Consider the following 125,749-nt stretch of genomic DNA (forward strand, 5'->3'; position numbering starts at 1 on the left):
ATACTGAGTCACTGACAGGACAAATGTTACCGTCTTACATAATTAATTTTCGTGAATCTGTAATGGTATTGAAAGTGTGATAGACAATAATATCTTCAACCCTGTATGATTGCAGACACATGTGATGAAGATGGTGACATAACATCTGGAATCTGTCAGAATTCAAGCTGATAACCCAACAGCTGCTTTGCAAGCATTTATTTCACCAATGCAAATATCTTGCGTGATGAATGTTATTATAGAGATTTTGAGGTATTACTATATAATACAGAGAAATACCAAAACCTGACTGCCTCTCTAGTCATTGTTTAGCTTACTGATCTCCACATTGTTAGGTTTCCATGATGTCACAACAGTTACCCAAATGTCAGGTTGTACCCACTGTCAATATTAAAAGTGATCTCTGTATGGTCATCATGGGACCTGCAGAACTGTTCCAGTGGTGGTCACACATTGATTCTGGGGCTTTACATTTGCATGTTGTACTGTGGTCAACTTTCAATTCTTGTCTTTACTATACATGTATGTGCCGATACAGGTAAGAAATCAACATAACAAGGCCTGTCCCCCTCAGCTCCACTAACGAGACTACTGTGCATGCCAACCTGACACAGACAATAATAAATGACATGTGGGGGCGCCCTTCAAGTGATCACTTCTGTTCATGTAAGATGCAGGTGCATCAATGATGCACCTGCCTACATTGAAATGACTAATTTGCACTTGTGCATAATTACTTGGATTGGAACATTGCAGCGCCCTCTCAGCTCACACTTCTTTCTGTTTATGTATAATCATCATTGTCATCAAAGCTTTCACTTTCAGTTATTTTCAGTTTCACTTTCTGGTATTTGAATTGAACTTTATCAGGACAAGCAAGAAGACAAAACCACTGCCAATTTAAATTTCAAGGACTTTCAAGGACTTTTTTAGCATATTTCAATGACTATTTGAGGCCAAAATATCAATTTACAGATCTCTTTATATATCATTTTTATGATATGATTGTCTGGTCAGTTTTGAGAACTTAGGTGAATTGTCAATTTCCCAGGACTCGATGTCATTTTCAAGAACTTTCCAGGAGCATACACACCCTGTCAAATGATTCCACCATCATTGATACCTCACTTCCTTTAGGGATAGTAGCTGTAACTTTTGATAATTTTTCACTATTTTTGTTTTGCGTGTCAATTGCATATTTTTGTTTAGGCGCGTTAAATAAAATTCTTTGTCTGCTGTCTGCATACTGGTAGGTTTTCAGAGAAAATTAAGAAAACAAACACAATGTTAACACTATTACAAATAAAAATAGCTTTTCAAAAAGAAACCAAAATGAGCTTATGTTAATGCACTTGTGTTTTTTGTCTACGTTTGTTTTTAATTGCCTTGCTGGCTGGTAGGTTTTTCCAAAATCCAAGGAAGGCAAACAAAGAATTTTCTTCAAATGGCCTTAACTCTAAAAACATGATAAAATACTAGTAGATACTATTTAGCTTGCCAACACAGCATCTATTATGTAGAATGCAATGTTATTGTTTACATTTCACCAGAATTCACATCAACAATAACAATGTAGTTTACCGACTGAGTTGCCAAACTCAACATTGTGTATCTCAACATGCTTTAAGAGTAGAAAAGATTGTAGTTGTTGGTACAAACAAAATAGGACCAAAAATCATCAGAAGTTACATAAGCATTGCCATGTATCTCACATAAACCCACTTAGAGATCTGTACCATTGACATCACCAATTGAAAAGTCTACACATTTAGAAAAAAATGTTTGCGTTCTTTATTGTGCTGAGGATATGTAATACAAGATCAATGAATTCATGAATCACTGAAAATTCTTGGCACCATGATAGAATAATTTGGAAAATAACATGCAAGTTAAGAATTCTCATCCATATTTCTACAATAATTTCTCACTTCATCTAAAGAAAACAAAAAACTGGACAAGGATTTCACAGAGAAAATATTCACAATGTAAACTTTACTCATACATACATGTATCACTACCATATATAAAATGAGGTTCATTATCGCTGCTGTAGCAGTATCCCATGAAAACTAATCTGTAGGTTTCAAAACGAAAGAGAACTGAGGTATGATGGTATGAGTTGTCTGTGGTCATGAAGTTGCTAGTTCAACTACACAAACGTTTGTAGGCCAGTCTGCACACAATATGCATGATATGAACATGTCTGGCCTTTATTGTACAGTAACAGTGTATTTATGTATTAGATGTATTCCCTGGAGATGGTCATCGTGTTTGGACAAGTTGTAATTCAAAAGTTTCTTTGGAGAAAAGGTATGTGTACTACTATTTATCATAATACTGTAACTGGTATAAGACATTTTACTGTGCACAAGAACAATTTTCAGAGCTAAAAATCCTATTTTTTCAGCCCCATTGGCAAGATTTTCTCTCAAACTGTCACACAACTTCACCGTGTGAGAGACAAGTAAAAATTGCTGGGCATTCCACCTTGTTTATTGAAGCATGTGATGCAGTTAAAATTGAGTGATTTTATGAGGGGCTGTACCCTAAAATGGCAGCCACAGTGATGAATTGACTGACACCATTCTCAATGGCAGCCACAATAATGAAGTGACTGACACCTCTCTTAACAATGACTCCGTTGTCATATTCTTGGCACATTACCAGTTCAACTTCAGCAATCAGCTTTCTGAATACATAACTGCAAAGACCAGCTGTGTCAGGTTACATTGGAATTTATTGTACAACATCTCCAACATATGGAATTCAAAACAACTACCACTTCATAAAATGTAAATTGTTGATTTCTGTAGAGGAAATCACATCTACAGATTGTGTAAAGCTTATTTACCGTGATTCTAGAAATACATTATGAATATATAGATATGTCTTTGAAACAAAATAAATTTCAGCAGAGCTAAACTTTTCCTCAAATGTCTTAGAAAAATAAATCAAGAACCGATATTTTATAATAGCGCAGATGAAAAAAATTACTGTTTCCCTACATGTAAATTAGACATTACATTCCTTGATGAAAATATAGATCTTCAATGTACAGAATTAGCTCATTTGCAAATCTAAGTGCCCACTATTTGTTCATTTATTGTGACTTCTTTTTAAAGATCATTAGAATTATGATATTACATTTACCATCAAAACAAAACCATTTTGCATGCACTAGAGTCTATGGAACAACTCTTCTGTTACTTTTAGTTTCAAGACTCCCCACTCCACCATCCTGACACACCCCCCAAAAAACCCCCAAACAAAACAAAACAAAACAAACAAAAGAAAAGAAAGAAAACACTTTTCACTGTTTACCATTTAAAGGAACCCTTTTGAAGATTCCTAGAAGTTGTATCAATCTCTGTACTAACTTTCAACATGCTGTAAGATTCAAGTCTCCAATGGAGCCCTTTGGCATGGCTCTTCCATTCTCAGACATCAGCGGCAAGTGTTACCTCCCACTGCATATCAGGTGATATGATGTGATCATATCCTTGCTAATGCCACACTAACAAGTGCTTTGTAAGACTTTCATAGTAAGCTTAGAATACTTGTTTGTATACATTTGATTTTTTATCAACACTTAAACATACAACACAGCATCCTTATTCAGAATAAATGTTGCTGTCATTTTTGTAAAGTCTCAGGAAATGATTTGCCAAAGATCATGGCAAACATTCAGTTTAAAAATAAACTGATCATAATTAAAACAGTCACTACAGAATTTCTGAAGACTTGCCTTGTTACATTGTCCAAACTTTGTGAGTGTCTCTTGATTTTGCGAACTGCACTGTCAGCATTATCTAATAGGAGTATTGTCTATTAAGTGCAGCATAAATATGCTAATCATTGCACTACTCAACTATGGCCGAGACAAGATAATGGAAATATTAGAAATACTGGCCTTACAATCATTGTAAAATATTTGAAAGTCTGGTCATGGAGTATGTAACATCATATAATCAGTGAATGCTATCAGAATTATCTATTGACGTTAAATGTGAGCACCATTCTATATTGAATTAAATACGTTCACTCATTATTCCCTGTATTAATAGTCCACAAAGCCAGTACTGATAATAGCTTTGTGCTAAATATGGGGGCTACATTTTGAAATCAAAAGGCTATGTTTGAGACAGAAAGCACTTTAATTATATATCATTGATTTAAACATAGACCCTAGAGAAAGGGTCTATGATTCAAAGAGATGTACTGATTTACTCACAAAACTTACTGTTGACATTATTTTTCAACTATCATCTTGGACAGAGAGAAACTATTTCACGAGAGTTCTGTCCAGACTCCATTGCATACTTTGTTCAAATGAACCTTTGACTGAAAAGTTTGTGAAAAGGGTCTTTTCTAAATCTTGTAAGACTTCTCTGCATATTGGCAGATATTGAAATATCTATTGTTTATTGTTATTGGCATGCTTCCTATCAGACATGCATCAATGGCCTTTCCTATTGGTAGGTTTAGTCACATGACCAATGACTGATTGACAGTTACTTATTTAGGAAGTCAGCGGTCAACTAGACTGTGGTCTGCATACTGCAAGGTTTCATATCGATGTCAGAGTTTGGAATTGTGTTAGGTAGAGTCAACATACTGCATGTATGTCCACTGATCGGAGTCAGCAAATTGCCAGCAACATGCCACTCCATGCATGGATCAAACTCGATGATTTCTGATGTTTCCCTTTGCTTCAATGAAGAAAAACCACCGAGGATGCAGATCTTCTCATTAACGACGATGGGAGAAATCACACTCCTGGAAAACGGCATCTGTGTTACGATTTGCCAATAGTTTGAGTATGGATCATAGCATTCAATTGCAGTCACATCAGATCGTGTGGTTGAGGATGCTTGATTCACTCCCCCAATGACATAGATCCGATCACAAACAACACACATGCCATGTAGATAGCGAGCAACTTTCATTGGAGATTTCTGATGTATGTTTCCTGAGAGTGGATTGTACGTCATCATGTTATTGGATGGTTTTCCGCTGGTATACACATCACCACCAGAGAGATAAATTTCATCATGATAGACCACGGCAGCATGACAGCTCATTTGTGACATCAGTGGAGTTGCTGGCTCCCATGAGTTGGTGTCAGGGGTGTAAACTTCCACTGACCCTGTCCGTTGACTTTTGCTGTTGGACACTGATATTATGCCACCAATGGCATACAGCTTTCCCTCAAACACACACAGGCTGAAGTTGATTCTGCCGGTGCTCATTGGGGCTAGCTCCATCCAATGATTGAAACGTGGGTCGTATCGATGCAATTTGGAAAGAATCTTATTCTTGGATGTGGACCTTAAATTGTAGCCACCGACACAGTAGAGAAATCCATCCATAACAGCTGCACAGTGTACATGCATGCATGTGTTCATTTCCTTCAATTCCACAGCTTCTTTTCCACCTTCTATTTTATAAGCCATCACTTGACTGGTAGGGTATTCTGACATGCCACCAACCACACAGATTGCTTGTTCAGTTCCTCTGACTTGAGTACGGCTACTTTGTTTCTTGTTCTGTAGGAATGGGTATCTGTGGTAGTCTTCAGCTTCCTCTACCAAGCGAGAACATTTTGTGATATCTCTCATAAAGTCAACAGTTTTCACTTTTGTTTCTAAGTCACTGGGTGTTATGAGTGGAAGGCGAATTTTCCTCATGAGTTGCCCTGCAAAACTTAATCTCACTTCTCTGTCAAAGTCAATCCACTCTCGTGCTATTTCAAATAAATCAATTTCCTTGCATGCTTTGAGGTCATTTCTCTTCAGAAACTGCATCACTTGCTCAGCAGACAGCTCATAGAAGTCAACTTGTCTTGCTGCCACACGGAAATTCTCCAAGATACAATCAAATGCCATGGCTTCAACATCATTGAAGTAGAACAGCTGAGCAAGTTGGTAAATCCTAATGCTATCTTCAGCAGATATTTTAGAAACCATGAACTCTTTACAAAGCCTGACGGCCTCATTAACTTGCAAGTGTACCGCTGCGGAAAGGACTGTCTCCAAATTTGCCATTGAGAGAAAGAGTTTCCCAGAATAGATGAATTCTAAAATTGAACTCAGGCCCTGAGACGGTACTCCTTGTAAGTGTACTTCCATTTCCAGACTTTCTTTCATTCCCACTGAAAACATTGCCCGGAAGTAGTCACTTGAAGCAGCAAGGAGTGGACGATGAGCTTGATAAGACTGATAATCTTCTGATAAGAGCATGACATCATGGAAGAGATCTTCATCATGCAGCTGCTGAAATGCTTGTATGATAGTGTCACCATAATTTGGTGCTGTACAACAGACTGCTGTATGTTTTGCCATCTTTGTAATTCAAATGATACCTGTTATGATACAGAAACAAATACAAATATGTATATTATGCACCTACATATAACAGCTGTGATATTATTACTTATCAATCACTTTCTCTCTAATATACCTAACATACTCCAAGCTTGGTGTATTGAGTCAGTGTTGCAGACTGCCACAAAAGTAAAAATAGAAACATCAAGATTTTGAGTGTTTCCTCAAAAGCATGGGGAACACAGCTATATGGGCAATATTTTTGATTTTCAATCATACAACTGCTCTTAGTGATACCAGTATACGGAACTCTGACTCAAATGATCAACCCCTGGAAACTTGGGACTTTAGTAATCCATTGATATAATTTAATCACTTGCTTTGCCATTTGCTAATTGTGAAAAATCTATTTCTGTAATCCCTCGCTCTCCCCCCCCTCTCTCTCTCTCTCTCATATTGCAATTCATATCATTGTTATATGTTTCCTGTTTCACTCACATGTTGCTTTTAACAAGCTTAGTTTTTTTCTCCACAGAACAAACTGTGGCACCCGAATTTTCAAAGTGCCACAGCCTTCAAGTAATATATTGTGCTTTGAAGAATGGTTAGTCTACTTGCTTCGGCAGGTTTGATTGGCAGTACCATGGAGGTAGTACCTCTACTACCTCCATGCGTACTGATGGCCAGGTGAATGAGTCCATTGTATCATGGGCAAGATAAACAAACGGACATTTGTGACAGTTCCCACTTTGACCTACTGATTGTGGCATGTATGTTGCCATACATCACACATTGAACAGGATGTGCTTTCTTTTCTCAGAATTTCTCAATTTCTATGTTCAACTGTGCGCCTTGACGTCTATAAATCAATCCCTTTCCATCCTGTTTTGATTCATAGATCCATTGTATAAAGATAGTAACTGAACTTCATTTCAATCAAAAATGGTTGCTTGCACTGATTTTTTCTTTGTCATCTCAACTCATCCTTGAGCAACATTAATTAATGATGATGTATGAGTATATATGTATGTATATCTCACAGACTTTGTATGGATGCATGTATTTATGTATGCGTGTGTATGAATGTCCCTATGTGCGTACCACTGAGCATGGAGTCTCTACTATCTCCATGCACTGAGGTAGCTCACTTAGAACTGCCCTACCTCCGTGGTACGTACAAACTTAATAAATATATGAACATGGAGCAGAAACCGTATGTGCAGAATCATGAAAAATTTAAATGCATGATAAGTTTGCGAAGCAAGTGCATATACCATTATGGCATACTTCGGTTGCGCAGACTGTTCCCGCCGTGCATTACTGGCTGGTGTGATACTGGGCCTTGTCCGATCGCACGGTCATTTTTTCGGGTCACTTTTGCATCGAGTGAATGTCTTTGAGTTTGATTCGATGCTCTTCGGAAACCGAGCGAAACCATCGGAAATGTGTTGGTTTTTCTTACCTAGGATGATGAAGAGCTGGTCATTAGAGATGCTTGGGGCCAGCTGCAGTCAACTCTTTCTTGTGTATGAGCCTATGTCGTTATGTTTTCCTCGGAAGTGTCGGGCGATCATCCGTACACAATATCTTTGTATCCGGGAAGCAGAATCAATGTGGCAGGTCAAACTGCAAACAGCAGCAGGTCAAATAAGTATGCTTAGCTCAAGCCTTAATTTTCTCTTTCTGTCAAATTCTGATAACTTTTCTAGTATTAACGAACCCAGCTGCCCAGACGTCGGTCTCTCATTAAGTTCCCACAGCGATGACAGTTGTGACGATCTTAACTTCCCCGTTACTAAATAAGTTTGCAACTTGCAATCTCCCTGACTGCAACTAACATGCTAGCACTGGAGCGGATCGGAAGTATGGCACAACAACAACAGTCCGTAAATTATTAAGTGAGCTAGGGGATCCTAAATTTGACGTAACTTCCTGTCCTCCGTGAAGCTTTGGAACGGATTCTAAGAGTTGAAGTAAAACAGTTTGACGGCAACATATTTACTACAAACAAAACCACTCGAATATCAATGTAAGTATTACATGCTCATAGATGTTTGAAACATGAATATTTTAGACGTAACGTGACAGGGAGATGTAAAAGCAGCGGACTGGAAACCCCCACCATCATTCTTTTGCAATTTGTAGGGATATCCATTTTAGGTGTCGATGTTGTTGTTTTCCAGAAGATCAATTCAACGAGCAAAGGTTCTCTCTTCTACTATTCATGGTTATCGTAAAGAAACCCATTTCGACATTCTCTTCATACTAAATCCGTCGGCGCTCACGCTGCTATTTCATGGCGGCGCGACGTAGAAGTACTGGTGCGTGTGAAACGTTCACGATTTTCTTGAAATTCGTTCCTCATTCCGTCATTTTTAACAGCACGTTGTACAGGAGTACAGTGATGACTGTACAGTGATCAAAGATCAGGTGACTTCCTCAAGCTTTCTGTTCCTGTTTTGCATAACTTAGTCGTTGTTTGTTGTTATGAATAAGACGAAAACATGAATAAAGGTGTGGTTTATCTTCTTTTTGTAATTTTTATTTTGAATGTAGTGTTACTGCGACTTTACCAGCAGTAAGACTCTGCTCACAACATTGTATTTCCTCAGTGTGACGCAAAGATTGCTAGAGCTTCATTCAGAGCTACTGTCAGAGCATGGACGTCCAACTTGTGGCACGTCCGTGGTCAGAAGCAGTCACTCATTTGCCAAAGTGTCATTCATGAACTGAACGTTCTAGATTCAGGAACTAAAATGTCTGTCAGCATGAGTGATTTCATAGCGACGTAATCACCGATTGTTGTATGCAGATACAGAATGAGGCTTGGTTGGATTTTCACACTTCCAAACTTTCGTTTAGGGGAGGGGGGAGTGGGGTTGAGGACAAACGTACTTAGTTTCGTTTACCCGGTACATGTTTTAATTATCCACGGCCCCTAAGTAAATATTGTTTACAGTTTACTGCCCATATCATGTGAAATCTGTATATCCATTAATTAAGTTCCAATCTGGGCAAATTTGTTGCAGTACCTGATTAGCGCTGCGCAGAAACCTATAAGTGCATTCTTAAAGCCCGGTGCGGACTTAATCCAAAAATCTATCAACATATTTGTATAACGATTGCAATTTCAAAGGAGAACAAAAGTCAGAAACACCTCATAATCTTCTTAACACAACAGTTAATCTTGATCCCGGGCCATTTCGACCCGGGGTTTAAGTTGCTGCTTTGGAATATAATGCATCTACAATGCATGTAATAACAATATATATCAACCAGTCAATTTAGTTCACTACTAATATGATTCTCAATCTTGCAGGAACACTGTGTCTCATGATGTCATTGCACAGGCATCTGGCCAGTATACAATTTCAGTTTTAGTCTATCCATAAGACGATACTTTTCACACATGTAGTGTGATTGAATCATCAGTGTTTTCATATTTGCATATTAAATGTTTTCTTCTGAGACTGTTTCCTCCTTTTTGTTATCAGTCTTTCTGTGCAGATCCAACGCAAGACAAAGCAAAATGGCCTCTTTGCAGGCTGATATATCTTCAGAGAAGTACGACACGAAGAAAATAATTGCCCCAAATTACAGTAATAATATTCTCAGTGGTTTGAACAAACTGCATTGTGAATTACTCCTGCATGATGTAACCCTGATAGCAGAGGGCAAACAGTTTGAATCCCATCGGTGTGTGTTGGCAGCTTGCAGTGACTACTTCAAAGCAATGTTCACTGGTGGAATGAAGGAGTCGGTGGAAAGAGAGGTTGAACTGAAAGGAATCACAGCAAAAGGTTTGCAGGACGTCCTTCAGTTTGTCTACGAAGGAGAAATTGAACTAAGTATGGGTAATATACAAGACATTCTATCTACAACTACCCATCTACAAGTCACTCCATGTATTAATGTTTGTTCTCGATTCCTGGAAAATGAGGTGGAAATTGACAACTGTCTGTTGATCTACCAAATGGCACAGACATTTCATCTGCTAAGTGTGCAGAATGTTACATACAATTTCCTAATGGAAAATTTCAAGGAAGTTTCCAAACTTGAAGAATTTTTGCAGTTGCCGTTCAGTGATCTTCAGGGATTTCTCAGCAGCAATGATATCTGTGGATGTACAGAATTAGATTTGTTTGAGATTGCAGCGGAGTGGATCAGACATGGTGGAGAAGACAGACTACAGTATGCAACACAACTGATGGAAAATATAAGGTTTCCTTTGATGAAACCTTTTGATCTGGCTCACCGAGTTCGCACCATTGATTTCATGACTGAGGATGCAAACTGTATGAAGTTGCTCCTGGAAGCTTTCACATACCAGTCTATGCCATTCCATCAACACTTGCAGCAGAATACCAGAACACAACTACGAACTTCAGAGGAGACGCTCGTCACTCTTGGAGGGTACAAAGGCAAGCCTTCAGAAAAGATGATGGCTTATTGTGGGCAAGGAAAGCATGTTGAACTGACATCAATGCAAATGGGTGTGTATTATCATAATGTCACCGTCATGGATGGATACCTGTACTGTGTGGGTGGTCAAAATGTTAAAGATACAGCTGGCAAAGAGGCTGTGAGTGCTGCATTCCGTTATGATCCACGCTTCAATGAGTGGATGAAGATTGCATCTCTGCAGGAACCCCGCTGTAGATTCCACTTGAGTGCACTTGATGGCAAATTGTATGCTGTGGGTGGAAAAAATGCCAGGGGTCAGGTCAACACTGTTGAGTGCTACACACCATGTGAAAATCGATGGGTCTGCGTGGCCCCGCTAGATGAACCACGTAACGCGCATGCCGGGTCAACCTTTGGACATGAACTGTTCGTTTCTGGTGGATGGAGTAACGGAAGATACACTGACTGTTTACAGTGCTACAGTCCAGCAACTAACACGTGGGAAACCAAGAGCAGTATGCACACACGACGTGGATGGCACGGTATGTGCACGGTCATTAACATGCTGTATGTCATGGGTGGAAACCATCTGAACAACAATGGTGATCGTGTTGATGTTATGACTGTGGAAGGATATAATCCTTTAACTGATCAGTGGGCAGTGCTGTGTTCACTGATGACACCTCACAGTGAAACCATACTGTCGGTTGTGAATAACAAAATATACATAGCAGGTGGTTACTCATGGAATGCACAGGGTAAAACTGACAGGATTGAACGATATGATCCACAGACTAATAAGTGGGAAATAGTTGGCCAACTACAACAGAAAATGAATGGCTTAGCCTGTTGTAGCTTGAAACTACCAAAAGCAATCACTGAAATTCCTGAACAGCAATAAAAATAATCTAAACTGCAATTTCAAGAAATATCCTTGTTTTATCAAGTCAGGTTTTCCAGAAAGGTCTGTTTTCTGCACGTGATATCCCTATGATGATCAGAAATTGAAATTGAAAAACAACATTCAATCTTAAGTATAATTTAATGATAGTAACATCGGTGTGCAGAGCATTAATAGGCCTGGAACAGATGAAATGAAAAATCAAGTGGAAATAGTGAAGGATAGTTTGAACTGAAAGTTTATCAATAGATTTAATTTCAACTTAGTTTGACTCAATAGCTCACAACTGTATCTCTTGGGGGAAAGAGAGTTAAGATCAAGACAGTGCCACTGCAATCCTCAACCATTTTATAGTGATGTGATATACAGGCAATGTGCAATCATATATGTGGCCATGCAAGGGAAGACCGTGTGTATTGATACTGATAATATCACTCAATCAGAAACATACATATTTTCAGGTGTGATTAGGTACAGTGTTGTTAGATAAATCTTTGCTTTAGATAAGATCTGGCACTCAATCATTTCCATAACTAAAGCCATCACTTAGTTGCCATACAACAGTGCATATGAAATTTTCAATGAAATAAAATTTTTCAAACAAATGAAAAAAGTACATTACTGTAGATGTTTAGGGTTATCAACAAAAGAGTCAGTTGCAATGTCTAAATGTTGACCAACAGAAATTTCTTTAGGTGTTTTTCAATAATTGCCAAATTTATGAGATACAGAAATTTTCCGTGATGTAATGGTCTTGTGATGAGGTCAGAGATAGGTAATGTGTGACATAGCTGTGCAGGTGTAGTGACAGTCGTTAAGTGGTTGATGTATTGAAATGTGCTAAGCTGTTTGCAAATTCTACCTACTTGATATTCATGTCATGTCTATCTATGGGAGTCCAGGGATTTCCGTAGGGAACACTGGAAATGGAAAGGAACTCCCAGGAATACAAATTGTATGGAAGCAAGAAATATTCACAGATTCAGTGCTGCCTCAATAGTGGTGGTTTTGAAAGTCAGTAACTTTATTGTGACATTTCACCCAAAGGAGAAAATATGAAATCCGATAGAGCAACATGTGGTGTTCTTTGGTTCACATTACTTGTTAATGTATAGGTGTACATCAAATATTTATAGACTTACAGAAATTGATGATATCTGTGAGATTCTTGAGTAGTTTTAATAGTGTGTATGCCATATCAGTTTAGTATGCATAAAATGTACATAGAGTAAATTAATATGGAATGGTGTCAATGATCGTGAGATATTCATTAAATTATACATAATATTAATATTAAATAATTTATTGGCAATGAGAGATGTTATACGTGATGATCTCATCTGTATCAAAGCCATGTTATGTAGAGCCCAAGAAAATAAGAATCATTGATAAATTTTATATGTAAACTCATTTGATACTACAACAGAGGCTTTGCTGGAAAATCCTTGACTACAAAGAAAATAAGTGAATTCACAATGAAATAGCTAAGGTGTAACAATCACAGAAAATTCTCAATCTGAACCCGTACCACAGTGTTATCGTCTTTTCCTCTATGTCACTGTGTATCTACAGATGTCAAATGCCCGTAATTAAATTCACATTGTTATCTTCTTGTCCTCTATGCAACTCTGTGTGTCTATAGATGTGAAATGCCCATAATTAGATTCTTCTTAGCCATTAACCAAACCATTGTCGTCCAATACCAACATTTTGAATTGTAAAGGGACATACACTGCTACTCTTACTAAAAATCAATTTGTAATGTAGGACAATCTAACCACTAGGGAGTGTTTAATTCTCCAGAATGCCCTAGTTTAGTGATAATACTGTCTAATACTGTGATATCACCTCCTAAATGGCTCCAATGATTATATTCTAAATAGTCTCAAACTCAAGTATACCATGTAGATAATTATATTCTGATTAGATCAAGATAATTAATGTGAATTATTTCAAAAAATAGAATGTGAAGACAACTAATATAATAACCAAACTTTAACAGCTGTTCCAAGTATCTTAGAAAAGTGTAGTTTCTTGGCCATATACAGAATAGTGGTGTTTTTGTCCTTGAATAATTATCTTGAACCAATGAAGTTATATTTCAAATAATTGATCATCACATCTTGCTGATTAATACATTCCATCCTTAAAAAATAATGTCATAATGAACCTTTACAATCAAATTTTTTATTTTCTACAGAAAGTTAAAACCAAGCTTCTTTTCACCTCTTTGACGACAAAGAGAATTGAAAAGTGTAAGATATTTATTTATCTTTATTATTTTATATTTTTTTTGTTTATTCCAAACATCATACCACCAGTGGAAACCCATAATGAAATAATCCTTATTGCTGGCTAAAGACAGATACAATGATAATTAAAGTGTCAACTGAAAAGGCACAGCACCAAGATCATTCTTGGTTTTTGAATTTTCCATCATTACCCAGATCCTACCTCTGTGTTTAAAGGGAGGGAGTCATAGGAATTGAGTTCAAAGGTTGTATGGGACCCATAGACCAATGTAAACACTGATCAGTATGTTGGTGATTGATGAAAGTTAAAATATGTTTTTCGTAATATACCTTGTAAAATTTAAATGTGGCAGCATAAATACATTGTTTGTAAGCAAGAAATTCACATGGGCTCAGCTCCGACAACCCCTGCACACTGAAGCCGCAAATCCCATCATGTCTCTTGTACTTTGCCATTTGTAATTGGAGATTTCAAAACACTGGCATTTGAATTTTATTTGCTCAAAGAAATCTGAGATCTCTTTTTCCAAATTAATTTTTTTTTGGCTGAGTGTCATATGTTTGATTTGTATCAACATGCTTTTTGATATTGTAGGTAGATTATGCAGGGCATTATTATAAGACATAGATGTAATGGTAGCTTGAAACCAGGTCTGCCCATATAGAACATACAATGAAATCACAGATAATCAATGTATAATGTATGACAAAGTCAGCCATTTTTCATGAATTTTGTTTAATGCAAGATACAATTTATATTGTTTGACATGTTGAAAGATACTGAATGAATGGGTGACCATACGTGTATTAGGCCCAGGTTTTAGACATGATACATGAAACCATCGCAAAAATGGATTAATGGTCATGACCATTAATTCATTTTTGCGATGGTTTCATGTATTATGTTTGAAAAATGGCCAACTTTGTCCCTTTAACCCTTTGAGCGCCATAATCAATTTTTGTTGCCTATATAAAATGTTTCCAGTCAATTTTTTCAGATTTTGCTAAAAATTTGATAAAAAACTGTAGCCAATGAAATATGATTTTATTTGGTCCAAAATTATCATGTATATATAAAATGTTTCCAGTCTATTTTTTCAGAGTTTTGCTAAAAATTTGATAAAAAACTGTAGCCAATGAAATATGATTTTATTTGGTCCAAAATTATCAAACAAATTACAGAAAAATTCATGAAAATTGGTAAAATATCGCCCAAAAATTTTGGGGAGAAAAAGTACAACACTCAATCAATCCTGGTCCACTCACTAACTCAGATAAAAATGCATTTGTGTTCAGTTTATCACTGGCATAAAGTGTTAGCAGTTTTTGGACACTTATGAACCATTACATATGCTACACTTGCATGTCAACACTCATATTGATAGTTTAGAATTGTCTTCTATCCTACAGCCAGCATTGATACCAGCAGGAAGTGTCAGTTGGTTGGCTGTAGTGAGTGTTTGATCCTACAGCCAGCATTGATACAATCAGGAAGTGCTGTTTGGTTGACTGTAGTGAATACATGTAGCAACACTTCCCATTTTCATTTAGTTTGCTTGATTTGATATAGCATGATTGATGTGACAGACAGCAGTGCTGCAGTGTATCAAAGGATTTCCACTCTAATGCTGATGTAGAAACTACACCCTTAAGTCATGTGAAAACCTATTAATCTAGGCAAATAGCAGCCTTATGAATGTGAATATTGATGCTATGTAGTAATCCAGGGAAGCATTCAAACATCTTGGCCAGGCATCAACCTTATTGACGTAAGAATTAACCCTTTGAGTGCCAAAGTCGATTTTTTTTGCATTTATAAATATAATATAGACAATTTTTTTTCAATTTTAGACAATTTTTGTTCAGGTTTTCCTTAAAGTTTGATCAAAAACTGTAGCCAATAAAATGTTATGTCCATTTGATCCAAAATTATCAAAAAAATTACAGAAAAAATTCATAAAAATTGGAAAACTGATACACAAAAATTTTGGTGGGAAAATTACAGCACTCGAAGGGTTAATATCTTAGTTGGTACTAGCTGATCTCTCCATTAAGACATGATAGAAAGAACAAAATCACAAACCGGCTGATGTAACACATTAATTGCAGTTCATAGAGTTCAATCTCTTTGTTCAAATCAGCCACAGATCAGCCAAGTGTGAATTGCTTCATTTCAAGGGAGTAATGACGATGGATTGCAACCGATTTTATTACGTGACTACTGACAGCTAGAACACTATTCAACTATGATTATATACCGGGTATTTACCACAATGCAGGACTCAAAATCAAAGTCAAGTTTGTTCAACATTTCACACTGAACAGTAAAGAAAATGCTGTACATTTTTTGCCAGTCAATATGACTATAAAACACACTCATTTATTTTAGATTTTGACCTGTAATATTTATGTTGAAATTGCTCAACAAGGCTGTACAGGGGAATAAATTTTGTCTGTAAAAATTTTTTTGTCAATTTTAAAATCTTTTAGCTATATATTTGCATCATGTCATTGTTATCAAAAAATTCCCTGTTCCTCTTGCAAAATGTTCTGTGGTTTTTACCCTGTAAATGAATTATAAATGAACTTGGCAATCAAACTTTGACGATTAAGAGAAATTGATGTACATATTCTGACAGAACATTTTCAAAAATGGGTCACAAACTTATCAAACACATTTGATATTATTTTCCTTTTTTGATTCAAATTTTGTACAAATTTCAAACAGCCATAATTATACCAGTCTGGCTCTTAAATTATGTCGTGAATTTTTTACATGTGAATGTACAGCTGGTAGACTTTGCTGTGCCCTGTGTCATATCAGAATATACTGAAGGAAAGTATTTCACAGGATCAACTTTTTCCACAGAAAATTCTTGAATAGTAGAGAAAATTTTATTCCCTGATGTTGTAAATTTTACTGTAATTTCTTAAATTGCAATCTTATGAATAGTGACATTTTAAAATATGAAATATCAATGAGAATTTCCATGGCAACTAAATTGTAGGCTGTCCATAGTACCTGATGGCTCTTTTTACCTTCATGGACAATTTATCATGCATGGTATCCCTAGGTCAGTGTTAAAAAGCCAGCTTCATTTTGCCCAGTGAGTTAAAACAGTAGCATCAGCAAGTGTGCACTGCCACTATCTTAGCTGTTGTAACTGTTGTCTGCAGCTTTTCCACGATATTCATTTCAGCATATTTGAGTAATTAAATGACATGTACCGATTTTTATGCTCCCGTGCCATATGTAATATTTTAGTAGATGATGTCAGTAGCACAAAAACAATGTTCATTGATTAATTTTTGTGCAGGAGGTATTTTGTAAAATGTGAACAAAAGATTTTAAAACAGCCAGCCATTACTTCTCTAATTCATACAGGTTTTATTGAAATAGCATAGCCACAATTCTAAACTAAATCACAAAAGGTTTTGCCATTTGAAACTTGTCTTGGATGATGTACAGGGTACCTGTGCTCCTTTGAAGTCTTGGAAAGTCTTTGAAATTGAGTACTGGAAAGTTGTGAAAAGTTGATGGTCTTCACAGTTTTGAAAAAATGACAATGAAATCAGTCATGATATTGTGAAAATGATGTGTAAAAAGGTATATAGAAATCATATGTTGTAAAAATGACATCTGAAAATTGGTATTTTGGACTACAAAAAATCCTTGAAAATTGCTGAAAAAGTCAATGAATTTGAAAATCCTTAAATTTTAAATGACTTTGAGTGTATGGACCCTAGATGTCATCCCTTCCATAAGATGCACATATCTCAGTAGTGCTATACCAGTGTCACAATGCTGGAGTATCTGAAACCAGCGTTTTCAACAGTCAATACAGCAAGTGTGGTGTGTTCATTTGTACCGTGCAACTTTTTGCAGGATTACTGTTTTGTGTTTAAAAATGCACATTGATCTGTTCACAGTAGCCACATGAGAATTTCAGGTTTGAAGTCTTAAAGGGCCAGTTGACTGTTTTGATGATTTTTCACTTAATTTTTAGAGTTACTTGTTCTACTCACCAAAGCATGTTGGGATACACAATATCCAGCTTGTCAACTCAGCCTGTACATGTGTAGACTGTATTGTTATTGTTGACAAGTGAATGCTGGTCCGGACCAGAATTCAGATGTCAAACAGTGCATTTTACACACATAGACACTGTTTACAAGTAAACTCCGTGGTATTTCAACACACTTATGTTGAACAGAAACATGCAATTGACAAACAAAACAAAAATGGTGAAGAAATCATCAAAATTTACAGCTACTTGCCCTTTGACCCCTTTGGGACAACTTATGACTGGCCAGCTGGCTTTATATTAGTCATTTTTGTATAATTTCAGAAATAATCATAAACGCGACCAATAGTTTAATGTGAAAGTCTACCATGGCTTTAGACACGATAGAGAGTAGAGCAGCTATGTTTACACTATAGGAGAACAGCCGTCTTTACATTTAAAAAGTGCCAAGTATTATTTTGGTTGGCCTTTCGGAGCGTCACCTTAAAATACTGTCAATTCATTTCTCTTGGATTAGACCAATAAATTGTCGCTGATGCACTGAACAAAATGAAAAAATAAAATTGTCAAAAATTACAGTTAATGGCGTGTCAGGGAATTTTAACATGTTACCTGTATCTTTTGAAACAAAGTGAAAATGTGATAGCGCTGCAAATGTTTGTTGGTTGCAAAGAAAGTTACACGATATGTTCTTGTGAAATATTCAAAGATGTACCGCAGAATAAACATCAATATCGGCAATAAATAAATCTTATGATTGATTGATTAATTTTTACTTACCATTATTCAAAGTTCACTGAACTATTGAGTCAAAAGTAGTCTGTACATGTTATCCTCATTTTTATTTTTCTACATTATTCACAAATTTTAGGTCCTATCAAACTGACAATAACATTGAAGGATTTCTATATTCAGTTCAAAGTCAGCGGTAGAGTTTAATCTACCTTTCAAGAATGACATGTCATTGTGTTGTGGGCATTGTTTGTATGTGTAATAATGTATAATGATGTTTTAAACCAGACTGCAACGTTCAGAGTTATGTAAATTAATTATGCTTGAGATGTGAATAAATGGTCAGTCCTCTATCGGTCAAAGGTGTGTTTTAACTTTCACAAATCAGTGGCCCCTGTGTGATTGTATTGTATTGATATAATCACTTTGACATGTTCAGAATTGCACACATACTGATATTCATCGTAGTACAAAAGACAACCCTGAAATACATCCAGATACCAAAGTTTGCAGTCACATGGACTGTGTAGCATGGGGGCTGTATGTGCTTTTACAGGGAAAACTCATTTGCATTGCCTAATTCACGGACAATGCCTCAGCTAAAATCAATACTGGATGACTTTTGCACTCAGACTATTGTATGAATCAAGAAAACAATCTGATATTGCACAGAATTTGTTTATCTTATTCAGATTTTAAAGTAAAATCACTTTTACAAGCCTGGAAATTAACAGTTAAATTTTTTAGATAAAGTATAGGCTTGCAACTGTGCCAGGAATTCATATGCAAATATTTTGTGTGCACATCCTGATGGTCATATTCATGTCAATGTTTAATGAATCAGACAAAGATTCTTGAACATTCAGTGATTGAGACTGATTGACAGTGATGTTAACATGATGCAATGGCTTCATTTAGTGGTGTCTTTCATTCTGAACCACAAACCATGCAATAGACTAGATGTTCAATACTTTTGGCATGCTATTTTCTGGGAAAAACAATTTTTCATTCTACTTTTGGCCATGCAGCTATTTTCCGGGAAAAATAATTCTTCATTCTATCTGTATTATGTCACTTATCAAACTCAATTTGCTTCCTATTTTGATACCATGTTGAATACTGCCACGTACTGTGTTTGATATCTCTATCAATGAACTGTGTTTGATATCTCTATCAATGAACTGTTTGACATGTCTCTATCAATGAACTGTTTGATGTCTCTATCAATGAACTGTTTGATGTCTCTATCAATGAACTGTTTGATGTCTCTATCAATGAACTGTTTGATGTACCTATCAATGAACTGTGTTTGATGTCTCTATCAATGAACTGTTTCATGTCTCTATCAATGAACTGTGTTTGATGTCTCTATAATTAATTGACTGCTTCGTATACTCTAAACCACAGTGAATTGTCTTGTCAATCTAAAAAGCTGAATTTATTAATTCATTCATTTTGAAATGTTTATTAATCTATTTGTAATGAAATCCAACAGATGAAGTCCAATAAGTGGATGCATATAAAAGTAAAACTCAAAAAGAACTATTACATGACAAGGCTACAGACAAGAAATAATACTTTACGCACAGTGAACCCAAAAATCAATGATACAGTTATCAAATACATTCCATAAGATTAGGGGTTTCAACAAGAGATAAAGAGTAGATAGCTACATGTAAGATTTACAATGTAACAATTCTAAAACTTGAAAACAGGTCAACATCAAACGATATTTAAAAGCATCTGAGATAAAAATTAGCATTTAAAGAGATTGACAAAGCTGTTGCATATTATATTCTAAATAAATTTGAAGATTTGGGATGCCTTGGAGGGATGTACTCCAATCTTTATTTAGTAATTTCATTTGAAGCTGTTCTATTCTGTCAACGTTAAGATTTGTTGTACAGAGACCAATCTACCAAGCTAAAATTCCAGGATTTTCCTAACAAAGGAAACATTAAGATTTTGTATATAGCATGTGCATCAGTGACATCAGAACATGTGTATAATGAAACCAACCCAGACTGACTTTTTTAATCATCTGATTAGTATGGTGTGTGTACAAAACGTATACAATGGTTAAAAATATAACATCTTCAATGACATCAATTAACTCTTGCAATTACTTGTAAGCTTATGGTTGAATTTAACAATTATAACGCCTGTTCCAAAAATAGATAACAGAATAAGTAGAGCAACCAGCTTACTGCAGTGTTAGGTGCCATATTGGTTTCACACTGTCAAATCCTCTATTTCCATTTCTTTGTGTGTTGTATCTGTCCCGGGTTGTCCTTGGTAAAAATGAGTTCGTCTGACTTCCAAATTGACCTGTACAAAATCAATGTAAAAAAGGCAACCCAGGATACCAGTTAACCATTTCTGACAAATAATCAGTACATTTTTGCATGATTTCTTTACCCCATAGAGTGACTGTGATCTTAGCACAGTTGCTCTACTCCACAGAGTAACTGTAAATTGTGATATCTGAAATGGTTACAAAGCTGTAAGGTGCTAAAGAGATACACAATAAGTGTAAATTTTGTCGCTATTTCTGTTGTTTTTTTAAACGAAACATTGCATTTTCTCAGTTTTCTCATGAAAGTACTAGTATGTTGAAATACAAGAACTAGCTTGCACTGTAATATATTGTGTTCAATACACAACCCTATTGTTGAAATATTAATTCTGGTTGCGACATACATTTCAGCTGTCCAAAACACCGTACTTTACATTTTGGATATATATATATATATATATATATATATATATATATATATATATATATATATATATATATATATATATATATATGTATGTATGTATGTATATATATATATATATATATATATATATATATATATATATATATATATATATATATATATATTATATATAAACGGGACCTTCAAAAATAAATTTGCAGAATCTGATTATACAGGGATGACTTCATATGTTTCCAACTTGACTTATTCTCAGCTTTCCTCGGTGTCTCTTGGTTACTTTGGTCTCCACACCTGATTAACTTAGATTTTGGAAGAAGAAAAAAGATGTCTTTTATGAACAAAAAGTGCTAGAAAGTTCATGAAAAGTTACATCTAACAGAGATTTGAATTGACAAATGGCAACAATTTTTTTGACATTATATATGATAAGGGACTGTTCAGAATTTATTTCCGGGCGGTTGGGATGGGGTGTAGGATTTTTAGAGGGGACCACCCATTTCCGCTAAGAAAAATTAGGGGTATCAGACAAAAATACCACAATGTTTTAGGGGGGACTAAGGAAAAAGACTACATCAATATTTGCCGAGAAGTCCTGATCTATAAAAAAAGAGAACCATAGTAGCTACCTTGGTGACAGATAAAGTTCGCAAGTTTTGTATATCCCACAGACGAGATCATACAGTGAACAGTCAGCATTGTTACTGTTGAAAAGAGATCTTGAATCAAGTCCATATGCTAGAATTCATTTTTCAACAGTAACAATAGGCATTTACGTATGTTTGTACTAGTGTATGTTGCAAATACCGCCTTGGGTGTTCTTTGTATGGACAGAATAAAAAAAACAATGGTTGATAAACAGAAAATAAAACATTGTACTACCCAATACCAAGAACAGAGGATAAAAAATGGCCAGAAAAATGTAGAGATTCTTAAGAATCAAGATTGGCTATTGTTTTCTTTGAACTGGTCAAGTTTGCAATAAAGTCATGTGTGGAGCTCAAAATCATAATGGATAATTGATAATTGATATCTCAAAAAGTAGATTTGGAACAGCCATTTTACAAGCTACAACATGTGTGACTTCTAGAAAATGACAATATTCTTCTTGGTATTGTGTAGTGCCCCACCTTGAAAGTCTGTAGCTGCCACAGTCAAATGTTTGCCAACTTTTCATGTCCACCTATGAGAAAGTACTTCTGAAAAAAGAGAGACAACTTGTCTAGTCACTGAACACACCTGCTTTTTATATTAATAATATATTATTTCTTCCTCTGAGTACTTGCTACTAGTTTGTAATGTTAAAAACAACTAGGCAACATATACAACCAAAGTGTTTTACATAGACCATTGATATAACAACATCTGGGATAAAGTAATCATCAAAATAATCAAGAAAAGGGCTATAAAATGAATCATTTATAGTGGACATAATGAAAGAAGTTTTCATTTTTAATAATTTTCTTCAGAAATTTACAACCTGATTTGTTCAATAGCCTTCCTAAAAGTGTCACTTGCAGTCCCTACAAAACATGCTATTTATGGCCACTTAATTGTAACTCTGAAAAGTTTTGTTATATCAGACCACTGTATTGTTCCCACAAAGTGTGATAAACTTGTCAGACTGTATATGTAAGCATGCATGTATATATTGGGGGACCATGGAAAAAACCAAGGGAATATGAGGGGGAACGTAGATTGTCTCCATAATTTACAAGGGGCGACCATGGAAAAACTCACCAGGAAATAGAAAATCCTCCGGCCTTCCCCTGGAAGTAAATTCTGAACAGTCTCTTCAGTGACATACTGTACATGAATACTTACATTACTTGGTTGGGGTAGAGTATTCTCAACTTGATGTCGTTCTTGACTTCGGCATCTGCCTAGTATTTCTTTCTGGATCTGCAACCTCTGAGAATCCTCCAACTCAAAATCCTTGACGGCTTCTCTGTATTCCTCGTCATCTTCAAAGTATCGAGCTCTCAGGACAATTAACATCTGTACAACATTTATATCATTTTAACACAGAAATGAAAAATCAGTTGTGAAAAATCAGGCAAAATCGTCTATACAGTTTTTTAGTTTCCATATAGTCATCTTTTTATTTGGTAAACTTTCGCTTAAATGGAGACCTTCGTTGGAACTGCGCCTATGCGAGTTTCTTGTTTACAAACAATGTATTTCGTGCATGGTATCTAGATGTACCTCATCATCATAGCAGCAACATTTATAGTAAACGATGTAGATTATGACAGATTTGTTTTAATTTTCATCAATCATCATCGTAAGGCTACAACGTTTACATTGGTTATATGGGTCCCATACGACCTTTGGGAGCAGTTCCGACGACTGTATGGCCTTTAAAATGACTATGATTATGCCTTCTATGCATGGAATGTTGCGTGGTATGTGTCACTTGTAGAAACTGCTACTTTGACTTCCTGTAAGTTTTAGTTACTAGGCTGTGTTTCCATGATAACATTGCCATAAGTGAATACATAAACGAAATCACTTCATTCGTTTCTACTGACAAGAAAAAGAGTGAGTTACATTGTAAACTTGCAGTTTAGTGAAAACGTTAGACTGGAAGATCCGTCGCCAAAGGGCGCTCTCTACGCTCCCCTCTTACGAGGGGGTGGGGGGCGGGACGTAGGGAGCGTCCTCGAGCGACGTATCTTGAAAATTCAGTCTATGAAAACGTTTACTGATTCTGGAATTCTGCCGCAGTGTTTGCTGCACATTTTGGTCAATTGTGAATTTCACATGAATTTATTTGTTGGACAATTAATCTCTCGTTTCGCACCATGCAGCAGTGGAGTTTCAATATAATCTTTTTCTGAAAGTTTCCCTTTGTACTAACCTCCTTGTTGGTGGCAAAAAATCGAAGGAAAATGGTGACGCCCTGTAAGAAATGAGTGAAGGGTGTATGTTTAAGCAATAAAGCACCTCCTCCAGCCCATAATGGATGAAAGCAAACATAGAACAAGCTAATTACATCACATAGTGCAAAGTTTGCTTGAGTCCATTATTGGGCAGGAGCGGGTATGTTAATGCTATTATTTTGGTTTTGGTAATGCCATTTAATTTGTAAATGTAGAAAACATCTGGGACCACAATGGCGGATAATCGAATACATTATCAGTTATAATGTAGTGGATGACGACACAATATTTACTAGTATAAAGCTATAGCAATTGATATCTTGGCGTACACAGACAAATAAAAACTGAAAAGTAAAATCTTTGGACATTGCCGATTGATAATTTAGTTTATAACATAAACATAAATATTAAAAGACAAAAGGAAGCTTTAGACTCAAATATTTGTTTATTTGTTCAAATTGTCACCGTCTCTATTGCTTTAACAGCAAATTCCTTTCGCGTGAACTCCAGCATGCTCAAAAACAACATGGACTTTCCAATTGCATTATTGTGAATAAGTCAACGCCCTGCATCGGATACCATCCTCTATAATCTTGAAAGAACTAAAAAGAATCAGTACCTCAGCAAAAATGCAAACGGCAAACAAGTAGACAACACGAAGTGGATTGGTTATCATTGCCACAGCAAGATGCACCACTCGTGTCGTTGAGAATACCACGAATAATATTATTGCAGATGCCATCTTCTCACTGCAAATGGAAAGCAGTTGGAAACAATATACTCTTAGACGTACACTACCATTTCTGTAGAATGAGCAGCGTCATTTTTGCGGAACAGTGGACCCAGTAGTAGGAAAGGTCACACTCTAAAATACCCCTTCTTTCTGAGATTGACTTATCCAGAACATCCATATCATGGCTCCGGGGAGCAGCGGCTCAACTATGATGGAGAATTTTCTAAATTGATTGGAAAAACTGCTCTCTAACGAAAACCTGTAACACCTTTATTGTCTGTCATGAAGAGTACATCACCCATTTATTATACAGAGGGGCTGCATATACATCGGTATTTTCCAAGGCTGTGTTCTGGTAACGCACGGCCACAAGGAGGAGGGGAGGTAATAAACGGCGCTGCCCACAAGAAAGAGTATCGGTTGTAGGTGTTTCATAACAGGCTAGGTGTTCATGCTGTTCTGTGTTACTTTTTATGTGCTTGGATGCATGCACTGCAACAATATGTTGTGAGAAATTAATGGGAGAGTTCCCAACACACTGATCATATGGGGGGGGGGGGGGGTTGGTTTCACCAATTTTTTGGGTGGCTTCACTATTTTTCTAAATTTGATTTTGTTCACTATTTTAGATATGATTGGTCCACTATTTGTTTCCAACGTTTTTGTGGAGTGGGTCTTGGTCCAGTGATTTTGTTTTTCATTTGGGGAGTCCACTTGGTCAACCATTTTTAGAAATTGAGAGTCGCACTATTTTATCTCACTTTTTGGGTGTCCACTACTCTGCAGAAGTCGAGAGTCCACTAATTATTTTCATTCGCTGGGGTTCATAATTCTCTAGAAAAGGTAGGCCCACAATTCTAAACAAACGAGGGGTCTACCGTATCGAAATAAGGGGTCCGCATTTTTTCATTAAAGCCCGTGTAGCTGTAACTCGTGAAATTTGTTCACCCCTTAAAACAGCTTTCTATTTTCTCTCGTTTTCTTTAAATTCTACAAATTTAAAAGATACAGTCTTTTACAACTGAAAATGGGACAAGAAAATTTAAATTTTAACCGTTATTGTGATTTCCCGTCTTTTTGGGGGTGACTCACAGGCCCGAGGGGTTAAAGACGTATGCTGTTGCCCTAATGGCCAGTCAATATGTGTTTTGTAACACACCTCATCCGTAGTCACACATAAGAACGTACCATACACAAAAGTTGTCGCATGTAAGCTATATGATGTAATATGTTGGAGTGGTTCAGCAAGAAAAAGTTTTTGCCGACAGGGTCGCAATACTTCTGCAAAACGTTCAGTGCACCTTTGATTATCGTCTTCGTTCGTTTCGAGTCCTTGTTTAAAACCAGAGCATTCAGTTCTTCTTCAGAAAGTAGGATAAAACCGAGAAATTTCTCGACTATCGTTTCGCTCGTCCGCAGACGGCATCTTTGTTTACATTCCAGTTCGCGCATGCGCCAATTTTTTTTGACGTCAGCGGGCATCATTTTTCGGAACTGATGCCTGGCAGGCAACAGTTCCGACAAATGATGCCTGATGACGTCGTTTACGTGGATCAGCACAAAAAGAACGCATCCAACGAGACTGTCAATTGACGAATTAGAACACAGACTGCGGATGAGGTGTGTTACAAAACGTGTTGTAACACACCTCATCCGCAGTCTGTATTCTAATTCGCCAGTTGATAGTCACGTGGGATGCATTCTTTTTGTGCTGATCCACGTAAACGACGTCATCAGGCATCATTTGTTGGAACTGTTGCCTGCCAGGCATCAGTTCCGAAAAATGATGCCCGCTGACGTCAAAAACGACATTGACGCGTGCGCGGACTGGAATGTAAACAAAGATGTCGTCTGCGGCCGATCGAAACGATAGTCGAGAATTTTTTTGGTTTATCCTACTTTCTGAAGAAGAATTGAATGCTTTGGTTTCCAACAAGGACTCGAAACGGACGAAAACTATAATCAAAGGTGCATTGAACGTTTTGCAGAAGCAATGCGATCCTGTTAGGAAAAACGTTTTCTTACTGAACCACTCCAACATATTACATCATAGGCCTGCATGAGACAAGTTTTGTGTATAGTACGTTCTTATGCATGGCTACGGATTAGGTGTGTTACAAAACACATATTGACTGGCCATGAGGGCAACAGCATACGTCTTTAACCCCTCGGGCCTGTGAGTCACCCCCAAAAACAGACTGTTTCCCTCGGCCTATGGCCTCGGGAAACAGTCTGTTTTTGGGGGTGACTCACAGTCCCTCGGGGTACAGACGTATGCTGTTGCCCTCATGGCCAGTCAATATGTGTACAATGATGCCCTCTGCGAATGTGATGATGCCCTCTGCGAACTTGATGATGCCCTCTGCATTTGATATTACATGGATAACGTCAGTTTACTTAGAGACGATTCAGAATTTACTTCCAGGGGGGGGGGGGGGGGAGGATTTGAGGGGGCCACCCATTTTTCCCAAGAAAATTTAGGGGGGGGGGGCCAGACAAAAATACCACAATCTTTTAGGGGGGCCAAGGAAAAAAATCATCAATTCAATATTTGCCCAGAATTTCTGATCTCTACAAAAGAGAACCATAGATGCTACCTGGGTGACAGATAAACTCAACGTGTTTAGTTAAACTCCTTTAGCTGCCAAATTCGGTAATATTCACAGTGGTTTGTTTTATGCATCTACTGCAGTATCTTGTTCTCCTCCCTGAAGCGTCATGAAATGTCCAGTATTTAGCATGTCAACACAAACCATACAGTAAACAGTCGGGGTTGTTTTTGTTGAAAAGAGATCTCGAATCAAGTCCAGGCTAGAATTCATTTATCAACAATAACAATGGTCATTTATGTTCACACTGGTATGTTGCTAAATACAGCATTGGGTGTTCTATGTAGTGATAGAATAACAAACAAATGCTGATACACAGAGATGAACATTGAACAAGTGCTAAAAATTACAGCAAATATTCAGCATCATCAGGTTGGGTTTACCTTGTAGCTTGTAAAGCAGTGTAAAGTTGCATGATAAAGAAAAGTTAATTTGTGCAAATGTATGCAAATCACCCGATTTCTAGGCTTCTTTTGCCTCCCAATTTCAAAATTTCCGAAGAATATAACTCCACTCCGACTGGGTCAAATTTTCTGAAATTTCACATTATGTTTTTTAAATGCTATGTAACAAAACGACTATCAATTGGTTTTGTTTGGCAATAAAGCTCTTACATTTTTAAAAAGAGGCATTTTGAATAAGAGGCATTTTAATTTTGCTGATCATGATTTTAATCAATTATTAGAGTGTCAGTCTTTAAACCCCTACAATTTTAAAATGAGGATGGATAATGCCAAATAAAATAGTCATTTTATTCTACATATACTCTCCTTTTAAGTGAAATATTACATTTCAGAAAATACTGTCTAGTTTTTGACTTAAATTAATTTTTATCATTAATACCAAAATTGAGGTTTTTTACCCCAAATATACACCCACTTCATCCTTTGAGTAACTACTGCTACCATACTAAACTTTAGAGTCTCTGCTTTTTGAAAATATATGGTATGAGGGGGTTTCCTTGTCATCTTTGATGAGAAATATTGCTTTGAAAAAAACTGTGTTGGCAACATGCAGCTCCACCTTAATTCAAAACAAAAGGACTTGCTACTCTGCCACTTCTTAAAGTAACATGGTCACGTTGGTTCTCTGGGATTTCGTCAGTTCAGTGTCTGTGTCACTATTATATTCAGAACCAACACCATCGTCATCACTCTCAATGACTCCATTGACAGAGATTTCCAATTCAGAGTCACTGCTATCTGACTCTGACTCATCTGTGACATAAGTTGTTACATCTTTCCCTGACAGTTTTCTTAAATTGAATGAAGGTTGTGCATGTATATGTGCGGTTATAATTTGAACTTTTCAGCTTTCAATTTTTTTGTTTTGGTAATTTATGTTTATCAAGGTATTTATCTAATTCTTTTACGTTTAAATTTTGAAGGTTCCCACTCAAGAGCAACTTTAACCAGTCATAGTCCTCGTATTTTTTATCCTCTCTTCTTTTCTGCTCCTTTTTCTATGTTTCATTCTCATCAATCTTACCCTTTCTAAATTTTTTAAATGTTCTACATAACTTTTTACAGTGCTTACATCTACTATAAACTTTTTTGAAAATAAATTTATGGCCGTCTCACCTTCAAGTTGCTTTTCAGCGAATAGTTTTTTAATGTTGAAAATAAAAATATTATGTATTACTGTCAAAAATATATGGTGAAAAATTTACAAAAGGGTTGATTTTCCAATGATCCTGTATGTGCATCCAGAAGATCATGTGGCTCTGCATCAATGCTATGGTGTCGGATTGTTGAAATATTGTGTACACAAGAAATTTGCTGTAGTCCAAGAAGTGATCTCAGTGTGTATGAGGCTAGGAGAAATATGGATAGGCTTACACATTGTGTATTGATGCTAATACTTTTGTGTCCCATTCATTCTGATATGTATAATCAAAGATTTCTCAGTGGCGGCTGGCAGAAAAGGTAAAAAAACAAATTAACATGTATTGTTTCATGTCATCTGAAAACATGCGAATCATGACTATTTTAAGATTAAAGTTTGTTAAAAAATTTGAAATATGAATGCTCTGTCAATTTTGAAAAATACTGCTGACAAAATGTGAACTTTGACTTACACAGGGTTATCTGCATTTTAATATGAACATTGGATTGTTAATGGAATGAGCAGAATAACATGTGAATTCATGTTTTTGATAAGGTGTTTTGTTCAAGAAATGATCTAAAATATTCCTCAGCATTGTTGCTTTCCGTGGCAGCTACTTGGTTTTATGACAACCAAATTAGAAAAAAAGAGAAAATTAAAAACAAGTTGGCTTTCACCAATTTTAATTCCTAATGTATAAAACTTTCACCGTGAGTCTGCATTCAGCATCATCAAATGAAAATGTATGCTGAACTTGTGCATGTACATGTACATCTTACTTTCCAGAAATATCTGGATATCTGCAAATATATATCACTTTGCCAATTATCTGCTTCTCTGATTTCCTGTTCACCATTTCTAACTGACATCTTTGCTTGTCTTTGTGTGCATCATATGTATCAGTGAGACATAACGAAAAACGTATTCATATTTAGTAATTAACTTTTCTTCAGAAATTTACAACCAGATATGTTTATTGCTACCCTTTCCAAAAGTGTGCCACTTGCAGTCCCTGCAAATCATTCTTTTTATAGTCACATAACCCTGAAATGATTTGTTATATCATCGATTAAATGTCCACTACAGTTCCTGCAACTTGTTAGACTGGATATGTCTATAGTGTATAAGCATGCATGTATATTAGGGGGGGGGGGGGGGTCATGGAAAAAAAACACGAAAGATGAGGGGGGGGCATAGATTTTTTCTATAATTTACTAGGGGGGGGGGGGCCGTGGAAAAAAATCACCCAGAAAATAGAAAATCCTCCACCCTCCCCCTGGAAGTAAATTCTGAATCGTCCTTACTGCGCGTCCTTTCTGCGCAAAACATATTGTCGTTCGCTTGTTGTACTTTGCAGTCGGCAACTTAGGACTGCGAAACGTCATGCAGAGCTGTCACCGGCACAGTTAGACGATATTTTGATGCAAGTAAACAGCAAACGAACGTAAATGGCAACAAGGATTTCTGTGTTCAGCGACTATGCAAGCAACAAATTTGGATACGCCACCGAAGAGATCGGCAAACTTTAGCGGCAACCCTAGACTCGGCACTGACAACATTTTACGCGGAGGTCCGGACTCAGAAGGCGAACTGTACTGGAAGAAGTCTTTGTGTTTTTGTTTTTTTGCATGTTTGCTTGTTCGGTGTAATAAAAATTATAACACATGAGAGCTAGGGCAATATCACGATTTTTTGCCTGCCCTCGGGCTGGTGGTCATGATCGAAATACTGATGATGCCCTCGCCTACGGCTCGGGCATCATCAATATTTCGATCATGACCACCATCCCTTGGGCAGGCAATAAATCCTGATATTGCCCTCGCTCTCATGTGTTATTATGTAACTACTCTGTTGTTTCTGTGAAGATTCCAATGCATATATGCACGACGTACGTGTTTTTGCTGTATTTGCATGAGGGCGCTATTTTTCGTTTTGGCAAACATTTATTATTTATCTTGCTCAAAATTGCATATGAAGTCCCAGTGGACAGTTTCTTATGCTTGTATAAACACCCCTCAATGAGTACATTCCTACGAACTTGTTTTAGTTTGGAAGTAAAATCACAAAAAATAATGCTAAAAGATACAGCTATTGTGCCTTTAAGTGTGGGATGCCTACTCTTCTTAAGAATGAGATATATCGTTAGATTGTAAGTCAGTTTTTTAAAGGTGACCTTTATACCATTCTTACCGTAATATCTCCTCTTCCGGTCCGCGAAGTACCTTTATCAATTCACCGCACAGTTTACAATTATTCCAGTATACCAGTACCGTTGCCTGAAATGGAAGAAGCGAAATATTTTAATCATGCTGAGAATGAATACCGGCCAAGTCCGATAATTTGGTCATTGGTATATCTTACTTCATTGATTAACAGACAATTTTGCAGGGGACATACGCATCGCGCCGTCTATGGTGACGGCACTTAGTCATGTTTATGTTTCGAATCTTCGTTTTTTCATCCCTGTAGTGTTTACTGAATACGTTGATAGTGTGGGATAAACCTTTGGATTTTCTCAGCTAATAGCTACTTTAACCCATGATTTGAAAAAATGTTGTAAAACTATTTCGTTACGTTTCAGCGATGATACTCTATACGTACCATGGTTATCATCACCAATGCCATTTCAATGAAGATAACGGCACTCGCAGGATGTGCTTCTAGACAACTGTAAGGAAAAAGAACGAAAATACATTAAGCCATCTAGCAATTGATTGGAACCTCCGACTATATGCACTGAGTTTGACACGTCCAGTTCGTTGGACTCCGTATCAAACACTGCTACATCAAGTGGAGTTACAATATTGTAATCTATCACATTTTCCCATAAACAAAATGTTCTACTCCAAACCTTGGAATTTTAATGACAGTTTGTCTTTTATGAAACAAACAGTCACTTGTCCGCTCAATAATTCAATGTTTTGACCTGTTCACTCTTAAAATAAAGAACTGTAGAAAAAGAAAATTTAAATTTTCAAAAAAAATTCAAAAGGAAAAAACTGGCAATGACAGTTTTCTGCTTGTCTTCACAGTTATTTGTTTTCTGTACGTTTAAATTGAAGGTACATGTCATTTTGTCTGAGGCGCGTTCTTCATCGACAAGCAATTATAATTATAAAATATCGTGTGATAGATAGAAGGCATGTAATGCCAATTTTGATCACCTGTTCATGTCTCGCTTCACCAGCAGCTGTCCTTTGAAATATCCGAATGCAACGCACGGTATTATCCAACCACTTATGACGTAATATATTCTGAAGGCGAATAAATGTATTGACTCATTTTTCCGTATGTTATATAGCACATTACTGTATGAATGTTTTCAGATTTGCCTTCAGTGACCTTGCAAGGGAGAATATTGATTCACAGAGTGTAAGGGGTGGATACCACGACTTGTTTTGAAATGTTTGTACTTTGCCATTGACGGACCACTTAAAACATCATGTAAAACGCACTTCCTAATTAATTACTGCAACTATATATATATATATATATATATATATATATATATATATATATATATATTATATATATATATATAAACATTATCAATTATTCTACATTAGGTGACACAATCCTGTTATAATATGCGCAATACTATTTGTAAATATTCATCCAACCCATCTGAACTGTAAGAGTTCAGTGTTCATTGTCTGACTTGTAGTATGTGAAATGTGATGATCACCTTGCAGTTTTACGCCGATAGGCAAAGTACTTGAGACGAATGAAGGATTGAACACTCAAGTTCAACATCCAGAATGCATTGCTCAGTAACACAACTTGATTGAATACCACTAGTAATTCACACGGTTTCTGTTGAAACAACAACAACAACAACAACAACAACAACAACAACAACAACAACAAAAACAATAAAATCAACAAAGTGTTTAAGATAAGACGAAAATCGTCAACTTGTCCATCCTTCGATTAAATAGAACTCTTTGACATTGCTATTGAATATGACGACAGACGTATTCTGGCACAAGAAAAACATTCTCGTGAAAATATTTCACTTGACTCTAAAACTGTGAATTGCCGATGATATAAATATTCGAAGAAACTTGACGTAAACATTACGTCATTAATAAACAATCCAAAAGACATAGATAACAGTCCAATTTATGGACGGATCGTATAGGAATTTCTTACATCTCTAGTAATCTCTGGTATCGCCAATCGTTGCGGAAACTTTTAAGTAATGCTTTTTAAAAACTACACAATTCCATTGTGATAAGTCAGTCTTGTCAACATCTCTTTTTCTGTTCCTTTCTAACAAACATTGACAACATTTTAATAGAACAACCACGGTATCAAAGACACATTGCCTTCCCTTGTGAGTACGTCATTGTTGTACTTGATGTAAGGTATATTTGGTAAATCTGTAATATATTTTCACCGTCTTTCGCTATTTGAAGACGTTGTTTTAGAAAAAGTGAGCTGATGTTTCAGTGAATCGGCTTTATACAGGTTTCTTTTATTATACTAAGCATTTTTTAATTTTAGGAAGACGTAAAGTGAAAAGGGACAATTAAAGAGACAGTTGTGTGGATTAACGACATTGGCATGTGTTGCTGTTTTGTAAAGGCTTGAATTTTCTCATTACGGTCATATGACCATACTGGTGACAAAAACAATGATTGAAATGTGTAATATACAAAAGGCACTGACGTCCACTTACCAGATTTTTCCTGCTGTCAAGTTGAGTATCGATGGCAATTATGAGTGGAAAGAAGGCCAGCGATAGAATAGCCTGTGTAAGCACCACGTAGAAATCTGATGTTAATCTGCAAATTATTGAGAATACTAGTAAAACATTGACCGACATTGTCCCCATTGATACCACCTGGATTTCGCTGAGTGCGCATTTGATAGTGCAGCATCCTTCCATATTTTGATTGAAATCTACACTATTACCCCTTGCTTGTCATTTGAAAGGATGGCCTTGACTATATATGCAGTCACCTTATACATGTATGCTGCAACGGAAAGCCATCTGCTGAAAACGTCATCATGCTTGCCTAAAATAATTTTGAGGGAAAAGAGTGCTCGTATTTTGTGAGGAGCATGCACCCTTTATCCCGACCTCTAATAAGGTCACGTGACCTCAGAACACCTGGCCTTGTCAATGTACTCACCTTGCCATGCACACGCCAACAAAACTAATGACAATCAGCACAAACGACACCAAGCAGCATATTGTTAAAACAACTTCTACTGCAGTTTGAAGAAAAGGCTGTCAGGATGAAGAAAGAACGTTATTTCTTTGAAGCATCGATATTCAATGTTCAAGAAAATACGGTGTTTTCAATCGGGTTAGAACTCACAACCTACGATATCCAGCGGTGAAGCAACAGACAGAACCACTCGGCCAAATCCCCACCCTCAAAAAGAGTGATTCAATAACCGAGCTAAGATTAGAGTGAACAGTGTTATTTGGACGTGTTTATTGACGAATCTTCATCATCATAATTCGCAGTTATACTGTCTGGTAAGTTAAACTATGCATTCTGTGTTCAAAAACATTTCAGTAAGTTTCAGATGTAGGCTAACTGTCGGAAATCAGGAGCACACTTATCGTAAAAACAAACCTCCGTGTACTGGCCAAAGTGTCGTGGACCTTATACTTCCCCCATGGTATCAATAACAACGTACTAAAACCCAAAACATTCATGCTTCAAACATGATGAAATGTTTGATTATCCCTAACGAAAGCAATTAGAATATTGTCAAGTGAGATTTTCACCTTTGGTTCTTTTCCCATAGTCATAATGACAGCAAAGTTGCCAAGACGGTCACACACACACTCCACAAAACTCCATCCGCTGTTTCGACCGTGAACGATCACTCTGCAACCGTCCGTACGCCATATACTGAGAGAGAGAGAGAGAGAGAGAGAGAGAGAGAGAGAGAGAGAGAGAGAGAGAGAGAGTGTTATGACTTTCGAATCATGGACCATAACATTGATAACATTCTACAAGGAACACGATTAGAACTAATTTGAGACAATTGGACGATGAAGTGATGTCAATTTAGTCTGCAAATGTAACCTCATCCACTTTTCTTTTTAAGTTACACAATTATTTTTATGAGTAATTTGCAATATTGCAACATTCAGCTATAGGGCACCTAACACTTTTGAGAAATTTGAAAAAATGAAGATCCAATTATCCCAAATTAGTTCCAATCGTGTTAAGGACACCGTGACATCACAGTTAGATCTCGGAAATCGTTAGTGTAACTATTTTAGTTTGATACATACCCATGGCTAGCTTCAAGGTCCATGTATGAACATTGTGGAGAGTATCCTTCCTGTGGATGAAGATTGTCTTTGATTAAGTTATCAAAGCAATCTGTTTTTGTAATGTTATTTCTTGCTGAAGTCCACTAATAGGCTATTGATTTCACACCGTGATATTCGTACTTACTTTACGACCTATATTTAGTTCGTGTTTTTTCACTTTTGCCCTACACCCATATACATTCTCTGTAACATTACATGTCACTGCCATATTTGAGTGAAATGTTTGCTTCATAAACATTTGATGGTGTTCGTAACGTTTGAAATATGAATTTTGACGATAAAAAGTACTATTTCCCCATTGATGTAATAGGGTGTCTTTTCCATGATGCAAAAGACACCGACTCCTCTTGAGTTGTGGTCATAAGAACACAATAAATTGACTCCTGAAAAGATTGGCTAGATATCGTGAACAATGATATGATGTAAACTGAAATTTAATCTGTGAATCGCTCACAGAGTGTGATTTGGAAATTACCAGACGCTGATGAGTTAGCTGTTACCAATCAAAGACGAATACATTCACAGACGAATAGATAGATAGAATAGTTGGGAGACATCGATTTCAGAAAAGCATCGATATTTGAGTTATAATCGCTTTTTACGACATCCTTTCAGCACCACGCCAATAACCGCACGTAAGACAACTTAGATCAGTGTACAAGAAAAAATATTCTACTCATACAGTGAACCACTCTCATGATGTATATAAAAATCGTAATTCTGGTCACTCAGCGCTTTTACGCGCGAAAAATTTGAAGACTTTTATTCATTTTTTAAATGACAAAATTACTTTTTTCAGTTGAGTTGACTGATCTGTAAAAGGACGTTATGTACGGGTCAAAACACCATTGAGAAATTGAGCATTTGCGATGTGTGTCAGATGGGTAAATGCTAATCTGCATACAGCCTGAGCCGCATCTGCCGTTTACAACGAGTGCATCAATCAGCATGAGAGTTGTGTACGACATCTTCGCGTGACATCATTGAAATTGGAAAGTAAATACGTTTGCAAGAAAGATTCGAATAAGCGCGTATATCTAAAGTCACTGTTGACGCTACTGCTCCGTTGGTGATTAATTTCTGAGAAACTATTATTTCCGCCGGGATGACAAGACACCTTATCGAAATAATGCTGCTTTTCACAGACGTAGATATCCCTTCAGTATATTGAATGTCTCCTGTCTGAAATTCAGTTCTCAATGTACACGATAAAACCACATTTAACATGAGTAATCTAACAGTAACCTTAAGCTTAATACTATCAGTCTTTTGTCTGGTATATTCTCGGGGGTTTCTACATGTCATCTTTAGGACGCGTCGACGGTAGCCTTTCCATCGGACAGGATAGCGGATTTCATTGCGACCGTCCGAATTAGTAAGGCCGTAGCGTGGGGAGGGGGAGGGTTAGCAGTGGCGGCTGCCCCCCCCCCCCGTGGAACTTTCCCCACTATCAATATGTAAATTTATGCAAATTACTCAAATCCTAGCTAAAGCTGGGTTCTGCCCCTCGGTCAAGCTACGGTCCTAGCACTATCTTCGCAATTTTATAAGACTGAAACTTCTTGATTGGAATATTACAGAATATAAAACAGATAAACCACAATTTTCCATAATACGGTGAGGAATAAGACTAGTGTACCTCTTTCTCGTAGAATCTCATCCGTACATTCAGCTTGACGTCTTCACGAATTGTTGGATAGACTCTAAGTGATATTACGGGTGTGTTCACTTTCTTGACTCTTTTAACTGCCGTTATTGACCTGACCCATTGGGCATGTTGGGGTCTTGGGAAAAAAATGTTGTGAAATGTTTAAAACGAATATCAGGGTGAGATTGAAATAGGAAAGGTACGTTGGTTTATCGGTTTAATAGGTGTGAGTGGATGGACGGCTAAACATGTAGAAAGGTAGGGTATCGTTAGTAGGTCTGATTTGAAGGTTTTGCAGGTAGGTAAGTCCGCATGATCTGTAGAGAGGTGTTCTGAAATCGTAACGATGATAAAAAACTGAGCATAGGTACATGTAAGTAGTTAGGTTAATGTAGTTACATTTATTATTATTAGTATTATTTATACATTTATTATTATTATTATTATTATTATTATTATTATTAAATTCTTAGGAGAAAAGCACACTTAACATATCACAGTGCGCCGTACATGACATATAAAAAGAAGTACACGATAAAAGAACAACAGCAGTTCATTAAAATAGGCACAGAGCATTCAGGGAAGAACAATGAACTGCAACATTATAAAAAATTAAAAGTAGTACTGGTTAAAAAGATAGGTTTTCAAGTCACGTTTGAAAAATTCAACATTTCTTGCAGTGTGGATCTCTGATGGCAATAAGTTCCAAAGTGACATAGACAATGAATATACATTGATATAAACATTATAGACCCACTGCAAAGGTGGCCTGATTAAATTTACCACAGGGTTGAATCGGGCAAATACCTTACCTTTTGGTCACTGCATCTGTTGGTATAATGTCTCCTGGATTTAAGTAAACATGCGCGATTATGACAAGTGGCCCCTCTATGATAAAAGAAATAGAGCGGAGATTCGTCAAACAGGCAGCAATGTCAGCTGAAAATACGACTTTTGGATACACAGATTCATCAAAATACTAGGTTTACGTCACAGGAGTTTTAAACATTGATTTATATATAAAGTAATGTGTACGATGAAAATTTAAGTTTAAATGCATTATGAAACTCAAATTGTACCAGTAGTCTTCAAAGCGTTTATCTTTTCTAATGTCATCCTGGGTACTTGTATGAAGCTATCTTGGATATCATCTCTCGGCCATTGCAGCAGACGGCGCCTCGTTGGGTTTTCCTTTCTGGTTAGCTTGATGATAAAACCTTCATTTGCCTCAACAACTATTGCACGGAGTTCTGTTCAGACAGAAAATAATAAATGAATGCTAACAGTCTCCATTCTTAGTTGAAGCATGACAACATGGATTCAGTTACTTGATCGAGCAATGTTATAACTTTAATATCGTTGTTTGATACTTAGTTGATAAAGTGTTGTTAGTTATCAGGGTATAATGGATTAATTTCAAGATAGGTGCGTAATAAATCGACAAATTTAGAGTTTTTATGCATACAGCTACCGTTTGGACTGGATTCTTTCATTTATCATGAAACCTTAAATCGTCATATATTCGTATTTCTCTGTGATGAAAAATGAAACTGTATGACACAAAGATGGCGATGCCGGTGTACAAATCAGAAAAACATTCGTCAATCCAGCTAAGCCATTCTTTATTTCGTCGTGTAAGACAAAAATTCTTCTCCGTGTAATTCATAATGCGTATCTAGAAATAGAAAATTTTAATTTTTTGATCAAACTTTCCTTAAGGAAACTTTAAACCAGTCTTCCACGATCAAGAATAACGATCGTAGCTCACCGTTCAAAGTATAGGATGAGAGAACAACTTAGCCAAAAAATAAATTGTGTTGTTCCGATAACATGGTTTTCAAAAATAGGGTAGGTAGTTCGGCAGGAATTTTTTTTCGACCTTATCTAAACTTCATCCCATATTCGAATAGGAAAATTAGCACAATACCATTTTAAATCTTTGGGGAAAATAAAGTTTGCGATTTTCTCAAAAACAAGGTGATGAAAACTTCATTCGCTCAACAGCCTTTAAAGCGAATGCTGAAACAAGTAAAGTCCGAATGCTTATCCAGAAGCGCATTTTACCATTAGATATTAAACTTGTCAAGCAAAAATGATTGGTCCGTGATGATTACGTCATATCAACTTACCGATTGTGTCACTTGTTATTGATACTTCTTGCCCGGAATTAAGAATGACGTCATAGAGAGAATCTGTTAATGTTTCTATTGCAGAGAATATCTCAAACGGTCCAACGTTTGATCCATATTCCTTAACGCACAAGACGGAAAATGAAGATACAGAGAGTTTATATGTAAATGTGCAGATTGTGGGCAGAGTAAGTTGTGTACTGAGGAAAGTGCATGCGAATAGAATACGTTTACGCGTCAGAGTTGGCCATCAGCCATTGTGTTCTTTTAATAAGAATTTTAGACAGGTGCTTACCTGGTAAATTTGTTTCCATCGATGTTCAAGGTCGGAAACAAGAAGTCGACTCATTTGATGAACAAAATCCTGCAAAGAAGGATTGGAAAGGATGAAAGCAATGGACGGAAGTTAAACAATTGGGCTTCTTTGCAGCATATTGGTGTCTGTTATTCACCAAAGAGCGGCGTACTCTTTTCTCTGTAGAATTCACAGAGTCTCGTCGAACACCAGATGCGAAATTGATAAGCTAGAATTCTCATAAATTTTCAAATATTTCTAGGATATACCCTTCAATAATTTTTCGTTATTGTGTATGTATAATATGTAATATGTAAATCTCGGCTTTTGGGGTATAAAGTTCTAAATGTTGTTTCACATGTAATCCAGACTGTGTTGAAAACCTTGTGGTCCTATCAACAAAAAAAAAATACCATTCTTAAAACATGGAAATTTGAGACCTACCTTTCGATAATGCTCTGCATTGTCATAGTTAACATCTTCCAACGAGGAAACGAGGGTTGCCATTGTCCCTGAAATATTGCTGTAAAGCATGAGATCACCACCATAGATGGTGCTTTGTGATCTAGCTAAGGCAGAGACGGAATCCAAAACAGCCACGGCGTTGGATACATTGCGAATGCTTGAAATCTATATTCAAAGTATGCATGGTTAATTCTCATTATATAGGTGTAATATCTAAACACAAAAAATATGACGTCACCGATATGTGAATAAGCCAATCTAATTTTTCAAAACCTTGCCAGCAATCTCCACGAGCTCTTTCGTCTTGCATTCAGTAGTATCTGGTTTTTCCCAGTTACCATCGGCTTTACAGTAACGCCTCGTCACTCCTGAAATGAACGGTATATTCGTAGAGCCTATAGTGTACAGATGTTTGTAAGGAGAGACAATTGATTTCATTACTTGTATACCAGTGCTGACGTGGAGGCAATGCGATTCTGATAGGAATATGTAGGCATGCTCTTCTTTGTCGACAAGCGTGTATTAAATTTGTATTGTTCAACTGACATCATGTTGTTACCAAGATGTGCTGTATACCACAGCCTGCTGTATTCTCGATACAAATAACTATTTTCTATGATGAAAGATCGTAGATGACACAAAAAAGTATCATTTTAATTTAGGAATAGTGGAACAGAATTTATCAAATATTATTAATAATCCAAGCCTATTTATGATATTCAACATGAAACACTTGTGGTTTCTTTTAAGGACTACCTGCTGGAAGACTATACTTTGCATACTAAGTTTGTGGTTTTGAATCATCTGATAATCAATTGTGTATCTTTTAAAGACTGGCTTCTCGAAGTGTACAGCTGGACTGTTCACCCAGTGCGTGGTTTGAAATTGTGAAGTCTTCATATTGGTGTCAGCAACTTGAGCAACGGCGCATCATTGCCACTATACCATATGATATAGTCCTAACCAATGGATGGCCTCAGTTGTTCAATAATGCCCTGGAGAATTTTTCCCTAAAGGGTTATTTAATGTTTTTGTGCATTTAAAATGCAACGATAGAGCACTGCAAGCCCCTGTAATGAAAATGTAAAATGAGGACTGACTGCTTAGAAGTACCTGGACACTGTTCCTTTAGGGTGATCGTCTTTAATAATGGCTTCTATACTGTGACAATTATTTTTGAAATTATTCAAATGGTTCTTAGAGCTTTTTAAGCCGTAACGTCTAATGTGTTTTCTGTTATACATTTTAAGTGAGTAAAAACGTCTCTTATTCTACTCTCCAAGTCAGGTCAAATGTCCATTGTTCAACGTGCCCTCACAGACTGTATCCATGATGCCCAATGCTATTGTTGACATCGTAAGCTGAATTTCAAATCGGGCCAGAGTCCATGTGTAGGCAAAATACTCAAATCCTTGTTTCATAAGTCTAATACTTTGTATTTAACTTACTTCAGGATAGGAAGAATATGTAATTATTTTTGGAAAAATAATAATGAAATGTTATCAAAAGTTCGAGCTGTTATTTCTGTACATATAATACCCATTCATTTGCATGACTTGCCACAATATCCCTCGTTCCTAAGAACGAAAAATATGTTTTTGTCTTTTGTTTCCTTAACCATGTTTGTCTTTATCGGTGTCTAATGTTCCTCCCGAAAGTAATTATGAGGGAAGGTATGATGCACTACGAGGGGTCAATAATAAGACAACTGTGTCTATATATGGCTATGAACATGTGTTATATGATAAGCAGTTGAGATTGTGGTCGCTCTGTACGATGCAGCATGTGGTCAACACTTTCTTTTTACCTAACTTCATTGTAAGGGAAAGCGGATAAATATTGTTTATCTTTTCTGTAACTGTCACGCATCGCTTTTTCATCTTACCATAATTGAGTGATCGAAGAAATGGCGCAGTATGAATCTATAGGAATGGCCTACCCTTATCCCATAGCATACATTTCATCAGTAAGATTTCAAAAGGTTTGTCTAAGAGCTCGATATACATCGACCTCGATTGATGATGAAGGGAGCCAGATTTTTCTTATGTTACATTATAGCTGTAAACGTTTAGATAGATAGATAGATAGATAGACAGACAGACAGACAGACAGACAGACAGACAGACAGATAGATAGATAGATGTGTTCAGGAGAGTCGCAAAGAAAATGTCTCAGAAAAAGACCTATCTGAAAAGAATGTTTTGTTGTGATTCCGGCTCCATAAATCGAGCCGCAAACTTTCTTTTGAACAAAATGTGCCCCTTACCTACGGAACCATTTGAACATGAGATCCAAGGTGAATAACGTCTAGATGGTGTTGTTTCAAAGGCTCCGTCCTCAGGGCAGAATTTACCCATAGTCCCTGAAATAAACACAAAGCATGGATACATAAAGAATCCAATAATATCTATCGAAGTTGGTATTTGAGAAAAGTGTTTGCAGTAACTATCAATACCTTACCTGTTTGATCGTAGTGGATGTCATCTTCTGTCGACGACAATTTTGGAACACAAAGACCGCGCTCCTCTTTGTAGCCATGGTGACAAACACATCTGTAGCTACCAACTGTGTTGCTGCACTGTCTATTCAAATCACACACATTGTGGCCATCCACACATTCATTCACGTCTGTCAAAGACAAAAGCATGAACCGTCAATGGAATAAGCCATTCGCTAAATGTTCACCATTCAAACAGTTAAAGAAAACATGAATTGGCTGGTTTGGTCCTTACCCGTACACAGGTGTTGTTGATGAACGTCAAAAGAACCATCGTGACATGTACTGGACATTGGCGGTACTTGTCTGAAATTTGTTGTAGTTTTCAATGACATATTGGCAGGTTTAAGCCCATCTGGACATATGAATGTCAAAGTCGTTCCGTGCTGTGTTTCAATCAATATCCCAGGCGCAATCTTCTCAACGTGTAAAGAGCATGACTTGGAGTTGACATCTGATGGTATAAGACTTGTTTGTGGTAAAATCTCCGAGTGTGTGTCATTAGATGCTTGTTGGTCGTCACGTGATGTTGTCGGAGCTGGCAGGGGCTCTAAACCGAAAACAAGGTGGGAGAACGAAAAGTTCAAGTTCCTTATTTTCATGCGATTAACAACTTTATTTGGCGGGGACAACTGTAAAAGAGGAAAATTGGTTACATTTTGTCGCAAATCGAATCAAAACGAAAAGGAAATAAAGAGACACCGATGTTTTAAGTTTTACCACATCCTTATGGATAGGCTTTCTCATTTATTTCAGATCAATAACAAACCCGACGTCGGTAAATTAAAACAAATCTGTCATGTAATTTAATTGTTCGCATAAAGCAGGTTACTGTTTGAGAGTTGTAAGTGCATGAGCTGACTCTTCTACCGTCAACCTTCTTCCTCCCCTCTTTTCCTCCTCATCCCCCTCTGTCTTTCCCCTCTCCCTCTATCCTACGTTTGGTGTCCGACTGTTGACGGCGGCGGGCATCCTGTGGACTTGCCTCGCCTCCTCGTTCCTTTCCGTCAATTTTAGAAACTACCTGCATGATATTACAAACATGTTCAGGGACACTGCATTGCAGAATGATTTTCTAAACTATGAAATCCTAAACCTGGATGATACTTTGTGTAAGTTAACAGATATCTTTACGAGAAAAGGGCTTTCAAATGTATGTACGAAACCCAAGTTATGTGCGTGGCAGAGAATTATTTACTGCAGCCAATGTCGCCACCAAAACGTCTTGTACTTTTACAGTTTCTAACTGGCACACTACATTTAACAGTAGGAGATATCAGCTTTGCCAGTAGAAAAAAGAACTTGTGATTCAAAAATCGAAGACGAGAAACTTTTTCGTTTTTATTTTCACCTGTACAAATCAATCAGAGATATCTTATTTCAGAAATATTGTGCGATATATCCAGAATTTATTAGCGTTCATCTCACTGACTAGATTAAACTTCTAATATCTAAAACTCCTGCCGTGAATTGACTAGCTATATTGTCGATGTGTAAAACAACCCAAATGAGACTATGTATCATATATGAGTTAACCTCTTCACGTGTATTTATTCATTTTTAGCTCACGTATTCACACACGTTAGCTAGTGTCATGCGATGCCTGTCTGTGTGTGTGTGTGTGTGTGTGTGTGTATGAACGGATTCAAGTCAAATTTGTTAGACAGGTACCATATGCTAATTGCAAGAACTGTTTAGATTTGGGTTAGTGTGGCTTGCATATTAATGAAGTTATTGAATATCGTTTTTTTCCGTACAATGGTTTCCCTATGGAGACAGTAATGACAGTGTAGACATATATCAAGAAATACTGCACACAATTTCATGAAACTTTTCACAGATGACAATCTCAGAACATTATGATGATACTGTGAGTGTCATGTCAATTATCTGCTCATTTGCATATTTAATGAACTTTCGTAACTAGTGATATAACTCTGAAATTCCTACACCAAAGTTGAAGATACCTGCAACAAATATTGATCTGATATATATCTAATTGTACTGTGAAGCATTGGGCAGTGTCAAGTTTATAAATAGCTCATTCGCATATTTAATGAAGTTTTGTAATTAGTCATATAACTCCGAAATGACTTCACCAAATTTGATGAAATCTGATACAGATACTGATCCGACGGGTATCTGACTGTGTTGAGAAGCATTGAGTAGTATGAAGTTAATTGAAGGTTCATTTGCATATTATATGAACTTTGTAATTGGTGATATAACTGTGAAATTATGATACCAAATTTGGTCAAACCTGCTACAGGTATTGATCTGATAAATAACTAGTTGTCACGTGAAGCACTGAGCAGTGCAAGTTAATTAAAGATTCATTTGCATATTTAATGAACTTTGTAATTAGTGATTTAACTCCGAAAGTACTGTGCTAAAGTTGATGAAACCTGCTACATATTACAGTAATGATGTGACAGATATCTGTCCTGTGAAGAGTACCACTATGTAATGAACCTGTTGTTAACCACGTGAGCACATTCAGTTCTCATCTGGTATTACTTAGCGATAAGATGTGTAGGCCCGCGGGACTTGATGTGGTATGTTTTAGATATATACAGGTAATTGTATTTGATGTATTACATTTGTAAACTCTAAGTCCACACAGGGCATGTAAATAAATAAATAAATAAATAAATAAATAAATAAATAAAACAAGTGTTCATTGTAGAAGAAACGGTATAAGCCAGTGAAGTATGTGGATGTGATGGATGTGCATAGTATTTCAACTGAAAATCAACGGAACTAATATCAGCTAATTACCTGACTGCAGAGCTCCTCCCCAGACAATAAGTTCACATATAGAAAAATCAGCTGCTCTAGATTCGACTAGCTTTTTAAGTTCAAAGTCCAGGTGTCGTCCAATGGCTAATTCGCTGCATTTTACCAGCCATCTGCCAGTCGTCCATTTATCCGTTCTTCTATCCGCAAGACAGGTCGTCGTATTTCCATCGTGATCGTAAACGTTTAGCGCCCTCACTGTCAGATCCTCTGTCGACAATGTTGTGAAGATATAACATAATCAGAATAACGATATCAATATAGGTTAACTTTTATAGATAGTCTGTATTAAATGGACAGCGATCAAGATGGGTTTTTCTCCCCTCACAGTGATTGCAATGACCTGTGGGCTTTCTGCATGAGTTTTTCAGTCTCCGGGCACGTCTGGTTGCTATCATCATTCATTAAAAGTAAAAAACATATCTCTACATTAAAGCCTAACCAGAATTTTGGTAGTTTACAAAATGTTTTGAACGGATTGAAACTCATCTCCATTCTCTTGTGATCATAGATAAATACTTGTTAACATACAGTTGGCCGCACTATGGCCAAATTTCGTCCTATATTGTTAATACCTACCAATTGCTAACAGGTGCACAGTTTCACAATTAAGAATGCATGTCATTGACAGATGTACGCTAACTCTTTTTGAATGGTTTTCCATGTTTCAACATCAGAAAAAAAACATTCGGTCCATAAGAATATATAAGATTATCGCATTTACCCGCCCAGTTCCATAGCTCAAATATAATTGCTGAATAAATGTGAGGTATATTAGGCGACTGAAAGTGTACAAGTGTTTCTTACGTATTTGGCTTTAAAATTCTGTCTTTGCGGAAATACACTTTATGTCAGCGAGCACGCTATCTCTGTAATATGAAGTGTTGCATAGTGTTCCAAGGCTTAAGAATACCATTTGGACAATTGCCAAATCAATTTAATTTACCTAACCAAGAAAGTGTCTCTCTTCACCCTGTGAATACGATATGAGAGTTATTTCTCTCGCTGCAGATAATCTTGCTGTCAAAAGATGTTTATCTTACACTGGGCATTTCCGATAAAAAGGGACACATTTTCATTTGACTCGCCATATACCTTATTTTGGTACCCTTATTTGGCCTTAAACCAGTGTAACGTTTACCAACAGATGTTGAGATCTACAGAAAACCTCTCAGAAAAGTAAGCGAAGATCCGAACTCATAAAGACACGGGACTTCAACAATACTGTAAACTAAATTGATAAGATAGTCTAAAGGATTGGATTAAATTACCTTTTAAGTACATACGGGACAAATGGAAGGGAAGAATGTGGTCTCAACCTGTATCATGGTTGAAGGCCCTTTAAAGGCCCGACTTCACTGTGTCCAGAAAATTTAGAAATGGGGCGCCATCTTGAGCTATCCAATTAGCAAGACTCTACCAGTCGTTAAATTACTGGTTGCTTTCACATAATGAAGTAGGAAATTGGGTTTCGAAACAATTGATGACACCTTTTGAAGACAAGTCTCAGATTTCCAAAGTAAGGCCTGTCTCTCACTAGTTTTGAGAACTCGCTGGTAACGTCTCCGTTACTCTCCAAAGTTTGAAACTCCTTAATCATTATAAAAAATACAACTGATCTTCTGAAGGAATAACACAATGCTACTTACCATATGGTGTTTCTTCGCCCATAATTAAATTACATGGTGGACAGTGACGCTCTGTTCAAAGTCAAGTTTCACATACACTGTAGATTCTTTTTGACTGATTGTAAAGCCAACACATGTTGTAGCATTGCCATCTGTCAAATTTCTACAGCCATCGTTTTTCATCACAGTCACAGGACAAACGCTCACGAAACGGTGAAGAGCAATATTGTCTGTAGAAGTGGTTGTGGTACACATTTGTCATTTTAAAACGACAACATAATGGAAATGTTCAATAACAAATTTGTAAGTAGTGTCACCGACCATGTCATTTTTTGTATTAGTGGTCATTTCAGATCTGTACCAATACAAATTTGTTTTCCTAAAGTGATTTCGTTTAAATTTAAATACAAGTATTGTCTTATTCGTATTTCGTATTGCTAAGCTACTGAAGGCTTGCTTTCCCTCTCCAGAAACAAACAAAACGGCCCAACAAAGTATTGGAGGGGAGGGTTGTACCAATATCACGTGACTTGTCCATCATCTCGTGTCTCCAGAACATAAGTCCAGCACACTGCCAAAGATGCAGGTGACGAAGATTTGTTTTTAGAGGAATATGCATTGTGATGTTTGAAAGCTGTAGAGTTGATATTGCGATGTTTGGTAGCTGTAGAGATTGTAATGTGCCCGTATTCGATAATCGACTGATTAAAATTCACCTTGACAAATCTGTATTAACAGTAGCATTGTTACACAAGGCGGAAATACTCCTGTTTTTCCGTTCTGCTAGATCACTGTGGCTGTGGTACTAGCCTTTCTTTGACTGCAACGCTACTTTTAGTGTGAAATTTTCAATCTACTTCAAGAATCAGTTGTGAACGAGCGTACAGTGAACAAGCACATCAAAGAAGATGAGGGTTCTGAAATACGACTGACAAAATTAGACTGGAAGATGCGTCGCTAGAGGGCGCTCTCTACGCTCCCCTCCGAGGGGAGCGTAGGGCGTCCTCGAGCGACAGATCTTTCAGTCCATGACAAAACATGTCAGTGAAATCATTTTTGTATATACGGTTATTAATTACAGTGATCGACTTGAACCCTTGCCTATGAGTGACGTAGATATGAAAACCGTAACTTAACATAATTGTAATGTTGTCGATTTGCTTTATTTAACTGTGAAAAGTGTCTCTATGGTATATTCAAGAATTTTCTAGAAGTTATGTCAGTTACAATCAAAGACATGGTCAATACTAACATGACTTCACAATAGGCATGCGTGCCCGCTTGGACATTGCGTGTCCTAGAATTGATGGAAAATTACTAATAAACTATAAAGTGCCACCTCATAATATGGTAAGAAGTTTGTATTTTATTAATTGTCATATCTCTATCATTTCTCTCGTGCCGGTACTGATTCCATTCTCATCATTTCTCTATGACGACGCGGGAAAATTAATTTACTTCCCATCTCCTTGCTAAAACATTCACAAAACTGGATAAATAGGAGAGAATTTAGGCAATAAGGGGGATTCTGAGAGGCACCAGGACTGGCGTGAAGATCGAGGATCGCTCCTGTGGTTAGAGTAGATAAGTTCAGTTTTCTAGTTCGTAGCGTAGTTTAATAGAGACTTCCAGGTGTCTCACCATTATAATTAAAGTCCAAGTCAACTGTATATCTTCGTCTAATTTTGAGTACGTCTTCCCCAAATAGTCCAGCTCAAGTTTCAGTGTGCCTCGAGCATTGCCTAGCGAGAATAATTCCCATGGACACACCTCAAGACGGATGTCCCCCTCCCCTTCCCTTCTTTTATATATTTCACAATTTTATCAATTGTGCAAGAAAACCAGACCCTCAACAGGAATCCATCTTTCAACATTGCCAGTGCGTCATAGCTTGGCTGAAAATTGGAATGCCACTTTGTTTTGCCACGTCGATAGAAGAAACATTTTACGTCTTTTGATACCATCATATCAATTGTTAATCATGGCAGGTATACGATGAGTCCTTTGCTTACAAATTGGCATAATGTCGTCACATGTACAGAATCATGGATACAGACTTAAGTAATTATTGATCAAGTAAAATGTATCTCAAGACACACTGTGTAGACGTTCAGCAATATTTTTTCCTTTCGTGTTTTCTGTTTCATCTTTTTATTGTACCGCTCGTTTGGCCAATTAATCATAAAATTTTCGAGTGTTTCTTTACGCCTGATAAAATGCGTCATAGAATCTTGTCCAAATGTCTGATACAAACACGCTCGTATTTGAAAAGCCGTAAAGAAAGTCGTTAAAACATTGTAAACTCACCCAAAGCTGTTACTTGATAGCTGGGTAGAAGGCCAAGTAAACTTATAATGTAACACCAATTTGCCAGCCACACAGCAGCCATCGTGTGACCATATAACTCATTTTATAGAGACCGTCGGGACTTACGTGCTGCTTACATTATTATGGCTTATCGATGATCACGTGACCTTGATATGGGATTGCGTGCCGCGCGCAGCTATTTCCATAAAGTAGTGTGACTAAAGAATTTTGTGTTCTTTAGCCAACATAGCTGATTCTCAAAGTTGTCGGTACATACTAACAGTAAGTAATTGATCAATAGATCGATAAAATTATCTATTACTAAACTTAAATCAGTCCAATATTTATTAGTTTATTAATTGGCTCACGTGTTTGTTAACTGATTGATACATTGATTCCATTTACGGTAGTTTATTTTATGGTCACATCGAACTGATCCCCTCAATGACATGCTGCAAAGATTATTAAACATAGTTTCACAAACAAGTCAAGATGAGATACGCAGCACCGCTAGGTGGCCAAACTTTCACACCATATGAGGGAATTATCAAGACGCGCCTTAATGGAGTTTTAAACTTTGATGCAGAGAAAACAAATGAACGCTTATAGACATTAATTGAAATGGTGTCTTGTTCAGATCTATTGATAGAGGAATTGCCACGGTAGAATAAATTTATCAAGAAAATATCTAGAATTACTGATATAGAAAGAAAGCCTTCAGCGAGCAGCTGCACAATGCTCATAGTGAGATTATCGCCACAAGCAGGAGTAAACAAGTTGAAAGAGAGATTCCCACTCACATAAAGGATCGACATAAAGTATACTTTGTAAAGGGAGTTCTTTTCTGACAGATATCAATGATTTCATTGATACTATATTTTCAATTATTTAACACTAACAGACGAAATGCATACACTAGGTGTACATCGTTTGAGGCGGTGCTCAGGTTTTGAGCACCTTTCATTTTTTATGAAATCATACTTTGAAGATACCGACTCAGCTGCAATATCTAGCGGCCAAACTATTGCTATCGATCTCATAATTTAAAAATTGAAGTATCGCCCCAGAGGAATGAACAGTTACGCTCGTGGAAACGTTAAACAAATAACTTGTTGATTTGGTAACATACCGTAACAAAGTATCGATTTGGTAACATACCGTAACAAAGTATCCACATGTTACGCTGTAGTACACGGCAAGATAATGCGCTGTTCCTAGTTCCAACCAAAATATTCCGAACGATTTCAAGTACATGTACTTTTAAGGCAAACGTATCCTTGACCATGACGCAAAGTGTCATGAACACCACAATATCCTTTTTAATATCATTATAACCTGTTGTTCAATTTTATTACATGTATTCATTTATTTATTTGTTGTTCATGGTCACTCTTGGGGAAGAGTAACAATGATTTATTCATGGTAAGTCTTGGGGAAGAGTAACCATCATTTATCCACGATCACTCTTGGGGAAGAGTAACCATGATTTATCCACGATCACTCTTGGGGAAGAGTAACCATGATTTATTCATGGAGTTACTGTAATAACATTTGCATGACAAAGGTTAAACGACAACAATAATGACACAAAACAAAAAGAGGGATAGCGTTGTTTGGGGTTAAAGATTTGTTACTGAATATACCTGCAAACACGTGACATTGGACACTGATGCTTAAAATGCGGGTAAATTTGTCAGCGCTGCATGCATGGCTGTTGTTGCCCCTTGCATTCTGAACCGTAAATGTGTTTAAGTATTCATGGTAACACTAGCAGTCACCTAACAGCTTGTACTTTCGTCGTTCTTTCATGTCTTATTTCCAAAAGAGTACTCGATAAGTGAAGACAAATATTTATTTCTGCATATTAATGAGAGAGCAATGATGACGTCATTTGGGAAAAGCCAACATTGAATTGAAAAGTTAAAAAACAAGCTTTCGGCACAGTATGGCGTGAGCTTATAAGAGACCCTGGCCTCGAAACCTTTGAAGTTGAGATAATAAGACTTGACTCCACATTGAAACACGGTTTTGAAAACTTTTGTAGAGATTGGCGCCAACTGAGTGCAATCTTTCATCAAAAGTTTCCTTGTGATGTTATGAGGACCTGAGATTTTTTAAATGTAATGTTTCCACACCATTTACGCACCTGTCACTATTTTTGCATGCCGACATTTGCCTTCAATGTCCTTCATTTCATCATTTCTTTTTTTTTCATTATCACCGTGACTGCGCCTTGACCAAAACGAGCATAGAACAGAGGAGAGGTATAGTGTAAAGTGTATTATGTCTGAAATCCACTTTTTTCTATGACACTTTCATTTCCAAATGTTTTCGAAGTGTTCTACAACGATCTGTATCTCCGTTTCTGAAAAAGGCTCACCCGTAAGTTTACTATCCGTGCAGCGCCCTCTTCTGGCAGTCGTACATGACATACCTAACGACGAATAGGACCATTGGAGTGTGTACAGGTGACTTTTTATTATAATACAAGCAAAGTGGAAATGCAATTGTGCTTTATATGAACATTTCTGATGTATCTTTATAATTTACAAAGTAATTCTTCTCTGAAGCTGAAAGTAAGATATTTATCCATGAATAAATAAGTCATTATAAACAAAACGATCTCATAACAAACACCATCAGAAATGTAACCAGCTGTGTATTGAATGGCTACAATTACAATTTATTCTCATTCTTTGTGTTAAGCAATATTATAATTTTCCTGACAGGGTTTTAAACTTCTGATGGTAGTCCTTGTACAGACGATAAAAACCCATTACACACAATGTTGGTGTGATACATACAAAATACATGGTTAACAAGTCATCGTTGATGACACAGTCCCCACTTGTTAATGGGTGCTTTGATTACAGGTCCTCAGAGAGGATAGAGTCCTCTTGATTAGGTCTGTGATAAAAATACTTTTGAATAAATTCGCTTGATACATGTCTGAGTTGTAGTTCAGGACATGAAAAAATCGTAATAAAATGGCCACATGGTGGCCATAATGGATCGAATCACAAAACAAATCAATTTGCATATGTATGACATACGGTAGGTCAATGTCTTTGTACCAACTTTGATTAAAATTGGTTGAAATATGCCTGAGTTATGGCTTTGTACATGAAAAAATCATAACAAAATGGCCGCACAGCAGCCATATTGGATCGTATCACAAAACAAATTAACATGCATATGTATGACATTGGTCAATCTCCTTGTACCAACTTTGAATAAATTTGCTTGATACATGTCTGAGTTATGGTTCTGGACATGAAAAAACGTAATAAAATGGCCACACGGTGGCCATATTGGATCGTATCACAAAACAAGTCAATTTGCATGTGTATGACATAGGTTGATGTCCTTGTACCAACTTTGAATAAAATTGGTTGAGATATGCCTGAGTTATGGATCTGTACATGAAAAAATCGTAACAAAATGGCCGCACGGCGGCCATATTGGATCGTATCACAAAAAAAATTGATGTGCATAGCTATGACATTGGTCAATGTCCTTGTACCAACTTTGAATAAAATCTGTAGAAACATGCCTGAGTTATGGCTCTGTACATGAAAAAATCGTAATAAAATGGCCGCCTGGCAGCCATATTGGATCGTATCACAAGACAAATTGATGTGCATATGTATTACATAGGTCAATGTCCTTGTACAAAGTTTGAATATAATCGGTTGAGATATGCCTGAGTTATGGCTCTGTACATGAAAAAATTGTAACAAAATGGCCGCACGGCGGCCATATTGGATCGTATCACAAAAAGAATTGACGTGCATATCTATGACATTCGTCAATGTCCTTGTACCAACTTTGAATAAAATCAGTTGAAACATGCCTGAATTATGGCTCTGTACATGAAAAAATCGTAATAAAATGGCCGCCTGGCAGCCATATTGGATCGTATCACAAAACAAATCGACGTGCATCTGTATGACATATGAAGTAATCCTTGTACCAAGTTTGAATGAAATTGCTTCGGGCATCTCTGAGATATCTGCGTGAACGGACGGACGGACGCACGGACGGACGGACGCACGCACGCACACACGCACGGACACGACCAAACCTATAAGTCCCCCCGGACGGTGTCCGTGGGGACTAACAAAGACTTTGCATACAAATGTCACACCAAAGATATGATCATCATCAAACGCAAATACTGGATTATAAATTTATGTCTAAACAATATAATGCGTCAAATTTCTCCACCTAACAGCAAGAGTGATTTTATCAAGTTAATTAAACTGAGTGACATCTCTGATATCTGCAAAGCGGTCACGTTATCATCCACGCTAAAATATTTAACATTACTAAGTTCACTTTATTCTGAAAATTTGACAGCGTTTCTGTTGACTGGTCTTCTGAACAAAGGGCCTTAACAGTCACCATCTGATAATTAAAAAGACTGACCAGCTATGAAAGTGATAAAATATCAGAACACTATCTTTGGCATTCTCTCACAGTGAAAATTTCTGATCTCCGACGAATGTGTTCCTGAAAAACATGAATCTTATTGACATGGTGAGCTGAAGCTTACACTCTCTGTGCATTTTGCACGGAGATGGTGCTACTGTACAAGTGAAACACGTGAATAGTTTATAAAGAATAGCAGCTCTAGTAATAAAAGTCACCATGGTTCTTGACATAGTGACACAAACTAATTATCACATCTAACAAACTGATACGTTATGTTTGGTCAAAGTGATTGCTATGTTGTGAGTTTCCTGACTTTCATCAAATCCCCGACGTATGTCTGTACTCTGTACTCTCCCGTACCTTTGAGTTTCTGAATAGCTACTAGTGAAGATGTGACAATGGTCTTTGTCGTTAAAGCGCCTTCTATGTCTTCGTATAACCATTAAAAATCCTATTAGAAACTACTTTAGATTATTTGTTCGTTGTCAGCAATGTTTGGCTAATGGCCTCGTCATCGTAATATTTTTACTAGAAAAGTTAACATCAGACATCGATCCAATCAACAACACTTCACAGTTAGCTATAACGTCTTGTATCAGGTCATTCTCTAACGAGGAAAACCTTAAAATAAAACCGATTGTATTCTGTTCTGAAAAGTCAGTAACTCACTCAAAAATCTTCCTTAGATACTTCGCTCTGCCGTTGAATGATGTCACTGAGTTCCTGAGTCAAGAGTTGTGCACTTTTCCGAGGCGAAGCCTGAAATGCTCAATGGACGACCATTAAAGTAAAGCATGAGTCTGCATTAATAAGCAAGGATTCGGGTATTCGACAATTAGATTTGAACTTCTTCGTAAGACACACAAACTGACCAGACATATACACAATAACGAGGAGGATCGTTACGGAATTTTAATTACCGAAGGAGGCTGAAATATGAAAGAAAAGAGAGATACAAAAGATAGAGAAGGTTATAGATTGTGCAAGAATATTTACAGTACCAAAATTGACGCTCTTTCGCAAAAACGAGTTCGGTAAACCTTTTCATCGTACTGTGCTTTACTGTCAGAGAGGGAAAATGTTCAAACTTTACCATCTGTAAAGTGCGTACGTTCACAGCCAATCAACGAAAGAATGGCCGTCATTAACAAATTAATGTCAACAAATAGGTCTTACTTAGATTTACCCGAAGAAGTTCAGCCGTTCTTTTCGGTGTTGGTGAACGTTTTTCCGGTTCATGTGTTCCTCCCTTCTTGAGGTTGTCCATCTTTTCTTTCTGAATCTGTAATCTCTCAGAGTCTTCGATCTCAAAATCTTCTAGGGCCTTCCTACTTTCTTCGTCGTCTTCAAAGTATCGCACTCTTAGAACAACCAGAAGCTGTGAATAAATTAGTTTCGGATGTCTGTCATGTTATATATCAGCTGAAAGTCTTTCGATAATTTGCAAGTAGCATGAACTTGTTTCCATTGTATCTGTTCAAACCATACAGCTTTCCATAGACCAGTTTTGTACATGAGAAACGCCAGCTATGCTTTGTGTAGCGCCCTCTCGCAGTCGTTTTAAAGCACATACAACACGAATCATCAAGTAAGTACCCACGAAAATTTGAGGAAAGACAAGCCAGATACCAAGTTCATTAACAGAACTATAATTATTATAAAAAATTACACTGACCTCTTCGTTTGTCAGGACAAATCCAAGAAGTATTATAGAACTCTATAAAGGAACGAGATTTTATAAAAGAGAAAATGACGCGACAAAACGTTGCACGGGTAAGAGAGACTTTGATGAGACTTAAAGTTTGCGTGAGAATACTGATATTATATGATTAGAGTAAGTTTGTAAAGAGTGCGCGTTTCAGAAACATTCGTAATTTCTGATTTTAAAAATTACATTGCAACATATAACAAAGACAGAAAATATATCGAGGGGAAAACTGTACATTATGAAAGGAAGGAAACAATACGTGGGGCTCTACATCTAACTCGACATTGTCGCTACCATGTTGTAAAACTGATTGTTATGCCATTCAGAGATACTCTGGTAGGAGGTTTCTTCCAACGAACACCCACACAACAAAAGATGAAGCGTAAAGGGCGCCCTCACCTCCATGAAAATGCAACATGCTAGGAGATAGACGGTTAGAAGATGATAGTCTGTGGTTCCCCTAGCAACATTTGTAAGCCTCGTTATGATGAAGATAGAATGAAGTAAAACGGTTGATTCCATCTTCTCACTGAAACAAAAACAGATATTGTAAAAGACAAAAAATAAACAACAACACTAAAAAACAAAACAAAACTGTTAAAAATGGACCCAGTGAACAATTTAGTTTTTGACAGGATATGTCCTGTGTTTTTATCACTCATAAGACAGATTCATTCGAATTGATTTTGTGTTTACATTAAACGTAAGCTGTGAGAATACATACCGCAAAATCTTTTCTTCAGGTCCCCTGAACACACGAACTAAAGTAGTCAACAGTTTGGTATTGAAGCAATTTAGCAACAGAGTTACCTAGAGACGCGATAAAATAAAACCCATGACATTTTTATGACGATTTTCACCTAATTCTGAAGCCTTGAAAGTCTTTTTATTAATGTGTTCCAAATACGAGCTACAGTTTTTCTAAAAAACTGCAAATGAAGGTGTTGAATTGAGTTTCTATCTTGAAATGAGTTATACGTCATTGTCCTGTCAGCAGAGAGAAAGTAGCTGTATGTTTTGATGATTATTGTACTTGGGCCTCAGCCCAAGTACATTTGTTTTCATTCCGTGGGAAAAAACTGTAAGGTATAACCATTTCTGGCTGAGACCAGGGAGGGCAAAATGTATTGGCTTCATCTTTCTTGGCATAATAAATGGCGTAATGATGTTAACTGAATGGAAGTACTGCTCTCAGCCAGTCTTGAATAAGTGAGATGTGAATATAAATGCTTCTCTATCTGAGTTTTGGCCACAAAATCTTCTGAATATAATCAAAATGTGCATCGAAATGCAACAATTAATGCACCCTCCGTTTCCTAGACGATGGCACGACCCTTGCTACACCCACTGGACGAGCCAAAGTGGGAGGGGTAATTTCGGTTTGGTCGAACAGGAGGGCTCGAGACCAGAATTTAACATTTAAACTTGAAACATGTTTAATCACTGACAAGATGTGGACTAGTGTTAATCAAAGAGAAAGTTTGAAAAGGAAAGGTTTATATCCCGGACACAATGAAAAACATTACGACTGGAAACTGTACCCCCGGTTGAGAATAGTAATGCCCACAGCGATGGAGAACACTTATCCTTGAGCTGAGAAAACCAGACCATCATTTCGAAATAGAGCTGCAGATTCGAGAAGCTCGTTAAAAATAGCTAGGTACACCCATAAAGGGGTGGTTTCGCGTCTTGAGGGCAAATTTCGCCTCCTTCATTTAGAAATCGTACGTTTGTTTTTCCAGGGGAACACATCATTTGACACAAAATTTGCATGAAAAGGGGTCGCCAGTAAGCACGTGGTCAAATCTGGCATAAGAAACAATATGAAATGTTGGGTAAAGCCAGTCCAAAATAAACTGATTTGAACTTTTGTGTTTTGTAATTTATACCACTGCAGTAACATGACTTTTTTTGACAACATCACACAATGTAATACGTTTTGAAACTGAATACTCCGACGTATTCTGTGTCCCCTTTGCTAAAAAATACGGTATGCCGATTACCATGTAAGGAGATGATGACGTCAAGACAGATTTGTAGTGCGTTTGGTCTTGGATGGTGCACGAAGTTTTGTCGAGGTAGCTTGTGTATTTATTTCCTAAATGGGAGATATTAGGGTCGATCTAAAAGAAGGCCGAAAAATGTTATGATACTCTAAGCGAGCTGAACTCCAATGCGAATGGTTGGATAATTTGGAGGATGTCTAGACTGATCTCGTCTCATTAAGATTATTTGGCGGTCAGTATTGAATTTCAACTGCGTCACAAGTTTGCGTCGAACGGTCAACGAACGATATTTTAGAAATCTGGAGACATGGCACATCGCAGTTTTATTTTAGTATTTTATATTTTGCAAAAGATGTAAGAAGCAGTGATTTTGTTGAAAATTCTGAAAAAAATATAGGAAGATTTGATCGCGAACACATTTTCACTTGGGGGTCAACTAGCCCTGCGTACGATGCTGTGTGTTCCGCTACAGCTAACCGCCCCGCTCACCACAGCCCTGCAAAGACCCGTACGTTGGGTCGGTGACTTCAAATCCATTTTGGGAATTGACGTAAAAAGCCAAATTACTGCCGAAATTCAGCGTTCTTGGGCCCAAGTCGTATCCCAGCCTACCTCAGCTACTCGATCGCTTCCAAAATGACAGTCTTTTATTCACTTCTCGTAAATACCGTCGATGTCGGCAACTCTCTCGCTGGCCCTGCGTACGATGCTGTGTGTTAGCTGTAGCACATAGCATCGTACGCAGGGCTAGGGGTCAACATGGGGTCGCAGCCATGTTGCCTCAAAACTTATTTCTGTCTGCACTCAAAACTCAAAATGTCGCATATGAACCTGAAAAATCTATGTAATATTGTCAAACTTCGGCGAAATTTCAGCCTATAGACAAAATTTCATCTAGGTAAGGTAAATTTACTGAAATTTGATCGACAAATAATCCTGAGCTTGAACGTGACAGCTCGCCTTCTCCGGGAAGTCATGCATCCGGCCAGCTGCCCATATGGCCGGGTGCATGAGATTGTTTTCAAGCGACGGCGGCAGACCGTACGGGGCTCTGGATATGAACCTACCGCCGGTGTAGCTGTAATAACTGTTGCGTTGTTTTTAATCACCACGGACGAAGTCCGAGGGGACTTATAGGTTTGGTCATGTCCGTCCGTCCGTTCACGCCTAGTACCCAACCCCATACAGATGCACGTCGATTTGTTTCACAATGCTTTCAAATTTGGCCGTGTTAGAGGACTTTTTAGTTTACACCTCCATAGACTCCCATGTATAAGGCAGTTCTCCATAGACTCGCATGTATGATGCCAAGAAAAATAAAAATTTAGTTTCTCATCGTATTCATATTGCCTAAAGGATGCAGTGACACTGTTTTTTTGTCCCCACGGATAAAGTCCAGGGGGCTTATAGATTGGCTCATATCCGTCCGTGAGTCCATCAGTGAGTCCATCGGTTCACGCAGATATCTCAGACATTTTGACAAAATATCATGTGACCTTGGTGACCTTTGACCTCAAATATACATTATTGTCCATAACTCAGTAACCACAAGTGCTTTGATGGGACACCTTATGACGCCACATATTGTACGCCATTAATTATGTGCATATCTAATTATGAGCGAGCCAATAGAGCAAGAGGTCTGACTTCTGGTATATAGGGATAAGTTAAAGCGGCACTTTTCAATCCCTGGTTCTCGCATTAGTGGAGTTCTCCTCCCAGTCAAACACATGGCCAGTATGATGTTTGATTTCTATAACATTAATTACACAAACTGATTTCAATCTTTTGTCACATGTTGCTAATCCTGCAAACAGAGTTTATGCAAGCTTTTGATTGACGGTCAGTTCAAATAGTCAATGGTCATTAATTCCCCACCACAAACGCTCGAATTTCCTAAAACATTGTCTTCCAGTCGCGTTAGACTTTGAATATAACCACAGAGTTCGATCAGCAGCAACTGACCGCTTGGCAGTCTGTCTGGGTTTTTGCGGCCGGGGAAAACTAAAAAGTTTCATTTTCTGGAGCGAGTGCCTGCGTGTTGCCTGTTTGGTGTCCACTTACACAATGAACGCTGCCATACCTTGGCGTCCTTTTAAAGGGAGGCTCCGCCTTTAACAATATAATTTGTTTGACAAAACTTCACGTGACCTCAATGACCTTTGACCTCAAATATACATATTTGTCCACAACTCAGTAACCACAAGTGCTACACCCTTCATATTTGGTATGAAAGGACACCTTATGACACCATATATTGTACCTCATTAATTATGTGCATATCTTATTTTGAGCGAGCCAATAGAGCTAGAGGTCTGATTTTTGGTATATAGGAATAACTTAGCAATACAATTATTATGACAAAATGTGACGTGACCTCAATGACCTTTGACCTCAAATATATATATTTGTCCACAACTCAGTAACCACAAGTGCTACACCCTTCATAAATGGTATGATGGGAACCTTATGACACCACATATTGTACCTCATTAATTATGTGCATATCTAATTCTGAGCAAGCCAATAGAGCTGGATGTCCGATTTTTGGTATATAGGGATAACTATAGGGTAGAAATCTAAATATGCCCATCTAAATATTAGACATCTACCATCGAGAACAAAAGAAATTTGCTGTAATTTGAATATTTAAGGAGTTTAAGCAATTCCCGCTATAAATAAAGAACCCCTGCCTCAAACTCCACAAAAGTTGCTAGACATATTTTGCCGTTGTCATGCCATTGCTTCGTTTAATAACCAGTTAATCAAATGCCTCATTGACAGGAGGAAATTCAAGACCATATTTGAATAGTAGTATATATTGTCCTCAAAATTACTCTATCACGGCCCAAGTACTCATTGCCTTCAGCAATACTGCCTTGTTTTCATTGTATTTGTTTTGTATGTCAATTGTAATTTCTCTTGCAACTCACTAAAGCATTTTATATGTAATATTTAGCCTGACAACAACTGAATGCGCTATTATTGTTTATATTTCAGTTCAAGAACCAAAATACACATGTCAACCATGTGGAGGCTGACTTGACAAGCTGAACACTATGCTTCTCAACATTCTACGGGGATAGTTGAAAATAAAAACGAGAAATAGTGAAAAAATTATGATATAAAGCTATCGACCCTTTAAAAGACGATGGCGATCACGATAAATTTCATCATATTATTATTTTTTGTGTAAAGTGTGATAGGATGATAGAAATAGCCACAGGGTACAATCAACTCACTTCTAATTGGTTAATACGCCTAAAATATTAAAATTCGCAAATCCTTTCTATGACGTTTCTATGACGAGTGAGATATACATACCGATGCGACCAATACTGCAGCTGCGTCAGTGACAATGAAGACGTATGAAGAATACACAGACAGGCAACTGTTGGCCGAAAAAACATCGAATTTTATTAACAAACATCGAAGCAATTGACGTGTGACATTTTACAATCGTGCTCGGCACAATAAATTGAAGACAAGTGAATATCGTTGCATAAAGGAAGAATGTTTCAGGCAATTTAGAATTCTAATGCGTCAACATTTTAACCCATTTTATGGCAATCTGACGAATGAGTGTGGAAATCTTTGTGTCTTCCAAGATGCCAATCAAAGGACATGCTGTGATAAATGCGTTACAAACTCATTCCACTGTGTGGCATCGTCTACGAAGCCTAAAATATAATACCTGTCATGTCCTTGATGCTTGTAAGAACGGTCACTTAAAGACAAGATTGTGAAACACGGTAATATCCATCCTGTTATCGAGTAGAACAACCTGAAAAATAAATAGAGATTGAAAATAATTCAGCAAATCATGGCATTTCATATCGTGGTCACATCAAATCGATAACTGCATGGTTCTCTCTAGATAGAGATATAGATAGAGATAGATAGATAGATAGATAGATAGATAGATATTAGATAGATAGATAGATAGATAGATAGATAGATAGATAAATAGATAGATAGATAGATAGAGTTTCATTGACTAGTCATGGCTGGTGCATTGTATGATAATGAATATATTCAAATCTATTGTGACTAAGTAGCATTATATTCTGCAAGTAAAAACACTAAAAAGGTCCAATCTGAGGACAAAGCGTTAAATTTACTGTTTGATACGTTACATTGATTGAAAACTCAAGGCAGAGTGGCTCGAAGAAAAAGTGACGTAAAACTGGTATTGTACCCGCCAAATACTGGCTGCAACTTACCTTGCACTTGAACGACGGTACACGTAGTAGTTCAGACGAAGGAAGAATTGGCAACTTAAGTTCATCATCCAGAAAGTATTACTGAGCAGCACAAGATGACCAAAGAGCGCCATCAGGCGACATGATTCCTTGACAACGAAACATTAGAAGAGGAAGATGCGATGCAGATTTACCAAGGCTAAGCCAAAGGGATCTGTTTAAATTCGACATCATCGATGACCAACATGGACTTATTTTACTTGAATCGAGTTCATGAAGTTTGTCCTTCTAGTATTCGTTTTTCAAAATTTATTTGGTATTTTGCAAATGAAACGTAGAGCTATCTCAATGGCTGTCGACAAAAACAACTGTTAAAGAAATTCAGCACTATGTACACTATTGTCCTGGGCACACAGACACTATTGTATTTTGTGTCCTATTGCTCACTGGGTATCAATTTTCTTAGATAAGTGAACCCTATTGTTAAAGATACGCTACTGTCACCATGGTAATATGTGCCGAACTTGTATAATTGTTCGTTTCGATTAGTTGGAGATGCAATATGGTGATGACCTTCAATTACCTCGTTTTCACCGTTGCTAAGGCGCGTGTCTAATATAACCAAGACTGGAAATAAACTGAATGACAAAATGACCTGTGACATTACCACGTAAAAATCCGACGTCAGCCTTAAAGGAGAATATAGACAAACTTGTCATTAAAGCGGTTAAAGTTTCATAAAAAATGTAATTTCAGTAGCGATTCGGCGATTTTAGCGTCAACAAAACTTTACTAGTTTCCAAATGTGCTGAAACGGACACTTTGGCAAGCACTTTCATGAGTGCCCATGTTGCATTAATTTTACACTCCAAATACTTTGATTTGCAGCACGGCAGGATAAATACTGTCATATCAAATATGTCGGTGAGGTAAACGCCCTCTACCCTAACGATTACAATTTGTTATATCCGTTCGCAAGATTCCTTGCGATCAGTCGATGTTTAATGGCAATAATGTTTCCACAATCGAAATAAAAGTCTTCTGCACAAAGACAAAAACATTCAGAAATGTCTCAAGCTATTTCTTCCACTTGCCTGGTCATGCAAACTAGTAGTAAACTGAATATCATGAAGACCAGGGACAGAACGCAACATATCATCAATACAGAATCTGCCGCTGTTTGAAGAAAAGGCTGTGAAAAAACATACACGCAAAATTATGTGTTTAGATTTCTTCAGTTCGACTTTACGATGACGATTTCTCTTACATTGCTAATTCCAACAGGTTGCTTTTGACTTGAACTTTACATACTTTATTTCATAACACAAATGATTTTGGGATCACCATGTCAGACCTGGAAGATACATTGCGGTTTGTTCTGTGTATCTTTACCGTTTAAACAAGGATTGTTTAAACTCATATAAGGTTGTCAACTCATATAAATGAGAGTCCCCAGCTCTAAATTATTTGAAATATCTGTAAGCTATACAAACTATTGGTTCTTTCCCCATAGTCATGATCACAGCAAAGTTTCCCAGGTGGTTACAGGTGCATTCTACGAAGTCCCACATCACGTGTGTTCCGCGATGCTTCAAGCTACAGCCTTTGGTACTCCAGATTCTGACAAAAGAAGCAAACAGACCTCGGTGCCATGGACATACAATGTCGTGGTGTTATTAAAATATTTATATGAAAGACAAAGCTGTGAATTGAAGATCCTGAGAATTAACAATAGAGGCAAAGTCTGTTCAATGGAGCTCGTAAACGTCATATAAAATCATTAATATTAGAATTAACTCGTCGAGAGATACATGAAGACATCTCTTTAATAATTAATGTCTTGTATACATTCAATACCTTGGGACTTTCAACTCACAAGTCATTTCGTATACCATTGTCTGACGCCGTTAATGCGAATTAATTGAATTGTTTGTGCTGTACACAACTAGGAGTGCCCATGGAAAGACAGAAAACCTTGTCCTTAATTGGTTTATTATCTTTCAAAGACTGCTATCCTTTACTAGACAGCCGCTAAAATGAAGTGCTGACAATATTGACGCCACAAGTGAATGTTGTTGATTTTTGATAAACGTTAGACAAAACTGGATGCGTTAAAACGCGTGGAACTGAGAAAAACGAAAAAGGAAAGCGATTTGTATCCATAATCGTTTTGGAAAAACTCTGATGATGATTGAGGTTGCTTGTTAAATAGTTTCATCGTCCACCGGTGCAGAATAACATGGTTACAAGAGTACAGAGAGACAATACCCGTGGGTAGCGCCATCTTCGATAAACGAACATTTTGGAGAGTATCCTTCCTAAAGATGGAGAGAAAATAAAATTTGTTACCGTAATGATGCTCCCATTTGGAAAACAGATGAAAAGGAACAATATAAGCAGTGCATCTGGAAAACAGATGAAAAGGAACAATATAAGCAGTCTTCATCTAGGACGACTGGGGCCCAATGTAAACAGTTTAAAACATTTTCATAGCATTTAACGGTGAGAACTGATGGGTATGCAACAATAGGTTTATGCACAAAAACCTTGTCAGGTATATTGGCTCGAACTCAATGCAAGGCGCAATGAACCAGAGCAAATGCTCGTGAAACACGCTGCTCAATGGAATAGCCCTATAGGATGGAATTCCTCGCCCTTTTGTGTATGCGTATTGTACAAAATTTATCTTATGCGTTGTAGTTGTACTATTCGAAGTCCATCGGTCACCGGAAGTGATGGATAGCAATGCGGCAATGAAGCAAAGACTGCGATCACGGTGGATAACAATATCGAAATGAAGCATAGACTGTGATTACGGTGTATAACAATATCGAAATGAAGCATAGACATCACGGTGGATAACAATATCGAAATGAAGCATAGACTGCGATCACGGTGGGTAACAATATCGAAATGAAGCATAGACCGCCCTAACCTCCTTTTGGTAAAGCCTCATCACTACGTCTAATTCCAATTCTTTATAAATGCGTGGATGAACACTAGCAGAAAGCACAGGCGTGTTAACTTTCTTAATTCTTCTAGTGGCCGTTACTGTTGTTACCCATTGACGTGCTTTATTCCTGCAGTTTAGATAAAACAAACAACAGAGTGCATAACTCCTTACTATACGCCATGGAAGTGCAGTAGAAGAAATCAAACATTCCATTCATCTTTGTAGAACGTTACACTAATGCCTTTCAATGAATATAGATACGAAGCGATTCCAATAGCAATGTCACCGTTGTGTGCTTGTACACTGTCGACAGTCCCTTGTGCCTTTTTCTATCAAATAGTGATGTAATCTCTCGCACATACGTGGGATTCGCAACCGCAGACGGCGCGAGTGGAATACTGGCTGTAATGCCTGGGGCATTCTCCCAGCTCGCGTCTTGGGCGCTACGCTTGCAAATGCCCCTGTACATCAATAATAGACACAAAAGTCACGAGGGCCTGTCGACAGTCTCTGTGCTGGTTAACGTTGTCCACAGTATATCCCCTATCTCCCGTTTATGAACTCTGTGAAGTGTTCATATGTTTATTTTACATGTTTATATCTCACCTTGACACTTCATTCGTCGGTAAGATGTTTCCTGGATTTCTATAGACGTAGGAGATTAATGCAAGCGGCTCACCTAAAAATTGACACAGAATAACATTTGAATACACTAATCATTAATTGAAAAAATTCAATTGGCAACCAATGAAAGTGTTTCATTATTTCCCATTAAACAAAATATCTTCATGCATTATACTTCTGAAAATAAAGTAAGAGCGAATGCTGTAATTGACAAAGTATTTATCAAAAATGTGATCAACAAAGTTGGCATTTTGAGACACGCAAGATGATTAGAAGTGGTTCTTTGTAATTCCAACAAGATGAAATTGTTCAAAACAAGTTCTAATGAAGTATTTGCGCCTCAAAGTTGAAAGAATGAAACTCGTGTTCGTACTCGCCGTAATGGAACTTTAAGCCACTTCCTTTGGAATTCAGGAATAAAAACAGGATCGCCTCGCAAAAAATACCCAATTATCACCAAGAATGGAAATTCAAAACGGACCCCAACATCTATTGGGAAAAGCGTACTTTTCGTTTTTCACAAACAAAAAATGGACTTGTCAACATGAGCTTGAAAATGAGCCCAAATCTTAAAAGTATGTCTGCTGTATCACATTATAACCAGCCTACCTCTTGTCCTTGAAGCATTGAGCTTTTCCATCGTTTTTGGTGTTAGTTGTAAGTAACTATCTGGGATTTCTGAGATGTTCCATTGCAATAATTGTCTCTGTTTTTGTGTAATTCCGGAAGGATTGATGATATATTCGTCGTTTGATTCGATAAAGATTCCGATTAAATCTGTAACAAACGAAGATGGAAGATAAACGTATAACCTGCAAATTATGTGTGATGATGTCTCCGACAATGATCCAACCACTGACGGACTGTGATTCACACACGTTATTCAGGACTGGCAATAGAAATTCTAGACCCCACGCCGTCTACAGACAGTTAAAGAAGAAGCATGTAGGCCTAATACAAAAATGACTGATTTCGATCCACTGGAAATTTTATTGAGCTCATTGGCTTTGGTTTCATAATTTCTTAATTTATTTATCTTAATCTTACCGATGGCACTACTCGACAAAACCACGTCTTGTCCATATTGATGCATGAAGTCATAGACTGTATCACCGAACATATCGAGGGCGGAGAATAAGTCGACAACTCCCTTGTTTGGCCCGCGTTCCTGAGAGAGAGAGAGAGAGAGAGAGAGAGAGAGAGAGAGAGAGAGAGAGAGAGAGAGAGAGAGAGAGAGAGAGAGAGAGATCTCAAAATTTATATCCATGCATCAGGATTAAGCGTTTTAGTGCAACATCCTTTTTATGCTTTACTTATGTTTATGCCATTGATGTTTTTCAGTGTGGTGTAGTGCTTTGCGAAATCTGTATCTCCTGTGTGAGATGTTATCTTAATAGAACTAAAGTCCGAGAAAAATGTATATATGCATATAGTTGTGGCCTTTGTAAAGTAAGGACGGCTCCAGTACTTCGTCCGTGCAAACGATTACCTGGAAAATCTGTTTCCATAATTTTTCCAGATCCTGTGCCAGAAATCTGTTAATTTGATCCATGAACATCTGAAATGTGGACAAGTGAAAAACAGATTACTTGTTCAGTTGTAAACAAATACGACAGACATTCCATCCCAAACCTTTTTTGTATTTGCATCGATTATTTGAGTGCTATTATGTTGTTAATGTATGCAAATTAGAAAAAAATATCGGTCCTTCTCTCTACGGACGTACAATTTAATAAATAGATGTTCTTACTATGGTGAGATTCATGACATTGTATTCAATATCAAGAAGACCATCTAAATGTGAGTCACATCTATTTATTCTAAAATTAATTGCATTCATCCAGTATATCTACATGGGTTGAGATTAGTTTACGTTGCCAGGGAAAAGACATTCGGGATTTGTGTAAACCTAACACTTTCGAGACAATTACGTCATTAATAAGTTTTCTTTTGTATCAGCTAATATAAATATGCTGATTAACTAATAAAAGTTCTCTAAGTGTACCATTCGTTTGAAAGCTTTTTGCTATCAGGGGACAGCTGAAGGTTAATTATTTTGTAAGTGTTATGAGAAAATTTAAAGGGAAACCGTCGTCGGAACTGCGCCTGAGCGAGTTTCTTGTTTATAAACAATGTATTTCGTGCACGATATCTAGATGCACCTAGCTGCACCTAGCTATCATCATAGCTGAAACATTCAAATTATACGACGTAGATTATGACAGACATGTTTTAACTTTTCATCAGTCACCATCGTACCTTGGATACAGTGTTTACATTGGTCGTATGGGTCTCGTACGACCTTTGAGAGCGGTTCCTACGACTGTATCCCTTTAAGGTCGCCCATATCTATAATGTAGAGTGTGAACAATCCGGTAGTGCAAGCTGTATATGTTTGTAACTGACAGAATTAGTAAAGATGCCCCTTGAAGTAGGTAAACTAGTATGAGTATATAGCAATACAATCGTACGATGGGCACATGTGACTTAATGTAGTGGCAGGCTTCAGATGTTACAGCTATTAAACCAACTTCCTCTTGTCAAGTACCTGGTATTCTAATCTTTAATAACATTTACAACAGTGTGCTCACACTTTATACATGTGAGAAGTTGATATCCGAAAAGCAGTCTGAATATTAAAGATTCTTTGTTTCGATTTATTTACAAATTTTGTTTTCTCCGGGATCCCACTTATCATAATATCAACGAGGAAAGCAAAGTTGTTATTTCAGCCGACACCGAACGCAATGGGTTTACATTTTTATTTTTACAGTGCTCGATAAAAAAAAAACAACTGTTTGATGAGACCAAATATTATTCATACCTCTATAACTTTAAAATGGTACGATTGATTCACAGTATTTACTTGTTGCCTACTTTGCAAAAAAATTGTAGAGTGAAGCTGCAAGCTTAAAGAGGCACTCCCATTTGGTAACATTTTTAAAACACATTTTTTTAATGCCAACGGTCTATATTTGACGTGGCAACTGCTCGCGGATCGCGAGATATCGATAAAAACATGTCATTTCCCGAGCGTATTTTTCACATCCCGAAGTTTTACGATCGTTTATGATTATGACGCGAAATCCACCGAAGGTTTGTTGTTGTGCTGATTGACGATCTTCTAGGGAGTCCATAATAAGTTCGAACGACGCAATTTTACCTCCCACTGCGAAGACTTTATATACAGCATTATGCCTTTACCACAGGTCAGTTTTTGGAAACTTCTTCTTAGCTTTGTCGTTGTCATTATTCTAAATCAGTTAGTGTTATATTTTTAAGCAATACCATATAAACGTAAGTTTTAACGTGTTAAATATTAGCCGCCTCCGATGACTACATTTTGTCGTCTGCCACACAGTACGTGTGGTTCGCCGCGCCCATGGTATGCGTCTATGCATACCACGCGGTGGCCGCTAATTATCAACCGCATGTAACTGGGCTAGTCACCTATGCGAATTCTAGTGGAATCAGCAAATATTGTTTTTCGTTTTATCACCAAGTCAGTAAGACTCAGCTTTCTCCCACGGGGCATGACCGATCACCGAGGCAAGTGGTACTGTGGCATACAGCAGCGTAAGCGTAGACTCGTACTCCATAGCTTAGTTGACAATGGCCCCAGTGCCGAACGTTCGATGTTCGGAAGCTGAATTTAGGTGGGCCACCGGAATTCAAACTTTTACTTTTTTGAAGACATGTTTTTATCGATATCTCGCGATCCGCGCGCAGTCGCCACGTCAAATATCGACCGTTGGCACTAAAAAAATGTGTTTTAAAAATGTTACAAAATGGGAGTGCCACTTTAACACTGATGATTTCCTTCGACATAACTGACATGCGTACTTCTATGCTATCTTAGCATTAATTTTCATACTGAACATTGCTCTTCTAATATTATTCCGGGCATATATTGAGATGTTTGATAGACTTCCTGCGAAGAGAATACTGTTAGCAAAGATCTGATTGGCAAAAAATTACCTGAAGTACAATAACCAACACTGAAAATATTTAGGTATTTAAGCTTAATACATCAGGTGTAAATGTGAAATTGTTATCATATTCTGATTAGTGGAATAGTATTTAGTTCGCCTCTGTACGACACACAGCAAAAGTGCGCTCTTTTCACCTTAAATATAAGTAAAATTTGATCTTGGAATATTTACCTGGATATATATCTCGGTCTCGTTCAAGGTTACACCTGCTGACATTGGTCTTAGACGAGCCAAATTTGGTAAGATCTCACTGGCAAGTAGTAAATCTCCAGCAGAGACTGTACTCTGCGATTCGAAGAAGTCAGCAACGCTTTTCAAAAGTGTGACGGCTTCGTCTTCACGTTGAAGGTTGGTGATCTGAACATTTAAAAATCGTAAAATGTGAAAAGAAGTTGCATATTCTGTCAACGCTATTTGTTCATGCTTCATATTGCGACACATTTCCAACAGCCCACTCAAGACGTACTTTTCACGGTATCTGTGTGTTGTAATAAAACTACGTGCTCAATTATTAGCCCCATGTTGTTCTACCCTGCTTTGGTTGGAACACGCACATGAGGATAATCCGCCTAAACTTACACGAATTGCGATCTCAAGAAAAGTGTCTACCACTGACATTGACACTGACACTTAGCTTGAATCTGCAAAGAAGTGGCAGCGTTCAATTACAGGCTGTAGTACCTGGAATTTGTTTTTCCCTATACACATTCATCTTGCCTGCGCGCACCGGTGTGTAATTGCAACGGATAATTTCTACACCTGTAATAGAAATCCTTCTTCAACGATTCCCGGGAAACTTCTACTGTATAGATGCCTGAGTGGTAGTATACAAACTGCCGGTTCTGTATAGATGCCTGAAAAATGCCTGAAATCATGAATCATACAATACAACGGAGCACTGCTCAGTTTCCATCTGCAATGCTGCCCGTTGAAAACTCAGTGTCTGTGTTTGTCAAAGTTTAGTGGCCATACCTGCGTTGATACTTCGAGGAGCTCCTTCGTCTTACAGTCTGTTGAGTCAATTCTGCTCCATTGACCGCTATCACTACAGAATCTTCTCATTACTCCTGGAATGCATACACCATCATTGCGACAAGATGTTCTCGATGGAGTCATCGGAATATTGTCAATAACTTACATACCATTTCGTTATGAACCTGATCATGTTGTTCGATTATCTGGCAGCTACACTGAACTTGATACTCACCCAAATTTAGGTATACATTGGGAGAATGACATAAAACAATTGACCAATATTTTCGGAGTGAGTTCCAAAGCTTGATCGCTTTTATCATTTAAATCTCATTTTCAGGTTACTTAATGTTTATAACAGCAATTGACATATTTCATGAAAGAGTAAATTACATCACAGTATCTTTCTGATTTGACGACAGCTAACGATACGGTGAATTAATTATAGTACAACAGTGTTAAATCCGCCACCCCCACCCAGCAGCATAGGAGCTCGATGTCGGAAGAAACTGGCATAAAAATGTGCTAAATTAGATTTTAAAAAAGTACATAATCCAATTAAATATTTCAATCGTTTTAAAAAGTTTTGATTTGCGTTTGTGAATTGACCATCTGCAGGAACATTTGATAATTCGTTACACCAGAAGTGGACGTCTGCTTGCTATAATTGTCAGTCTGTTTTCTCTTTTCGATACTTCAAGAATGTTCTGAGAAAACTACTTTACATGGACAGAAACGCATATGTTGATATAATGGTATGGCAACAACCGCCTCTAAGATGGTTGTTCTCTCGCTGGGCGGCTTGTCCTACATGCCGAGATGTGTATCCGAATCTCTTGTACAACCGCCTATACGTGTATAACTTATGACGAAATGGTCAGGACAAAAGTTCTTCAAGGTCCGTTCCTATGTGTGTCCCATATTTGTTGTGTGTGAGAGTTATGAAGTACATGTTATATTACTGTTGAATGGAGGAATGTGTAGTTGTGCTGCGTAGATTGACGTGCTGCAGGTGGCTTACCGATTGTACTAAGGTATAGCTACTTCAGGAGACTTACCGATTGTACCAAGTGGACACAGAATCCAAGGAGAGTAGTAATTTGATCTTGTTGTTTCCCAGTTTTCTGTTGCTAGACAGTATTTAACATTATCATCTGCAGACAGTAAAATAAAAATATAAAACAATGTCCCTATCCACAGTTTTAAGCTATGCAGTTGTTATGGATGATATCATGCCAAATCTTTCGTCATACAAAAGACTCTGTCGTATTTTTTCCCTATCCTACTCGACTGGAGTTTCCGAATACTGTTTGTTTTCTGCTAACAGACTATAATTTTAAGTATATTGAATACAACTTACCTTCAGCAACTATGCTATTTAATGGATATTCAATACAACTTGTCTGTTGCTACTGTACTATTCAATCTATTGTCTTCTGTTAACAGACTAGTTAATCTATAATAAATACCACTTGCCTTCAGCAAGTATGCTATTCAGCCTATATTTCAACTTTGCTACTAAAGCCATCGTCCGATAATTTAATTTGCTCATAGACCATATATTCTACTTATCAATATTAACAGAAAGGTGTCGAACAAAGAAACGGTCAGTTCACCTCTCTCGTCATCTTCTAGAGAAATACTGCCTGTCGGCACACAAAGATCGCCTTGTTCTTCATATCCATCTAGGCAGAGGCATCGATAACTACCAAGAGTATTGTGGCATTTTCTGCTCAATCCACAAGTGTTTCGACCAATTCTGCATTCATCTATATCTGACATATGCATGGAAGTGAATGAAAAGACGTTACTGATTAGACGAAATGTATATTTAATTAAATATAGCGTAAATGGAAGAGACGATAAAGGCTTTCTGTTTTGACACAGTGAAACACTAAAATTTGGTGACCAATTCGCAATCTAGTCTTTCTTACCTTGGCACCCGTCATCATAGACATCGAAATTCCCATTCAAACAAGTCCTGGTTGCGCGTGTTGAAGATGTCTCGGCAAATTCCATACCAGGTTGACACTTTAGCTCCACACTCAAACGATGTGGTATAGTGAATGTTATCTTTTGCTTTGACTGTTTTACTGTAAATGTACACATCTCGCCCGACTCGGACACATTTGAGGAACACGTACTACCTCCTATGTGTGTTATTGTCGGCGATGTGTTGACTCTTTGACTTGCCTCAGTCAGGAGATCTGTTGAATCTGTCTTTGAAAAGTTGGGATTTTCACTTTTTGTACTTATAAGACTTATTATTTCTGTCCGTGATGCATCAGGATTGTCAACTGCTACAGTTGTGAGACTGATTGGATTTGTTATCGACGAGTGTAGATTTTCAGTTGCGGTAATTACAGGATCCACTTTTGGTGATGAGTCGGAATCTTTGTTGACGTCACTTGCTAGAACAGTTGTATATTTCGTTTGGGAGTTTGGATCACCTCTTACTGTTGTTAAGCGATCAACTGTTATTTCTTGCAATGATGTTAAAATACTTTCATCTGCTTCAGTCTCGAGAAGGGTTTCATCTGTCGTTTTAAAATTGGGATTCTCTCCAGCGGTAGTTATACGACCTGTTGTGTTTATCCAGAACAAGCTGGTGGCCTCATTTCCAGCGGTCACAGGATCCACGATAGATGATGTTTTAGAATTTGAACCAGGCTCACTTATGGAACCGTCTGAATTTGCTGTCGACGGGATGGGATGTAATATTAATATAAATGATTAACAGGTTGAGCGAAACTTATTTTCAAAGTATGAATTGAAAATATATAATAAACGTTGAAAAGAGTAATGTGAAGAAAAGTTACTTTAGGCTTTAGAGCACCTTCTTCGTTTATTTAATTACAGATGGTTCATTAACTAGTGAATTTTCAATTAGAGGAACTTTAGTACACACCGATATTATCAGGGACCAATTAATATAAAATAGTTTGCTCTTGAGGTACAGTCTTACGGATACATAGTGTAATTTTGTGTACAAGTACTTTATACTTTATTGTCACAACACTTGTCACACCTATTGTAGGGTGGGTAATGGTTGTGACATGATAAAAAGTGATCAAAATGGGACAAAACTGATAACAAAACAAAAACAGAACCATACATTACCGTATCAAGCAACAATCCCCCCAAATGTAGGTAGGTAGGTATATGTAGGTAGGTGGGCAGGTAGGTAGGTAGGTAGGTAGGCAGGTAGGTAGGAAGTACACTAAACTGTTTCACACATGCCATGGTTTGCTGTTTTGGTCTCGACTAATTGGAAAAATGTTGCTCGATTGTTCAAAGTTTAAGGTCCAAGACATGTTATGATGGACTGATTGAGAAGCATAAAGCTAGGTTACTGTGAACTGGTTTAAACTACGAAACTTCTTGTAAAGTCAGTCTTTAACCATGCTGACCTGCTAATGATTGATCAATGGGACAGGGATAGGGTGAAAGTTGAAAATGGATGATTTGAATAAAGCAAGTTTGTAGATATTACAGTTATCATAGCTAACTCACAGGTCATTTGGACTTCCTACGATATCCTCAGATACACTAATTTACTTTTTCTCTTCTGCCTGATTTAAGGTAGTATGAACCTCGAAAGTGAAAGACTTAAACTTTTGCTCTAACTTTCCTCAAGGGATCTTTCAATTATTCTCTTTCAAAATCAAGAATAAAAATAGGGGGTCACCATGCAAATTTTAGTACTAGAGAAACAAATTACCCAAGATTTACCGATATTAGAAATTCAGAATGGCCGCCATCCCTGTGTTAACTCTATGGAGAAAAATAAACCTTTTCGAATTTCGAAAAACTTTCCGGTGAAAACTTTTCTTTCACCAAGAGCTTTAAAATGAACCCCCACATGTGGTATATCAGAAGAGAATTGTAAAAGTTTGAGAGTCCGAATGTCTGTCCCTGAGGTGCGTTCTACCTTAAATGATCGGGAATTATAATTTCACCATGGTCTTATAGTTGGTGTTAAATTTCGATAAATGATATTTGTTTTGGTAGCAACATTTTAAGACCAAGTCAAGCGTTTGTTCAACAGCGTAAATATATCAGCATTGATTATGTGCAGCTTCCGCTGCTAGGCAAAGATTGAATCTTTTGCTTATGTTAGAGGAACTCAATGTTCTGGTTATAACCGACGATGGCAGAATTAACGCCTGCTCCGCTTCGCTAATCCACAGTCCCTCCAAAAAAGCTAATCACATGCAATCTTTCTGTAACAAGACGTATGAAAATAACACTGAATTATCAAAGTTCATTTGGACTCCTAAGAACAAGAGCTGAAAATTTGTTGTGTGATGGTCCACCCACATTCATGGACACGTACCAACAATGCATACACATAGCAACTCAATGAATAAAAATAATGTATTATCCATCACCCCATCCATCCATCCATCCATCCATCCATCCATCCATCCATCCATCCATCCATCCACCCAGCCAGCCAGCCAGCCAGCCAGCCAGCCAGCCATCCATCCATCTATCCATCCATCAATCCATCCATCCATTTATCCATTCATCCGGACATACAGACAGACATGCAAACAGAGAGACAGACAGATCAACAAACAGGTAGAACTTTTTCATCTTCCAGACTTAGGTTTTGTTGGCAATGCGTGCAAAATTGAAGAACTTCATTGAACACTCGCCTTTTGTATTGCCGGTGATTACTTGGATTTCACAGAGTTTTATAATGCGTGTTGCATTTTCTGTTGTTTGTTTTATCAGTTGTACATACTGTCCAAGCACAGGTGCCCCTTGACATTGGATGGTGAGGGTATTGTTTACAAAGGCAGGAGCAGTTGTGTACGAAAAACACTCTGATATTCCTCCATTTGTTCCCATCAATCCAACGTAAATAACAGAGCTTGACATATCACCTGTCAATATGCACCATTAATAGAAAAAATGGATTTCATTACAAGTGATGAAATTGTTTGTGACAAATCTGTATTTTGGCTGAGAAAATGATAGATACAGTCTGTGTACAAGTCATACTACTGGCGATACAAATGTTACGGTCTCCCAGGAATGTTCCAGAGACTTCTGATTTTTTATGGCATGGGTTGCCAAAATTGAAAATTCATCGTTACCATAGTGTTCTGCTACAGACAAAATGGTAGCTGCAATGTGTACGTATACTGTCCTTGCTACCCACAGTGTGATAGCAAAAGAAAAATTCAAGCAGCTTTTGTTTTTCCCCTGGCTACTCAGCCTCGCTAGTAACTTGCTAACCACAATCAAAGTCATTGCAGTATAAAATATCCGCAACTTTTCCCCAACAAAGCCTACAACACTTTCGTCAGCTTTAGTATAAAATGAAAAACAATTGTGATAAGTCCTGGAACAGCTGCTGCTGTTGATTTGGCAACCAGTACCTTTGGAGATTGTCAAATAACAATAAAACGGAGATCTGTCGTATGCGAAAATGCTTGCAGCTCATCACATATCTGGTTATCTGGGAGAAACGTTTTAGTCCATCTGTCAAGATAAGATACTCACATCCGGCTGTACATCCTTGTTCGATAACAACTATCACCCGATCTATGTAGTAGTTTTCAGCAAGATTAATGCGAAAATAAGGATTTTCAGTCTTAGTAGATTTCACACAAGTTGTCAAATTTCCATCGACTATGTGAGAATGCAATCCATTTTGTCTCAGAGAAGTGCCTGCCACGGTCTTGTTAATAGCGACGTTGACTGAAAATTAAAAAATGAAAGCACGGTGATATTTACTGATAGGTCATTTTCATTACGAAATTCAGCTATATAAGTCGAGAGTCGGAGATGCGTGGTAAGTGATAGAGTTGTAGGGAATTATTAGATACCCGGAAGTGGTAGGAAGCTTGGAATAAAATGAATCTAGCCATCGAACTATATTTCAACATAACTTCACACATGTGAAACTTTTGGAAAACGTGTGTCACAAGTGAAACGAGTCTGCCCCATTTCTACAAAAATAACGGATGAATTTTGTACAAGCGTGAAGTGCTAAAACGATACTTTTGGGCTGTGGACCATATTTGGACCCTATGTCCAACCACAGGAATCATTATGTGGTTTATGCGCAAATTGAGTTTACTTTCTGCTCCGAAAACTATGCTCGGCAAACAAAATCACAAGAGTCGGGCTAATGTGAAGCGTATCGATAGCTTTTGTCCGACCGATTGGATGAAAATCATTGTTCTTACTAAATCATTTCCAAAGCTCCAATCAAATAGAGAGTACCCTTAGTTTCGGACCCATTAAGTTGCTGTAAATAATATCAATCTACTATAACCTTCATAGCCGTGGTACATTGCCTACAAGATTTCGTTCCTCTGGGTATATTTCAGCCGAAACTTTTCTATCAATGTCGGTGCCAAGCAATAGTCTTTCTTCTTCAAACACCTCACCACATTATTGTTTTTGTATTGTTCAAGTCATTTGTTCATTGCTTTTATTCCCTCATTTCGATCAAGGCAATTGTTCCTAGTGCATTTTGAACCGTGAACTTTTCATGTGTTTTCGCTATACTCCAAATATCAATTGGAACACTTTCGTTCGATTTCTGCACCTCGTGAAAATTGCCTTCGGTGAGCATGACATAATGTAGTGCCCACAGGATGCTATTGTAACTACTCACGATATTTTTTACTGGGCATTGTTTCCCTACATATATTATCATTCCTGTAATTTAAGGTTGAAGATCGTAATATATATCTTTTTGATGTTGCTGTGTCACCAGCATGTTTTTGAAACCCAACCTTTCCTTAAAGGGCCAGTAATGCTAACTTTTGATAATTTTTTCACCATTTTTTTTCAATGTCAACCATAATTCCTTGTTCCACACCCCAAGGCATGTTGACATACACAGTGTTCAGCTTGTCAACTGAGCACGTACGTGTGTAAACTGTATTGTTATTGTCGAAAGTGACTTCTGGTCCGGACTAGAATTAAAATGTAAACAATAACAGTGCATTTTACACATGTCGATGCTAAGTTTATAAGCTAAATAGCGGGTGTTTCAACATTCTTTGGGGAAAAGAAAAAGAAGTTGCAATTCATGTACAAAGTAAACATGATGAAATAAATCGTCAAAAGTTAGCATTGCTGGCCTTTTAATAATGTTATACGAATTACTGATATTTTTTTGAAATCCTTGTTCGGGTGGGACTGTGCTGAAATGCTGTAAATCCAGATTGACTGCTAATCCATTAAGAATAATTGTAGCCTGGCTTGTATCATTTGAATGAAGAAGCACGTTACATTTGTACAATGTTACTCTCCAATATGGCTGAACTTTAATTAGTCTAACATTTAAGTTGTTTCTCTTTTTATTCCAAGGCAACTCTTTTCACTGCCGTATCAATTTCATTTTTTTTATATTTTGCCTTTCTTTTCTTCTACTCGAAGTAACAGTTAAGTCTGAATCATGATTCCATACAGAAAAGGGCGCATGTTGTTCAATTTAAGTACAATGACGAATGTGCATTGGCATTCTGCTGTCCAAGCAAGAGATCTCATCTTAAAACAATAAGAGAGTGTTCAGTCACTGTAGCCGAGGTTGGTCCGACAAATTCTTCTTGCATCACCGTCAAAATAATAAGACCCCAAAACCACTCGAAACACGTTTATTGCCCCCATTGAAGATGATATAAAATGTATGACGGCACTCCCCGCATGCCATTGCTAGAGAAAATGTTAGTATTCATAACTTTTGTTCGTTGCGTAAAAGCTATCTGCATAGTAAATCAACCTTTTGATATTTTCCGGTATTTTTGTTCCGTGTATCAACTTGGTCTACTTCCTATAGCATTTGAAATACTCAGTATTTTGTTCATCAATGCAACTTGTCAGTGTGTCATGTGCATTGTTATCGTTGAAAACCAAATTCATGTCTGTACCTTAATTTAATTATCGACACTAAGATTAAAGGACACAGATATTTCGACATGCTGTGAGAAGTGTACCTAGAAGCTATGACTGACACATGCAACAAAATCCTGAAAACAACGTTCATAAATTACAGTTACTAGGCCTTTGACGACATGTATGTTGCAATGAACATTATTTGGCTATGTTCTGTTGTACGCGTTAAATTTTGCTTTCTAAATTGAGCGGAACGTTGTTGTGAATATTACAAGTCTTTTTAGAAAATGCCTAAATCGCAGAACATATATGAAGAGTACGTTTTAGCTAAATTCGCACACCTCAAAAACATGCACTTTTTTGCATGACTAAAACAAGCAATTATATTACCATGCCCTGCCTGTCGCATTTTGATTGGTCGAGCTGAACCACGTGACTGACCACAAATACACAGTAATAGTCTGTTTATATGCCCGTGAATATGAATAATAAGATTAACAACTCAAAGTATCGTAACTTTACGGCTCAAACGTAAATCATAATCAATCTCAAAATAAAATGGATCACTTGTAGGTCAAGTTGAGATACTTTTTTCTGAAAACATCTCCGGATTTGCAATTTTTTTTACAGCGCGCGTGACAGTGCGTCGCGTATTGCTCAGTTTCTGGGGCCCAGTTGTCGTTCGCTCCTGAAATTTTCGGAAATTTGACGGTTTCTTGGGTTCGCCGATAATGTAATGGAAATAACAGACTCCGCTCTGACCATTAACGTTTATTTGTGGGCGCGGGCTCGAGGAAAGCCAAATTAACGGGCTCGGCAAGCCTCGCCCGTTAATTTTTGGCTTTCCTCTCGCCCTTGCCCACAAATAAACGTTAGTGGTCAGCGCGTCGCCCGTTATTTCTGTAATAAACGGTTTTACAATCAACGGAACTAAGTTATATTGGAAAGTTCAATCCGACTCAACATTACTGTTTAACTGACATTGTATAGGCTTAGTAAGTTTTGCCTTAACTTGAATGATGTAGCCGATCTGCTTTAGCAATATAGATGGTTACCATGACCGTGGTTGAATTTCAACATAATCATTGATTCAGCACCATCTTAGTCGCTAAGTTTATACAAGTTTTAAACTTGAGATGAGGCAGTTTTTATTTATTTCATGGCAGGCTACAAGGCCCTACATAGTCACCAAATTTCAGGATTCTGTACAGAGTGACTGAGAAATAGAGATTTAACATCAAAATATCGCCTTCTGGGCAAATAATATTGGCACCTAATTCCAACTGCTAAGATGAAATGACATAACTGTTGTAATTGCTGTTCACAGAAAAGGCTTTTTGATGCAGATTAAGAATAAACCATGCAAAAATCATGTGTTTCTTTCTCTACGTCCCAATAGAACTGCATGATACTAAAAGGCTGTAAATAACTTCAGAGTAAAGTGAATATGACCATTCTTCAGCTGATCCTATACGCACTTTAACTTGCCAAATTCTGATCCAATTTCGGGAAACTTATTTCACTTACCTCCTACCTGCTCGGCTTGTACCCCTTGGAGAGTAAGTAACCACACGATGTGTACTGTGTACCACATTATTGAGCTCCGATGAGCAGCCATCACTCAGTGCGACAGTCTTTTCATTTTTCACACTCACCAGAGAGCATTCAGTCCACTGCCTCGGGATTTAGATTAAACTAATTACGAACAGCAAATGGGAACTGTCTCAAAAGCCTAGCTTACAAACTCTGGTATTAAAGGGACCCAAAGGGACTAATTACAAGAGATATTAATATCGTTCTATGTTAGAGTACACAATTGAAACGTGACTTCTATACATTGCCAACATGAAAATTGCCAGGATTAACTTCTTCATCATTTAATTAATCTCATACAGTTCGAACTGCCACATATATACAAATATACTGGGAATTTCAGCACTTCATATATGTGGCGATTGTGCGCCTTCACAACACCTCATGAAACCACTTCTCGCATGAAGTGTGAATAAATGACGCAGAATATACGGCACTCCATGTACTTAAAATGGGCGGTGAAGATTTAAGAGATACTGTATGCGGTGTATATAAAGCTCACCCGAATTGTGAAGTTTATTGTCGTTAAAGGGAGGCGGTCGTACGTCGGAACTGCACGTGTGCGACTTTCTTGTTTACAAGCTATGTATTTCTTTCATGATATCTAGGTGCATCACATCAACAAAGCTGCAACATTTAAATTTTACGACATTCTCTAAATTTCGCACACTGCTCGACACGCGAAACTGACGATCATTTGTAATTTTAATTTCGCCGACTTTCTTCGATGAGTGCCAAATAAGGGTGAGTGCCGGGGGCACGTACATCAGGTATTCCATCAGCACCAGACACGATCGTCCCACGAGAAATCGGAATCAATGTTACCTGATAGAAAATGTTTTAAGCCAATTCAGATAAGCGATGTTACTTCTACGACTCTCCAGAGAAAGCATGTAAAGTTCTGTCTCAGATAATATCATTTTGTTGGATATTTTGTCTCGTCGATAGAATTTGGCTGGGGCACAGGCAATTAAAAGCACTGCGTGAAATTGCGAGATCTCGCGAGAGTACGGAAGAAATCGCATTTTTTCGTGAAAAATATAAAGTTTTAGCATCTGATTTGTGCACCAACGTGTTCTTGACCGTACAGAGAAAGCGGGAGCAAAACACCGCATCCCTCTGCGATCTGGAATTCGAGAACGGCGAGCAGAAAAATCTAGGGCGACAGTGTGCAACCCGCGAACTTTTTACTAGATAGTAGTAATTGATAACATTTCCTCAGTCGAGGCCACTTATGGAAGACTGCTAGAAAAGTACAGATACAGAATTAAAATCGAGAGACGAGACATGAACATTTTAACAAATGCATGTACTGAGAAGACAGAGTAAACAGAGTTTTGAAATATTTTCAAATCGTCTAGAGTAACAGAATAACTATGTCATTGTAGTTTACCAGAGAATTAGACTGCCTCGGAGTCCTATAAAAAGAGCCATGAACACGATTGACTCGACCGAATGGCACATGAAACCTTGTAAAAACACCAAAATAAAGACATTGAAACATTATGATTAAACTTCGCATTTATGCATTCGTATAACAATATTAGCAAAAAGAAAACAAAATGTTCATCGGAATTGCCGCTTCTACCTCGCCAGATTTGGAAATTTCTTTTCGATTTCGGCGAATTCATTCTTCTGTATTGCAAATACTTTAGTACTGCCGCTGGCGGCGCCCTACACTTCGTCGGGTTTTCGTGGGCACTATGGCCGTCTGGTTCGACACACTGCAACATAATTGAAGTACATTGCTGTGCATATCTTGAACCCTCATAAAGAACACTGTCTTTGTTAAAACCAACAAAATGTGCATTGTCACAGTGGAGCAACCGCTTTCAATGGCACTGTCATTGCAACTTGAGACTAAAGACATGATGTGTCACCAGATGCGTGTCCTTACTAAACCATGCTTATTATTAAGGTATTCTAACCAACTCTAGTCTGAGGGCACTCTGCGGAATGCTGGCTCCTTGTGAAATTTGGCACCCGCCTTTAACGAAGTCGAGAAGCATGCTATACATCACTGGACTTCTTTTGCTGTGCCTCTAAGCTAAAGCATTCGAATTGCTATGACAACAGTAGACTCTAATGTTACAAAAGCTTGAAAATTGCTTCCAACATCCGGGAGATTGTGAGCCAGGAGTTGACTGTGAACTCTTTCTTTCCTATGAAGTGTACGGCGAGGCTCACATATTCGAGATGCTCGGATCTAGGAGCGTATCTGGGAATTACGAATTTAGTGATCTACAGTTTGAATTTATACCCGGCAGAGGAACCGCTACTGCTGCTGCACTCGCAAATGATGTCATTTCATACTGTACTAAACGAGGTTCACCTGTTTATACCTGTTCGCTTGATGCTGAAGGTGCATTTGATGCCGCACCTTATGACATTTTGTTTTGTAAAGCGATAGATGTAATTCCTGATCACTGTTGGCTGATATTAGTGTATTGGTACAGGCATCTCAATGTACAAATTAAATGGGGTTCTAGATTGAGCGAATCAATTACGGTATCTGTAGGCACTCGACAAGGGGGGTTATCATCACCCTTTCTTTTTAATTTGTTCTATCAAGGTCTTGTTGATGAACTCACGGCGTGTGTTGGTGGCATCAATATCAGTAATGTTTCTTTTAATGTCTTTTGTTACGCTGATGACATAATGTTAGCTAGTCTAACCAGCACAGGTCTTCAAAATATGATTAATGCTGCTCAGAGATATATTACAGAACATGGTTTACGCTTTAATCCAAAGAAAACAGATTGCGTTATTTTTGGGGGTGTAGTCTTACTCCTCGTCCATTTTGGTCTCTGGATGGTGTAAGACTTGCTGAATGTGAAAGTGTGAATTATCTAGGTGTTACTTTGTCATCTCTTAATACCAATGTACATATTTTGAATAGAATTCATGCATGTAGAAAAGCATTTTATGGTTTTCAAGGAGCCGGTTTCCATAATGGTAATAGTAAATATGATATGCTTGCCTATGTATGGAATGCTGTCATTCGGCCTGTTCTGACGTACGGTATTAACTGCGTACAGGTTTCCAAATCTTCTCTGAGTGAGATTGAAAAGACTCATGCAAAGTTGCTCAAAGCTGGTTTTGGTATTCACAAATTTTGTAGAAGCACTCAGTTCCTGAAAGCGCTCAATGTTATGACTATTGAAAAATCATTAGAGATAAGTTCTCTTGAACTACTGAAATCAATCTTCGCTGACAATTCACGTGCTCGTTGTTTTTATTTGCATCTTTTGAACATGAATTTTTGTGGTAATCTGAACGGTCACACGGATTTACTCTCACATGTTAATAAGATTTGTGCAAAACATAATGTTTCTTTCTTTCGATAAATCTTTGATAAACATTATTCAAATTCTGTATTAAAAAGTATGAAGACTTTTCCTACACCGGATGGATTAACGGATAGTATACGTCATATTTTATTGACAAGAGGTGTACATAATAGGCACATTCTTAACATGTTGCTGATGCCGTTTTAGCTTCGTTCTGCCTATGTTTTGTTGTATTGTATCTTGTTATTTTTGGTATATTATGTATTTTTTTTCTCTTCTTTTTGAAGGCTAAATAAATCAATAATAATAATAATAAGGCTTGGGCCCACCGCTTCTAACAAAAAACACCCCTGCGCACATATGCATGCGCAATTGTAATGCAAAGTTTTCATGATTAAAATCTTAAAAACAAAACAATCGACAAGCTCGTGGGATTAAGACTTTAAAAATTGGCATTATTTTTCAAGCCCGGTGTGATGTACTGCGGTACTTATGTTGATTTAATTTATTTCAATATGAAAAGCTAGCATCTACATGTACTGCAAAGATCTCTTTTTTATCAACGCTCGCAAAATTAAGTATAATTTCATATAATAAAAGGCTGTCTAGTATTTTAAAATGCCTGAATATAAAAATTTAGTTACAAGCTGTAATACTATGTGTCATTAGTACGAGTGTGGATAGCAATTCGAACTAGTATTTCCTTAACGTATTTCTACAATTTTCTTATGGGCGTTCGAAGTAAAGGAAAGAGGACAGGGATTTTTTACGCCAGGTGCAAATTGGTGTGTTTACTTTTATTTTTTACAGGGCGAGGACAGTTGCATGACGTGTGTCAACAATGAGGGCGACACTTCCTTGCTGTTCACGTACAACGTTATGAAAATGAATAGACCTTTTCCCGGTTATCCCACAATGCATTATTGTGGCTGGATGAAACACTGCATAAACACTCAAAACAACAAACGCATACAGATTTTGTGGTGTACAACGGATTGTTATACAAGATTGACACAAATTTGCAATGTCAAAAATTGCCTCGTGTATTCTGTATCCATCGGCGATGAAAATATGTCAGGGTGTACCCTGCCGTAGTGTTCTATGGTTAACATACCCTGCGTATACCCTACGGCTAAAAAGTTCTATGGGTAACGTACGCGTTGTGTGCGCTAGCGCACAATGCATCATGGAACCGGTAATAGAACTATAAGTTAGAGAGTCGTCGGTGAGAGTACATTGTTGATTCGTCAATGCTATGCCGGTATCCGAATTTGCTGTTTTACACTGTCGACAGTACTCGCGAGCTAAATCTCATTCAGTGGTTTAATACTTATGATATTATAGACAACAAGGCAGTATTGCTGAAGGCAATGAGTACTTGGGCCGTGATAGAGTAATTTTGAGGACAATATATACTACTATTCAAATATGGTCTTGAATTTCCTCCTGTCAATTAGGCATTTGATTAACTGGTTATTAAACGAAGCAATGGCATGACAACGGCAAAATATGTCTAGCAACTTTTGTGGAGTTTGAGGCAGGGGTTCTTTATTTATAGTGAAAATTGCTTAAACTCCTTAAATATTCAAATTACAGCAAATTTCTTTTGTTCTCGATGGTAGATGTCTAATATTTAGATGGGCATATTTAGATTTCTACCCTATAGTTATCCCTATATACCAAAAATCGGACATCCAGCTCTATTGGCTTGCTCAGAATTAGATATGCGCATAATTAATGAGGTACAATATGTGGTGTCATAAGGTGTCCCATCATACCAAATATGAAGGGTGTAGCACTTGTGGTTACTGAGTTGTGGACAAATATATCTATTGAGGTCAAAGGTCATTGAGGTCACGTGACATTTGTCAAAATAATTGTATTGCTAAGTTATTCCTATATACCAAAAATCAGACCTCTAGCTCTATTGGCTCGCTCGCTTGAAAACAATCTCATAAACCTGGCCATATGGGCAACTGTGTATGGGCAGCTGGATGATTGACTTCCCGGAGAAGGCGAGCTGTCACGTTCAAGCTCAGGATTATTTGTCGATCAAATTTCAGTAAATTTACCTTACCTAGATGAAATTTTGTCTATAGGCTGAAATTTCGCCGAATTTTGACGAAATTGCATCGATTTTTCAGGTTCATATCCGACATTTTTGAGTTTTGAGTGCAGACAGAAATAAGTTTTGAGGCAACATGGCTGCGACCCCATGTTGACCCCGGTATCTGCTAAAGTGCGGGTTGCGGGCTACGGGCTGCGGGTTTTTAGAATTATGGCTAGATTTCTAATATATGTAATATGGCATTTAGTATATAAGAAATAAAACCTTTAGAATGTGTCTATTATAAATAATGATGATCAGGTCTATCGTACAGTATCCCTTTTCCTGCGAAGTCCATATTTCACCATCAGGTCAAGATGGTTAAAATTAATGAAACACTACTATATGGTGTATTTTAACGTAATACTGTATATTTGAAGGCTGTTGAAAACATCAATGCTGTAAACTTGATTTTTTGGACTAAAGATGCTATAACAGACCAAACCAAATGGGTGAAAATACGTTATGTTTCTGAAAAAAAATCAAAATCTGCTAAACTAAAAGCGGCGATTCCGAGGACCAATTTATTTATTCCGAGCTGCCTGGCCATTACAAATAATTAGGGATCTGAATCACTTTTCTTTCTTGCCATGGATGTGAGTGAGAAATATACGTAATACCAGACTGACAAAAAAATCGCGCCTCGGAAATGTCGCCACTTATCGCGGAATGAAAATTGTTACATTTCTAGTATCAGGCCATAGGAAGTAAATTCTTTGTAATGCATCCATTCACAATTCGGTTCCAGGGCAACTCATACAGAAAATTAAACAATGCCTAGTTAAATGCAATGCATAAGGAAAGATTTGACTTAAAAAAGCGTAGAAGTGATGTGTATTGTAAATGCCGTGTATTTTTCATGAAATCTTTAAAAAGAAAAAGACGTACAACAAAGGACTTAGTTTACTTTGCCGTTTCGGTTCAAGCGAGGTCGCGACCTCAGAGAACGACATTCTGCTAACATTTTACGCGAGAATTTCAGTGGGAAAAACACGCCGGTGCGTTGCCTTATTTTCAGGAATCGATCTAATAGGAATATTTTTGGATGAGTTTGTGTTCTGCAGCTCTCAATAATTTATCTCCTAATATCATGAACGTATGACTTGCACCTGCAGTATGATAGTCGCTCCATGCCGGTATGCCCCCTTCAAGCATTTGATCCAGCGTGACTTTGAAAAGTTTCCTAGGACTATAATCGTGTTCACCACAATAAAATTATTTGAAACGGCGTTGAAAACGATTTCGAAAATTGTGCTTTTATCGGCGGTTGAACTAATCTGAAGTGTGAGAAGGGGGAAAATGATATCAAAAAACACACATTTTTTCATGCCCGCAACCCGCAACCCGCAAAATAGCGCATCCGGTTGACCCCTAGCCCTGCGTACGATGCTATGTGCTACAGCTAACACACAGCATCGTACGCAGGGCTAGCGAGAGAGTTGCCGACATCGACGGTTATTTACGAGAAGTGAATAAAAGACTGTCATTTTTGGAAGCGATCGAGTAGCTGAGGTAGGCTGGGATACGACTTGGGCCCAAGAACGCTGAATTTCGGCAGTAATTTGGCTTTTTACGTGAAGTCCCAAAATGGATTTGAAGTCACCGACCCTACGTACGGGTCTTTGCAGGGCTGTGGTGAGCGGGGCGATTAGCTGTAGCGGAACACAAAGCATCGTACGCAGGGCTAGTTGACCCAAGTGAAAATGTGTTCGCGATCAAATCTTCCTATATTTTTTTCAGAATTTTCGACAAAATCATTGCTTCTTAAATCTTTTGTAAAATATAAAATACTAAAATAAAAATGCGATGTGCCATGTCTCCAGATTTCTAAAACATCGTTCGTTGACCGTTCGACGGAATACTCATTTCGCAAACTTGTGACGCAGTTGAAATTCAATACTGACCGCCAAATAATCTTAATGAGACGAGATCATTCTAGACCCCGGTTCTAGACATCCTCCAAATTATCCAACCATTCGCGTTAGAGTTCAGCTCGCTTAGAGTATCATAACATTCTTCGGCCTTCGTTTAGATCGACCCTAATCTCTCCATTTAGGAAACAAATACACAAGCTACCTCGACAAAACTTCGTGCACCATCCAGGACCAAACGCACAACAAATCTGTCTTGACGTCATCATCTCCTTACATGGTAATCGGCATACCGTATTTTTAGCAAAGGAGACACAGAATACGTCGGAGTATTCAGTTTCAAAACGTATTACATTGTGTGATGTTGTCAAAAAAAGGTAATGTTACTGCAGTGGTATAAATTACAAAACACAAAAGTTCAAATCAGTTTATTTTGGACTGGCTTTACCCAACATTTCACATTGTTCTTATGCCAGATTTGACCACGTACTTACTGGCGACCCCTTTACATGCAAATTTTGTGTCAAATGGTGTGTTCTCCTGGAAAAAACAAACGTACGATTTCTATATGAAGGAGGCGAAATTTGCCCTCAAAACTCGAAACCACCCCTTATGGGGTGTACCTAGCTATTTTGAACGAGCTTCTCGAATCTGCAGCTCTATTTCGAAATGATGGTCTGGTTTTCTCAGCTCAAGGATAAGTGTTCTCCATCGCTGTGGGCATTACTATTCTCAACTGGGGGTACAGTTTCCAGTCGTAATGTTTTTCATTGTGTCCGGGATATAAAACCTTTCCTTTTCAAACTTTCAGTTGATTAACACTAGTCCACATCTTGTCAGTGATTAAACATGTTTCAAGTTTAAATGTTAAATTCTGGTCTCGAGCCCTCCTGTTCGACCAAACTGAAATTACCCCTCCCACTTTGGCTCGTCCAGTGGGTGTAGCAAGGGTCGTGCCATCGCTTAGGAAACGGAGGGTGCATTAATTGTTGCATTTCGATGCACATTTTGATTATATTCAGAAGATTTTGTGGCAAAAACTCAGATAGAGAAGCATTTATATTGACATCTCACTTATTCATGACTGGCTGAGAGCAGCACTTCCATTAAGTTAGCATCATTACGCCATTTATTATGCCAAGAAAGATGAAGCCAAGACATTTTGCCCTCCCTGGTCTCAGCCAGAAATGGTTATACCTTACAGAGTTTTTTCCCACGGAATGAAAACAAATGTACTTGGGCTGAGGCCCAAGTACAATAATACACTTTACAGTAACAGTAGTAAGGAGAACACTGCCCTTCTAAATATGTGCTATTCCATGCGACTTCTCGCTGTATATACCAAAGTTATCAAATACCGTATAGATACGGGATGGATTAAAAACCGTCTTTCGGTGTATCTCGATTTTATATTACGGAGAGATGTGGGATTCTAAATGAGACTTCCGACGTGTCTGTACTGAGCTCTGTCAACACGTTGTTGGGCCGTCTGAACTTTGCAAATCACGACATAAACTGGGTCAATTTTTGGCTGAAATTTCTCCGTTTTGTCAAGGCTAAGCTTAGTACACCATGACTATTAATTTGATCGCCAGCAAAAAAAAATATCGCTCGCCGCTCCTGAACCTTGGTCAAAAATCCAATTAACGAGATTTTTGTTTCTTCTGGCCTTACAAGAATAGTCCTAGATTTTAATGATTGGAAGAACCACTGCGAGACAACCGGTGATAGGCTTTATCGTTAGTTTACTGCGACCGATCTGTGTCCCTGATTTAGCTCGTAAAAATAAATGATGAAATATAGTAGTCCTGAGTACCTGCTTTATGAAAGTTTGACTGACTACGACGGTAGATGTTATTTTTCTATACTTTATTGCAAATTTCAAATACAAGTATACACATATGCAAGTCTCATTACGCAATGACCAGGAAAGAGGCAATGTTGGAGCCAGGAATAATAGCTTACAGCTAATCGAGCCTGGACCCATTTTCATGAAATTTACATTGCAAAATTTGTCTTAAAGGGCTAATTATGTCAATTATTAGTCAAAATTCTATTTTTAAATTGTAAAAAAGATAAATATTGACACATCTTGGTATTCACTTAAGAGATGCTGTCTTAATGATTTTATAAATAAATATCTTGTTGCACTTTGTTTGACAATATGCGGTAGGTTGATCCAGACTTTGGCACCATATATGAAATTGCAAACTGTCCTGCAGTTGTACGTACTTTCGGTAAAGGCAAGTTTTGACCTAGTTTAAATCGAGTGTTATAGCAATGATCAGCTAGTCTGAAGTAATCACTCAAATTGTGTGGTATGTTTTGATGATGCAAATGAAACATGAACTTTCCCAGAAGTAATTTATGAAGTTTATAGACATCCAGTATACCTAGTCTGAAGAATAAAGGTGCAGTAGTCTCTCGAAATATAGAAAACGTAATTATTCGTACCAGCATTGTTTGGGTGATAAAAATCTGATGTAAGTATGATGGATACGTACTTCCCACACCTCAAGACCATACATAATATTTGATTCAATAAAAGCTTTGTAGAGCAGTACTAGAATTTGCTATGATACATAATTTCTTAGCCTAAATATGATTCCTACTTTTTTCTTATTATACTATTATTCATCTTATTAATATGAAATTTCCATGTCAGATGTTTATCAAAACAAACCCAAACAAAGGATGCGTGCATGTGGAACTTCTTCTATGATAACATTTTATGTCACATAAATTACCTTTAGGGTAATTTATCTGTAAAAGAATGTTACCATTATCATGTACTTTTTCATTGCAATCGTAACTCTGTAACATTACAAGTTGTGATCTTAGAGAGTTACGATTGTTGTGAAAAAGTACATACTTCGTTTTACTAATATTAAATGTCAGCTTATTAGCATCGCACCATTGAACAACGGCTTGTAAATGTACATCCACAAAAGAAAGATTTACAGAGCGTGTTTCACGTGAAAAAGTGTAGAAAAGGTTGGAATCGTCGGCAAAAAGCCTAAAGTCAAAAAATTGAAGAAGAATTAGGAAGAATTAGGAAGATCATTAATGTACGATGCGGATAAGGAATCCAAATTTCTTATTCTCCCCGCAGCGGTGCGAATAAGAAAAGTAAACGGAATTGAAGTCTATGTAGAAGTATCTCATGCTCAACTGTGTCGAACGTCGCCGACAAGTCCAGCATGATGAGGACAATGTCTTTTTTTCCCGTTGAGAGCAAGCATGATGTCATTACACTACCAGATGACAGCGATTCGTTGATATAGAAAGAACACTGGCAAATCTATAACATAGTTCGCTCGCAACACATCAATATCACACGGTTTCGCGGCTGCCCGTTCACCTGGTTTGTAGACACATTGCTGAAAGCTGGAAATGTGTGGGATGATAAAACGCAGTCACTATCAACACTGACAGGGTAAACTTTCGTGAAGTTTAGAAACCTTTATTTTGAAGTAATTCATAAATTCAGATGGTATTTGCTTCCATGGAATTTGCCAAGGTAGCTTTTGGCGTTAATTGCCTTCGCATCAGTCAACACAGCAATTGTCGTGAATAACCTCTTATTTAGACTTGGTTCAAGTCGGTGAATTAAAAAAAAATAAAATCATTTATTATAGTTTCTCTTGTGTCTCTCCTATTTCGTACCAACCTATTTGGAATTTGGCAGCCCAGGCCAAGTTTTCCCAGCGATTGAATGCATGAGTCTGCGCAGTAGTGAGTTAGTTTCTGCCGGATTCACCGGGTGAAACTCCCTGTATAGCGTTCACCCCACTCATCGCGTCCACTCCACTCACGCGTTTCACATGAAAACAAAATACAAACCATCGCGTTCACTTCACTCAAACATTAACAAATCACAGACTTGAACCAAGTCTACCTCTTATTATCTGCCTCTTCAATGCAAGTCCTATGGAAGTCAGCCTTCAAATCATCACAGCGGCGAAAGTATTCATTCCGTCTTGTCAGGAAAATCTGACACAAGACCGGCACGACTGACGTTTTTATCACTAACTTTCATGAATGAAGTGAATTAGCACCCCAAACCTTTCCTTGAATGAAGAGAATAGCTGCCAAGAATACATGTTCTATTGGGAATATCGCTAATTTATACATCAATTCATCAAGTTGACAATCATATGTTCAACCAGTGTCTCTTACAATGCTGCTTACTAAGGTTCCTATTTCTACTAGAAAGCAAACTCAACTGGAAATTACGCTAAAAATAGAAGCTGCCGTTAGGATTCACTCAACACACTGTTGATCATGCTAACAAATGTCGCGGAGAAGCCAAAAGCTCCGTTAGTATACGACAGACACCTGTTAGTCTATACTTGTTAATTAGCTGCTACGTTGTTGCAAACTAAATGGTTTTATGCGTGATACATTGAACCTATACAGAGACCGAAGTGACACAACAGACCAAACCGACACAATACATACAGTGGACGGGATATGTCTTATCATACACTGAAAGAGAGAGAAAGAGAGAGAGTTAATTTGAAGTCACATGGAAAGTAAAAATACAAAAATACCGCTTTTTTGTTTTCTTTTCCCTAGGCATAGACACTATAAAATCTTTGTTTCGAGTGTCAAGTGTTTAAAGTAATATGTAATATATCTGTAGTCACGATGAAACAAATGGACGCAATTAGAAACCCCGTTTGGTGAGAGGTGTACCCTCGTTTTGTTATAAGAGTCGTTTTCAATTTGTTTGTTAACGAAAAACACAAAAAATGTGTCCTTATCCCATTTTACCTATAAATGTGAGGTTGAAGGACAACCATTGGACGCGTTTTGCCACGGATTCCAACAGGGACGCAATTATGTTATGGCATGTGTCACTGTATAGAACTTACCTGACAAAATTATTTGAAGTGATATGGTCAGATTTGAATGAAAATTGACATTTTCCCGCCAAAATTCATGTATTTAAAAAAAGATAAAATTTCAACTCGTAGACTCAAACTTTTTGTCCTTTTTTCTGCATATTCTGAAAGAGTTATTATCACTGAACATAACAGACACCGTAACCTAAATAACATAATTTGACATATCTAATAAATATTTAAAATAACTCGATTTTTTTGGGTTTTTGAAGAAAAAAAATTGTTAAAGGATTATCATTTTGAATTATCAGTGGTTGTTACATATACCTACTGGAACTTTCGTTACAAAAATGTTGTCCTCGAGTTGAAATATTCATATGTTATTTTGGCGGGAAAATATAGGCTGATAGTCACGCGACTTGGTCGAAATCTAAAGTTAAGAAATAATTTCGTTCATATATACTGAGAAATATCCTGTTGTAGATCCTTAGCTACTCTGAAATATTAACAATCTCAGAACCATGTCTTCACATACTTGCGGATGCTATTTCAATTGACACTTAAGATAACTGTTTCTTATACATGTTACAGGCGTTAACAGTCTTTCTTCAGCAACCGCATTACATGGATGTTTCTCTACAGCAGTTTTATTGTATCGACGCTTTGAAGCCTGTGCATCCACTTTCATTTTGTAAATCCAACCTTTCATGTTTTGCTACTTCATTGTAGTGTTGGTTGTATCATAGGGCAGGACTTAATTCCCTTTCTGTGTATCACTTGTGCGCAGACTTAAAGACAAGAAACCCTCCAGAAGGTTATATACAGATACGGAATGGAGACCCGGAAATACTGGTGAAAATATAACACGTACCCCACTGATGACAAACAACAGGACTACGGCAAGCCTCGCTGTCATGCGCGTTTTCACTTTAGCATGGCCGCACTTTACTGATTTTGTCTATGCCATATTCACACTTAGCATATTGCCGTCTACTACGACATGGCCGTCGAGATAGTTAGCCGATCACAGTGGGGAGCACGTCCCGTGTCAGAACGAGATGACATGGCGATGCCTGTACCATACGTTATCTTGCACCATACAGCGTGGCCCGAACGGTGCTTCACCTTAGAAGAGGGGTGTGCTCAAATGAGAAGAATACAGGTAGGTTATTGTTGTTGTACGCTCATGTGTGTATCAAATATTGAGATACACTGTTTAAGCCTGACCACATTATTTGAACGTTACATCTAACCACAACATCGAATAACCACAAACTAAAACCCGGAAGTCGACACCGGGGCTCGGCAGAATGTGGGATACTGAGTACAGAGTGGAAATCTGAGCACAGTGAGTGAGGCACAGCACAGGCACGGACGGAAAACAAACAGCACAATAAAGAAATGAATCTCAGAGAAGTATCGGAGGTGTTTTTGAGATATACAGATATCTGGAATGAAGAACACGTATGTGTTTAGTTTGCCCTTGGCACAACTGAACTGCCCTTTCGCCTACTCGATGTTGTTTAATTTAGGTCTTGCACGTCAACATGTGACCTCATTGGGAGGTCATTGCCCCGTTGACGCCTACTAGTACCTGCATGTATTAATTGTAGGAAACTCATCAAATAACCTTCGTAGTAAGCAAGAAATATATGGTGCCGAACATGTCATACGGTCCATGCTTAATAAGTCTATGTCATTTTGCAAATTCCGCCTTTTTCATCACATTTTATTTTGCAAATCCCAACGAGAATCGAAAGGTGAAGACCCGGGGGTGAAGAAAGCTAGGTCAACATAGTAATTGAATTTGGCAGTTTGATCCAAAGATAAAAGTTTTATGACACTATGTTCCAAACAAGAAAACTTCATGCTCCGTATCCATGGGAACTATGAAGTCATATGATATAGTAATTTCGACATGGTTGAAATTAAGAAAACATTTATATCCGAAGTTGTCTCCCAACAAATCATTTCGTAAAGTATTAATCATGATGTTAAAATCAAGTTGTAATCTAGACGGATGCAAATTTTTGAAAGCTGTTGCTATAGCCTCGGTCCCTATGGCTTCAGTAGGAAAAATGACCAAAACAATGTTGTGAATAATATATAATTGTATGTGGTATCTCTCATCTTTATCTGTCTCTACCTGGCAGCAGTAGCAGGAGTTCTGTGGTAGAGATATCAACTTAGGATCATTGGTATCAACTTGGAGGGTTCGAACCTCCCTAGATCCTCTAAAGTTCGCCACTTTTATTTTATTGGTAATGTATTTTTGAATCAAGAGCTCCTTCACGACCTCTGTAATTCTAAGATTCCTTTTTGTTAGCTTACATTGGTTTACACCCACGTTGTCTAACACTTGGTTGGCTTATAAAAGCTTAATAAATACATTATCAAACAAAAATTATAATAAACTTACACTAATGTTGATGCCTCTATGCACAATTCTTTTCAGTTACCGTGTTATTTGGTGAGCCAATATTAATGTCGGTGAGCTATGGGCAATGAACAGCTCCCCCAACGTTCATCTGCCACAGGTCACCGTTTTTTGTGAACCTAAGGGACGATTCAGAATTTACTTCCAGGGGGGTGGGGTGGAGGATTTTCAGGGGGGGCCACCCATTTTTCCCAAGAAAATTTAGGGGGGACAGACAAAAATACCACAATCTTTTAGGGGGGGGCCAAGGAAAAAAAACATCAATTCAATATTTGCCTAGAATTTCTGATCTCTACAAAAGAGAACCATAGACGCTACCTGGGTGACAGATAAACTCAACATGTTCAGTTAAACTCCTTTAGCTGCCAAATTCGGTAATATTCACAGTGGTTTATTTTATGCATCTATAGCAGTATCTTGTTCTCCTCCCTGAAGCGTTATGAAATGTCCAGTATTTAGCATGTCAATACAAACCATACAGTGAACAGTCAGGGTTGTTTTTGTTGAAAAGAGATCTCAGATCAAGTCCAGACTAGAATTCATTTATCAACAATAACAATGTTCATTTATGTTCACACTGGTATGTTGCTAAATACAGCATTGGGTGTTCTATGTAGTGATAGAATAACAAACAAATGTTGATACACAGAGATGAACATTGAACAAATGCTAAAAATTACAGCAAATGTCTTTTTAAGGTTGGGTTACCTTGTAGCTTGTAAAGCAGTTGAAAGTTGCATGATAAAGAAGTGTTAATTTATGCAAATGTATGCAAATCACCCGATTTCTTGGCTTCTTTTGCCTCCCAATTTCAAAATTTCCAAAGAATTTAACTCCACTCCGGCTGGGTCAAATTTTCTGAAATTTCACATTATGTTTTTTAAATTCTATATAACACAACAACTATCAATTGGTTTTGTTTGGCAATAAAGCTCTTACATTTTTAATAAGAGGCATTTTGAATAAGAGGCATTTTAATTTTGCTGATCATGATTTTAATCAATTATTAGAGTGTCAGTCTGTAAACCCCTACAATTTTAAAATGAGGATGGATAATGCCAAATAAAATAGTTGTTTTTTCTACATGAATACTCTCCTTTCAAGTGAAATATTACATTTCAGAAAATACTGTCTAGATTTTGACTTAAATAAATTTTTATCATTAATACAAAAATTGAGGTTTTTTACCCCAAATATACACCCACTTCATCCTTTGAGTAAACTACTGCTACTGCTACTCTTCTTTTCTGCTCCTTTTTTCTATGTTTCATTCTCATCAATTTTACCCTTTCTAAATTTTTTAAATGTTCTACATAACTTTTTACAGTGCTTACATCTACTCTAAACTTTTTGAAAATAAATTTATAGCCGTTTCATCTTCAAGCTGCTTTTCAGCGAATAGTTTTTTAATGTTGAAAATAAAAATATTATGTATTACTGTCAAAAATATATGGTGAAAAATTTACAAAAGGGTTGATTTTCCAATAATCCTGTATGTGCATCCAGAAGATCATGTGGCACTGCGCCAATGCTATGGTGTCGGATTGTTGAAATATTGTGTACACAAGAAATTTGCTGTAGTCCAAGAAGTGATCTCAGTGTGTATGAGGCTAGGAGAAATGTGGATAGGCTTACACATTGTGTATTGATGCTAATACTTATGTGTCCCATTCATTCTGATATGTATAATCAAAGATTTCACCGTGGCGGCTGGCAGAAAAGGCAAAAAAAACAAATTAACATTTATTGTTTCGTGTCATCTGAAAACATGCGCATCATGACTATTTTAAAATTAAAGTTTGTTAAAAAAATTTGAAATATGCATGCTCTGTCAATTTTGAAAAATACTGCTGACAAAATGTGAATTTTGACTTGCACAGGGTTGTCTGCATTTTAATATGAACATTGGATTGTGAATGGAATGAGCAGAATAAAATGTGAATTCATGTTTTGGATAAGGTGTTTTGTCCAAGAAATGTTCTAAAATATTCCTCAGCATTTTTGCTTTCAGTGGCAGCTACTTGGTTTTATGATAACCAAATTAGAAAAAAAAAGAGAAAATTAAAAACAAATTGGCTTTCACCAATTTTAATTCCTAATGTTTAAAACTTTCACCGTGAGTCTGCAAATATTCAGCATCATCAAATGAAAATGTATGCTGAACGTGTGCATGTACATGTACATCTCACTTTCCAGAAATATCTGGATATCTGCAAATGATGTACCATTAAACTTCAAGATATATATCACTTTGCCAATTATCTGCTCCCTGATTTTCTGTTCACCATTTCTAACTGACATCTTTGCTTGTCTTTGTGTGCATCATATGTATCAGTGAGACATAACGAAAAAAGTATTCATATTTAGTAATTAACTTTTCTTTAGAAATTTACAACCAGATATGTTTATTGCTACCCTTTCCAAAAGTGTGCCACTTGTGTCCACTAGGCCCTACAGTTCCTGCAACTTGTTAGACTAGATATGTCTATAATGTACCGTATAAGCATGCATGTATATATTAGGGGGGCAATGGAAAAAAACAGGAAAGATGAGGGGGGGGCATAGATTTTTTCTATAATTTACTAGGGGGGGGGCCATGGAAAAAAATCACCGAGAAAATAGAAAATCCTCCACCCTCCCCCTGGAAGTAAATTCTGAATCGTCCCTAAGTTCTTTTATTTTGGTAAAGCTAGGATTTTGGTTTACTGATACTTTACACAACTTCCCATCGATGGATAAAGTAAATGCGTAGTTACCTTTCTGAATTACGCCTAAGGACTTCCACATGGACGAAAATAAATGGTGGGATATAGGTTATACGTTCTGTGTCGGTGAAGATGGGCGTGTATACGAAGGGCGTGGTTGGAATACACAGGGTGCTCATTCTATTGGGTTCAACGATAAATCCATCGGTAGGTTAAAACCATGTTCCTCAGCAGTGACTTTCAGTATCGGGTTACAAGGCCTTCTGATATAGTGACAAAAGATTTGCAACGTGACTTTGCAACCAGTGCGCTTTTAAATGATTCAATCCTCATTTTAATTATTTTTACAGCTTTGAAATATAGACTGCGGCCGGAATCTGCGTACATAAGTCGATGCCAGAATCTGTAATGATTTGTAGCAAAACGGAAAAGAATTTCATAAACTTTGATACTTAGTATTGAATAATTAATGTTTCAGTGAAATAATGTTCATTGACATTGAGGTCGGTATACATCTATTATTGCAGTATTATTTGATCAACATTTCTAATAGGTTTATGTATCATGGGCTGCTTTACAAAAGATCTACCGAACCAGAGAGCCCTGGATGCAACGGAGAAGTTTCTAGCATATTGCGTAGAAAAGTAAGTACTGAACATATCACATACAATATAACATGGAACAAATGTGAACAAATATCTGAGATCTTCATCAATGATTTTTATCTTATATTAACACGACTCACGTTTTCAAATTTAGTATTCATCCGACCTTTAACCTGATCTCCTAGGTAACGCAATGGACATCGATGGACATTAAGTGCAGAATTAAACTCTCTTAGCGCCGCTCTGGGAAATGTTCTTTATTGAATGCAACACTTCGTTGATTCGACAATGGAATGTTATACAAACACATTATGACAGGTCATTCTGAATATTTGACTATTTATTCAATCGGCACCAGCAGTATCGGTCGGTCGTGTGAGTAAAATTGGACGACAGAATTTTGCGAATTACTCGGCAACAACAATCACAAGTTAAGGGAATTAAAGCTTGTATGCGTCACAATAATATGTTCTCATCACTCTGTTTTCTACCAACAGTAATAAACTAATACAAGATTACACCCTGTACGGTCATTGCCAAACCAAAATCAAGGATTGCCCTGGCGTTGCGCTGTTTGAACTCATCAAGACATGGCCACACTGGGTAAAGTAAACTTTTGATTCATTATAAAGATGACAACGAACAAATAAACATTAAGATTTTGAAGGAGACATGAATTCCGTACAAAGACCGACAAAGTAATTATGAGATCAGTTTAAATAGTAAACAGTCGGCTGTTTTAAATGTATGCAGTCTTTATGTATTTGGGTTGAACTGATTTCTTTCCAATATCTGATCATTCATATACATCCAAGATTAATTCTCCAAAAACTTATCATTTGAATGGACGGTTGTGCATAGTCTGTGCGCGCCTTAAGTTATTGCAATTTTTACTTTCATGTGTAATCTTTAATTCAATTTATGTCTATATAACGCCCGTATCGGACAGCTTAACTTCATATCGTCTAAAATCAAGGCCAAGATGGTATATTTCGCTACTTCAGATTAAATAATGCACCGTGCGTATCCAGTAATCTTTAGTTTAAACGTTATTTTGTAATTTTTATGTGGCCCAATTTTTGGAATTTATATCCTTCAGAAACCAGGAGAGCACTTCCCGCCAAGCAAATGAACGTAATGTGGACGACGCCCATTCCGACAGTGAAGATCAATGTTTTGAAAATCGTAAATGACAAGTTCACCTGACTCAAGCATTAAAATGTGAAATGTGAAATCAAACTATGCTGCTGTAGAGAAAATTCAAAACTTTAATAATTTACAACGTAATGTTTACGTTGACTGGATTTAGAACGCTAGTATTATTGGTGGGTAGTGATATTTTATGAATTTGTTGTATTTATGACGCTCGCACATTGTATGAAAAAATTACTGAAATTCTAGTCTATTAAATTTTACGATCCAACTATTATATGCAGTACTTGATTTCTGTCTCATTTTTTAAATACATAGGACAGCGTACTACCTTTATCTACAAGATATAAGTAGTATGCCTCTCAAAACTGAAAGATTTAAACCTTTCCAAACTTATTTTAAGGGAACTTTGAACCATTGCCTTTCGAGGGTCACCAGCAAAATTTGGTACTAGCCACACAAGTTACTCAATATTTACCTGCACTTGAAACTCAAAATGACCCTGTCTGTGTTGACGTTATGGGAATAATAAAAAGACAGATTTTCTAAAAAAAATAAGCCAATGAAAGCTTTAGTCAGTCAATGAACTTCAAAATGAACCCAGACAAGTAGTAGACTAAAATAATGTTGTAAAACTTAGAGTCCGAATATCTGCCTCTGAGGTGCATCGTACCTTTACGTTGCAATCTACATGATTCCACACTTCAGTTTAGAGTAAACAGTTTAATGAAAGCTTGATCAAGACGAAAAGTAATATTTTGTTTTACCCATTTGGAGACTTTCAAGATCGAAACGAGTAAGAATGTAGAGTTTCGTTTCTGTTTGTTTCTGTAAAACTGTCATGAGTGAGTGCACTCATGAGCAGCGAATTCCACACATATTGTAAAAATGTCAACATCAGGTAATAAATTATCCGTAGTATTGATTATTCAAACATTCTTTGCACTTCATAAGTACTCTTTTTGTGGGTTCGTTGACAACTATTTCTCAAGTGGCCAACCCCACGTTGCACGATGCAGTCAATGATGACGTCAGAATTTAAAACGAAAGATGTGTGTACGTGTGTTTATGTGTGTGAAACTTAAGGAGAGTAAGTAAGGCCATGGACGTAGGAAGGGGTCATAGTAGACAAAAGAGGAAACCAGCAGAAAAAAGACATACAATTTTCATGACATGCTCAAAGTTTAACCTCTCTGGTTTTATACCATTGGCAATCCGAATGAAAATATTGGGAAAACTAGCCTTGGCGTTAAGTGAGAAACAAACAAAGACGGCATAATTGTGCTTTAAAACAGGTCTTCTCTATTGTTAATTTTATTATCAACAGAAAAAAAATGATAAAGGATATCGCTGACCAATGAAAAAGTGAATTATACAAAATAAGAGGTTCTTTGCAATTTCATTATTTTAATAGGCGCTTCACCCAACACAGCGTATTTTGCTCAAAAATCACTTTTTTGCAAATATTCGTTCAATTTTAATTAATTTGTTAACCTAAGATTAAAATATTGGTTTGTTCAAGTTAACCTTTTAGCTTGTCAAGCAGTTGTAAATTACGTGATACAGAAGTGTTAATTTATGCAAATGAATGCAAATCATCCCATTTTCTGGCTTGTTTTTCTGCTACATAACAAAATAACTTTTTTGTTTGCAAATAAAGTTCTTACGTTTTGAATAAGAGCCATTTTAATTTTGCTAATCATAATTTAAATAACTTTTTTGTGTGTCAGTCTTTCAACCCTTGCCATTTTAGAATGAGGATAGATAATGCAAAATAAAACAGTCATTTTTTTCTACATATACTCTTCTTTCAAGTGAAATTAATATGAAATTTCAGAAAATAACTTCAACGTTTTGACTTAAATTAATTCTTATCGTTACTACCAAAATTGAGGTTTTTTACCCCAAATATACACCCACTTTATCCTTCGAGAAAACTACTGTCGTACTAAACTTTAGAGTCTCTGCTTTTTTTAAAAATATATAGTATTTGGGGGTTTCCTTGTCATCTTTGATGAGAAATATTGCTTTGAAAAAAACTGTGTTGGCAACATGCAACTCCACCGAAAGAAAACCATACCCGATCGCTTCGACCCGTATTGCAAGCAATCGACGTGCCGCGTACTGTGGACTGAAGACGCCAGACTGACCTTTTACCTGAATGATATCGACCGTAGCATCAGACACGCTCTGTATATATATACAGGTCTGTCGATGACAATAAACTGTCTCTTCTCGAGCTGCTTTCTATTCAGCTACACGTTTGATAAAAATTGCTGTAGAGGTAGCACCTGGACATCTAAAGTCTGAGCCAGCCTGTGACGCCAGCCAGTAAGGAAACATGGAATTACTGACTGAATCAGCGGTTATAAATATGGCAGCGCCAGTGACTGTATGTACGCTTACAAGTTTTTTGTACATATCCTTGGTCTGTATAAACAAGATCAATTTTATTTTCATCCTGATGATTCATACCTCGATTTTAAAATGGTTGACATGACAAATGACGCGTACTGCGCGTACTACATGCAGATGGACTTCATCCACTCACATGATCAGAAAGGAAGACGTGAAGTGAAATTTCTATGAAATATAAGCAAATGAGTTCCGAGTATACAGGAACAAGTGTGACCCTTACGTCATCCTGTTCGGGTAGGTACTTCAAAACGACAAAGTCCATATGTACAAAGAAAACTGAACTCCTGTAGATATAGAAAAGATAGAAGTAGCTAGCCAGTCAGAAAATAATTGCTGCACCGCTAGTAGTTAGTAGGCGTACAAACAAGACATTATTAATCTACAGGTGATATTAATTCATGTGGAGGCATCATGGGCCAGTGGCTAGAGCAGTGGACTCACGATCAAAGGATGGTGAGTTCGAGCCCCGGCATGGCTGTGGTGTTGTGTCCTTGGGCAAGGCACTTTATTCCTCATTGCTTCTCCCCACCCAGGAGTGATGGGTACCTGGTAGGACAGAGGTTGTTATGTGTGCGTTTAGCTCTGCTGCGCTTATTGGCTGCACATGTGAGCTGTTGTCTGCTCCCCAGGGAGTTGAGTGGTATAATATTAGGTCCAGTGACCAGGGGTAATAATAATTGTAAAGCGCCTTGATCACATCTACTTGTGGATATGTGCGCTATATAAGAACCAAATATTATTATTATTATTATTATTATGTGTCTTTAGGGATTGATGATGTAAAAGAGATTTAGAGAAATAACTTCAATAAGTTGTGAAATGAAAATGCTCGCGTGTTTCAGGATATGCCGCAGCAGCTTGTAATTGACATACTAATTTTTTCTGACGTCAGTTTTACATGTTTTCATTTTTTAACAAAATTAAGCGATATTCCCGCCACGGCAGGATATAAACGATATTTAGTTACAATGCGCGACTCATATCACAAGCTGCTAGGCAAGTGCCGTATGGAACTTCAAGATATATATCCCCTTGTTGTGAAAGTTGATGTAATGTAGTATGCGCCTCGAAAGTGAAAGACAAACTTTTGCTAATACTTTCCTGAACGAAACTTTCAACCATTCTCTTACGAATTCAACAATAAAATTCGGGGGTCACCATGCAAAATTTTGAACTAGCGAAACAACATTTTGCGATATTTGAAATTCAAAAGGGCCGCCATTCCTGTGTTAACTCTATGGGAGAAAAATTACATTTTGATTTTCGAAAAACTACGACAGTGAAAGTTTTTATTTCTCCAAGAGCTTTAAAATGAGCCCCAACAAGTGGTAGATCACAAAAGAATTGTAGAAATTTGAGAGTCCGACTATCTGTCCCCGAGGCACGTTCTATGAAAACTTCTACTGCAGCAAGATTAATCATCGTATCTGATGCCCTGATTGTGAATATTTTTGACTTATGGAAAGATTACAGTGCAAAAATAATTAAGCTGAATTATTCAAGCAGCGCCCACCAAAGAGGTAATCAGTTCTTGCCATTCCTACACGGACTTTGCGCAACAAAAATTTGTATGCTGATCCTGTGAGTCGTTCGTTAGATATTGCTAGAACAGAAAGATGGATCGCCGTAGGAAATTGGCCTAACAATGTGGGATAACAATGATAAATTTTGTCAATTGAAAGATAGTTGACTAATCACATGAGACAAACGACACATCGGAACTGGCAAGTACGCACTGATCGATGATGTTTAAATAAACAAGTATTTTTTTGTTTTGAAAAAATGAAAAGTTAAAATCGTTAGCGGCGACAGCAGCCTGACCGACGTAACACACTAAATTTGGTCTCTGAGGGATAAAAAAATATTTCATGAAAAAATTACTTCACAGGCTTTGCATATTAAAGATACGCGTGAAATGCGTAAATTTATATTCAAAAATTATATATTTCAAACTTGGTAGCAAATGAAAAACAAACCATAGTGTTTAAGCAATTACAGGTCGATTTATCTAACGAAATTTGCGAACAGTGCAATTTAAATAAAACGTCGTGAAGATTTAAAAATTCGGAAAAATTTTCCATTCTGTGGGTTTATTGACAAAACCGCGCTGATTCTTACATCAATGTGAGTAAAGAGCGAGACTGCATGTACGAATGATGCAAATCTTACAACTCCTGTACCAATGTAATTGTTTGTTGATTGTTTTGTGCCTCAACCAAGGTTGTTGACTGTTTTACAATCTGTGAACTGAACGACCTCATATCTCAGGGGCCCGATGGGATTTCCCCATTGAAATTTTACGCTGAAATTCATGATGATATGGCAGCCTACAGAGTAGGTGAATAAAATCAACGGAGGCAGAAAATATACCGACAGACCAGTTTCCAAAGTAATGAGCAAGAGATTTCAACTGCCTAAGCAACATTTACAGACAAGAATTGGTGTATTTTGTTAAATATACCCGGTAAGTCACTTCCACTTTCGGTTTGTGTAGCTCCGCAATGGAATGTATTATTACGCCGAGTTGACAGTGTGAACCACACCAAACTGAAATGGCAATAAGTCGAAATCGGAAAGTAAAATTCAAACTGTTAGAAGACTGACAATTATATTAACTATCAGTTATGCTAATTACTTACAATGAAATAGCTCTATCCATCCACCGGTTTCATTATATTTTGTTGATACTTTCTTGATTACAGTGGAGTTGACTGTGAGGCATTCTTTTCATTTTATTTTCATTACATCATGGCCGTTTACGGCAGTCGCGCCCTTAATACACCTTGAAACGTCTTGAGACGTGAAGGCAACCATTGAAGGAGACCCAAGTTTGTGTCTACTGTTTGCGCGCAAGTAAATTTGCTTTCACTCGATCTCTTTTGGTCATCAGTCTGTGGAGTCAATGATGAAAACGGGGGAAATAAACGTACATACTGCTTATGCGGCCATTGTCCCCGGGCTGTCATTGTTTTCTCTGCGTCGATACGTCATTACATCGATCGTGTTCGGAATGTTACCAATCCAGCCCAGACACTTTTGAATGCTGCGCATTGTTTTCGAAAGGTTACACGAGGTTAAGCTTCTGTCTCAGAGCAAATACCTTCAAACACTCTTCAAAATACTACACATATGGGTATCGAGTAGCCTCTGGCTTAAGTGCCCAGTTTTCATTCACTACTGTACACGAAAATTTCTCTTTAAACTGCCTTACACTCTCCTTCAAAAATATCTTGGAGCACTATTTGGTACTGTCTCTATACATCTACAAAATTGTTTTTCCTGCAGGTTCCCCTGGACTGAACGTTTAGTAGTCGCTTGTTGAAAATCAATTAAAGTTTCAATTTGTTGCTGAGCAATATTAATGGCGTCGGCTTTGGTCGTTGCCACTGAGTGGTTTCCAAAGACCAGTAATTTTCAAGTAAATTTCGTCCAGAGGGAAACTGCTCGTCTGCTCCGTAAAGATGGGAGGAAAGTTTTCTACACGGTGTTAGAGGCTACTGACAACGAAGAAGAAGATGCTCGTTACCATGGTATCACGTTGGTCGTCGCCGAAGAGAAGCCAGAGGCACAATTTGAGACGCCAAGAATTGATCGGTTGATGTTACACGAGTCGTTCTTTCCTCAACTTAAGGATTGCCATCATGTTGATCTTATCGTCGGTCACGCAACCGCCGATCCGGAAGAAGCCACGGCGAACGCTGCAAGATGTATTCAGCAGGGAGTTGTCAAATTTCGCAAAGCCAAATGTGTCTTCTTCTTCCACACAATTCCAACGGAACTTGGACTCCCTGTCGGCCAAATCCAAGAACTTGAGAGAAATATGTTAGAATTTGGTTCGGTCGGTAGCTTTATTGTTTCAGTTGGGCCAAAGATTTGGAATTATTTTCAAAACAAAATTTCAAAGGATAAACGACAACTTTGCTATTTCCCGTTTGTCGATCGCAAGTTTCTGTTGCTGCCCTTCGAGGAACATAATGTACAATACGGCATTGATGTTTTGTCGTTCTACTCCACGTGTGCACCGACAGAAACCCCTTTGGGAAAGTTTAGCGTGCTAGCCAAAGGGTTCGGAAAAATTTCCGAGCACTTTGAGTTTGACGACTTAAAGCCACGGTGGAGATTCATCGGCGTAAATATTGACTACGAGCGTTTTCAAGAACGTCTCCATAATATGGCAGACTCGCCGTCCCATCTACAGGTCAATACTGGCCCGGTCGAGTCTTTGGATGACTTATACACGGCTCTCCAGCAATGCCAGCTTGTCGTCCACGGACCACAGTCAGATCCTTTCGGTATTATAGGTTTGATGGCGTGTACTGCTGGAATTCCAACACTTGTTACCAGCAATTCTGGTTTTGGTCTATTTCTTAAGAAGTATTTCCCGGAGATAGCCGACAACTTTGTTGTGTCGGTTGGATTGAACGAGTCAGAAGAAGACAGTGATATCTGGAAGAAACGAGTCATGAAAGTGCTACGTAATTATCCAACTGCTTTGAAACAAGCCCAGCGATTAAAGAAAGAAATTAGGAGTAGTGGAAAAGAAGGCGTGATCGCGAAGTCACAGCGAAACTTCGGTCAACACTGTGCTCAACTTGTCAAACAAGGGGGTGTGATTAAGAAAATAGGTAAGAAATTGGTTAAAGTTACAAGCTATCATCCATGTCATTAAATGAAAAGGCACGGTCGTGTACCGCAACGTATTCCTTGAAGGGTTTCACATTGATCCGCGTAGAAGCGTTCCCTGATATATGTTCCAAAATAGAGGAATCTCTCATTCGGGCCGTGTTGATAGAGGTCCTAAATATTCTGAAAAATTCAAAGGAATGTTCATATTAAAAAAGATTCTATTAATTCATCTTGATATCTCAAGAAACAAAGGAAAACAAGATTTTTGTCAACTAGACGCTAGAACATTATTCAAAACTTGGATAACGTCATTTAGCTAGTCAATTGTGATATACAAGTACTGCTAATTCATCATAAATTACTTTTACAAGTATCAGATCTCTGATGTATCTAGTTTCATAATTCACTGTTCATCAAATGCATGTTTGTATACAATTGAAGATTTCATCATAATTTGAATATATCACATCGGATCATCCCTAAGAACACGTCCACCAAAGCTATCTGACGAGAAGTTTTTTGAGAATAAAATTTTCTGACCAAAAATGGCAATAATTGCCAAAAAATAAAAATTGCAGATTTCACCATAAAGCATACAGAAATGGAAAAAAAACCCAACTCCGTTGATCACTGTGGTTTTGAGTCGTCAACGAACCACCTTTAAAGGTCACACACTTCCATTGTTGTGAAAAAGAAGTTAGAGCCACGGTCCCTCTATACAGGGACCGTGTTAGAGCCCTCTGGTAGTTTAATAAATCTGTGATCTTTTAACAGAATTCACTTTAATCTCATAACTTAACCGATGTTGGAAGGGTCTATTGCTAGATCTCAACATGGACTGTGTGTATTTTGTTGTTTCAAATGATTCACCAAAACAGTGCAAACAGATAGCAGTTGCTTCCTATTAAATCTGCGTCACAGTCACCTGATTTGGTGAAAACAAGTTTTACTGCAGCCTTTTAACTTTTTGTGAGTGGTACCCTTATGTTGAGGACAGACAACTAAATACCATTGCTTGCAGTACCATATAATTTTGAATAACACATTAAGCTATCTCATAACTTGATGTGTGCATTAGAATAAATTCAAATAACAAAAGTTTGTACGCCAGTGATGATTGCGAGATTATTTTGAGTTTCACAATTTTTTAAATCTTTATTTTCTCCACAGAACCTGACGTCAACGAAGAAAGAGTAAAAGAGAAGAGTGGAAAACATGATGAAGTCGTTTTAACATCAAAGAAAAGAAAACTGGGTAAGCAATCTGCTGACTCGACAGTGTCCATAGAGTAGAACAGAAACTGAGTCAAGCGACTTGAAATGCAGAAGTAAAAATTGAGCTTGGATGTTCTTGTGTTTAAAATGACGAGATTTTGTATAGTAATGTAATGCTATTCAGTGATCATTATTAAAAGATAACATTATGTTTTTACTGAACGACGTTTTGTGCTACGTTTTGTCTGGTTCTTACTGAGCCATTTGGACAAGAGTACAAATTGATATAATGTACGTTGTTTTGGTGTACGGAAACCCATTTTCTGAATGTCTTTCATTTCTAAACTTTGTCCAGAAGAAGAAGAAAATATAACTTTCCCCCCACCTTTGCAAGAAACTATTCAAGGAGTGCAATCACTCATATCAGAAACGACTGAGTGTATTCAGTCAACGTCCACTGGTATTCGTCATCCACATCAGCAGAAAAGTAAGGGTAAACTCTTGGTTTCATACGGACCTTTTTTATATTACCTAGGTAATTTACATTATGCCGGAGAGAAAGAAAGTCACTCAAAATGTAGATGTTGTCCTTTCATTTGAAGTCAGTGAAACCATAAATCGAAAAAGTTTTACACAAAAGAGTTACATTCACATGCATGAATAGAAAGTATAACCTGTGTTAAGTACACTCCGCTAGACCACAGAGTAATATCAGACAGAGTGGCAACAGCTATTGTTTAAGGCGTGAAGCGGTTACGTAAGCAATCCATGTTTGCCTCGCCTCACGAAGCTCTTGGCTCTCTTTTCCGAAGAGTGCCGACCATGCACCCTTCGGTAATTTTCGGATTTTCACCAATTGTTCAGCGAAAGTATGTTCGACAAAGCTTGTGTTGTTGTTGTAACCTCCACAAATGTAATAATCTCCACAAATGTAATATCAACCACAATTGTAATAAAATCAACCACAAATGTAATAAAATAGTCAACCATTAATGTAACAACCCGCAACCACAAATGTAATAAACAAATTAACCATAAATGTAATAAAACTCAACCATAAATGTAATAAACTTGAACTTGCATATGTGATCATTTGTTTATCAATGCCCTGAGTAAATAATAACTTTAATAAGACTAGTGTAATGTTATTGCATACTTTCCTGAAACTAGGTTTCCTTTCCGAAACACAGAATAGAATACTTTGAGAACGATATCAGAAAACGGCGAGGTACTGATCAAACCGTTAGATAATGGAAGTGGAACAGCAGTTCTAGACACTGATAATTACATAATAAGGAAGCGTCAAAATAACTCGTCAACCAGTGATACTACACAAAGTTTATGACAGATGACTCAGAACAAATAACAGAGAAATATACAACCTTATAACAGAAACTTACGACACAAAACATGTTGACGAGTGTAACCTCCACAAATGTAATAATCTCCACAAATGTAATATCAACCACAATTGTAATAAAATGCACCCATAAATGTAATATCACCCATAAATGTAACAAAAATCAACCATAAATGTAATAAAAACACCAACCACAAATGTAATAAATGGTAACCATAAATGTAATAAAAAAATCACCCATAAATGTAATACTTATCAACCATAAATGTAATAAATCTATTTTGTCGTTGCAATTGAGGAATTAGCCCTTAAATATTGATCTATGTAATAAGGAAAGCAACTCCACACATTATTCATTTCTTAATTGTTTGCGTTTAGTGTGTTTTGCATATTTGAAAGTGAATTTTACGTTTCCCTGTTTTGTGTACAGAACTGATTGGCCATACACACAGCTGTAATCTGAATGTCAGTGCAGTCTCTACTCCAGAGTGGGGAAGACTGTATAACACTACGATCCTTTAACGCCGTTTTTTTCGAAAATTGCCGTACTTTCTTAATCAATCGCCTCAAATTCGTATTCAGAGGATAAATTGTGTTGAATAATCAATAGATTGTCTGTATTCCTATGTTGTCCCACTTTAAGTTTGTTCCTTCACTAGGGATGCCAGGATGTCTAATTTTGTTCTACTGCGTCAAGGTAGTGTTCGTATTGTTATTTACTAGATTGAAATATATGTTCTCGTCAACATGTTTTGTTTCGTAAGTTTCTGTTATAAGGTATTATATTTCTCTGTTATTTGTTCTGAGTCATCTGTCATAAACTTTGTGTGGTATCACTGGTTGACGAGTTATTTTGACGCTTCCTTATTACGTAATTATCAGTGTCTAGAACTGCTGTTCCACAACCATTATCTAACGGTTTGATCAGTACCTCGCCGTTTTCTAATAGCGTTCTCAAAGTATTCTATTCTGTGTTTCGGAAAGGAAACCTAGTTTCAGGAAAGTATGCAATAACATTACACTAGTCTTATTAAAGTTATTATTTACTCAGGGCATTGATAAACAAATGATCACATATGCAAGTTCAAGTTTATTACATTTATGGTTGAGTTTTATTACATTTATGGTTAAATTGTTTATTACATTTGTGGTTGCGGGTTGTTACATTAATGGTTGACTATTTTATTACATTTGTGGTTGATTTTATTACAATTGTGGTTGATATTACATTTGTGGAGATTATTACATTTGTGGAGGTTACAGACGAGAACATATACCGGTATTTCAATCTAGTAAAAAACAATACGAACACTACCTTGAACACTGTAGAACAAAATTAGACATCCTGGCATCCCTAGTGAAGGAACAAACTTCAAGTGGGACAACATAGGAATACAGACAATCTATCGATTATTCCACACAATTTATCCACTGAAGACGAATTTGAGGCAATTGATTAAGAAAGTACGGCAATTTTCGAAAAAACGGTGTTAAAGGATCGTAGTGTTATACAGTCTTTCCCACTCTGGAGTACAGACTGCACTGACATTCACATTACAGCTGTGTCTAGCCATGGCCAATCAGTACTGTACACCAAACAGGGAAACGTAAAATACACTTTCAAATATGCAAAACACACTAAACGCAAACAATTAAGAAATGAATAATGTGTGGAGTTGCTTTCCTTATTACATAGATCAATATTTAAGGGCTAATTCCTCAATTGCAACGACAAAATAGATTTATTACATTTATGGTTGATAAGTATTACATTTATGGGTGTTTTTTTTATTACATTTATAGTTACCATTTATTACATTTGTGGTTGGTGTTTTTATTACATTTATGGTTGATTTTTGTTACATTTATGGGCGATATTACATTTATGGGTGCATTTTATTACAATTGTGGTTGATATTACATTTGTGGAGATTATTACATTTGTGGAGGTTACAGTTGTTGTCGTGTTGTGCTGATCGGAATTGATGTGCTGGCGAAAACGGAAGTGTTTTGAGCTTCAGGAAAGTGGGTTTTACCGTTTTAAAAATTCCTCTCATATTTTTATGAATATATAATGAGTGTGTTTGAACCAAATTTGAAAGTCTTTTATCGATACTGTCTGGTTTTACTCAATGGTTTACGGTCAGTCATACCGTCTTTTACACGTGCGCCAAGAAAGGACATGTTTATGAAACTGCTGGCGTGTTATGTTTTGATTGGCGTGAGGCAGTGTTTCTGGCCTGAGAGCTCACAAAGTAACTATGGTTGCTACGCGACTGGCAGTACGATGCCATCTCGTCGTATGTTTCGCATAATCTCGTGTAATTATCAACCACAAACCAAGCCTCCAAAAAGTTTAACACCTTTTAAGCTCATTTTAATATGAAAAGCCAATAGTCTACAGAGACAACAATGGAACAAAAGGCATGCAAGTGTTGCCACTCTGTCTATGATATTACTCTGTGGCTAGACTACAAAACACTGGTAAAACCTTACATTTACACAGCTTAAACTATACTAGACTGCAGAATACAGCACTGCACAGCTCCAACGTAGCACTGTAAGACATTATTATGTATCACACACCGCTATTCGGTTGTGTTGGTTTTACTTCGCTGAATGGTACAATTCACCGAACATATTACAATCAGAAAAAAAAACAAATTTCAGGTGTATCGTTTTACATCGCACTGACCAAAACAATGTGACCCAAAATGGCGCTATTAAAATGTGTATACTACCTTAATATTTATGGCCACTTAGCCCGTTTAAAGTCTCTTCTGACAACTTTAGTTTCGCATATAATTAAGCTTAGGGTTTGTCCAATGTTCTTCGATTTACCTATGACTTACTAACACACACGCTTTTGTTGATCAATTCGTCGTTCTTGCCGTCTGTTCAGGAAAGAAGGACGAAATTCATAACTCTGCTGTGTCCGACATAGAATCAGCTAACAGGTCAGAGCAAACTGCAGGTTCGTCGCATAACAAGTGGCTTCGTCAACCACGTAAGTTTCTGACATTTCATTTTTATATGTATACACACATGATGACGAGCATTCTTTTGTACAATCTTTCCTGCACATTGCAAATTTTTTCATTTCCCGATTAGGCCGAGAAAAAGTAATTGTGCTGTTCCGATAACCCGACCTACCCTATTTTTGACCTGCCGACCCTAAACTTTTAGAGCTATATAAACACAGAAGTAAAATAAGGAAGAAAAATCCCATAAAATCACGCATTTATTACCTGGCATTTGATTTTTGCTTGAATGATGATGTCTTTTATGTTTTTATTTCTTTTATATGTATGATACGTTTTTGTGGAAATGTTGTGGCCAGTGTTTGGTAGCTCTGAACCCCTGAAAATGCATAACTATACTTAAAAATGAAAATATTTTGGAAAAAAAATCGCTGCCAACCTACCTACCCTATTTATGAAAACCATGTTATCGGAACAGCACAATTTATTTTTTTGTAGCAACAACGAAGTCATGTCACCCTTGCTAGGTAGCGTTGTTTGGTAGATATTCAAGTATCATTTGCCGTCTGTAATTATTGAAATCCTCAGGAGAAATCGGAGTCCACGTCAACCCAGACGAGATCATATTTAACGAAAGAATGACAACAGAAGATGTCATTCTCAGAACAAAGGCATACATTTCCAGACGCATATTCGACAACGTGAGATCAATGGAAGACATTCCATCGGCCATGGAATACGCAGAGAGGATTGGAATCATTCCAGACGCATATTCGACAACGTGAGATCAATGGAAGACATTCCATCGGCCATGGAATACGCAGAGAGGATTGGAATCATTCCAAAGGCAACACACCCTAGCAGTCTTATCGCTGTGTTTGAATGCACGACTCATGAAGCACTGGAAACATTGTGGAATGATAACAACGGTGGAACACTGAAGAGAGTTTTTGAGAAAGATATAGTTACGGAAAGAGTCTTAACTAACTTTAATGCCAGCACCATTTCATTGATAACTACTATAGAAACGTGGCAATACCAAAAGTGTGCACTCGAGATAAAATATGGAATTAAAGGTAAAGAGTATTTTGAATAGAAGTATGTTAGATTGGAGCAAGAGGTTATCATGTACTGAAATAATTTATTCAAATGAGGAACGTCACTAGGAGTATTATCAACTCTTTATATGTAAGAATTCTTAATTGTTTCAATCACACTCTTTCAGATTGTGTGTGTAATACTCATTCGTTATTTTAATTAATCTATGTGTGTCATCGGGAGACATAGCGGCGACGTGAGACACAATTCAACCTTTGTGTTGAACTTAGCCTTCAAAAGAAAACAAACAAAAGACAAAACAAAAAACTAAAACAACAATCCCCAAAATAACCTGTTGATGAAATACCGTTCCTTCACTGGATTATTGTTTTATTAGAATACTCCCCAAGTTACTATGACAACGGAGAGGAATTGGAAGAATATGATGACAGTTTCGAGATTTCCGAGCGAATGGTAAGTTGATGCTAAAGCAGGTGACAATCACATCCACTCAAAAATGTGTAAAGATAGGCAGTCTATCAGGCTGGGAGAATAATGGGTACGTCAAATACCCTCATTTCAAAAATAAACATTTGTGTCGAAAATTGAAACGGTGCATGATAATTTTAGAGAAGTACTATTTAAGACATTCGGAAGTGTCCTTGCTTGAAACACGGAAGATGACTTCTCGTCTTGGAATATTTATCTCTATATCTCTCTTTTTGTTTTAGTCGGAGAGTTCAGAGGAAATCCGTATGGCTGACGAACTTGCTTTTGGCTCCTTGTTTGGAGACGACCCTGAAGAAACGATGACCTCTGTGGATGGTGAGGCAGCATTTTTAGTCTTACAACGGCAGTTTGTTGTGGTTGACTGTAGCTGTGTTTGAAATTATTTCTCACATTTCCATGTTTTTTCCTCAGATCAGCCATCCTTGCTGTCCATTGAGTGTGATGGAAAACATCCTCCGACATTGAATCCAAAGGTATACCTCAGTGAGGTCATCGGTGGTTTCGATGAGATTCGTCCGACAAGTCCATCCACAAATCTGAGCAAGTATTTAGGTCTTGTCAGAGTGCATCAAGGGCACAGATTGAAGACACTCCTCAAAAGAAAACCACCGATACTTGGTCTGATTGGAATCAACAAAGTTCTCGTCAATGGAAGTTTGCAGTCTTGTCTCCGAACACAAGACGACGAGGAACGATTTGACATCAAAGGTTAGTTTTTATACACAGTGAAAAAAAAGCACGTGTACATGTGAAGATCAGCGGACTCCAACCTATCGATACGAACTAAAACGGTTTTCCTGTAGTCCGTTATCTGTGTATTTCTACCCTAACCATAACCATAAAGACTCCCTAGCGGTCACAGGCGATTGACAGAATCGCTGTTATTTTAATCGAATACCCGTGAATAATAATATTTTACAAGGTATCCAATTTTTCTTTTAAATAACGAAATAAAAGATGCAGAAGATCAGAAAATAAACATTCAGGAAGTAGAATGTTATTCGTTGGTTCATTAGACTGCTGTGGTATTTTTTAGTATTGCACTTGCGCCATGCACAAGTATTTTTCAATTTGGCAAAGGGAGAGCACATAAAGGAATGCTCCATGACATCAGTGAAAGTCATCAAAAGTTTTACCAGAAACAAGTATAACAAGTTATAGTCAGGAACGGAGCACAGACTGAAGCATACTGTTTCTGTATTTGTGTGCGCAAACTAAATATTCGCCGTCTTTGAATTTTTGCAGAGCTACAACACCAGATGGATATCTACGGATCAGATACCAGGTTCCTAGTCGATCAGAAGTCTGAGAGTTTGGTGGTAAGAGGTTTAACTCCGTCAGTGAATGTAACCACAGTTGAAGACTATGTTCGCGTCGTCGACCAGCTTGTAAACAGATGGTTGGATAGTGCATGCAGATTAAAAAAGGAAAAGGCAGAGCGAGTTATTGCAAATAACCTTCTTCATTTCGCCAACGATCAAGTGCGCACGCTTGAACAAAAAGTAAGAATGGGAAGTGATGACAACATAAAAATATCACGAATAGTCACTCAGCAAAATCAGACAATCTCCCTCTTTGAAGAAAGAATGAGATCATTGAAAACACACATCTCTCAAAAGAAAGAGGAGGGGGAGGGTCTGGTTGATACCGATGAGTTGCTGAAATATTTGGAAGTTGAAATCCTACAGATGTTGGACCTACCACAATCCTCAACAGAAACACATCAGCGTTTACAGACAGTGGAAATGGCGTCCAAGTCTACACTTTCTGACACAGGTAATCATATTCCCAGTGCTGTGACTGCGCTTCGATCAACCATGCTGTCTCGTTTGCGTTTGAAAAAAAGACAAAAAATATTATTCTGACACTCTTTAGAGGTAAATATTTACACTGTCCATTTTGTTTGCATTGCAGGCACTGAATTACCGAGGGAAATGACCTTAGTTGGTCCAACGGATATAAAATCTAAATCCAAGATCAGGAAGGTCTGTATTAATTATCTACAGTCCTTCTATAATCGAATCAATGAATATTCTCATTGTACTATTAAAGCAGTCGTTTAGACATACGATATTTTGAAACTTCTGTAAATTTTCTATGACTCGGATACCAAATGAGTTTTATTGATAATGTATTTCACCATACTGTTCAGAATTGGTCCGATATTCTCATTGCTGCTGTAAATAAAGACTTGTCAACGGTAATGTCACTGATACAACAAGGCGAAGATGTTAACGCTGCAACGGAGGTCAGTTTTTTTCCGCTTAATACTTTCTCGGGGCCTCATATGTCTTTCAAAAAGGAGTCAACTACAGCAGCATATCAGAAACGCATTGTAGAATATTGAGTGTAAAAATTGTCCCGAAGGCGCATTCTATGCTATGAAACTTTACTTTGTCTCGTCTAATACTGTTTTTGACTTCAAATAGTACGTTTACCGTGCTCAGGCCAATCAATTCTTACAACAGTACTAGAAGAAATCACCGATTCTACCATTGTTTTAACCTAAGTTTCTAGAATGTAATTAAGATAGTTTCCCTCATGGATGGTTGTCCTAAGGTAATTAGTAATATATTATGTAAGACAGGGCACATTTCGGTTGGCCTAAGCGTAAATATACTTGCGGTAATGACAAAAAATAAACCAGACACTCAATTGATTTATGCTCTTTATTGTTGTGTTATTTCGACCTCTGAACAAAATCACGATTGCGTCTTTCAGGATGGTTATACTGCACTACACATCGCGGCAGCTGCCGGTGATTTAGACATGGTAAAATGCGTTGTTGAAGGCGGTATCGATAAAGATGCTGGTGAGAAGGTAAGATGACTATGTCTTCATGACACAAAGATACGTATTCGAAATCCAACAGAAAATATACGTAAACATTCATAAACTGTCTGCTCAACTTCGCCTTTGCATTAAATGCCAAGTGATCTTGCGGTTACTCTCTTTTTGCATCGAAAGTTTGACATGCAGTTGTTTTCACATGAAATTTCTTCTGTCTCATACTAACAGCTAAAATGGACAGCTCTCCATTTGGCGTCATGGAATGGTCACTTAAATGTCGTCAATTATCTGATAGATGCCGGAGCAGATAAAGAAGCCCGCAATGTGGTGAGTATGCGCAGGAAGATCTCATGGCAGCTATAGCAGGCAATTTTGAATTTACCATCTAGAATTTCCCATCGTCAATATATGCATCTTGCTAGCTAGCTAGGTCGGTCGGTCGGTCGGTCGGTCGGTCGGTAGGTAGGTAGGTATCTGTTCTATTCGTTCGCCCGTCAATATACACACAATCGGTTAGTAATTAACGTGTGATTTAGATTTTAGTTTCACTATCGGCGTTTAGTTTTTGAAATTGAACGTTTACATTTCCCTGTGTAGGATGGATCAACAGCTTTACACTGGGCAGCAAGAAATGGCTACGTTGATATCGTCAAATTATTGATATCGAAAGGTGCTGACAAGAATGCAATTGACAAGGTAACTAATTACCTCTTTTATATGATTTCGCTCGAAAGATATGAATCAACCTTGCAGAAATCTTAAGTAAGAGAGATTAAGAGAGAATGACTCAAATTTATCCATGAGTCGTCAACCGATAATAAGTCAACCAATTGACAAGAAATGATTCAATTCGTCACGCATAACCTGGTAGCATTTACTCTGTGAATATACCATTACAGAAACGCAGAACGCCCCAACATTTTGCAGCATTCTATGGCCATGCAACGACTGTCAAAACATTCATCGATGCTGGTGTCAATAGCGAAGCTAAAGATGTGGTAAGATGACAATCCTAATTTCTTTGTAATATGATTATGTTCTTGACTGCTGCATATGATGTCAAAATATTTTCATTTTGAAATTCAAACGGACGAAACCGATTATTGTAGTGTAGAATGGCCTATCTATGAGAATTCGTATGCTACTTTACTTTATTATTGATATTCCATTTGAAAGAATATTTACACACACACACACACACACACACACACACACACACACACACACACACACACACACACACACACACACACATATATATATATATGTGTGTGTGTGTGTGTGTGTGTGTGTGTCTGTGTCTGTGTGTCTGTGTGTCTGTCTGTTTGTCTGTTTACATGTATAAATGATTCATGGATCCCTTTTCCTGACTGATAGAGTGAACACACGCCACTGTATGACGCAGCCGAGCAAGGAAAACAAGACGTTATCAATGTTCTGACAGATGCTGGGATTAACAAGGAAGCGACAGCGAAGGTATTGTCGGAAACATTTACAATATTTTCCGACATGTCCGCAAATGAAATTTTATGTTTAGCTAAATAGAAATAACGTCGGAATGAGTAAACTTAAATGTCTATGACAGACGAAATAATACACATTTCAAACAAAGTCAATGGATTTTTTGCGTATGATTTGAAGGCGCTCCGATGAACTTCCTTCGTGTAATGAATTGCATCCATTATGATCAATGATAACAAGGGCTTCTAAGTTTGTAAGTTTTCTAATTTTGCTCAATATTCCTGCAGGATAAGTGGACCCCTCTCCATGCAGCAGCTGCAAAGGGTCATGGGAAGGTCACCAAACTTCTCATTGATGCCGGTTCCAACATGGAGGCTGGAACAGAAACGGTGGGTAATTTTACATAGCTAAAAAAAGGAAGAAAATGGTTTGTTTCTCATCTTCGCGCGCGTTGAAGTACACTAGCGGCGTCAGCCTTTCTCATGTATGCTTAAAAATACAGTATTTGGCAATGAACAACACAAGCAAATACGTCAATGTCAGTAGGATCAGATGCATTCAGTGTACCGTACTGAAAAGTGAACTTATCGTCAGAATAACCACTGAACGTAAACATTCCCTGATTGTTAGTTTCGTGTCGGTATCGTTTGACTGTTTTGGGCTGAAAAATAAAACAACAAAGAAAATGAAATGAAATTAAACACGATCACACCATCACATGATTTTGTCAGAGACTCAGATTGAGAAACGAAACCACTTACTCTTTTAGCCAAGAGATGCGCCCTCACCGGTCAACTGAAACATTAGAGGTAACCTCCAACCTCCATGTCACAAAGGACATTTAAAGAGGTACATATGAGCGAAATGTTCTGAAATATCAATATAGCACACTGTATGCAATTCCTAGTTCTCTAGTTCAAAATTCAATCAATGGAGTCTGCGCATAATACTGATATACTTTAAATCTGTTCAGTATGAAAACAAAGCAAGAAGAAGTTCTAGCCAAAACATTAATGTTCTTAATGCTCTCACCAAGAACTTTCCATTCATTTTGATGTTATGTTACCTGATTTAAATTTCCCTCACGTGTTTCAATTAATATATTCATTGAAATCGGATTCAGAGAGCTTTTTTGAAAAGGCAGGAATGATATCTGATTTATGAACTAACTTGTTATTACAGGATGGATACACAGTTCTACACGTTGCTGTTCACAAAGGACGAGCGGAAGTCGTTCAAATTTTGCTCTCAGCTGGTGCCAACAAGGAGGCTAACGCAAAAGTACGTTATGTTGTTTGTTATTTAAGAAATCTAATTTTTTTTCAAAATGGAGACTATTGATGTATCTCTCTGCTTTAGACTTTCAGTCTATTCTAGCCAGTGGAAGAACATTGACGCTCTAGTTTCTGTATGAATCATTGACGGTCTATGCTCCGTTTCTCCCATATCGTATATTTCAGAAATATACTCTTAACACTTTAGTATTAGGTTAGAAAAAAAACATTTATAAAAAAGGGAAGGAAAAGAAGAGCTAACCTGACGCAAGTCCGTCCTATAAAATGCGCCGATTGAAATCGTTGACATGACACATACTGCAGCATGCTTGGCATATTTGTTTCACATGATGTATTGTAGGATGGTTACACACCGTTACTGGTGGCATCGGAGAATGGTCACGTGGTTGTTGTGAAAATCCTCGTAGAAGCTGGTGTAAATGTGGCTGCCTGTACTTTAAGTGTAAGTTTATAGAAACGTTTTTTAAATTTATATCTATTGAACCTTAAGACGTAAAAAATGTTGTTCATAAGGAAAAACTGAGAGAAATCAGTACCTCACTGTTACTGCCATCGCTTTGTTCTACAAGTAGCGAATACATTACAAATTATTTTAAAAGCTTGTCTGGATGAAATGAAATCCACTCAAAATCAAATGTAGAGATGGCATACGCCCGGCCTAGTGAAGCGACAAACAGCCAACGAAAGCAGCATAAAACAGATAAATGTAGACACGTCACCATCTCTACATCTGATTTGAATCAGATTCCATAGACTTATCGGACAGTTATTCAGAAAATTGAGGAAATATATTTGTTTACATTATCGGACCTTATTTAAGATGTGTTTTACTGTTTAAATGAGATTATTTTACTGTACAGGACAATCACACGTCACTTCATCTAGCAGCAAAGAAGGGACATAACCAAGTCGTGAAAATTCTTGTGGAAACGAGGATAGACAAAGAGGCAAGAACCAAGGTATGTACTTTGACATGAACCTCGTCGGACTAACGTTTTAGTATTGAACTTTTCAGTATTGACATTGATGTAACACCTATCTCGTCTCGTGATGTCACGTTCTGAAACAATGTCTCCAATTACAATGAGTTGGAAGACTCAACATTAATATGAAGGTTGACATGCGTTATATTTATACTTAAAGCATATTTCAACCAGGTTCATTGGTATGTCCGTTTTCAGAATGACTTGATAGCGCTACATCTAGCTGCCCAAAATGGCCACACAAATGTTGTTAAAACTCTCACTGACGCCGGTTTGGACAAAGATATACGCGGTGGAAAGGTAATTATAACAATATTGCTCGAAAAAACATATCCCATTCTACCCACATGCATTTGGAATCATGTTATTAATGACGAGAATGATGTACTATGGTATTAGAGTGTGTACGATTTAATCATGTAAATTTGAAGAGTATTTTCTCCATTTTCAATTCCTCATGATATGAACGTTTTCTAGTGAAATTACCCCTATTGAAATCTGTTGCAGCTCAAGTCAACGGCACTGCACCTAGCAGCCAAGGAAGGCCACGTGGATGTCATCAAACACCTGATATCAATTGGATCTGACATAGAAGCAGTCGATACGGTGAGTATTTATTTGATTGCCAATTTGTATGAACAGTTGTTAGTCGATATTCAGGCGCAGCGGCCATATATTTTCATTTTCGTCTTGTGGTGGCCTTTGTTGTTAGAATTTACTAGAAGAAATCTGTCTGCATTCAGTGCGACCGTCTAGTCGTGAAAAAAAATATCCTGAATTTCCAAATTTGCTCGCAGCGATAAAAAAGTCGTCATGATGGAAATCACCACATCCAATAAAACTAGTTTATTATTTATTGACATTTGAGTTATGAATTTCTTCTTAACGGACTGGGAATGGGAAACTGAATTGGGAGTCATCACTCAAACTTTTGTTTGAACATAGACAGTAGTGTCTGTGGTTTCAATGACGTCTTGTGTTAAACAAATGATGAAGAGTCAAAAGACTTCTCATTAAACTGAAGTTTCAATTCTGAATATTTCCTTCACTAACCCATTTATTCAAAGTGTGTATTTTCATTGTTTTCCTCAGAACAAGTACACACCTTTGCACTGGGCTGCTCAGAAACGACATGGCCCTGCCGTCAAGGTGCTTGTCGACGCTGGGGCGAGGACTGATGCTGTCGATAGGGTAATAAGAAATCATTTCAATTTGATTAGATTAGTTTAAAAAGATGTTGTTAAACTAGAATGTTCAGCGCAAAATAATATTGAGAGAGATATATCATACTTTGCTGTGGGTATAAATTTATATATTGTTAGTTCTAAAGTTCAAAGTGGTATTTTCACCAACATTTGTCCCTCGTGTAATGTCACGTCTTCAAGTTTGTTAGTCTTTCCTCATGTAAAATCATTGTTTCCAACATTATGACGTAATATTTTCATACAAATTGAACTCTCCTGGATATGCTAAGCCTTTCAGTAGCACTTGCCATGCTATAGGTACGCGTTAACACTAATTCTACATACGTGTTCTACGTATACATTGCTGTGCTGTAGATATGTACACTTATTCTACGTAAGGGTGTTATGTACACGTGCATTTTCTGGGAGACTTGTTTTATTTACAAATTGTGTTCTACGTAACAATGTTGCAGTGGAATACCACACCTCTCAGCCGGGCTTTTCAGTACGGTCACAGTGATATAGCAAAACTGTTGATGGAATAGGATAAACCGACTGATAATGAACACAGGTAAATGTATTTTTCACAATATTGGGATTGTTCGTCTACACCAAAAATGGTTGACATAATCATTTACATTACTACATCGTATTATATGATATGCACGCATCAAATTCCGCACCATTCATAAAAAATGTAAAGAATGCGAAAATATACAGTTATGTTTTGAAAATTGAAAATTATGGCAATGTATTTCTGACGGTCCGCTGCCCTAAGAACTCCCTAAATGCTTTAATCGTTGTCAGTTTATATTAGCCGCTGTCCCTCCTTGTGGTGGAGGACTGTGGTTTCTCATTTGAAGGGACATGAACCGTTACTCTTGATAATATTTTCACATTTTCCCCAGAAACCAGCATATTTCTTCTTTTTGTTCCCCTAAATGTGCCGAGTATTATCCTTACTAACACAGCGCATAACAAATATATGATGATATTGTTGACAAATTACTCCAGTCAAGATTAAAATTAAGCAGTCAACAAGACTGGACATTGCACACATACAGATGTGTTAAACACAAATATTTTGACATGCTTTGGGGAATAGAATAAATTATATATCACCAACAAAAACAAATATAAAAAACGAACCAAACGATGTTTTCGAAGGCGCTTTAATTCAGTCAATAAGCTTATTAGTGAGTTTGTAGACTGTCTCCGAAATTCAAGAATTTGAAAGACAAAGAGCAGTTTCAAACAAAAAACCATGGCCAAAAGCCAAGTCATTTCGGTATAACATATTATTAAACTCATCCGCTGGAAGACAAAGTTTATGACTGAAAATAATTCTTTTTCGAATAAATCGATAAGAGCAAGATAAAGAATTAAAATTCCCAGAAATTATCTTCAATACCACACTCTTATGACTGAGAACTGGCGGCGCTCTGAGTGAGATCAGCACCTATAATGTTATTGGTTACTCAAATTGCTCCATGGGGGCTCTGTTTCCAGGTGAGACCTGAGAAGAGCCCCAAATTGCAGTCTGGGTAACAGACACTACAACGGAGAGAGCCAAGCATCGATGCTTGGATTTTGATCCAAGATAGGGGAGCATGGTGCCTCTGCAACAGTTGGTCTATATTTTAATACAACCCAGTAGATCATAAAGCTTCGTATACGCTTGACATTCTTACTTACCGACTCTAAAAGCTATCACCGAAACAGAAAACACATTTAAAATTGTCATTAAAGCGAATTCGTTTATTGATACACACAATGACGATCCATTTTTTTCAGGATAATCGAAATTCGTCACGTGAAGATGACATTTGACATGCACTATGGATTGGAAAGAACCGACTATCAACGTACGTCACTGCGTCCCGATGTGAAGCTCAGACGAGTGAAATTTCCATACTGCGAAATAAGGCCTTTGAAGACAGTGTCCGTGATGCCCTTTGATTAAACTACCGCTACGGTTCTCTTTTGGAGTTGCATTAGATTCAGGACGTTGATATTACGTCACATGGCGGATATCCGTTTACATTCACCACCACAGACTAGATATCTTTACTGTGTTGGCAGCAGACGACAAACGAACCTGGTGCCCCTATACATGTTAGGCCACCACCAGCCAATGGGGCGCTAAATGTTTATATTTCTGTAACCATAGTGATAAACCTCACATGTATAATGCATGGAACATTACGCAAATGTTGAAATTGATGCTATGAATCGAAATTTAAATCAATCGCTATCAGATTCTCAAAACTGACAGCATTTTGTGTAGCAAGTTTGAATACATAGAGCACATCTGCTCCATGGTTCAATTCTGTTTTGTGTTTTCATTTCGTCGGTATTTAATGGCGAACAGTATGTCTTACTTTCCCTACAAAAGTATTTTAACACGACTTTCTTTTTGATGACGCTCTTTTCCTTAGGAACACATGTTTTTGTCAAGACATTAGAAATGATTATTGGTATTTACTGAACAATTGATGAATAGATTTTCCAACATTTTCAGGTCAACCTATTGACTGATAGATTTAATATGTCGGCGAATCGGCTTTCATAGAAATTGTCATCATCGGAACAAAGGACAAAAGATCATCATCATGTATTGTAAATTGCTATCACACTAGCGTGTCATTCACACTGGAAGAGCGCACACAGTGGCTGTGGTAAAAACTGTTTTACCATTGCTGAACAAGGCCCGTCAACTGACGAAAGACAGAGCTTTTTGATAGCACGAAAAATCAACGTTAAAACTAATTACGGCGGGATTGGAGATCATTTTTGCAAGAGTAGTGTATTAGATTAAAATGCTGCATTTAGAACTACTTTGTTAAAAAATTTGTCTTGCGCTTCACAAAATCAGCGTTGTCACTTTTTCTCATCAGCATCGCTTCCACTGCAATAGCTAGTGTGTCGGTGTGCTTTATATTCTTCGCGTCAACAGTAGTCGGTCCCAGTCGCTGAATTTCTGCTCAACGACGATCATTCAGTGTTTTGATTCGGAATTCTCCTCGTTTCGTTCCAAATCTACTGAGAAAACAAGTTTGGACACCATACATAGACAGGTCGGTATCATGTGTCCCTCTATCTATATGGACAACTGTGATGTGATATAGAACTCGCCTAGCAGCTCGTGCTGTGTGTCTTCATTCTACCCAATTTAGTGTGCATCTACAGGCGGCCAGGGTTATTCCTTCATTGCAACTTTTGAATTTAGTTGTTGTATTTTACAATTCATTCACAGGCATACTAAATGATCATTATCAAGTTGTAAGTTCATAATGGAAATTCGTATAAATGTCAGGGAATGACACGCTTGTCATGTGAGTAAAGCAGTCGATCAGAAAATATTTGAAATATAACCATCACCGTGCACAGAAATATAAACGCAGAGTTTAAAATGACACATTAACATCTGATCTGTCTTGTTTGTTTTCTTTTTTGTTTCGCGACATTTTGTGAACTCTTTTGAGCATGGCCGGTTCACCTTTAAAATAAATTTGAATGTAAACTTTAGTACGCGAAAGTATTTTTTCTCCATGACTGTCTCGTTTTATATTATCTTGATATTTCATCGTTGTTTATATTTGAGTCGAGTGAGTATGGGAGAACGATGCAAAATAAGTAAATTTATTGCTAAATGATGAATGACATACATTTAAATACATCAATAATATGCAAAATAAATAAAAATTATGATATATTATACTAGGATTGGTGAAATGTATTTACTTCAGCCATCTCATCTATACAATGCAAGATGCTAGGTACATGAACATATCATATTGACTGGAAATAATTAGCGCCGCAATATTGTAATACAGAATTAATTCATACAATTACAATTTGCATCAATTAATACTTCTCCGCCTAACATCTTGCACTAAGAAATTCAAGAAGCTTACTTTTTCTTGACCAGGGTGGTGGTTTGCAAATACGAACGCGTAATCCAAGATTATCGGGGAGCACTTCAGTCGTGACTCCATTGCGTCATCTCGAAGGTACACTGGGCTGATCATGACTTGAAGACTCACAGGAGATTAGCTTGCCATTTGTTACAGAATTTACGCACCTGTTGAGTAAATTCACTCATTGGTCTGATACTCTGGGCACGTAAAGAAATAGACCAATCAGTGAACAGACGACCTTGCCAAACAGCTACAGGCAGCTAATTTCTTAATGTAGCCTTGGCTGATTTACTGGCCATTCGGCACAGAGACTACGAAGAGACTAGTATATTTAAACCTGGACAGTGAATGTGAGGTACCAGGCAATACTCAGTATTTTTCTTGTTTGTCCGTAAATTTTGTACCATCATGCGTTCACAGAAGAGAACTAGTCACTGCTGCCTGAGATATTTTCTCAGCGTAGTTTCGATCACAATCCTTCCATCACGTGATGGGAGCTCTGTGTTCAACTTATCACGTGTTATACCTCTTTGTCCCTCATTTTGCCCGATTCGGTTCGTATTTCATCACTTGGGATATTAAGGTCATTTCAATAGCTCTGCATTGTTACGTTGCCTTGACTACTAGACAAACACAGTGTTGTTGTTTCAGATCAGTAGTCAAAAGTAACAAAATTTTGACGTCCAGTGAAATAAAAATTGATCACCATGACATTTAGAATTAGCTTCATCATCATCTGCCCATTAATTTAATGAGTGAGTAACTTTGTCTGCTAATTTAATTACATCGGCAAAAGTTTGCAAACCTTAGATTCATATTCATTATGCCATCTTCATCGAATCGGTAACACGTGCATCAACAAAATAATACCGTACAGTAGAATGAACGCCGACGCTGAAGCGAATACCTATGAAGTGATGTCAACAGTTTCAAAAAGGTGATGATAAGTTTAAGTATCGCAGTTTAAGTATAAGTTTAAATATAAGTTTAAATATCTGCAGTTCCTGCAAAGGAAAGTTGAAAGTAATATATCAAACGACACTATAATTTTTGCATATAAGTAGACAGAAAACGCCCCTTGTCATCACAGAGTTCAAAGGTAATCACAAACGTAATCGAATTAAACATGTCAGTTATGATGTGACGGTTCATAATGAAATGGATCTAATTATTTTCCGAAAGTCGAACAATCCCTTCATGCAGGTACAACATGAAACACAGAAACAGAAAGACAGATAAAACGCATCATTGAATTTTTCTGCTGTATCTCTGTATCACTGAATATACGTCGGGGCATTTACTCCTGTGGTATGAACCTACGTAGTGTTAGTTGTACAACTGCTAAGACAAATG

General features: G+C 37.4%; 9 protein-coding genes and 4 long non-coding RNA genes across 14 annotated transcripts; 5 read left to right on the forward strand and 8 right to left on the reverse strand.

The window, feature by feature from the left end:
- Positions 1–1,767: 1,767 nt before the first annotated feature.
- On the reverse strand, positions 1,768–8,204 carry LOC139143227 (kelch-like protein 9). The gene is made up of 2 exons (XM_070713377.1): positions 7,786–8,204; positions 1,768–6,361 (listed from the first exon to the last, which is right to left on the reverse strand). Exon 2 carries the CDS (start codon positions 6,339–6,341, stop codon positions 4,539–4,541), a length of 1,803 nt encoding a protein of 600 aa, XP_070569478.1. The 5' UTR covers positions 6,342–6,361; positions 7,786–8,204; the 3' UTR covers positions 1,768–4,538.
- Positions 8,205–8,229: 25 nt separating this feature from the next.
- On the forward strand, positions 8,230–15,814 carry LOC139143228 (kelch-like protein 13). Its single transcript, XM_070713378.1, has 2 exons — positions 8,230–8,352; positions 9,818–15,814. Exon 2 carries the CDS (start codon positions 9,853–9,855, stop codon positions 11,626–11,628), a length of 1,776 nt encoding a protein of 591 aa, XP_070569479.1. The 5' UTR covers positions 8,230–8,352; positions 9,818–9,852; the 3' UTR covers positions 11,629–15,814.
- A 3,588-nt stretch (positions 15,815–19,402) lies between these two features.
- On the reverse strand, positions 19,403–32,434 carry LOC139143229 (uncharacterized). The gene is made up of 7 exons (XM_070713379.1): positions 32,351–32,434; positions 31,788–31,854; positions 31,377–31,462; positions 24,859–24,988; positions 24,218–24,259; positions 23,182–23,355; positions 19,403–20,965 (listed from the first exon to the last, which is right to left on the reverse strand). The coding sequence occupies exons 1-7, from the start codon at positions 32,356–32,358 to the stop codon at positions 20,870–20,872; spliced, it is 603 nt and encodes a 200-aa protein (XP_070569480.1). The 5' UTR covers positions 32,359–32,434; the 3' UTR covers positions 19,403–20,869.
- Positions 32,435–32,877: 443 nt separating this feature from the next.
- On the reverse strand, positions 32,878–34,430 carry LOC139144587 (uncharacterized). The gene is made up of 3 exons (XR_011554812.1): positions 34,325–34,430; positions 33,868–33,973; positions 32,878–32,999 (listed from the first exon to the last, which is right to left on the reverse strand). It is a non-coding gene; the product is annotated as an uncharacterized lncRNA (long non-coding RNA).
- A 502-nt stretch (positions 34,431–34,932) lies between these two features.
- Positions 34,933–37,264, reverse strand: LOC139144588 (uncharacterized). Its single transcript, XR_011554813.1, has 3 exons — positions 37,130–37,264; positions 35,449–35,498; positions 34,933–35,059 (listed from the first exon to the last, which is right to left on the reverse strand). It is a non-coding gene; the product is annotated as an uncharacterized lncRNA (long non-coding RNA).
- A 942-nt stretch (positions 37,265–38,206) lies between these two features.
- LOC139143258 (uncharacterized) lies at positions 38,207–42,383 on the reverse strand. Its single transcript, XM_070713446.1, has 5 exons — positions 42,294–42,383; positions 40,007–40,395; positions 39,563–39,631; positions 39,268–39,388; positions 38,207–38,388 (listed from the first exon to the last, which is right to left on the reverse strand). Exons 2-5 carry the CDS (start codon positions 40,094–40,096, stop codon positions 38,207–38,209), a joined length of 462 nt encoding a protein of 153 aa, XP_070569547.1. The 5' UTR covers positions 40,097–40,395; positions 42,294–42,383.
- Positions 42,384–51,719: 9,336 nt separating this feature from the next.
- On the reverse strand, positions 51,720–62,363 carry LOC139143219 (uncharacterized). Of its 2 annotated transcripts, none has more exons than XM_070713371.1 (9): positions 62,189–62,363; positions 61,627–61,754; positions 61,098–61,187; positions 60,728–60,794; positions 56,122–56,207; positions 55,797–55,926; positions 55,365–55,406; positions 54,876–55,067; positions 51,720–54,448 (listed from the first exon to the last, which is right to left on the reverse strand). In XM_070713371.1, exons 1-9 carry the CDS (start codon positions 62,267–62,269, stop codon positions 54,359–54,361), a joined length of 906 nt encoding a protein of 301 aa, XP_070569472.1. In that variant the 5' UTR covers positions 62,270–62,363; the 3' UTR covers positions 51,720–54,358. The 2 variants fall into 2 exon arrangements, with proteins under 2 accessions (XP_070569472.1, XP_070569473.1); XM_070713372.1 differs by having other exon boundaries at positions 54,866–55,067.
- A 161-nt stretch (positions 62,364–62,524) lies between these two features.
- On the reverse strand, positions 62,525–72,861 carry LOC139143218 (adhesion G protein-coupled receptor L3-like). Its single transcript, XM_070713370.1, has 13 exons — positions 72,081–72,861; positions 71,763–71,921; positions 71,205–71,300; positions 70,147–70,241; positions 69,346–69,531; positions 66,672–66,740; positions 66,230–66,350; positions 65,792–65,959; positions 65,165–65,237; positions 64,541–64,685; positions 63,874–63,923; positions 63,099–63,225; positions 62,525–62,797 (listed from the first exon to the last, which is right to left on the reverse strand). Exons 1-13 carry the CDS (start codon positions 72,253–72,255, stop codon positions 62,678–62,680), a joined length of 1,584 nt encoding a protein of 527 aa, XP_070569471.1. The 5' UTR covers positions 72,256–72,861; the 3' UTR covers positions 62,525–62,677.
- A 1,952-nt stretch (positions 72,862–74,813) lies between these two features.
- LOC139143220 (uncharacterized) lies at positions 74,814–79,678 on the reverse strand. Its single transcript, XR_011554557.1, has 3 exons — positions 79,537–79,678; positions 75,661–75,858; positions 74,814–75,038 (listed from the first exon to the last, which is right to left on the reverse strand). It is a non-coding gene; the product is annotated as an uncharacterized lncRNA (long non-coding RNA).
- Positions 79,679–92,592: 12,914 nt separating this feature from the next.
- LOC139143221 (peptidoglycan-recognition protein SC2-like) lies at positions 92,593–99,174 on the forward strand. Its single transcript, XM_070713373.1, has 5 exons — positions 92,593–92,879; positions 96,931–97,066; positions 97,413–97,503; positions 97,962–98,067; positions 98,564–99,174. The coding sequence occupies exons 1-5, from the start codon at positions 92,718–92,720 to the stop codon at positions 98,594–98,596; spliced, it is 528 nt and encodes a 175-aa protein (XP_070569474.1). The 5' UTR covers positions 92,593–92,717; the 3' UTR covers positions 98,597–99,174.
- Positions 99,175–103,042: 3,868 nt separating this feature from the next.
- LOC139143225 (uncharacterized) lies at positions 103,043–112,000 on the forward strand. Its single transcript, XM_070713375.1, has 6 exons — positions 103,043–103,498; positions 104,320–105,659; positions 106,831–106,914; positions 107,230–107,361; positions 111,137–111,241; positions 111,804–112,000. Exons 2-6 carry the CDS (start codon positions 104,396–104,398, stop codon positions 111,998–112,000), a joined length of 1,782 nt encoding a protein of 593 aa, XP_070569476.1. The 5' UTR covers positions 103,043–103,498; positions 104,320–104,395.
- Positions 111,895–119,301, forward strand: LOC139143224 (receptor-interacting serine/threonine-protein kinase 4-like). Its single transcript, XM_070713374.1, has 16 exons — positions 111,895–112,291; positions 112,651–112,727; positions 112,985–113,078; positions 113,175–113,471; positions 114,009–114,539; positions 114,678–114,748; positions 114,916–115,011; positions 115,485–115,583; positions 115,782–115,880; positions 116,151–116,249; positions 116,453–116,551; positions 116,931–117,029; positions 117,302–117,403; positions 118,197–118,295; positions 118,650–118,751; positions 119,170–119,301. The coding sequence occupies exons 1-16, from the start codon at positions 112,006–112,008 to the stop codon at positions 119,284–119,286; spliced, it is 2,367 nt and encodes a 788-aa protein (XP_070569475.1). The 5' UTR covers positions 111,895–112,005; the 3' UTR covers positions 119,287–119,301.
- Positions 119,302–119,398: 97 nt separating this feature from the next.
- LOC139143226 (uncharacterized) lies at positions 119,399–124,192 on the forward strand. Its single transcript, XR_011554558.1, has 5 exons — positions 119,399–119,592; positions 119,800–119,898; positions 120,385–120,483; positions 120,950–121,047; positions 122,271–124,192. It is a non-coding gene; the product is annotated as an uncharacterized lncRNA (long non-coding RNA).
- The last annotated feature ends 1,557 nt before the right edge of the window (positions 124,193–125,749 follow it).

Source organism: Ptychodera flava, chromosome 11, assembly GCF_041260155.1.
Source record: "Ptychodera flava strain L36383 chromosome 11, AS_Pfla_20210202, whole genome shotgun sequence".
NCBI lineage: Eukaryota > Metazoa > Hemichordata > Enteropneusta > Ptychoderidae > Ptychodera > Ptychodera flava.

What these genes read in the sequence shown, in the direction of transcription:
- LOC139143218 (XM_070713370.1), bottom strand. Translation starts at nt 72,255, where the DNA reads ATGTGTACATTTACAGTAAAACAGTCAAAGCAAAAGATAACATTCACT. An exon ending in AGACCGAGATATATATCCAG is followed by an intron (nt 66,741 to 69,345) that starts GTAAATATTCCA and finishes TCCACATTTCAG; the next exon opens with ATGTTCATGGATCAAATTAA. An exon ending in CTATGGGGAAAGAACCAATA is followed by an intron (nt 62,798 to 63,098) that starts GTTTGTATAGCT and finishes GTTTTTTCACAG; the next exon opens with CCTTTTCTTCAAACAGCGGC.
- LOC139143225 (XM_070713375.1), top strand. Translation starts at nt 104,396, where the DNA reads ATGGCGTCGGCTTTGGTCGTTGCCACTGAGTGGTTTCCAAAGACCAGT. An exon ending in GGGTGTGATTAAGAAAATAG is followed by an intron (nt 105,660 to 106,830) that starts GTAAGAAATTGG and finishes TTTTCTCCACAG; the next exon opens with AACCTGACGTCAACGAAGAA. An exon ending in CAAGTGGCTTCGTCAACCAC is followed by an intron (nt 111,242 to 111,803) that starts GTAAGTTTCTGA and finishes TGAAATCCTCAG; the next exon opens with GAGAAATCGGAGTCCACGTC.
- LOC139143219 (XM_070713371.1), bottom strand. Translation starts at nt 62,269, where the DNA reads ATGTCACAGGTCATTTTGTCATTCAGTTTATTTCCAGTCTTGGTTATA. An exon ending in CTGCAGTATTGGTCGCATCG is followed by an intron (nt 56,208 to 60,727) that starts GTATGTATATCT and finishes TCGCGTCTCTAG; the next exon opens with GTAACTCTGTTGCTAAATTG. An exon ending in TTGTCCTGACAAACGAAGAG is followed by an intron (nt 55,068 to 55,364) that starts GTCAGTGTAATT and finishes ATTTATTCACAG; the next exon opens with CTTCTGGTTGTTCTAAGAGT.
- LOC139143224 (XM_070713374.1), top strand. Translation starts at nt 112,006, where the DNA reads ATGGAAGACATTCCATCGGCCATGGAATACGCAGAGAGGATTGGAATC. An exon ending in ATAGCGAAGCTAAAGATGTG is followed by an intron (nt 116,552 to 116,930) that starts GTAAGATGACAA and finishes CCTGACTGATAG; the next exon opens with AGTGAACACACGCCACTGTA. An exon ending in TGGAGGCTGGAACAGAAACG is followed by an intron (nt 117,404 to 118,196) that starts GTGGGTAATTTT and finishes TTGTTATTACAG; the next exon opens with GATGGATACACAGTTCTACA.
- LOC139143227 (XM_070713377.1), bottom strand. Translation starts at nt 6,341, where the DNA reads ATGGCAAAACATACAGCAGTCTGTTGTACAGCACCAAATTATGGTGAC.
- LOC139143229 (XM_070713379.1), bottom strand. An exon ending in CATTGGTGATGATAACCATG is followed by an intron (nt 31,463 to 31,787) that starts GTACGTATAGAG and finishes CTTCCATTTCAG; the next exon opens with GCAACGGTACTGGTATACTG. An exon ending in CCGGAAGAGGAGATATTACG is followed by an intron (nt 24,989 to 31,376) that starts GTAAGAATGGTA and finishes TTCCATTTGCAG; the next exon opens with TGAGAAGATGGCATCTGCAA.
- LOC139143228 (XM_070713378.1), top strand. Translation starts at nt 9,853, where the DNA reads ATGGCCTCTTTGCAGGCTGATATATCTTCAGAGAAGTACGACACGAAG.
- LOC139143258 (XM_070713446.1), bottom strand. Translation starts at nt 40,096, where the DNA reads ATGCTTTACAGCAATATTTCAGGGACAATGGCAACCCTCGTTTCCTCG. An exon ending in ATGCAGAGCATTATCGAAAG is followed by an intron (nt 39,632 to 40,006) that starts GTAGGTCTCAAA and finishes CCTTCTTTGCAG; the next exon opens with GATTTTGTTCATCAAATGAG. An exon ending in GATGGAAACAAATTTACCAG is followed by an intron (nt 39,389 to 39,562) that starts GTAAGCACCTGT and finishes TTGTGCGTTAAG; the next exon opens with GAATATGGATCAAACGTTGG.
- LOC139143221 (XM_070713373.1), top strand. Translation starts at nt 92,718, where the DNA reads ATGGCCGTCGAGATAGTTAGCCGATCACAGTGGGGAGCACGTCCCGTG. An exon ending in GTTCAACGATAAATCCATCG is followed by an intron (nt 97,067 to 97,412) that starts GTAGGTTAAAAC and finishes CATTTCTAATAG; the next exon opens with GTTTATGTATCATGGGCTGC. An exon ending in CTAGCATATTGCGTAGAAAA is followed by an intron (nt 97,504 to 97,961) that starts GTAAGTACTGAA and finishes TTCTACCAACAG; the next exon opens with TAATAAACTAATACAAGATT.